This window comes from Tasmannia lanceolata, unplaced genomic scaffold, assembly GCF_043159265.1.
Source record: "Tasmannia lanceolata isolate RefF3 unplaced genomic scaffold, GAP_Taslan_0.1 ptg000007l, whole genome shotgun sequence".
NCBI classification, from domain to species: domain Eukaryota; kingdom Viridiplantae; phylum Streptophyta; class Magnoliopsida; order Canellales; family Winteraceae; genus Tasmannia; species Tasmannia lanceolata.
The window spans coordinates 6,514,439-6,625,310 of NW_027518684.1; the positions used below are offsets into that span (position 1 = coordinate 6,514,439).

Here is a 110,872-nt window from a genome sequence, read left to right on the forward strand (position 1 = left end):
CTGAGATCACCATCCTCTAAGAATACAGCGTATCTAGTCTCTACAATCCGGGTGCTATGAGTAGAACTATAGAACCTATAACCCTTAGACCGTTCAAGGTAACCTATGAAGTAACAAGAGATGGTTCTAGCGTCTAACTTTCTCAACTGTGGGTTATATATTTTGGCTTCAGCCATACAACCCCAAACATGCAAATATCCTAGCTTAGGCTTTTTACTGGCCCATAACTCATAAGGGGTCTTAGCCACAGCTTTCCTCGGTACACGGTTTAGGATATGAACGGCTGTTTTCAATGCTTCTCCCCACAAGGACTCAGGCAATGGTGAATTGCAAATCATGCTTCTCACCATATCCATAAGAGTACGGTTTCGTCTCTCAGCAACACCATTTTGCTCAGGTGTACCTGGCATCGTGTACTGAGCGACAATACCGTTCTCCTGTAGGTAAAGTGCGAACGCACCTGGACTGCGGCCCGTATCGGAATATCTGCCATAGTATTCCCCACCTCTATCGGACCTCACAACCTTAATCTTCCGGTCAAGTTGTAACTCAATCTCAGCCTTATAGATCTTAAAGGTATCCAATGTTTCCGACTTTTCTTTGATGAGATAGACGTAGCTAAAACGAGAAAAGTATCGATAAAGGTAATGAAATATCTCTCGCCACTTAGGGCAGGATTAGGAAATGGCCCACAAATATCAGTGTGAATAACTTCTAACAGGCCGGTACTCCTAGTGGCGCCTTTCTTACTAGTTTTGGTTTGTTTACCCTTAAGACACTGCCTACAAATCCCGAAATCAGAAAAGTCAAGAGGAGGAAGAACTCCATCCTTTACCAGTCTTTCCATACGACTAATGAAAATGTGGCCTAAACGCTTATGCCACAAACTGGAAGAGTTTTCATCAACTCGACCCTGTTTATTGCCACGGTAACTGATTTCCTCATTCACATGCATGAATAACAGAGAATGTGCAAACGAGCTATCTAAATAAATCATATATAGATTGCCCACAAGAGGACCAGAACCAACAACATTGGAATCATGGAGTAATGTAAAACCTTTATTCCCAAACTTAAATTCAAATCCAAAAGAATCAAGTTTGCATACAGATATAAGGTTTCTGCTCATGGCAGGTACATAAAATGTGTCTTCCAAATACATAATGAAGCCACTATCTAATACAAGACGAAAAGTGCTAATAGCCTTGACGTCTGCTTCTACTCCATTTCCCATCTTAATGGTTCGCTCCCCTTTCTTGAGTCTCCGTCTCTCTTGAAATTCCTGCAAGGAATTCGAAATGTGAATAGTTGAGCCTGTTTCTATCCACCAGGTATTTCTAGGAGCATCTACAAGGAAAGATTCATGACAAACAAAAACTGAATTATTACCTTTCTTATGCAGCCACTCTTCATACTTGGAGTACTCTTTTTTTATGTGACCAAGTTTCTTACAGAAATGGCATCTAATGCGACTTTTCATCCCACCGGTTAAGCCCTGCTGAGCCGAACCACTTGCTACCTTCTTCTTGCCTTTCCCAAAGCCCTTTCTTTTGGTTTTCTTCTTGAAGTGACCCTTCGATGTTCCCTCTGTGATGTAATGAGCACTTTCAGGTTGCTCGGTCTTCAACCTTTCTTCTTCTTGAACACACATGGCTATGAGTTCACTCATTTCCCACTTCTCTTTCTGCGTATTGTAATTAATTTTAAATGGAGTAAACTGCGCAGGAAGAGATGTCATCATGAAATGAACAAGGAAACCCTCATAGATCTCCATGTTCATTTTCTTTAGCTGGGAGGCCATGTCATTCATTCGCATAATGTGCTCTCTCACACCACTACTACCATTGTACTTCATAGTGATCATCTTCATCATCAGTGTACTGGCAAGAGCCTTAGACGATCCCTTAAACTGATCCTCTACTGCCTGTAGGTACTCGCTAGCAGTAAATTCCTCATTTTCCTCTGAGTCGGGAATGCCTCCTCGGATAGAGGTAGAGATCGTTCCTATTTTTCATAGGTAGCTAAATCCGCAGCAGTACTTTCATTAGAAGGCACTTCAGGTTTGTCATTCCTAAGTGCACAATCTAGGTCCAAACACCCTAAGACTATGTGAATATGATCCTTCCATTTTTCGAAATTAGTCCCACTCAAAACTTCGATCCCAGACAAATAACTAGAGATAGAACTAGGGTTCAATGCTGTAGACGAAAAAGACAGACAGGTACAATTTTGCTCACTATCTAAGACACCATTTAAATCCACAAAAGAAGTTTATTCAGTAAAATCCACGATTTAATGTAATCCAACTTTAAAATAAATGACTAAAGTAAACAGAAATACAAAATACATAAGTGTGTTCTTGATGGAACACTCGGTGTGTTACCGTGGGATGTCCGTTGGGCCATGCCACGATACACAATTGGTTCCATTTTTAAGTCAATTTATCTTTAGGGAAGTCAGTTGGATTGCCTAGAATCGCAGAAACACATAAATGTGATTCTAGGGAGACACCAGCGTATCATCATGGGTCGTCCGTTGGGCCGTGCCACGCCATGAGACTAACTAGGGCCAAATAACTCTATACTTAAGGTACACATCACCGTTGGGCAGAAGCGCAACCCCAAACCAAGTTATCCAGGCCTAGCCCTCTCACACCGCCTATTTGTGCAAAGCAACAATCATCCGTTGGGCTGAGTGTTGCTCTTGGACAAATAGACGCAACTTAAAGCGGTTTTGTAGTTCATAATGTGTCACTATATGCGACACTGTTGTTTCTTTAAACCACTAACCCTAAGCGATTCCGTTTCCCAGACGGAATCAAATTTGATAATATATCAAAATCAATGCATAAGGATTTTGAAAGATATACACAACCAATTTATTAACCAAAAGACAAGGTTTTATATTTGACAAAACCAATGTTTTTTCAAGTCAAAATGTTGGTCCCATAGATGGTTATATAGAATCACCAAATATTTGACTTAAAACCAAACTTTAAAAAAATCCAAAGTTTTGAAAATTATACTGTAACTTTGAAAACCGGGTCTCAAATGCAAAAACGGACCTCAAAATTGGGTTCAGAGGGGTCCAAAATCCCTAGAAGCAATCTTATACGGGCCAAAAAACTCCAAAAATGGCCAAACTAGGCCTAAAATGGTGATTGGACGGGTCTGGGTCGGTTCTGGTTGGGTCTGGTGGGCCCAGACGGGTTTTGTGGGCCTTATCGGTCAACTGGGCCTTTCTTAAAATCACGGATCCTTAACGGGCCTGCCCCGGCCCATCACTGTTCATCGTCTTCTCCAACAACAGTAATAAATTCCAGAAAAATTCGAAAAAAAAAACAACAAATTTCGATTTCATTTTCTGGGTTCGTTTGACATCGGATTTAGGCACCGTTTGTTGCATTGGACTCGTCTCTCGACGAACTTCACATCCATACCGGAAAATCACCGGTCGGAGCAACCGTTTTCCGGCAGCACGCCGTTTTCCGGCGATATCAAAAAATCCCAAAAAAAAAAAAAAAATTTCTTGCCGTTTTCTCTCTAGAACCGTGGCTCTGATACGACATGATATTGTTCGATACAATATGAACACTAGCAACAGATCTTGGCGATTCAACATTGAGAAAATCACAGAACAATAGGGATTGAATTGAAATGAGAAAAAGTCATACCGGAAGCCATGAATCGTGTTTTTCTTTCTCTCGCAGTTTCTCTTCGCCACACAATAGTTGGTGATGAGGACCGATTTCTTTCTCTTCAAGCGTGGATTCTCAAAGATTGAAACGAATTTGTTTTGAGCAAATAGGACCCAAGAGTTCCTTTTTATAAGCTTTTGTGGGAAGAGGTGTCACTCCTCATCGCGCCGATCCCTCTCCCCAAACGTCTTTTTTTTTTTTCAAACGTTTATACCTTTTCACACCAAATGATCTTGACCGTCGATCTTGCAACAGCCATATCCACCGTTAGGATTATTTCCTAACACGCCAATCCACAGCAAACCATATTTAGCATTTTTCATGGTAATTTTTTTCGTGGGGAAAATTTTTGTCTAGTTTTTGGCCTGCTCTAGGGCATTGGATTGGGTTTAGAACCTGTGATGGTCTTTAAATTTTGTCATTCAGTGTGGATAGAATTGCCTGCTCATTGTTCCAGATTTGACCCAAATTTTTTGTTATTGCACACATGAAAATTTTTGCGGTGATCCTTTCTAATGTTATGGCCTAAGCTTGATTCCCAATGGTTTCAGTTTGGGTAGGACAGGGGGTTTCTTGGTGATGGGTCCCATCCATTGATCAATCTTGCTGATCAGATGATCGTAGCCACTTGATGCATGAAGCCTCCGTCAATAAAGCTAATGTGGGTCAAGATATACTGGGCCCCATTTGATCAATGATCCAATCACAATACATTTGACTCATGCTATTGTTCATGGTGATTGATTTTTGTTGTAGTGGTCCACAAGATGTAGCATTTTAAAAGAGAACTAGGAAGACAATAACGTATAGATCAATGGTGATGATCAATTCTAAGCTCTTCCATCAGGACATGTATGTGAAATAAAGACTGTTGATCTTGTAGAAGACTCCCACATCTCGTCTCCTCATCATGTAGAAGACCAGTTTTCCCTTTGGCTTTCTTTCTGGGCGTAAAACAAATTCTACGTCCATTTTTCCACTTAAAAATGGACACAATATTTTTATATCCTGCTCATGAGTTGTGAGTTCGGGAGGAGCTCGGCTACCTCATTATGTTCTGAAAGATCAATGGTCCTGATTTAACACACTTGTCTGGGTACCTAAAAATTGCCAATACCACTATACCAGCAGTCATGAAAGTCAATTTCTGCTTGGACACCTCACCTGCATGTAAGAGAATTTCCCTTGTGATAGCTCTCCCACAGCCTACCTATTCCCTCATTACGGGGTCCACTGTAGTCTGTAGTTCTACACAAGGCAAGGGAGGAATGAGCAGCAAACAAGGGGGTCTTACCACAAAAATCTAAGGAAAAACAAACCATCCTCATCTCATATGCGACACTTGAGGGGATCTAAAGGCACTAGAAGCTAGAGAATGTTGTCCCTTATTTGTTGCCCTATTAGTAAGCTAGATGGCAGGAATTTTATGAGAAGTTAGAAAAGGAAAAATCTTTCTAAAAGTACACCTAATTTTTTTTGGCAGATGATATCAGCACAATCATGGTTTGATCATTGCACTAACTCATCTTGTCTTTTATTATTTAAAGAGCAGTCAAGGCTTATTACAGATCCCAAAAAGCTGTTAACAAATCATTTAAAAATAAAAAGACAAGCTGCATCTGTGCAATTATCAAGGTATGGTTGTGCTGATACCATGCTCAATTTTTACTTAGAGGGACCTTCTAAAACACTTGTTTTTTGCTAGTAGCCCTTGGAAAATAAACATGAAGGTAGAACCTGTCCCACGATTTGATCAATTCGAGCTCACTGGTCACTACCTTGTCATAAATTTGGCTGATTTCGTCTTTTATCTTCCCAACCAAATCGCGTTTTGCTAGTAGCCCTTTAACCACAGGGTCCACAATCAAATCATTCCCCTCTAAAATATAGAAAGAAAAATATTTCCAAGAAAAATATTTCAGTCAGAAATATTTTTCTTGCAATCTAAACTGGGCCCTAGTCGTTGCTGAAGTAATTCATGCGGTGGATCCCACTACCGACTCTAACCATTTCTCAGGGTCTCATCCCTTATGCACGATCTCAACCCTTGAAGAACAATAATTCAATATAAAATCATCACCCCTTTTGAAGAACAGTCCCCGACCAGAGAGAGAGAGAGAGTGAGAGAGAGAGAGATGTCGTCACGCGACCAGGCGGCGGCAGCGGCTCTAGCACAGGCGGCAGTGGCCTGCGACGGAGCCTTCCTGGGCATAGCCATAGCGGTGTTAGCCGTACGAACCTGGCTCAGATTCCGATTTTCCTCTTCTGCCCTCTCCAAAATCCGTAATGCCCCCACCGTCCGAGTTTCCGATCTCACCACTCTCCTCCACGATTCTTCCTCCTCCGATGATGATGATTCCTCCGATGGAAAACTAGTCGTGGTTCGTGGTCAGGTCCAGTCAAAATCCTCCGTCAATGGAAATTGGATGAGCCTAAAAGACGACGTTCTCGTATCTCCTTCATCTGGCGATAGAGCCGTTGTGGTTCAGCAAACACAGGCGGTATTTTTATTTTCCTTTTAACTTATCCCTTTCTTATATTTTTAGTTTTTATTTGTTTGCCCTAGTTTTATCTGAGTAAAGCAAAGACCTAGTTTTTATTTGTTTGCCCTAATTTTATTTTCCTTTTAACTTATCCCTTTCTTAAGAGGAGAAGCAATTCCTTTGTATCAGTCTCGTGCAAAGACTTTAGTTTCTTGTTTCTTATTGGTTGCACCTATGCATTTAAATCCCCACAAGTTATTGTGCACAATTTTTTTTTAAATGGTAACGAGATTTCATTAATGCAAATAGAGACCGAGAAGGTCCCTAACAGTACAAACGCCATAGGAAAACTCAAAACAAAGGAACAATAAGGGGCCGTTTGGATACGCCGATTTTAGAATCCAGGTTTTTAGTTTGAAAACAGTGTAAAAGAGGGTTCATGTTCAAGCTGCTGTATGCTGTCCTGGCAGTGTTTCTTGGATTTTAAGTGAGAAATTCAGGTTTTAAAAATCTCTCCTGCATCCTGAGATTTCTAAAACCTGGAAATATGGGAAGATCTGCTACTCTCTTGCTGACGGAAAGAAAGGCGAGAAGTCAAAAACGACTGATGGTCCGCTTCTTCTCTTGTCTCTTAGCTACAATTTTGAAGAAATCCCGGATTCTAAAATCCGCGTATCCAAACGGCCCCTAAATGAATAATAAAAGACAGGCTAGGGGGAAAGGAAATCGAGGAGTTCGACACTCTCCCTGGCAACTCCCTCTCCTGCTAATCTGTCCACCTCGCTATTAGCTGACTTCCCGATATGGTTGAATGACATCGATGCACCTCCAATTCTATCTTGGATTTCATCGATGCAGCCCCAGTTATTGTGCACAAATTTAAGTTTCCATATTATTCACTGCATCCGTAGTGGTAGGGCTACACCTTCGATTAAGGGATCCATTTCCCAACCTCTGTATTTTATGTGTTTCCCTTTCTCTTGTTCTCACAACCTCCTCGGTATTTTCTCTTTAATTAAAGCCATCATTTTAAAAAGAAAATGCTGAATTTGTTTGATAATTTCCCTTTCTCTACACAGGCCTTTGCTTTATAAATTTATGAGCTCCTTTATGTTCATAATATATTTGTAGGAAGTTTTGACAAATGCTGAATGTTTTTGATAATTTGTGTGTTTTTTTTTTTGAAGTATTTATATAATGAATGGAGGGGCCTATTTAGGTGGACTTATGATTTGCACAGCCTATTTGCAAGATCCTGGAAAGAACAAGAATCTTCCTCATTGCGAACGGTAAATTCTAATTACCTCTATATTCACAGGGTAGTAAATTCTGCTTCTGATCAGGTATCTAATATGATTCTTGGTGGATGGGAATATAAATTTGTTATTCTCTTACTGCCTTCTTGTTGTAATTGTCTCAAGTGCTATTATAAAAGTAATGGTAGACAAGTCATGGAGTATGCTTTCTCCCACTTTCTCAATTTCGTGGGTGCAGGAAGTTGCTTCTATTTCTCTCTTCATGCTAGTTTGAGTTTTGATACGAATGTCCCAAATCTGGTCATTGATTCCAATGGCCTTTTCCTTTTCGTTTCCTTTTGTTCATTTTAATTAATTTCTCATACGACGGAGAATCCTAAATGGAACAGTTCTATCATTATTTATTGGGATCCTCTTTTTTCTTGTATAGATGTTGAGTTGATTTGGAGCTCTTATTGAATATGTTCAGAGTCAAATGCTGCTGAAGATTTTTCATGTAAACGAGGAAATAAACTCCTATACAAGGAAATCTTTTTGTCACAATGTAGTGCCTAATGTTCTATCTTATGTTTCTTGACCTTCAAGGACATGCTACGCTTCTTGAAAGGAACCATGTACCCCCTTTCTGTTGATTTGGTGACTATTTTTGTGCATAAAAAATGTGATTCTGATTTTTTATGATTCTTTTTAGGTTCCATTTATTCTCATCGAAGGTGGTTATTGGCCACGGTCTGGTTATGTTGTTGTTAACTTGAGTGACTCGGTCCATCCTATACCTCTTACCACAGTTTATCATCAGTTGCGTCCTGTTCAGGCTTCTCCATACACATTCCTCCAGGCTATGTTTGGCCATGAGTATCCAGTAAGTTCTTGGCCTGGAATTATGTATTTCGTCGGCTGATGGAAGTACAAAGAAAAGAGTTAGCTTAGTAATTCTTCTTCATTTTTTGTTTTTTTTTCCAACCTGCATTCTTGGCTTTCCTCACATGTTCATTTTGTTACTGTTCTTTTGATTATGTAATTCTTTTGTTTTGACAGGTTGGTCTGTTGGATGAAGAAAAAATCCTTCCACTTGGAAAGGAAATCACCGCGGTCGGCATTTGCAGGTCTCAAGATGGAGTTCCTGAGATAAAGTCCTGCAAGGACCTTCCCTATTTCTTGTAAGTTCTTTTCATCCCTTGACTAAACATAATCTCGTAGTTTGTTTTTACAGATGAAAAATGATAAGAAAACATTACCGACTCAATGCAATCAAGTCCCAGTAAATTATTTAATGCCCAACATATACTCTTGTTTGTGTTTTTGAGTGGACCCTTTACAACATCATTACATAAAACTACATGCTAGCTTAATGATCCACTGAGATTAGCTTCTTGAAACCATTCAAAATAAGAAATACAGAATTACCTTATTGATGGATATGAGAGGGCTACTTCATATCATTCAAATAAAAAATAAATAAATAAATGAGAGGGCTACTTCATAAACAGACTGTATATCTCCCATCTTTCTAAAGAATTCTGAGAAGTGCTACATATTATCCTCCATACTTATGCGAGCTATTTTTGTCCATAAGTTTATTTGTCATGCTATAATATTTCCATCAGGCTTATTCATGGTACTCTAGCATAGGCTAAATGATCGAGGCATCTACTTCCAGTTGAAAGAGTTGCTTTTCATTACTTTTTCTCTTGCTTTCTGCTGTGCCTTTCTTTTGTTGAAAGTCATAATGCTTTCTGGGGATTAATGGGAGGTCTGATGATCATTATGCAGGTCTGATATGACAAAGGATCAAATGGTTGGAAATCTTGCCTTCAGGACTAAGATTTTGCTATGGAGTGGAATTTTTCTCGGCACATTGTCATTTGGTATATTGGGGTATGCTATCACAAGGTATTGTATTGTAATTCCCACTGTGGAATATGACTGCTTGTGTTAATGATATTGAGTTAGAAGACTAAATAGGATCACACCAAATCGATGAGTAATTAGTAGTCTGTGTAATAGTTGCACCATTGAAGTTGTGAAATGATCCAAGCTCACTCGCATAGGTTAATTACAAGTGTGAGAGGCAGTCACTTGATAGAGTAAGCCTTGTTTACCATCTTTATCTATACAATCACCAATTGTACTATAAGATGTAGAAAAGCAAACAGGACCCAACATTTCCTTTTGTGGCAGTTTAGATCTGAAATTTAAACCATGCTGGCACATCAGTATTTTTTCCATCCGGATCTCTGGTTTGCATGAAATATTGTTTCTATGTGGTTCCTTGGTTGCATGAAGTGGAGGCAGGAAGTGCCGGTTTTCAAAAAAATCGGCAAGTGAGACTGCCTAAGAAACATTTATAATATTGAATTATCTTATAGTTAATAAATATAGAGATTAACTTTTTAAGCTATTGTGTTTATTGAACTTGAACTTCCTAGATTTGAAAATGATAAAACTATGAGTTGTTTAGCAGCTGTACAGAATCAATTTGAGTTACAAATAGTCTTGGTAAGAAATGGGTTCGCTGGTCAACTATGTTTTGAGTATTTTTACATTACTTTGGCTGATATTCTCATGTTCCTCATCCAATAACAACCAGTGGATTCACTGATCAACCATGTTTTGAGCATTTTGACATTACTTTAACCTGATGGGCATTATTTTTCCTGCTTCTTTAGGTTGCTGAATCTCATATCAAGCATGTGTTAATGGGCATTTAGAATTTCAATAATTCATTCTCTCTCTCTCTCTCTCTCTCTCTCTCTCTAAATATATATAAAGAAGGGATAAATAGTTGGCATCATGGATTTTCAGATTCAATCACAGTGACAGTATGTAGCTTTATTTGGGTTACTAGAATCATGCTTTGAATCACAACATTGGTTGGGAATGCAGGAACTGGTGTAGGTGGAAAGAGTGGAGACACCAGAGGCAGCGCATTCGAGAACAGAGGGATGAAGCTACTGTTGAAAATAGCGCCGACAATGAGTCTGGCGACGCCCCAGACGGTGAATTATGTGTCATCTGTCTAATGAGACGAAGGCGGTCTGCTTTCGTTCCCTGTGGGCACCTTGTTTGCTGTGCAACCTGTGCCATGTCAGTAGAGCGCGATTCAAATCCAAAGTGCCCTGTTTGTAGGCAAACAATCCGGACTTCCATCAGGATTTACGCTTCTTGAATGATCATAAATTCATTTTACAGGAACCTCTAATTGCTGGGAAGGGGTTATTCAGGTGATTATGACCTTTTTTGTTCATATAGATTTCACTAATCCTACATTGTGATTATTTTTCTTCTTTTAGCCCTTTCTGTAGTTGCCATTTTTGCTCTGTAAATACCATGTACTGCTTTTTCTGTTGTTTATATTATTCTTTTCAACTTGTAGAGAAACAGGATGAATGATGGGGAGTTTTCGTAAATTAGTGCTCTTCATTTGAATCTAGGACAACCCATTGGATTTTGATGGCTGCAAAAGTGGGTTTTACTATCATGTAAATTTTAAGTAAGTTTTGGTAAATATTTTGCACCCCCTTTTCTTCAAGAGAAAGTGCAACTCCACATGAATTAAATGAAATTTTAGACATATTCGACTATGAGATGGCTCTTCCCTCTATAAAAAGAGGGACTGCGAAATGGCTTTCTGTGAAATTTTGCATATATTCATGTGAATTATAGAATACTTAACCCAAAATTGACGACTGGTGTCATTAGGGACTTCGGCAACGCTTATCATTCTCGCTCAATCTCAATGAATGAAACTTATCATTCTCAATGGACGGGCAGATAAGAATCATCTAAAGCCACTCTGCTTCACTTGAAAGAAAGACTTTTTAACCCCTCAAAAGGGGCTTTGAAGAAATGGGTGGTCTGGGCCAGCACTTGAGCCTCTAGCTCAATGGACAAGGCTTTGTTCTTCAACCTAGAGTTAGGAGGTTCAGTCCCAGCTTAACTACCAAAAACAGGGTAGGAGGTTCGATCCCAGCTAGGAGTGCAACTCAGGTTAGGTTGGGTTGATGCCAGCTTGAAGCCAACCGGGGGAACCATCTACTCAGCCCGAATCTGTTAAAGTATAAAAGATAATTAATGCCTTTCTCTAACAGCTTAAGCTTTTGGAGAAGTTGGAAAGTTAACATGGTATGTGGGAGTTACAATCATTATTGTGTATATTTGATTAGGCATCCATTGTTGGTAAGTTAACATTGTATCAGAGCCAAAGGTCTCGAGTTCAAACCTCCTAGAAAGCAAAAATCAACATGTGATGGTCGGCCCAAAGTGGGACCACATGTGCCACGTGTTTGCTAAGTGGGCCATATGTGCTGGGGAGTGTTAAAGTATAATAGATAAATAATGCCTTTTTCCAACAGCTTAAGCTTTTGGAGAAGTTGGTAAGGTATCAGAACCCGACCCAACCCGAGTTCCAACCCTAGTTGCACGTCTAGCTGGGATCGAACCCGAGTTTGACCCCACCCAACTCGAGGAACCCTTTTTACAAGCCGATGAGGTTCAATCACTCCCAACTCGATCCGACTCTTTTTTTTTACGGGTTCAACCTGACCCGAGTTACACCCCTAATCTCATTTTAACTACCAAAAAAAGGGTAGTTCTTGATCTTGGAGGTTCTTGACCATCTTCCTCCTTGACCTTTCTTCTGACTTCATATTTTTATTTCTCCTTTCTCTTTTGTAATTTTAACCATTTTTGTTTTGGAGGTTTTCCCCTACGCTTTTAATATAACTAGTAAGAGTGCACGTGCAACAGAACTACAGTATGTTAACAACATATAACAACAAAATACATGTTTATTTTACAACTAAAAGCTTCCATCTTCCTCCACGGGTAGGTATGTAAACATTTTAGGTGATGACTACATTTATAAGATGTGGTTGCAACAATCACAAATTAGGCTATAAAACCTAGTCAAAGTGCAATGCAATCTTGTTGTTCTCAGTTCCAATTGCACGGTCCTCCAGCAATCTCTGTGACCTTAAAAAGGTCATAATCCAAATTAGAGGACACTAATAAAGAGAGAATACAATTATTAATTCATATTCCAATAGAAACCTATAATCATCAATAGTTTTTGTCTCTAATCATATAGTAGGTACCATGTTGGGACATCAAAACGGATCACAAGCACTTTCACTACAACAGAGAACTGGAATGACACCACCACCAAAGAGTAACGCAATTCTTCCGTTAGTCTGCGTAGAAGCTTAAAATGTGAGATATACTATTTTTACATGCAAAACATGAGAAACAAGAAATATGTATTCAAGTCAAACTGCTAAAGAAACAAACCAATATACTGCTCATAATCATCTGGGTACATCACATATATTTTTACATAGCCATTAGTCTAATAAAACATGAGATCCAAGAAATACATATTAAGCCAAACTGCTAAAAAAACAAATTGCAATTTGTTGTACACACTCAGCTAGAAGAACTTATCCTGCACATAGCAACTATTATTAGTTCTCATAAATTAATAAAAAAGCACACACAACCTGCTTTTCAAATTTCAAACCAGCTTCAAGCAAGTTGTCTCAATAACCCATGATGAATATCCACAAACAAGCAGTTGTAGTTCTTCAAGAGCTCTAGGAAGTAGGAACAAGTAAAGTCATCCATCGGACTTTGTTCAAAGAGTTTCATGGTCTTGGCAATGACAGGAATCTTGTGAAAATTAGATGCAAATGCAGCATAAAGATGCCAATTGGGTTGGGTAGCAAAGTTGATGGTTGGACATTTGCATTATATAGATGCTTTGCTACTTGCTGGAATGCCTACAAATATGATATGGGTAAAACTATCAGCAAGCAGATATTCCCAGCCAAAATAATACTCAAAACTGTAATATACAAATCGTTCTAAAATTAAAACATTAATATGGTTTTTAAAGATCACGACTCTGGTAGCTTTCATCTCAAGTCCGGATCGAAAATGGCTCAATTTTTCTTATGCATCCTTTTCAATATAGCCAATAAAAAAATGAAAATAATAATTAGTGGGAAACTTGCAATAGAAAGTCCATTCTGAACTGGTGCACAAAGAAGCTCGGAAACAGAAAATTTTCTACCCGGAATCTAATGAAAATTAAGTGTACCAATGATGGAAACAACACAACAGTAAAATTTAGCTCAACAGTACAGTTCTATTCAATACATCATCATTAAACGAAACAAAACCTAACATGTGTAAATTAAAGCAATTTGCATTTAAACCTTTTCGTCAGAATTTTTTTCATGAAGTTTCATCCAAGAAATGTTTAACAAATTATAGAATAATGTTTAGGCAGAGGAAGGGAACCTTAGTCATGTACCAAAATCCGGGTTCTCCTCAATGCTCCATGGAAATGCTCTTCAAAATAAAGTGTAAGTAAAAAATCTCAGCACCTTCAGGACCTACCCGTAACTTTTTTATTTCAAGAAGGATACTCTAGGAGGGGAAAAAAGGAAAAAGAAATGAAAGATTCTAGAAATAAAAATAGGCATCCAACAAAGATGAGATATTTCTTGTATCAAGCCCAGAAGCGGCAATATTATATATATATATATATCATCCATTACCGCTGGAAATCGCAAAAGAAGTCACCAAATCAATTTCCTATTTCCAAAACCGACTAAACCCAAAGCAGATCAACCGTCGACGTCTGCTCTGCTTCCTCTTGTAATTGAGGAGGATTAGCATAGTAGTTGGACGCGATTTTCAGTATGAGGCCCATCTGTTGGAAATCCTGCCAGATAAATTGCCTACATCATCAAACAACTTCAGCAAATCACACCTATACTTTTGTTGCCAGTATTTTTTCTTGAAGAATAAGGTAGACACCATAACTTTCAAGCTTTTGGATGTGAGATGTACATGCATCTTATGCATAAAGAAGATATCTACAAGGTTCTGATGATACGAAAATAAACAAAAAAAACATCAAACACCTTAAATCTTTCGGGCATCGTCAAAGTCAAATCAATAACCAAGAAGGTTCTGATGATACGAAAATAATAACCAAGTCTGATGATATCTTCTTTTTTATCTATTGTTGTTGTTGACACCACAACAATAACCAAGAAGAAAATCTAAACAATCTAAATAGAGTACCCTCTTTAATTAACAAAAAGGAAAGAAACATAAGATCATGCTTGGTTGTTTAAAACACATTCTCTTGGTTTAGATAAAGAAATCTAAAAAATACACTTTATCTTAATATTTAGAGGCAAAATTATAATAGATCAAAATTTTACTTGAATGATTAAAATAAGATGTTGGTATTATTATTCATGACATTCTAAAGGAATATAAATGTCAGTAGATCGATTTCAGAGAGGCACGTGTGTCCTTTGATAATCAACATGATCAGTCAAGCCTACACCAAACCTAATTATCCGGTTAAGAAAACTAAATTATACATTTAATTTAAACCGAACAAATATTGATCAGAACTGCTAATAAAATCCATTAAGAGCATATATTACCAGGAAAAAAAAGGAGACACCTATCTCCGTCAAGTTCCATCAAGTCAATTTAAAAAAGAAGAACACCTACAATAAAATAGAAAAGTCAATATTTCGACAAATAAATTAGTAAAGTGAACAAATCTAAATCATAAATTTACTATTAAAATATTTGAAAGAAATAAGAAAACAGAGAATGGTGGGTTTTTTCCGTGAGAAGGAAATGAATCAAATGAACAGAAAAATTGGCATAGGGAATAGAGCAATAGCATATTTATGTAACATTATTTTATTTTTTCATAGCAGAAAATATATTAAAATTATAGCAACAACATGAAAATTTCAAACAGACCACTATGTGGATGTTTGTTAGCTAATCCAATAATAATTGAACAATTTGCACATAAACAAAGATGTTTGTGAAACCAAAGTCCAGTAGTCAATGTGATTGTAATTGCAATCTAAAAGAAACTTCTATTGCATGGAGTTCATACAAGGAACTGTTTTAAACATTCAAGCAGTTGCACACCTCGTCACATTCAACTACTATCTGAGCATGCCTGTGTGTGTATTAGTAGATAATCTGTTAGAAAATGCAGTCTCCAAGACAAATAAAGACATACCAAAACAAAGGGTTCGAAATTTTGTTTCCCATTTAGATAAGGTAAAGTCAGTATTCATACAACGTATAAGAACTCTCTTCTCAATTCTATTTGCCGGATTTTGTGTAATTTTTTTTTCCTTTCAATGATTTAGAGGGAAATGATATGGTTAATTGGTTATGGCTTATTTGAAGGGATATCAAGGGTTTCTCAGAATACAAATTGAACCACGCCGGTTGAAGTTATTTTTCCATATATAGTGAAACAATGAAAAAAATAGAAAATTATTGTAAAGTTTTCCCTGTGAAAAAATAACTTTTTTTTGAAGTTTTTCCTCACTTTTCGCCCCATTGTTTTATTATTAAGCAGAGAGAACTCCACCTTCACTATCAAGTGCGGTAAAGGAAAAGATTGAAAAGAATTCTACCAAAATTGTTCCTCTTCCACACAAAAAAAAAAAAAAACCCATGTAACTAAATGATAGATAAGTTACAAAGTTGAATCAAGAATCGGCCAATTCAAGTCAACCGACTCTAGCTTTTAGAGACATATGAGCGAAAAAGAGAGAAGCATTTCAATTCGGGACAAATGAAGTAAAATAGTATAAAATTCATAGCTCAGTTGAGAAATTAAAATTTAAAAATCGATAGGAGTAGTGCCTCATGGTTCATGCCCAAGAGTTTATGATGTACATAAAAAAAAAACCCACACGTAGAGAGAGGGAGACAGGGAAAAACAATTTCCATACGATATAACCTATTCTAGGGAGCATTTACTCATACATCGACTGCCATACTGCTATTTACCACCCAATATTAACAAAAGATGGATGATCCAAGTGTCAAAAAAATGGATGGATCTTGCATTGATATTTATTCAAAACTCAAAAGACATACAGCTGAATAAAACATTTAATTAGAAAATCTAAACCTAATCAGTTGATGGAATGGCTTTAAAAGAACAAACGATTGGTTCGTATGGCGGGTCCACCTTTGCGGGGTCCACAAAAAGCGACCAATCGGTGGCTTTATAAGCCACTTAAGCGCAGGGAGCTCCCTACGCAGCTGCGCAGGAACACTTTCCTCACAAATAAAACCATTTATATGAAGTTAATCGTAAGAATAAAAAACTTCCATTGATAATCTTTATAAATCTCTAAGGAAAAAAAAAACTCTTGACAACCTTTTTAAATCATCAATTAACGATAAGCAATTCCTAACTATCATCTTCAGAATCATCCACAACAAGAGCAGAATAGGGGGGTTGTTATGCAACAACTGTTGTTTACTGGGGCCTAGGGGAAGTGGGCAGATTTGTTAAATAGCCTTGGGTGATCTAGAAATATAAGAAATTCATTACTGCAAATCCAAAATAAATTAATCCAAGCATGATTATGTCTGGAATAAATGTGCTCTATTGGCCACTCATGTGTCCTAAGCACTGTCATGCATGGTAGCCTATGCTGAAATCACACCTAAACATATCATTATGCAAGAAGCCACATCACTTACAAAACAAGATGTAATTTTCTTTCACTAATGAACGATAAAAAGTACACATTGGAAAAAATGTGTGAATCATAGATTTATAAACAAAATCCCCAAAACTAAAATTTCAGTGTAGAAGTTTCTACACAGCACCCATCTAGATCATACATTGATGCAAAGTAGGTCCTAATAGATCACTTATTAAATGAAAAAAAAATGAAAGTTATTTAATTCCAACCATAAAAATTGGTATGTTGGTGTGTTAGTCACCAAAAAGATATGTTAGGGCATTTTTTCACCATATCAACTACCCTTATTTGATTTGATCTTACATTTTACATAGAGGAGAAATTGATAATGATTTTAAGCAAAAACGGCAAATGCAGGCAACGACCAAAACTGCTCAAAATTTCAAAGAGACATTGTGAAGAGATAAAACACAAGTATTTATCAATGTTTTGCTTCTCACATGCATAAATCAAACCATCACTGAAATTAGGGGCGGAGTTACATGTAGCATAAGGTGGGCAGCTGCCCCTGTTGAGTTGGACCAAACTCCTTAATAGGCCCAACTCAAATGGGCCCAGCCTTATGTATAAGCAGCCCCCCTTATGTATAACCTGCCCCCCTTATGTATAAATCCTGGCTCCGCCACTGACTGAAATCCAACTTTTCTATCTTATGAATGTCCTACATTGGCTTTTAGGAGAGACAACAATCTATATCATCTCCCCCAACAAAACAACAAATTGGTTTAGGAGAGACAACAATCTATATCATTTCCCCTAACACAACAACAAATTAGTAACAGAGCGAAGGGAATTCTCTCCTTTTATCATTGTCAATTTCTCATCAACATTTATCATAGTAAAGGGAGATGTGGTTCGTTCTCTGCTCATTTGATTGGTTGCAGCAATGAGACCAACCTGAACATGAAATTGGTCACTCACGTGTATTGTCATTAGGCCTATCGACGTCATCAATCAGATGGTGATATCCTGAAATCACTGCTCTAGATTTCACTTTGTCAATAATCATCAATTAATTAGCAGTACAAAATCAACACTTCATTAACATACATGTCAGAGTTCTTAAGTCACTAATTCACCTTTTTTATTTCTTTTTTTTCTAGAATAGTCTAATTATATAGGGTGCTTATGATTCAGGTTCTATTTCGTTCAATAAACAAGTACCCGGTATTTTAAAAAAAATAAAAATAAAAAATAGTCTAATTATACTCATGCAAAATTAAGGGGCTATGAGAAATGCTTAAAGTGCTTCCACTAACTTTGGCCATTGTAAAAAATTAAAGCAGAATATAAACAAGTCCTTTTATAGACAAATTATTGCTTAGTAGTGCATAAATCATCAACTTTTTGGTCTCACATTCTCAGAATTAATCTACAAAATTGTTGATCACCTGTAGCAATTAAAATACAAGAAAATAAAAAAATTGGCTTCATACCTCAACAGACCCATTATACATTAAAAAACCGCTGACCATCTGTGCTAGCAGCCTAGCAATATTGCAAGCTCTGTGTATAGTTCATATGAAGAATAGACAATGACTAAGAGATACACCAATGTCACCGGACCAACTGCGACTTGACTCAATGACTCAAATATAGAATAAATAAAGATATGAATGAAACCAGAATCTGTGTATAAAAAAGATATAATTCAATCAAGAAAAGAAAAGTGTAGCATATAAGGGAAACCAAATACACTGAAAGTAATAAAAGTGCAATATACTCAAATGAAAGCAAAAATCTCTTAGCATTTCCAGGAATTATAGTTCACAAATGAAATAATCACCGATCTCCATGCAGAAATTCTCTTGAATATCCATCAACAAAGACAAAAATTGATCAAAGAAGACGGTGAAGAATAAATACACAGAGAGAGAGAGAGAGAGAGAGAGAGAGAGAGAGAGAGAGAGAGAGAGAGAGAGAGAGAGAGAGAGAGAGAGAGAGAGATACGGAACAAGCGCCTACGGTGATTCCAACCATAAGATCGCCCTGCAAATACTCTCTCCACCTGTAGCTTTCCCAAAAAAAGAAAAGAAAAAGTACTCTCTCCACCTGTAGGTTCATGCTCTTGAGCTCTGGATGCCATATGGAAGCAAAAGGATGGAAGAAGAAGACAACAAGGAATTAGAAGATGGAAGGGGTTCTTTAGTCTGAAGAATTTGGATCCAATCTCTTGATCTCAAATCCAGCTTGCCGATCACACTCATCAGGCTGGGGGAAAACATTACTGGCCTTTCATTGTGTTAGGTTTGAAGGAAGTCAGGAAAAGCTTGGCAAGGGGTCCAACGATGGTGGTGGTGGTCAGAAGAAAATATGGTTGAGATTGAGGGAGAGAGCAGTGGAAGAGGGTGGAGGAGCATGGAAAGGAGAACAGAGGGTATAGATAGAAGGAGAAAAAAAGGAGATAGAGGCCGAGAGAGCTGGCAGTGTGAGGTGACACCTGTGGCAAAATCGATCGGTTTGGGGAGACACCTGTGCAGATGAACATCTATTGGTTGGAGAGACGGTGGATTTCGTGCTTTAGGGGAGAAGAGTGTTGTTGGTACTTGGTAGAAGGAGCGGCGATCTCTTGGACGGGTATGCAGGGGTAATTCAGAAGATGAATTGACATCTGGTGGGATTTTTGGACTTATCCCAGGGGCAAAGCACAATTGAAAATGATGGAAAAGCCTTGAAGTTTATCAAAATATAAAGTGGGACACACATGGTGTTTGAGGAGAAGTTGGTTGACGAAATTTGAAGGTGTAGGCTTCTAGATTAGTAAGGATTTCTTGCCGTCTCCAACAAAAGAAAATCAGGTTTCAATTCGGAATTTATGAGCTCTGGATTAGGCAAAGAAGCCATTTTAAGCCATTTTTTCTTGAGCATTGCATAATCTCTCCGATTAAATACTAATCTCTCTTCTCCCTATAAATGAATCCATCTAAATCTTCCCTAACACACAGTATAAGATCCGGGCTGTTCATCTGGCAAACTCCTGGATGAAGAGTCTAGAGCCTAATAATCTCATTGGCAAGACAAGCCTAGCATCAAATTGAAAAGTCTTCTAAGAACTACAAACATACACAGATAATTGAATGGCATTTGCAATGGAATAGTCAGATACCAACTGCTAGATTAAACTTCAGTCTTAAGCACGAAAATGACTTGTAACTCTGGCCATTATGATCATAGGGCGATGCCAAATGATGAGTGTGATCCGTCAGTTGAAGCTGCTCCGGTTGAACACCGTCCGTCGATCGCTAGAGAGATCTTCCAATCTAACCACGTCTGATGCTTGCATTAATTAATGGAATCTATGGCTTAGCCTTAGATTAATGTGTGTTGCTCCTATTAAGCAACTACTTTATTAATAATAGGGAATTAAAGGTAGGTCTCCTCATATACCACCTCTCTTGCTAATAATAGACCTTTAACGGGATTAAACTTAATTAGCCGCAAGCCCTAGTTTAGAAAACTCTAAACATAATTAGTCTAGGTTGTGGGGCCCACTTTAAAGGAAGATCCAAACCTTCATTCATTTGGCCACGCCGCCACAGCATAAATAGTCTGTACCCCACAGATCATCTCCATAGGATGATCCTAACCCCCCATCTGTACTGGGACTTCCCATTGTAGAAACCTCTATTTATCGGAGGGTTAAGATCATACTAAAGAGATGATCTATGGGGTACAGCATATTGAAGCCGTGATCGAACAAATGAACGCTTTGGATCTTCCTTTAAAGTGGGCCCCACTGTACTTATTCTAAAAATCACGTTCGGTTACCATATATAAATCTCGTTGCACACATGGCATAGCGTGAATCTTCAAGCAATAGAGAGGAACCAAGCCTTTCCACAAAACCCGCTGTTTCTCATTCATGACAAAATCCAACTGGATTTCATTTCTGGCTGTCTGTAAATATTGTGAGAAAATTATTATTTCATGCATGACCCCTATCTCAATGTGGGCCCTCTTTCAGAATCAAATTGCCAGGTGAGGTGGTATGAGTTGGACCCCCTTTGTTCTTATTCTTCTTCTTATAAAACCCCATCTCAAACTCTGAGTTTTTGTACAGCTTTGTTACAAAAAGTGAGGAGGATGGGTCGACAAAAGCTGAAAATGGAGAGGGTGGCCACTTCTAGTGGGAGGCAGATAACTTATGCAAAGCGCAAGGTTGGGATCATCAAGAAAGCAACAGAACTGTCCATTTTATGTGACATTGATCTTGCCCTCCTCATGTTTTCTCCTGCTGGAAAGCCTACTGTTTGTGTTGGGCAGAACAGGTGATGAAACTCTCTGGATTTTTTGTTGATATATTGAGCTCCAAATACTGAAAAAGTGCGTGCGGATATCATTTTTCTTCTATGGTAGAAATGATATATGTATATATCCACACTCCCTTGTTTTGATAATGTTAAAACACTTTTTTTTATTAGTTATTGATAGCTTCTTGGAAGTTGTAATAGCCTTCAACAACAAGGGACTTGCTAGGGATCATCATATAAAGGCATTTCGCGTCTGGCTGTTGCATGTGAGAGCAGCCACCTCAGATGAATATCATTTTTCTTCTGCGAAGGAAAAATGATGTATATCCCCACTCCCTTGTTTTGATAATGTCTTAACACTTTTTTTATTAGCTATTGATAGCTTCTTGGAAGTTGTAATAGGGACCATCGTAGAAAGGCATTTCGCGGCTGGCTAATGCATGTGATAGCAGCCACCTTCAGATTAATTAAATGAATAAGACAAAATCTGCTGAAAAGTGAGCCTGTGCGACTGCTCTCGCATGCAACAGCCAGTCGTGAAATGCCTTTCTGCATTGGTCCGTAGTAAATCCCTAACAACTAATTTGAAAAAAGAAAATTCGACGTCTTCAGATCGGAATTGAGCCTCTAGCTCAATGGTTAAGGCTATGTTCTTCAAGCTGAAAGTCTGGAGGTTCAATCCCACCTTACCAACCAAAAATAAGGTCTTTAAATCGATCTTATCCTAGGCGTGCGCATGACACGTCTTCTTATATTTTTACCTTAAATATGTATGTGCACGCCCACGCGTCTTCTTATTTTTTTACCTAAAATATGTATGTGCACGCCCACGCGTCTTCTTATATTTTTTACCTTAAATATTTGTGTCAATGGACCCAGATGGCCCGATGATCAAAGGATCCTAATTTTAGTGGGCAAAATTTGGGTGCAACAGCTGGATTCGAACCGTGTCCATTAGATCCATATCATAAGGTTTAAACTTATTTTGGATCTTGACCTAGATATTGATGCAGGGCATCTTGCTTTCCAATTTTATCATTCGGTATTGAAAAGTTGACATTTGAATCATTACCTAAAAGATATCAGTTTCATTTTACCAAGTTACCAACCATGGCAACAAGTGCCAATCCGTGAGATTTCGATTTAGGAAACTAGCCTTTCTTAGTTTAATAGTTTAGCAGGTTCCTTTCTTAAGTCTAGCTATTTGGTTAGTACCCAATAGGAATGAGATCTAAAACAACTTTTATTTTCTATTTAATTTTTCAATGCAAAATTGTGTAAAGTCTTTACACCTCGATTAGAGTTGCTACTTTGTTTGTTTGTTTTTAGTTTCCAAAGTTAGGAGAGGGCACTTATTAGCCTATTTAAACTCAATGCAATGGAGAAGATCTTGGTTTTTTTATGATTAAAATATTGAAAGAAAAGTGTTCTTTTCTTGCGGAGAAAAGGTGTTTGGTACACTTCTTTCTTGGAGTTTCCCTCCAACGTGGGTTAGCTTTTGAGCACCACAATTATCTTTTCTTTTTCTTTTTCGGATCGTCCTCACCGTTGTCAATCGCGCGTCCGTCCTGCATCAATTGGTATCAGAGCTAGGTTCTGTTGGAGTTCCATCTACTGCAGATCCAGGAAGGTGAAGATTCTCTAATCTATGGAGCAATTGCAACTGGGTGAATTCCTATCCTCTATGGCAATGGTGAGTGCGAGTGTACTACTTGGATCGAGGCTATCGAGGCATGTTGCGATCCATACGGACTGAGCCAGAAAGATTTGATTTGGTATGCCAAGGAGACTGTAGCCAATCACGCCAAATCTTTATGGATACTCATGGAACAAGAGCGATGCAAATTGAGAAAACCACCATTCGATAATTGGGAGGAGGTACGTAGTCGTTTCTTGAAAATATTTGCACCAATAACGTATCAACATGCTATAGATTTTCAGGCTAGAAAAAGGCGTACGCAAAATGCCCAAAAGGCCAAGGAGATTGCTAGAAGGAAAGTTGCATGCCTTCAATTCAAAAAGCATGGCGAATGTATCGGGCTAAAAAGGAGTACAAAAATTACCTTACTTCCGCCACTATTATTCAAAATTGGGTTCATCGGAAGATTCCCAATGACCACTACTTGAGAATGAAATGGGCTACATACGCCATTCAACATGCCTGGAGGAGTCGAATCACTCGGCATCATTCTTGTGAGCATCAAAGTCCACCAATGGAAGATCTAAAGATCACCAATAGCAAATTGGCATGTCAAGTAGAAAATTTGACACGCCAATTAAATGAAGGTGGTTGCGCCTCGGAATAGAGCAAGCTTTGCAAGACCTTAAGTGTAAGTTTGAGGCCTTGAGTGAACGCTTCCAAAAGTCAAAGGGCTACGTAAACGAGCAGATCTATCATGTGAAGGACAAAGATTGGCCCCACTTCGATGATTGCCCAACCGTTGAGAATAGTGACAGGTTCTTTCTCCCTCAACCACCTCGATTCGACGAGCATATCGAGAGCAATTTTTCAAGTCGAATCAAGTCCTATCGCTCACCTAAAAGTGTCAGATTAATAGCATGATGAAAGTATTTGATTTGTTGGAAAGGACATCAGTTCGAGTAAGCGCGGGAAGTGATGCCATTTGAATCATTACTTAAAATATATCAGTTTCATTTTACCAAGTTACCAACCATGGCAACAAGTGCCAGTCCTAGAGATTTAGATTTACGAAACTAGCCTTTCTTAGTTTAATAGTTTAGCAGGTTCCTTTCTTAAGTCTAGCTAAATAGCAATAAATTACTTTTTGGTTAGTACCCAATAAGAATGAGATCTAAAACAACTTTTATTTTCTATTTAATTTTTCAATGCAAAATTGTGCGAGGTCTTTACACCTCGATTAGAGTTGCTACTTTCATTGTTTGTTTTAGTTTCCAAAGTTAGGAGAAGGCTCTCATTAGCCTATTTAAACTCAATGTAATGGAGAAGATCTTGGTTTTTTTATAATTAAAATATTGAATGAAAAGTGTTCTTTTCTTGTGGAGAAAAGGTGTCTGGTACACTTATTTCTTGGAGTTTCCCTCCAACGTGGGTTAGCTTCTGAGCACCACAATTATCTTTTCTTTTTCTTTTTCGGGTCGCCATCGCTGTTGTCAATCGCACGTCCGTCATGTGTCAGATATAGCCTCAAAACCCGATGGAGTGTCCTAGATTTGAATAGAGAGCGCCAACGTATATAAAAATACTTTTCATATTTTGTTTCATTTATGTTCACAAGGGATATTTTCACAATGTTTAAAAACTTACTTAAAATGACAAACAACATTTCATTTTCCTGCTTTCATTTTGATGAGGATCTCCCCCAACTCCCACATCCTCTTCAGTAGCCTATATATGTATGCGTATGTATAAACATACTAAATAGTAAATACATTGTTAGTTCTTGTTTAGAAACATACATATGATATATAGTAAATCTCATACTATATAATTTACATGTATTGATATGAGTTGTTCTTTATTAGATCACATCTTCTGAAAATTGGTAATTTTTTTTCTTATGTAAGGATAAATTTTAATATTTGGTCTTTTTTTCAGCGACTTGAATGGAGTCCTAGAAAAGTTTTCAAAAGTGCATATCCAAGAAAGATCAAAAAGGTGAAATCTCGATGACTTGTCTAAACTGTGTAGGGAGCAAATTAAAAGAGCAATTCATGTGTATTCATTTATCTAGTGATTAGCCAAATAGTTGTTTGTAATTAACTAGCTGAAAATATTTTCTTCTCTTCTGCAGGAAGCTCGAGGTTCTTGAAGTAAGATCTAATCTGGAATTTCTTTAATTAATAGATAATTCATATTGTGCAAATTATCTACAATATTTCTTGATCATTGTTAGCAAAACTTTGTTTTAAACCACTGCCGTACTAAATTTGAATTTTCCTGTCCCGTTCTTTTTTTTTACGAATAAGGTTTTGACAACCTATATTCATGATATCGAGTAGTTGTTCATGGGTTTACTTGTATTTGTCCATATCCTTTGAGTTGTAGGGATTGAAGAAGATGTACAAAAATCTTGATCACAACGTAGACGTGGAAAAGCTTATGTGTGATGGGTACATTTTTCTTCCTCACTGCACTGACTCAATTTCATTTAAACCTGATAGTTCAGATTCTTATACTGCCTTTTTTTTGTTTGGTCTCTACAGAAAACAAAGGGTTGAGGTATGGATGTAACATTGGCAATCCTTTGTATTTTCTTTGCAATGTACTTTGGAAGCTTTTTTAACAGTTTCCGTAATTGGGCAGGAACTAGAAAACCAAAAGAAGTCATTGGATGATAAGATTCAACAAAAGGACGAAAATTTGAGGTTTTTTGTTCTTCCAACTCGTTTCTACCTTTCTGCATGCATTTGAATAATTTAACAATTTAATTTCTTATACGTAGTCTATTCTTTTCTAGTGTTTCCCTCATAATTGGTTGATTAATTTGCTCTTATGGCATAAAAAATGATAATTTAGTTGAACTATTTTTTTATTTTTTTATTTTTTAATGTCAAAAAGAGCATTGTTGAAGAGAGAGAGAGAGAGAGAGAGAGAGAGAGAGGATATACGACCATCCCGGTCGGACCAAGGAAAAGAAAAAAAAGAAGAAGAAAAAAGCAAATATAAAGAATCAAAGCCCTCAAGGGAGGATAATCAAAGATCTCCAAAGCTTCTCTACTAACTAAAAGATTAAATACTGCCTTTCTCCAACAGCTTAAGCTTTTGGAGAAGTTGGTAAGTTAACATGGTATCATGGCAAATGCCTGAGGTTCAAACCTCCTTGATAGCAAAATCCACATGCAATGGCTAAACCCAAAAGTGGGGCCACATGTGAGGGGAGTGTTAAAGTATAAAAGATTAAATACTGCCTTTCTCCAACAGCTTAAGTTTTTGGAGAAGTTGGTAAGTTAACACTAACGTCTGCCTGGGTTAGCTTGTCAACCTCACTATTCACTGACCTGTCACATGCTAAAAGCGAACAGAAAAATTTGCCACTTTCTCTTGAATCTCATCTAATATATCTGCAAATCTCCAACGGTGTGGCGACCATCCATCCATCTGATAACATTGAGCAAGTCACCCGTGATCAGCCCATGGTCATCCCTAAGTAGACCTCTTATACTAGCTGGCCCCGAATTACCCAAACTTGAACCATCAAAGTTTAACTTCACAAACCATTGATCGGGAGGGGACCACCAAGGTTCAAGATCTTTATTCTCCTCAGAATTGCAAGTCTCCCTCCCACATCTCTATAAGTCTGTTCTCGAGATGAACCTAGCTAGTTGAACTATTTTTGCCAATGGAATTTAGGCGATTTTAGCTATTCCAATTCTTTTTTGGGGAAGTTTCCTGTTGGGTTTCCCTACGATTTTGTAGACAATTGCAAGTTATTCCAACAAGAAAATAACATGCGCTATGTGACAAAATGTTCATCCAATAGATTTGCTTGTATAAGAGTTTTGATGGGATAAGAACGTAGAATTTGAACTTATGATTTCACTTCCCAAGTATTCATTATTATGATACAATCATATTATCAACCTTGGTCCCACAAAGCAAATATATGTGATGGACACCGTTGATTTTACGGATCCTCCGTAGGCAACTTACATAGTCTTGATCAAGCACTACATAAACACCACATCTGTGACATCAACGCCTATAAAAATCAGTTCTTGAAAACAAAAATGTATTGGTTTTCAGTACTAACTCCTAGCTTCCTGAAAGAGAAATAATCTTCAGTTCATTACAAAATTCCAATACTCTTATCAGTATTTTTTGGTGATTGTTGGGGTTCCACGCAATAGCAAATAGTCCCACATCAGTAAAGTGATGGGGATGGGTTATAAGGGAATGGACATCCTCCCTCTAAAAGCTAGCTTTTAGGGGTGAGTTCTATCCGCTTAAATCCCCTACAGTGATAAACCATTTTCAAATTCATACAAAGATTATATTTCTTTAAGTTCTTTACTTGCTTTAATTTACTAGGCATCTAAGTGGCCATGATGGAACTAAATCATTAACTTTTAGTCTTGAGTACGGTTGTTTTTTTTTTTTTTTTGCTCGGTAAATTGGGGTTAGGCAGACCCCGACCAGAATTTATTAAACAGAAAAGGAATTACAATCTAGGGTAGAGGGTCCCAGAGGAATCCTCTAAAGCAATTACAAAAAGATCATATGGAATACAAGATAGGGGAATGGGATCCCCTTTACAAATGCAATTGTTTTTAGATAGGAAATCAGCAGCCCTGTTACCTTCTCTCCAAATGTGGCTGATTTTCCAAGAATTTAGGGAGATTAGATCTCGATGGAGCTTTTCAAGGGCAGGGAGTTTTCTCCATGGGCAAGGCCATTGCTTTCTAATAATTTGAACTGCGTTGAGAGAATCTGATTCTATCCATAAATTTTCCACCTGATTGTTTCTGGCTAGCTGAACACCCCTGATGATTGCTTCTAATTCGGCCTCTTGAATGGGGACAGAGTCATAGGCAACAGAGAAGAGAGAAATGATCTGACCTTTACTGTCTCTGAGGATACCTCCCAAAGAAACCATATCAGAACTGATCGAAGCATCTGTATTTATCTTTAACTCAGTTTGAGAAGGAAGCACCCATTGGCAAAATCTAGCTTCCGAGTGAGAATGAAAGAGGGGGAGATTCCAAATCTGGGCTATACGACTGTTTACTTCATTCAATTCGTCATTCAGTTTAAGGAAGAGAATGCGGCTCCTTGCAGCACGGCAGATTCTATCTAAGATAATGCTCTTGTGAGTTTTTATCTTATCATGAAGCCTGCAATTTCTTTCTAACCAGATGTAATAAACAGAAGCAGTGAAGAGGATTCTAGCAAGACAACCACTCTGACCTCTGAATTTGAATTTTTTTCCGGATCCAACTCTCCTCTTCGCCAAACGATTTTCTCTGATTTTTCCGGAGGGATATTTTCTTGAGAATTATTCGCCATATCCAGGCTGAATAGGAACAAGAAAAAAATAAGTGGTTAACAGATTCTGTTACACTATTACAAAGCAGGCATCTCTTATCAGCATTGATAGGAAGAAAGGTGAGTCTATCTTTGGTTGGAAGACGATCTTGAATTGCTTGCCAAGCAGTGAAGCTGAACTTCGGAATATGACCAGGGAACCACAAAGATGAAACCCAATCTGGAGGGAGGTGAGAGGATCGAATCGAGTTCCATGCACTTTTGGTGGAGAAGGTACCATCAGCTTCAGGCATCCAGACTGGAAATGATGGAGTGGAAGAAGAGAATAGGCTAGTGACTAAGATGGCTTTCAGATCCGATAAATAAGGGTGTTGATGGATCAAGCTCCACCAACCATTAGATATCGTATCTGAGATGGTGGCAGATTCAGGAATGGAAATGGAACTCAAAGAAGATTGATTTTCCAATGGGCCGTTAGGATGCCAAGGGTCTTTCTAAAAGAGAAGGTTGGAATTTGGCCCAATAATATAGCAAATATGGTTTCTTGCTATGGCTCTGACCCTAAAAATGCCTCTAACCGCCCAAGAGGGATTTCCAGGCATAGAGATATTCCAAAAGCTTCTATTTCTGATATATTTTCTGTGGAACCATTGAACCCATGGAGATTTGTCCTCAGAAATGACTTTCCAAAGTTGCTTGATTTGACCGGCGATGTTAAGATCCTTAAGACATCGAATCCCAAGCCCTCCTTCCTTTTTTGGCCTGCAGATGATATCCCAAGAGATAGGATGATATCTCTTTTCAAGAGAGGGGCCTGACCAAATAAAGTTCCGGATAATCTTTTCAATATCTAAAAGCACTTCTGTAGGAATATGGAATGATCCTGACCAATAAATCTGATAAGTGCTAAGGATAGATCTTACTAGCTCAATTCTTCCTGATCTAGATAAGTGCCGGTTGGTCCAGGTTGAAATTTTTTTCCTCACCTTATCAATGATTGGTTTGGCAGTCCCTGGAATTTAGTCTTGATGATACCAGAGGTAATCCCAAATATTTAATCGGCAGATGACCTTCTCTGATATGAAGAATGTTGCAGATTGCTCTTTTGATACAATTCTCCACACTAGCAAAAAAGATTTCACTCTTGGTAGGATTAAATTCCAGACCCGAGCAAAGCTTGAAGGTGTGAAGGCAAAGTAAGATTCCTGAAGCATTTGGAGGATTCGGGTTCGCATAGATCATTACATCGTCTGCAAAAAAAGTATGAGAAATAGTGAGATCTCCTTTAGAGAACGGGGAGGAGATGGTTCCTTGGACAAGGCTTGTATGAAGGATACAAGATAACATCTCCATAACAAAACAGAACAGCAAGGGGGAAAGGGGATCTCCTTGTCTTAAACCATTGGAAGATCTGAAAAATCCATGAGGGGCTCCATTAATGAGAACAGAAAAGGAAGCAGTGGAAATGCACTGTTGTATCCAATTGCACCATCTAGGAGGGAACCCTATTTTTGATAAAAAACAGAGGATAGAAGAGTGATTAACACTATCAAAAGCTTTTTTCAAATCCATCTTTAGACACAGCTTTTTTGGAGTTTTTCTGATGGAAATTATGACAAAGATCATGAGCAATTAGGATGTTATCCTGAATGGATCTACCAGAAATTAATGAAGATTGAAAGGGAGAAATGAGCTGATTCATAAAAGGTTTGAGCCTGTTAGCCAACAGCTTAGAAATAACTTTATACAGGAAGTTGCAAAGGGAGATTGGCCTATAGTTCTCAGGAGAGCAAGCATCTGGATGTTTAGGAATCAAGGAGATGAAAGTGGTATTGAGCTGAGGGAGAATTTTGCCTTTTAGAAAAAAAGATTGAATTGCTAATGTTATATCACTGCCAATAAGGTACCAAAATGATTTGAAGAAATCTCCATTGTATCCGTCTGGGCCAAGGGCTTTATTCCCGTCAGAATCCTTGATGACTTGCCAGATTTCTTCCGAGGAGAAGTCTTTAGTCAACAATGAGGCCTCAGTAGATGAAACCTTCCTTATAGGATCGGGGGGTCAGATCAGGATCTCTGCTAGATGAATTATCCACTCTATTAAGGAGGTCCTCAAAGTATGAGGACATAGATTTTGCAATTTCCCCCGGGTCAGTAGAGATGTTACCCCCATCTGTGGTTGTGCCTTGGATGCCATTTTGATTTGATCTGGCTCTGACAGCTGAATGAAAATAAGATGAGTTAGAATCCCCAAGGTTGAGCCAATTTATCCTCTACTTTTGCCTATAAAACTTTTCCTCCATAGTGGCCACTTTGATATAAGCATCTTTAAGGGATCTTTCTTCCTGCCTCAGCTCTTGGTTCAGAGGAGAATCCGCAATTTGAGCTTGTAAAGAAGTAAGTTGATGGCGGAGAGATGGGGCTAGGACATCTATTCTTCCAAAAACCTCATGATTCCAGATTCTGAGGGCAGCTTTCACTTCACGGAGTTTTTGGTAGACTCTGAAAAGGGGGGTTCCTTTTATTTCCTTGTTCCAGGCTCTTTCAACAATTGGAAAGATTGAGAGATCATCCAGCCACATGGAGAAAAACTTAAAAGGTTTTTTCAAGATCAAGGATGGGTTGGAAATTTGAGTGATCATAGGGGAGTGGTCTGATAAACCAGGGAGGTGATATGAAGCAAAGGAGGAGGGATATAGAAAAAGCCATTCTTCGTTTATCAAGGCCCTGTCAAGCCGTCTTAGCTTGATATTCCCATTATTGAATCGATTGTTCCATGAAAGAGATTGGCCAAAGGATCTCAGATCAGATAGGGAGTTATTATCAATCCAACACTTGAACTCATCCATATCGCTTCTGGATGGACCCACACCCCCCAATTTTTCATCATTAAATCTGATGATGTTAAAATCTCCGAAGATGAGCCAGGGCAGATGCATACCTGTAGCAATTTGGGATAGATGTCTCCAGAGGGGTCTTCTGTCGATGGATTTGTTATGAGCATATACAGCAGTTACATAACACTGAATGTTTGTTTGAAGGAATCTGATATGGCTATGTACAAATTGTTCATTTTCAGAGATGATATTCACTTGAACCCTCTGAGGATTCCACAGAATCCAGATTCTGCCTCGAGAGGAGGAGTTATAGTTTGCAGAGTGATTCCATGATCCACAAATTTCACCTATGTACTGAGGCATTTTCTGATGGGGAACATGCGTTTCAATGAGGCTAATGAAAGGCAGATTCTCTTTTTGGATTAAATCTTTAACCTCTTTTCTTTTATTTTTTGTTCCCAATCCCCTGATGTTCCACATACCGAGCTTGATCATTAGGAAGGATTTTGAGGATGGGGATGGGCAGTCCTCGGCGGGCTAGCATGGGGAGAAGGAATTTCAGTAGATGAATTCGCAATGGAGTTATCGAAGGGAGGCTTGAGGTTCAATGTCTCGGTTTCAAGAAGGATCAAAGTTGGTGAGACAATAACTTGGGTCTCTTCAGATTAACTTATCATCTTGATTTTTAATCGCTCAATGTTTGAGACAATGACGGGTTTAATCTTCATTTTTAATCCTTAGAATGTATATCATGTGTCTTAGATTAATCGCTCGTGCTTTTATCTACCTGTGTGCCGTAGATCTCATGTTCACTACCTATTCTAGCGATTGTATTCGTGTGTTCTTTCTACTATTGTTAATTAGTGAGTTAATTTATTCTCTGCCTTGCTACAACTATGACCCAATGGAGATTGTTTACGCCTTCCGGTGTGTGCATGAAGTCCACTATTCTCCAAAAAAGTACTATGGGGCCCACTTCATAGGATGATCCAAACTGTTCATTTGCTGAGCCATAGCGTAAATAGGTTTTATACACCCCATAAATCATCTACATAGGATGATCTAACCCTCCGATCTATAGATAGACAACTCTATAGATCGGAGGGTTAAGATCACCTTATGTAGATGATTTACAGGCACCATATATTTACGTTTTGAGTCATGTTTTGAACGGTTTGGATCATCTTACGAAGTGGTTCCCACAGTACTTTTTGAAAAATTAAATACTGCACGCACACAACATTTAAAATCTGTGACACATGATACTAATCATGGACTTGCCGATGAATTTTGGATGGAGAACTGCAGTAGCTTAATCAATACATTTTGTGCTTAATTTTCATTTTTGTAAGTTGAAAATGTGATGAAAGAACACATAGATGTCTACGGAACAATTTTTGGCAGTTCGCACAATACACTTAAATTTTTTTTTTTTTTTCGAATGATCGCACAATAAACTTTAGTTTTAGTGTTACTATAATGAAAACAGAGTATTTTCATGCAAGTATTCCCTTACTATTGAAACATCTTAAAAACAAAGGGATGTTACAACATTTTAATGGTTTTGTGAAATTTTTTTGTAGCTCTTGGATGAGTCCAGAAAATGTTAATGATGCCGATCAGTTAAAAGAAATGGAGGACTCGATCCTTGAATCTCTTCACCGCCTTCGGAGGCGAAAGGTACTATATCTTATGTTTGTTTTTGAGAGCCGACTGCGTCCAAAACTGATTATTGGATTCAAGTTTATGTTAAGGCCATATTCGTTTAAGATTATGCCAACCGACCTACAATATATTGGCATAATTTTAAACGAACAGGGGCTTAATTTTTAGTCCAATAATCTGTTTTGGACCCACAATCGGTTTTCAAAATCCAAAAAAAATAGGGCCTAAGTTTTTTAGTATTAAAGTACATTTGGAAACCTTTTAGTGGTTACCCTTAGACTTCAACCATTGAAAATGTTCATTACTTCTTGCAATCACTGCATTCAATCAGATTGTGGGTGGTGTGCTTTGTGAAGATTTATTCGGTACTAATAATTCACTCATGTGTTCTTTAGTCAATTAATCTCGATCATTTGAAAAAAAATTCATTATTTGATTGCCCGTATATCTTATTTCTCAAAGTACTGAGTTCATCTTGTTACTAAGTAAGCATGTACAGAGATAGATAAGGGGCTGATATTAGCGCTACCATGTTTCAATAATGAGACGAACTCCTTGTTTTATATGGTTAAACAGCTGTCAAAGGCTATTATAATCAGCCTTTAGCAACTAGTTAAACCACATGAAATAAGGTGAGTTCATCTCGATCATTATTGAATTTTGCGAGAGGTATTGTGATATAACACTAAATCCTAATAGGGACACTTGGAGGCGCGACAAGCACACAAAGCATTGAATTCTTCACGGGTAAGTCAATCATGAAATCCTCCTTACAAACTCTCAAGTTGAGGTCTCAGCTATAGTTTATATAGTCATTATTCCTGCAACATAGAAGTTACTAAAACAATGTTATTCTGATTTCTATAGGTCCCACGCTTCTCTTGGCTCCCTGAGAATTACATCCCAAATGGGATGCTACCTGGAAATTCAAGCTCTACAATACCTCAACGGTAATGCGAATTATGTTAGTTCGAATTAATATCAATTTATGTTACAACATCATTAACTTTTTAAACTTGAAAAAAAAAAAAATGACTCCTAACTCCATGATTTTACTGTAGTGATTTCGGTTTCAATGGAAATTTGAGTGAAGGAATTGAAAACCCTGGAAAGCAATTCGGGTTCGGATTCCATTATCCGCTTCAACTGCCGAATTATAATTATAATTTAATAGGGCTTGAGAAGCGCAAGGAAGAAGAGGATAGCAAGGAAGAAGAGGATAGCAAGCCATTGAACAATCATATGGAGCTACTCGACGAAAATTTGCCTACCAATGGAGACTCTATTCAGAACCATATATGAGGTGAACTTTGTTTGGTGTTTTGATTAGACAATAACTTCCATTTTATGTTGGGTGGATTAATGGTTTAAATTGTTGTGTAATGATGGATTCTCTGATTGATGAATGCTTTAAACATTTGAATTTGATGGTATAATAAATGTGTTTTATCAAAGTTGAATAGTACCCGAAAGCTCGAACTTATTTGATCACATCTGAAGATAATTTTGGCCCACATACTCTTATTAGTAGGGGTGCAACTCGGGCCGGGATGAGATTAACCTCAGCCCAACCGAGGTAAAGATTCTCAGAGAACCTCGCTTAGTTGGAGGGTAAGCCCAGATGATAAGAGAAAAATGGATCCATTTTATCTATTGTTAAACAATAAGCAGGGAGTTTCAAGATTTCTATTGCTAAACATAAAGGGTGCCAATGGGTTTGAGAGCTGGAGCTGGGATTGATTAGGGTTGGCCTATACTAGGCCGGGTGTAAACCTGTAATGGCCGAGCTTTGATGTTGAGCAACGGCTTAGTATCATCTGATTGTATGATGGGATGGCAATGGCCACAAGATCAACGAAGCTTATCACCACAGAGGGCACGTTTATAGGGAGGGCCTCATTGCACGTGGCCTATACAAAAGTATGGTGGTGCACGCATGAATGGATGATCTAAACCTTTCATTTGTTGGTTCCTGCCATAGATAGGCCGTGCCTAAAAAAGAGGGACCCTTTGATTTGTAGATGTTTTTAATACGGTGTCGCCATTTTAAACCTCCACAAATTGAAGGTTTAAGATTATCCTATGGGGTCCATTTTTGGGACATGGTATATTTACAACTGGAACCAACACATGCATGATTTAGATCATTTATTCGTGTGCCAAGATGTTGCATTCTAATGCTAATTGTGTTTAGATATGTTTCATTTGATTATTATTTTTCCTAGTAGATATGCAAATTCAACTTAAAGAGAGCAACTTAGTCCATGTCTCATGTCAAAAAACTATCCTATACTCAACAATTTCTTTATTTACATAGATTGAAGTCGCCCACCCATATTTTTTTTTTATTAATTAAGAAAAATCACCAACACCACCCCCAATGGATATTTTCCTCCCCTTTAACAGAAATCGCGGTGGCTCCTCCACCCCTTCGTATATCCTAACGATATCGGGTAAAGGGGGGGGGGGGGGGGGGGGGGGGGGGAAATATCACTGCCCTATAAGAATGATAAACTGACGAGTGTGAATATGCCTAAATTTGACCCGCCCGTATGGGTCACATCAAAACTGGGCCGGGCCCCGTGGACCCCGGGCGGCCGTAAAACCCAAATGATCGCTATTTTATATGGTGTAAGCCCTTATAGTCCCATATTTTTCAGAAAGTACTGTACATAGCATATCATAGGTTGATCTAAACTGTCCATGTGATGGAACACAACGTAAGTTGTGCCCCAAAAATCATTTCCATATGATGATCCTAACCCTTCGATCTATAGAGGTTTCCATAAATAATAATATGCAATTCTTCCATAGATCCGAGGGCTAGGATCATCCTATGGGAATGATTTTTTGGGGACAACCTGCTTACGTTATGGCGCATCACATGGACGTTTTGGATCATCTTATTATAGTGTGGGCATAAAAACAGCAAAAAACAAAAACAAAAAAACCGGTGACCTGTACGGGTGGGGTCTGGGTTCACCAAATTGTGACCCGTAAAATTCTGGGTCATTTATGACCTGGTTCGGCCCACCCTTTTGCCTATGATCATGTGAAAACCCCTAATCTCCCCCGTTAAAAAACAAAAACCGTCCGATCAAAATATTCAAATATGGACGGCCAAAAAAGAAACACCCGAAACCCATCAAAAAATTTGTTTTTGCGCGGGAATAGATAATCACCATCCCAACAAGAAAAACGCCTCTTCGGCTCTTCCCCAAAAGCCAAGAAAAAGCAAGCAGCTAAAACTCCTTTCCTGCTTCGCCGTTTTTCTATTAATAATCTTTCTCTTAGTAAATGTCGGTCTTACAATCTCTAGAGATATTCCCCAAAAACCCTAAAAATCCTTGAAAACTCGAGTCATCGCCCTTCTCCACTGAAATGAATTTGAATGTTTTCTGAAGAGAATGGTTCGAAAACGCATTGTTAGGGTTTCAGTTTCTGCTGACAATTAAATTAGGGTTTCTGGTGAAGACGGCTAGCTACAAGAAAAAGCAGTGTTAGGGTTTCAGTTTCTGCTGACAGTAAAGCTAGGGTTTCTAAATCTTTTCGAAAGGAGGTTAGGGTTTTTGGCTCTGGCTGGGATTGTGGAATGGAGGATGTTGTGAAGGAAAGAAGAGAGGAGGATCAGATATTGGTAATGGATTCTGATGAAGAGAGAGTTAGGGTTTTCTAAAGAGAATGGTTCGAAAGAAAATGAAAATTCAATGAATTTGAATTCAGAAGCTGAAATTGAAGTGATCGATGTTGATTCTTGTGGAAATTTAGAAAATAAAGAAGTCGAGGAAAGATCTGAAAATGAAGAGAGAGTTAGGGTTTCTAATTTTTCTGAAGAGAATGCTTCAAAAGAGTATGAAAATTCGATGAATTTGCATCCAGGAACTGAAATTGAAGTGATAGACGTTGATTCTTATGGAAATTTAGAAGATAAAGAAGTCAAGGAAAGATCCATGAATGAAAGTGAGGGTCATTTTTCTGGGGAGAAATTGGGGAATGCCAGAACTTTTTGGGGTAAAAATCCTCCACGAATCAAAAAAAGAAACAAGAAACAAGAATGGAATGCGGAGTTCATTGAGGATGATGATGATTTGTATATGGATACAGTTAATGGAGAATTAAGTGAAGAGGACTTAGAGGAAAAAGAAGGTATGGAGCCAAACAGAGCATCTCTACCCGCCACGTACTATGACACACTAAAACGGGTGAGGGGAAATGCATGGAAGCGAAGGATCGACGCCCAAAGGAAGAGATATAACTTAGAAATTGCAAGAAGTAGAGCCGCCCAATTCGCTCAAGGGCAGGAAAATGTTTCTAACAATGAAATGCCATTAACTGAACACGTCCCAGAAATTCAAGACTGGATTGGACTTTTCTCTGCTGCCATGAAAGTTATTGAGGATCAACAATTGAAGCTGAAGTTTCCACAGCTAAATTCTAATTGGATGCCTACAAAGAATCGCAGTTTTACACGTCCATCATGGTTGGTTCCTTCACTGCAAGATCTTTGCGTTAGGGAATTCTGTAAGAATGCCGAAGAGATCATCAGTATGAATGCAGAAGAGCCCCCTGATGAACTGAGAAACAAGATATGCCAGTCACTTTGTGATTCTCGAAAGATGAATTTTCGTATGCTGGAACTCCTTGTGGGTACACGTCCTTCCGAAATACAGTTAAAGGATTGTTCTTGGATCACAGAAGAGCAGCTCGAAATAATCCTTAAAGGATGTACTACTGATCATTTGCGGGTAAATCTTCTCACTTAATGATTGCTTGCCTTGTGTTTTCCTGTTTCTCTGTTTGCGTTAAACAATAATTAATTGCTGGGTACAATGCACTCCATTGCTTGATTCATTTTTTACTGTTATATTTATACATTGGAGGTTTAGTAAAATAGCTCTCAGTTTCACCTTAAACTGTATAATATCCAGCTTATTTGTTGGAGGGTTCCATACTTTACAGCTTTACCTGAGCAATAAAGTTTGACACAGTAGTAGTCACAATGTTTCTGTCCATATGGACATGGGATTTTGTTGCATTTAATAATGTATATAGCATAGTTACCAGAAACTTCCTAGTTGGATGGGAATCTCGCTTCCCTGAAAATTCGATTCGGAAGCTAAGATTCTCACTTCTCAAATTTAGGGGAAGTGCGCTTCCCACACGCTTCCTTTGTGTTTCCTCTTAATTACTTGTACGCTTCCTGTTTAGGTGATTATTTCTTCCTAAAAAATATTTTTCTCCTTTTGATGTTGTTGAAGGAGCATATTTAAAAAAGTGTTCATCTAAAACTTGAGAACTCATCTTTAGTCTCAAATGAAAATTATGTGGATCTTTTTTTTCCAAATACTTGAAATTATGTATACATGAATAAAACATGTGCAACTATAAATTCTTAAAACTTGTAATTCTAATTAGTCATAAAATCTTCTTTTCTACTTATAATCCTTGCCTATATGACCCCTTCCTCCCTAACTTGCTACAATCCTGCTCTTTCTATGTACTACTTGTTCGCTTTCAATGAGGCTTATTATATGCATTATTTTGACTTTCAATGATGCTTCCCACACATTTTCTCTTTACTATCTTTAGAGCTTTTTGCTTCCCGTATTTTCTCTTTTCTAACCCATCGCTTCCTGCTTTCACTACCCGCATCGCTTATCGCACTTGCTTCCCACTCTGGCAACTATGGTATATAGACATGCCAAGCTGCAAGGAAGTACCTATCAACTCATTGGACTGCAGGTGCTGGAGTTGGGGAAGGGGCACCAATGGTGGTGCTATAATGCCAGAAGTTATTGCCATCTTTCCTTGACCATGTGATTAAATTAAGGGAACCCCTTTAAAGACGAGGTGATGAATACAGGAGTTGCTACACATAAATGTTGTGGTGAATGGATCTTGCAGTTTGACTGTTACGTAAGCTCAGTGTAGTTCACAACTTCACATCAGTTTCTGTCCATTTATTGTTTTTAGTTGTTTAGAGTATCACCCAGTTTTTGCAATAAATTCCATTATCTTTCAAAAAAAAGGAGTATCACCTAGTCCACAGTCAATTCAAGGCAGGAGATTTCTACCCCATTTCCATGCTTCTCTCTGAATAATTCTTAGACGAGAAATTTGGTCCTCTAAATACTTTATCTACAATTAACCCTAAAAATAAATGGAATTGAATGAATGTTCTCGTGTATGATGAATTCTCTTATAGTTATCAGTATGATCTTTTTGTCAAAAAGCCATTATGTATGATGAAATAACAAGATTTTGATTTCTGTTGAAGCATATGTTTGTGCCATATCTGACTATTTACAGAACATGCAACTGTATTCTGCTTGGAATTCTTGCTAAACAATCATGGGCATGAGATAATACCACCATACGTCAATTAGTGTGGCAGTTCCTGATGCTAACACTCTCATTTTTATTTCTCTTTCACGTGTTAGTTTTGTTTCTTGGTGTACCTTATGGAAAGAGATCCAAATATTTACTAATACCAGTATAAAAGTCGTCTTTGTGTATTGGATTAAAAAATGTGGCCTTGGTTTAACATACATTCATGCTTTTATATTGCACACACTTGAGTGAAACTTGTCTATGCAAAGTGGTTTTACTCTTTTTAAGCATAAACACAAGTGCTTTATGTGTTGTAGTGATACTTAATCTGCATTTTAATATGTCTATTGTTGCTTATGAACTTGAAAACTTGACTAGTTTTACCTTGGCCCCAAGCAATTACAAGACCTCCCAGAGTTGGACTCCTAGGTCTGCCTTAGACAACTCCACTGTGACATGACTGTGATAACTTGGCCCTACTACCGCAGTTAACCATGCCTTGAAGTTAATTGGTGTAAAAGGACTTCTTGAAAAATCTTTTGACTTAACATAGCTGATTTATTGAGTTATCAAGCTAGACTTAGTTTAGTTTCTTGGGGATGTCTTGCAAACATGAGAGCAAGTCTAAAAAGGCTTGTCACCCTGAAATCTGAATACCATCCATTTTGTTTTTTCTCTACAAAATGTCCAACTATCTAGAATATCTATTCTGAAACTGGTTACTTGTATGCTATTTGACCTGATGTATTGTTGTCATTTAGTAAGTTTTGTGTTTTGGTTGAGCTGATTTTTTTTTTTTTTTTTTTTTTGTGGACTCAGGTGCTACAACTTGATCTATGCGGGCCCTGTATATCTGATTATGTGTTGCGTGATAACTTGGCCCGTTTTCATGCATTACATACTATTTCCCTGCGAGGTGCATGTCGCCTTACAGACAATGGACTAAATTTTCTGGTTACTTCAGTGCCTTTAAGATCTATAAATTTGGGCCAGTGCTCCCTTCTTACATCTGCAGCAATCAACTATCTTGCTGACAATTTAGGATCTTCTTTGAGGGCATTGTATATAAATGATTGCCAGAGCATAGATGCAATGTTGATTCTTCCTGCATTAAAGAGGCTTAAAGAATTGGAAGTGTTGTCTGTAGCTGGGATCCAAACTGTATGTGATAACTTTGTTAGGGAGCTGATTCCTGTATGTGGCCCAAATATGAAGGAACTCATTTTTTCTGATTGTGGGTAAGTGCCTTTACTCATTCTTTAGACTTGAAGTTTAGGATTTTCTGTATTCAAATGTTTTGAGCTTGTTATACCTTGTTTTTTTTACCATCATTCTTTTAGGCACCAACATTTTACATTGTTCTGTTTATTTTTTCAAGTGCAGGAAATTAACTGATGCTTCCTTGAAAGTCATTGCTGAAACTTGTTCTGGACTGCGTGCTCTTGATCTTGTTAATGTGCGAGAACTGACAGATTGCTCAGTTCAATACATTACCAATGGCTGTAGATCGATTAAAGCACTTAAGCTTTGCCGCAATGCATTCAGGTTTTACACAACTTATGGTTCCATTGGTAATTGATTTTCTGATCCCATGGGTATATGAAATATATGGTTGTCTATCTTGATGATTTTTTTTTTCACAGTTTGTATGTGTATTCTATACCGGAAAAACTCTGTTTTAGCAACTCTGAAGAGACGTGCTTTTAGAGATGCATCCATTTTTTATATTTGGCAACTCCTAAAGGGCATGCTTGTAGAGATGCATCCTTTTTCGTATAATGCTGTCAAGTATGAAAATAATGTTCATCTTTGATCAAGCAAATCAATAACAATTAGAGAGAATCTAAGCACCTTTGCATTTCTTCCTTTCTTCCTCACATTTGCATGTGGTGCAAATCCGAAGGTTCACAGGTTATTCCAGAGAACCTTTGGAGCTCAATGTATCAGTCTTCAAATTTAAAATAGGACAACCAGTCCCAAACAAATTGAGTGTTCCATAAGCCAACCAATCGTGCTAGGATATTTGCTTTAAGCTAGCCATTGAGATAGCCCGGTAATGAACTTAAAATTCTCCCTCCGTCTAGTTGGTCACATTCCAACAATGTGTGGTATCATGGCAAGGTTGAAGGTTAATCATGGCTTCCAAGAATATGTTGCAACCTCAACTCCTCGATTCAACTGAAAAAACTACAACCAATGAAGCTTTCAAATGGAAGTACTATATGGGATATTGTTGAGGCCCCAACCTCAACTTCACTGATAGTTTTTATGTTTGATTTTCTTCAATTTTATGTTGTTTTTAGTTTTCACCAACTTCTCAATTTTGTCTTTTTTCCGGTTTACTAAATTTCTTTACTTTGAGAGGTTTTTGCCTCTATCTCATGAAGCTTGAGGTTTAATAGAACCTTATGCTTCCCCTACACTTTAATTTGCTTTTACTGTCCAGTTTTTCTTTCTTTCGCTTTACTAAATTTCTCTACTCCAAAGTTTTTGCTTCTATCCCATAAAGCTATGTTTTTGCATTGATTTATTGCTAACTTAATTTCTGATTTGAATTGTAGCCTATATTTTGGGCTGTGTATCCTCTTCTTTTATATGCCATTTTAATGAAATTTGAAGTCTCTTGACTAGTGTAATAACTTGGGCTTCATTCTTTGTGTGTTTGGTATCAAGAGAACAATTTTCTTCTCTTGAATCTTATCTTTTCTCTCTTTCTACTTGGTCTCATTCCAACAATGTGGTATCAGGTCAAGGTTGAAGGTTAATCATGACTTCCAACAATATGTTGCAACGTCAACTCATAGATTCAACAGTAATAACTACAACCAATGAAGCATTCAAATGAAAGTAGTATATGGTTCTCAAGATCTATGGATATTGTTGAGGCCCCAACCTCAACTTACTTCATAGTTTTTTATGTTTAATTTTCTTCAATTTTATATAGTTTTTCAGTTTTCACCAACTTCTCCATTTTGTATTTCTTCCGGTTTACTAAATTTCTATACTTTCAGAGGTTTTTTCTTCTATAACATAAAGCTTTAGGTTTAATAGAACCTTATGCTTCCCTAACGCTTTAATTTGCTTTTTTGTCCAATTTTTCTTTCTTTCGGTTTACTAAATTTCTTTACTCTAAAAAGTTTTTGCTTCTATCCCATAAAGCTTAAGTTTTTGCATTGATTTGTTGCTAACTTTCATATACGTAACAGGGTGTCCGCATTGTCTTGCTTCTATTATTAATTACAAACTTCACTCTGTTTTATTTTCTGTCTACCTATATATCCATGCCATCCTTTTTGAGTCATATACCTATATCACAATTAGTCTGAGCTAATAGTTGATGAAGATTTTTTTATGAAGTCCGACTTCAATGCTCATTTCTTGTTTGTATACTGACAAACTAACCATGCTAAACTTCTTTAAATGATAGTGATAAGGCCATTGCTGCATTTCTGGTAGCGTCTGGGGAGTCTTTAACAGAACTTTCACTCAATAACGTTAGAGAGGTAACATTCTAACTTCTAATCATATGTTTGCTTAAGCATTCCTTGGTTTGTTTTTCGCCAAGGAAACTGATTATCTTCAAGCTGTTGTATTTTCAATTTGCTTTTGCAAACATGAATCTTTTTTACTTTTCTCTATTTCTCAGTATCTCACTACCCATTTTTTCTTGCGATCTACAGGATGCTACTGAACATCAATTTATATATATATATATATATATATATATATATATATATATATATATATATATGAGGAAAGTGTTGGTGCGCTTGAGCGCACCTAAGGTTAGGTGCACTCGAGTGCCAAATCACATGGGTCCCACATTTTTTGTGGTGATCCAAACCATTCATTTGCAAGGCCCCATCATAGATAGGGTGTGTACAAAAAATCAGGTCCATTGAATCATCCTAACCCCTCCAAAAGTGGAGGGCAAAAATGGGCAGATTTGTGGACAAACAGAGTCTGTCCATTTTGACCTCCACAAATGGATGGGTTAGGATGCTCCAATGGAGCTAATTTTTGGTACATACCCCATCCATGTAAGGGCCTTTCAAATGAATGCTTTGGATCATCCTAACAAAGTGGGCCCACATGAGTTTGGGGCACTCAAGCGCACCTAAGCTTGGTGCACTCGAGTGCACCAACACTTTCCTCTCATATAATGTGTTTGTCACATCAATGATCATATATAAGTCTCTGATAATCACATGTTTAAATTCACCCTTTCTTGGATGAATTCACCCCTTTTTTTTCAAAATGAACTGTACATCCCACACCATAGGATGATCCAAACCGTCCATTTGATGGGCCACAATGTAAATAGGTTGTGCCTTAAAATTATTTCCATAGGATGATCCCAACTGTCCGATCTATATAAGTTTTCATAATGTGAGTCCCTCTTGAGATCGGAGGGTTAGAATCATCCTATGGAAATGATTTTTGGGGCACAACCTATTGAGGTTGTGGCCCATCAAATGGGAGGTTTAGATCATCCTATGATGTGGGCTGTACAGTTCATTTTGAAAAATACGGGGTGAATTTATCACTGCGCTAATTAATTTAGGGCAAAACATTGCCCCTTGCAATTATTGTGGCATGGTGAATACCAACTCTACACTTTGTCACCTTAATCTTAGTTTTAAATTATGTTGTTGGGCACCTGAGTATGTTTAGTCTGCATTCAGAAACTCCATAGTAAATTTTCACAGTTCTGAGCAACAATTCTCTTTACTTTACCCTTTTTACTACAGGTTGCTAGCAACACGGCCATGGCACTTGCTGCTTATTGTTCACAGACATTGCAGAGTTTGGATCTATCTTGGTGCCGCAAATTGAAGGATGAAGCTCTGGGTTTGATTGTGGATAACTGCTTGTCACTGAGAATACTGAAACTGTTTGGATGCACTCATGTGTGTAAATGCTTATGCCACAACTACCTGTATCAAAGTCCCTATTTTTGTACTCTTTTTTTTAATGGCTCCCTACTTTTGTACTCTTAGTCATAGGTTGAAATTTCTACCTACACGAAACGACCGAATTGTTTCTGTTTCCGTCTCCACCGAAACGATACCAAGATCGAAACACATATCAAAATGAAAATCGTAAGTGCATGAATTACATGTGAAACGCAGTGCATATCTTATGTATAAATATTTAAATGAATTTCATGCGAAATGTGTTATGTATTGAACTATCAGACTGCGTGATAACACATGTCACTAAGTGCTCGATGTTATTAAACCATTATAGATGATTGTCTTATGTGATGTTTTCTAAGCGTGTATTTGTGCTTATTCTAGTATTTCCTGAAATTCCATCTTAAAATTATATTATTTGCATATATTCCATATGTTTACCTGAATTCCAATCGAAACCAAAATGTTTTCATTTCTATGACGACCGAAATTTAAAACCTTGCTCTTTGTTCAACGATGATATATAGTTTAAGTAACATAATAAAATATGTAGAAAGTAAAACCACTGCATCCTAACATTATGGGCACATTGACTGCAGATCAAAAATGTTTTCTTGGACGGACATTCAAATCCCCACGTGAAGATCATTGGACTCAAGTTATCACCCCTACTAGATGTCTGAATGTGATGGATTCCCAACAAGCTACTTTCAGATTTTGATGTACATGATAGCCATTTTTCTTTTGACATATCAGTTTGGGCAGCAACAGGTGCCCTATCACCATAGTATTTTTGTTTTCCTTTCTTTTTTGGAAAAATGTATGATGCATGTTTATGTATATAGAGAGATATAGAGAATAGAGAGAGAGATAGAGATTATAGAGAGAGATATATAGATGTGAATTGTACCTTTAGAAACTCATTGCCCAAAAAGACCATGGTTAAAAGTGTAAGACACAGATGCAGCCAATGTTTGTAAGTGAGAAGAAACTTATCAACCTCTGTAAAGATGTGGTCAAATGATTTCTGTTCTGTAAAGAACAATTTTATTAAATAAGAGCAGATTACTAGTGCACTTTGGGGGCTCTACTGTCAGTTTGTTGGGACATTTTTTGAGAACCGATTGTGGGTCCGAAACTGATTGTTGAACTCGAAATTAAATGCAATTTTGAGTCCAATAACCAGTTTTGGACCCCACAATCGGTTTTCAAAAAATCCAAACAAACAGGGCTAAAAAAATCATGACCCACATTGAACACGGAGCAGAAAATCATGACCAGAATCAGAACCAATAAAAATCATGGCCTACACTGAACACAAAGCACTCACCCAGAGAGCTTAAAAGAAAGCAAGATTCAATTGAATGAGTTCAGTATGTATTTATGGAATGCTAATGTGGGTAATGGGAACAACATTGATCAAGTGAGACTCCTTTTGAGATTTCTCTAAGCCATTGTTCTTTGCTTCCCTCATCTTGACCGAGGAGGGAATTTAGACCAAGTTATCTAGTGAGGGCCCATCAAATCAATGGTCTTGATCGTCCAATAGGTGTACATCGGGATCTCTACAATAAAACCCACCATTGAGAAGTTGCTGTTACTGCAAGATATACTAACTAGCAGAAGTGTTTGTTCCTCTTATTTGTGGAGACTTCTGATGAATCTGAGCCGTCTATTTTTGTAAGAAATTCTGTCACTAACACTAGAAATGTTCTATTGCTAAGCTGGGCCAATGGGTAATTTTCTCTGATTCTCTCTCAAATGACAACGACAAAGGGGCTCAAGCTTTTTCTCTGATTCCTTCAGCAATACTTTTTTGACCTTCTCCTGAGCTGGTCGTGCACATGGCAGTAGGTGCAAATGTGCAATGATCTAAGCCATGACCAACAAAAAAATAATAATAGACCTTTTATTGGAAGGGGCTCTGCTAAGAACTCTTTCTATGAATCTCAACCGTTGATTTCTACAGATCTTGGATCGAGCAATTGGGATCTTTAGACGGAATGAAACCGTTCATCTGAGACAATCTTATATGTGGCCCACAAGATCATCACACTCACTCATCTCAGTCATCTGCCATGTCTAACTATTGTATTCTAAAGAGAGAATCACATCACATGTATGGCCAATTTTGTTATTTCCTAAAAAATGAAGGGTATTTTTGTCTTCCTAAATAAATTAAATGTTGGGCGGCTGAAAGTAAAAGAAGAGCGAATTCTTTTCCTTTCCAGCTTGATACCGAGATCATTATTCCCTGCTTTCCAGATCTCTCCTCTTCATCTCTAAGACTGGTACTATACCCCTACTTTTTTGAAAAAATTACCATTTTCACTCTTTACATCCTCTGGCTCGTAATACTCATCACTGAAGCGCTACTTTTCTAAAATAAAGACATAAAAGTTAGTAGCGCTCCGGTGCGAAGAATAATTGCGTTCCATGTGACTTACAAGAAAGGGGGGGCAGTTTCGATATTCTCTGAATCATTGAGGCTATTTCTAAACTTTTATAGAAAATCCCTGGAATGATATTATTGCAGACGAACGACAAGAGCTCGGCACGGGTCCGTTAATGGCGGTTCCAAACCCTATCCTTCTATTTCGATAAAAACCCTAATCTTATCTCCCTCAGATGGGCTTCCATCAACACAACGGGAGTGATGGATTCTCTCAAAGAATCAATAGCCCTAGATATTCCGGTCCAATGACGCGCAGAGCCCAATCCTTTAAGCGCAATCATGAGATCGATCTCTCGATCAATTCACCACGATTTGGAAACCCTAGCAATCCTACTGGTATTGATGGATCCGAATTGGTTGGTGAGAGAAAGCAAATCGGGAAGAATCTGTTGAAGAAGCCTCGTGCCATCATCGATTTAGGGTTTCGGGAAAGGAAGAGATTAGGGCATTGGATGTTCTTGGTGTTCTTTAGTGCTTGCTTGTTCTTGGGGCTTTTAAAGATTTGTGCCAATGTATGGTTTGGATCTGAAGTTGAAAGAGATGGGAATTATCAGGCAAGTATAAAAAAACCCTCCTCCTGTTTTGTTTTTGTTTTTGTTTTTCTTTTGTATGTAATGTGTAGCTTTCTTTGGTAATGAGAGTACTTGAAAGAACCCTAGTTCTGTTTTCTGCAGAGGAATGAAGATTTTGTATTTTTATACACTAATTTTTGGTGGAAATTTTCTGGGTGATGGTTGAACCCTAGTATTCAATTTTGATAACTCTTTACAGTTAGATCTGGAAGAATTTGCATGTCTTTTCTTTCTTTAATTTCAGCTTATTTATTAATTCATTGTATTGAATTTCTTGTATACAGAATCCTCCCACTTCAATTTTGTTTTTATGGATTTTGTCAAAAAAATTTCTTTTTTGTTTTTTTAATAAAATTATACTAGGGATTCTCTAATTAGACCCTCGATAGACCAAGTTTGATCGACTGTGTTCTGAGTTTGTCATCAAGTTGTTTAAGTATTAGACATCGGCTCCTAGAAAGTTTTGTTTTGATTAGATTGACGTACGAGATCATTGGAATCTCTTTGACCTTCTATAGCAAGTGAAAGATTTTTGTAATCCATGATCAAGTTGTTTAAGAATTAGACATTGGTTCCTAGAAAGTTTTGTTTTGATTAGATTGACGTACGAGGTCATTGGGATCTCTTTGACATTCTATACCTAGTTAAAGATTTTTGTAATCCATGATTAGAGTGTCATATATAGTAATTCAAGCTTTGAGTGTCTAAAGTCTCATGAACAAGCTGGAGGAAACTAATTATTTTTATGGTAATTAGGAATCTGGTTCACTTTTCACTGGCCAGGTGGTTTCAAGCTCTCATGACCTTACGCAGAGGGGGACAAGTGATAGTGAACGAACTCTAATGATGGTAGAATCAAATGTAGCTGAAAGCAATAACAGCAAATTTGAGGCAAGTCAAATTCTAGTTGCCGGACACTTAATGCTTTCTAGTAGTCTATTACCTGTTGAATCATTACATCAATTCAATAACGAAGTTTCCCTCTTTCAGTATTCAGGGATTTGGTCTAAGCCAAACAGTGAGAGTTTCATACAGTGCATTGATCAGCCAAGGAGTCATAAAAGTAAGTTGATTTATATGCTTTGATACCATACATTTCTCTAATTTCTTGATCAAATATAAGATTTTGTCCTTCTCTTTTGCAGAACTGGATGCAAAGACGAATGGATTCATTCTCATAAACGCAAATGGCGGTCTGAATCAGATGAGATTTGGGGTCTGACTACTTGTGCACAGAATTCAAATAGGCTGCTGTTTAAATGTTAAACTGCAATTCTCTGACCCAATATCTTTTTGAGTTGCAGATTTGTGATATGGTTGCTGTTGCTAAGATCATGAAGGCGACGCTTGTCCTTCCTTCGCTCGATCACACCTCTTACTGGGCTGATGAAAGGTCCCTAGTCTCTCTCTGGAGTCGGATTGGTCATTCTTGCTCATGTCATTGGTGTATTTTTATCGGAATTTGAAGGTTGCTTATACATTGATTTGCAGTGGCTTCAAAGATCTGTTTGATTGGCGGCACTTCATAGAGACACTTAAGTCTGATATTGACATAGTTGAGACATTGCCAGCTGCCTATGCAGAAACTGAACCTTTCATGAAGACCCCCATATCTTGGTCCAAGGTTAACAATAATTTGCTATTCTGTTCATACTTAATTTATCTCACATCAATCACATTTGGTTGATTCAGATGCTTTGTTTCAGGTCAGTTATTATAAATCAGAGGTCGTCCCTCTACTGAAACAGCACAAGGTTATTTACTTCACTCATACTGATTCCCGACTTGCCAACAATGGGATTCCAAGTTCTATACAAAAGCTGCGATGCCGTGTAAACTACAGAGCATTGAAATATTCGGCGCCAATTGAAGAACTTGGGAACACCTTGGTTTCAAGGATGCACGAAAATGGAAGTCCTTATATTGCTCTCCATTTAAGGTGAGCTCTTATTCTTTATGTAGAGCTTTTTGCCATTTTCATTGCTTTCTGAGATTAGAGCTTGACAGTTCCAAATTCTAATATTTGTTTCATGGGCATGGTTATGGTTATCAGAACTGGGTGTAAGGTATTAAGGAATTCACCTTGAGTCTGATAAAAACAAGGTTGATAGGCAAGCCAATGCAATAGTAACTCACATTTATAAAATTACTTAAATTTATGGAAATTTTGTAGAAGCAAGCATATCGAGAAATTGTAGATAACACAGACCAACTTGAAAGCTTACAATTTCATATCTACTAGTACTGTCAATGTTAACGGGAAAATTGGTGGTGTTTATTTATGATATATGTGACATATTACTTCAGACAAAAATCAATCATAGTTTGTTGCTTATGAAGAATCATGGATATTTTCTACCTTCTTTTATTAGGTCTCCGATGGCAATTGCTAGTTTGGAAAGTGAGTGATTCTTGAACTTGGCACATCACCTTTCTAGTTCAACCTCACAATACTAAGGATTCTTGTCTATGAATAAACACGAATATGCAATTTAGTTTTGAAGAATTATGGTCATTTTAGTAACTCTCTCTCTCTCTCTCTCTCTCTCTCTCTCTCTCTCTCTCTCTCTCTCTCTCTCTCTCTCTTCTCTCTCTCTCTCTCTCTCTCTCTCTCTCTCTCTCTCTCTCTCTCTCCTCTCTCTCTCTCTCTCTCCTCTCTCTCTCTCTCTCTCTCTCTCTCTCTCTCTCTCTCTCTCTCTCTCTCTCTCTCTCTCTCTCTCTCCTCTCTCTCTCTCTCTCTCTCTCTCTCTCTCTCTCTCTCTCTCTCTCTCTCTCTCTCCTCTCTCTCTCTCTCTCTCTCTCTCACACACACACACACACACGCGCGCGCGCACACTCTTACACATATTGAGGAAACACTCACTCGCACACATATTGAGGAAACACACACGGACACACACACACACAATATAGATTGAGGAATATTGAATGCATCCCTTCATGTTCATTAATCTTTTCACATTTTTAGACATCAATTATAGCATCTGCACAAAATCATGTAAATGAGCATTCCAATAGTTTTGAACTCTTCATGCAATACAAGCTCTTTGTAGTGTGTGTTTTATTCTCATGTGTTTCCCTTACCTTTCCTCTTTCCAGATACGAAAAGGACATGCTTGCCTTTACAGGCTGTGATCATAATTTGACATCAGAAGAAAGTGAGGAGCTTCGGCAAATGCGCTACGAAGTAAGCCATTGGAAAGAGAAAGAGATAGACGGATCTGAGAGACGGAAGGTTGGAGGTTGCCCCCTGACCCCTAGAGAGACTTCTCTTCTGCTCAAGGGATTGGGGTTCCCTTCAAGCACCAGAATTTACTTGGTGGCTGGTGAAGCCTTTGGGAAGTACAGCATGCAATATCTTAGGGATGAATTCCCCAACATTTACTCTCATTCAACTCTTTCCACAGAAGAGGAGCTAGACCCTTTCAGAAATCACCAAAACATGCTTGCTGGATTGGACTATGTTGTTGCTCTTCAGAGTGATGTTTTCCTCTATACCTATGATGGGAATATGGCGAAGGCAGTGCAGGGTCATAGGCGCTTTGAAGGCTTCAAGAAAACCATCAACCCAGACCGGTAACATTTTGACCAACCTCTGTTTTTATTGAAAAATATGAACTCTCACTTAGATAAGGGAACTATGCTGAAGGTCACTTCTACAATCAAAGCTAAAAGGAAATTTTTGGGTCCTACAAGGAGGGAGCATCGGGGCATGTATGCATGATCAAGATCGTTGATCTTGTAGAACATCATGAGGCAACCCACATTGTCTTGGTCCCAACCCAAACGGACATCCCATGTGTAAGATAAAGGACTACAAAAAATCAACGGTTTTGCTTTTCTTGGCAAAACCTCAAATGAGGCTTGTTCAAGACTAGATGGTGCAAGGGCCCACTATCATCCAATCAGTGTGGTTTCAACGCCATTTGACCGGCCTTATGGTTGGTTTTTAGATCAGCAGATCCAAAAACGTAAACGAGGCAGAAGTTGGGCCTAGATAGTGTCTGTTAGGAAGGAGTTTAAAAGTGACTATTTTTATCATTTCCTTTAGATAGGACAACTTGTAAAGTATATCGGTTATTCTAAGATGATGCGTAATTGGTTTCATTGTAAATTTTTTAAATTTCATGATACCATTTATTTCCTTTGATCAATCCACCCATCAGACTGCAAATTAGCAATGCTATTTGCACCTATTATTTCCAAAATGCCTCCATTATCTAGATCACAAATCTGAAACCAAAATTATTTGGGTCTTTCCAGCTACTTAATTTCAAAATTACAACCTTATTTATACCATTTCTATCACATGCATCACACATGCCAGTCACTAGTTCACCACCTTATTTTTGACAACTCTCTGCCGTAAATTTCTATTTCTACAGTGTTTTTTCTCCCTCTTTTATTATATGCTGATTGATTCTTTGCTCTTTGTACAGGATGATTTTTGCAAAACTTGTTGATCAATTCGATGAAGGGAAGATCTCTTGGAAGAAATTCAGTTCCAAAGTTAAAAAGGTGCACAGAGATCGAATTGGAGCTCCATATTTGAGAGAGCCAGGAGAATTTCCGAAGCTGGAGGAGAGCTTTTATGCAAATCCTTTGCCTGGCTGTATGTACGAGAGACAACAGAACAGGAGATGAAGACTAAATTCCAGGCTCTTGCTTTTTTATTTAAATGTGTGTCCAGGACTGGGCATAATTGATCCAAAGAGGAGTTCTCAGAGCAGCCCCACTATTACTATGTCAAGAAGAAACGGCGAGCTTATACTCCCAACCCTGCAAAACAGTGGCTCATGTTTCCATCCCAATGGAAGTTCCGTTGTCGGGCAAATCTACCATTTCAAGTCTTCGTGAAAGCCATAAGATGAGATTGAGCTAAAGCTTAAATTGCTTAAATTACTAGGGGGAACAGAGGAAACAGAAAACACGGTCGTTCTACAGATTTTTAGCCACATGGAACTCTGATAAGAGGCATCCTTCATTACTAAATTCATTCGTGGAAAGTGTTATCGGGGTTCTGTTTGATTCTTTAGAAGGGTTTTGTGGATAATGTATTCATATTTCTGCACAATCAAATAAAAGGCTGCTAAGGCAAGCGATGATCTTGAACAGAGCTATGTCCTTTGACGCTGTTGGTGTGAATTGAAATGAAAATAGGAGTTCAAAGTTCTTCCCTCAACTGACTGCAGTCTATTCTTAGTATTTACCATTTTTACTCATCTGCTTGTTTCTGATGCTTCTGTTCTAGAGGTACCATAAAAAAATTGCCCTCAGGAATTCGGTCTAAACAATCAGGAACTGCTTCCAACATCATAATTATGTATAGGAATGACTACTGTCTTAATTTAGCTATGATATTCGTTTAATTGAACTCTTTCTAAGCTATTTGAAGAATTGTCAAATCCAACAGATAGAAATCTACTCTGGTTTGGGATTCTCAATTCCTTTGAAGTCTCTTACAGACCATCTATGCTCAGTGTATCAAAAACTGTAAAAGGTTTTGAGCTTTTTGGGATTTTCAATTCATAATAGGTCTCTTATAGACCGTCCATTTCATACTTTTATCGAAATATTTGAACTGTTTTGAGGTTCTAAATTGTTTTAATCCCTCCCTCCCACAGAAATAAGCTTGTCATATTATTTAGGGAAAATTCTCCAAAAAAATGTGATTTTTATCTGAAAATCTCTTTAAAAGGTTAAGTTGGCTAATTTCTCAAAAAGAGGTGAAACGCATCCCAATGAGTGTTTTAGGACAAAAATGCCTTTGTGTTGGTTTTCCCTCCAAAAAAGTAAGCAACGGATCCCAATGCATTTCACCTAACATTTTGACCCTCTCTCTCTCTCTCTCTCTCTCTCTCTCTCTCTCTCTCTCTCTCTCTCTCTCTCTCTCTCTCCACAACAGGAACAATTGAGGGCCCCCCAAAATTCTCCTCCTTTGTGAGTTGGTGCTCAAATCCAACCCACTATGACGATGTACCGTCCAGACCATAGGATGATCCAAGCAATCCATTTGATAGGCCACATCGTAAATAGGTTGTGTCCCAAAAAAAACCATTTACATATGATGATCCTAGCCCTCAGATATAAAGAGAAATTGCTTATTATGGAAACCTCTATACATTGGAGGGTTGTGATCATCCTATGCAAATGATTTTTGGGGCACAAGCCATTAATGTTATGGCCCATCAAACGGACGGCTCGGATCATCCTATGGTCTGGACGGTACACTTCATTTTAAAAATATGAGTGGGGCCTAAATTGGGTTAATGTTACTGTATGAACCACACCATAGGATGATCCAAACCATGGACAGCTTGGATCGTCCTATGTTGTGGACGGTACACTTCAATTTGAAAAATATAGGTGGGGCCAACGATTGGGCCTTAATGTTACTGTACGACCAACTCTATAGGATTATCCAAACCATGGACGGCTTGGATCATCCTATATTGTGGACGGGCCTTAATGTTACTGTACGACCAACTCCATAGGATGATCCAAACCATTCATTTAATGGGCCACAATGTAAATAGGTTGTGCCCCAAATATCATTTCCATAGGATGATCACAACCCTATAATCTATAGAGGTTGCATAAGATGTAGTTTCTATTTATATCGAAGGGCTAGGATCAGCCTATCGAAATGATATTTTGAGACGCAACCTATTTACGTTTATGGCCCATCTAATGGACGGTTTGGATCATCCTATGGTGTGGTATGGGTGGGGCCTACGTTGTGCAAAGATGGGCCCACCATCTTTGAACAACATAGGCACCACCCATACCACACCATAGGATGATCCAAACCGTCCATTAGATAAGCCACAATGCAAATAGGTTGTGCCTAAAAAATCATTTCCAAAGGGTGATCTAATAAAATACAATGCAAATAGTATTGTACGGGTCACACCTGAAGGTCGACCTTTTTACATTCTTCGCAAACAGGTGCGAATTTGCCATAATAGGCCGGTCGACCTTTATAGCATATGTACAAACAGGTGGGAATTTGCCTTGATAGGTCGACCTTTTCACCATTTGACAAAACAGGTAGGAAAGGTAGGAAGACCAATTACAGGTCGACATTTCCATCATTCCGTCAGACAGGTGTAAGACATGTAAAAATGTATAATTAGTGGTTCCTAGGTATAATTAATGGTTCCTAGGTATAATTAGTGGTTTCGAGTGTTTAAAATCCAATAAATACAGTCATTCTCACTTTTTATATTGGTTTTGACTGCATAACTATTTCAATCTCACAATTTAAACTCTCGGAACGGAACAAGTATTAGGCCATCTAAACTATGAACCACTATAAGATCTAACTGTTTAGACAACTATTTAACCCATTGTTCATACATTCATTGCAACTTTGACATCCACTGAAGTAATATTAGATTGTGTGAAGCAATATTTCTACCTTGGAACCACTATTTATACCTTGGAACCACTAAATACTAGTACTAGTAAATAGTGGTTCCTAGGTAAAATTAGTGGTTCCTAGGTAAAATTAATGGTTCCGAGTGTTTAAAATCCAATAAATACAGTCATTCTCACTTTTTATAGTGGTTTTGACTGCAAAACTATTTCAATCTCACAATTTAAACTCTCGGAACGGAACAAGTATTAGGCCATCTAAACTATGAACCACTATAAGATCTGACTATTTAGACAACTATTTAACCCATTGTCCATGCATTCATTGCAACTTTGACATCCATTGAAGTAATATTAGATTGTGTGAAGCACTATTTCTACCTTGGAACCACTATTTATACCTTGGAACCACTAAATACTGTTAAATAGTGGTTCCTAGGTAAAATTAGTGGTTCCTGGGTATAATTAGTGGTTCCTAGTGTTTAAAATCCAATAAATACAGTCATTCTCACTTTTTATAGTGGTTTTGACTGCATAACAATTTCAATCTCACAATTTAAACTCTCGGAACGGAACAAGTATTAGGCCAACTAAACTATGAACCACTATAAGATCTAACTGTTTAGACAACTATTTAACCCATTGTTCACAAATTCATTGCAACTTTGACATCCACTGAAGTAATATTAGATTGTTTGAAGCAATATTTCTACATTGGAACCACTATTTATACCTTGGAACCACTAAATACTGGTAAATAGTGGTTCCTAGGTAAAATTAATGGTTCCTAGGTATAATTAGTGGTTCCTAGTGTTTAAAATCAAATAAATACAGTCATTCTCACTTTTTATAGTGCTTTTAACTGAATAACTATTTCAACCTCACAATTTAAACTCTCGGAACGGAACAAGTTTTAGGTCATCTAAACTATGAACCACAATAAGATTTGACTGTTTAGACAACTATTTAACCCATTGTTCATAAATTCATTGCAACTTTGACATCCACTGAAGTAATATTAGATTGTCTGAAGCAATATTTCTACTTTGGAACTACTATTTATACCTTGGAACCACTACATGGTTCGAAGGTATTATTGTGTGAAGCAATATTTCTACTCTTGAACCACTATCTATACCTCGGAACACCTATTTATACCTCGGAACCACTACATAGTGGTAAATAGTGGTTCCTATATATAATTGCTGCTTCTGAGTGTTTAAATACTGGTTTCCAGATATCAACAATGGTTCCAAGAACAAAATATTGCTTCTACACATTTAAATAGTGGTTGTAATTGTATAGACATGAGTTTCATCTTGGTTTACTCTAAATAGAAACATAGAGGGCAATAGAGAGATAGAGAGATTATGACAATACACCATAGCATTGGAAAGAGGATGATGACAATAACAAATGCCCAACACAACCATAACAAATCCCTAACAAGTAAACAAGATGATGACAATACACCATAGCAGTGTAAGGAACATGTTAAATGTATCACAATGGACCTACTTGAGAAGCTTAGGTTTGAAAGCCAAAGAAAAATAAAAGATGCAATAAAATCTACATTTTAGGAGAGGGGAGTTTCACCTCTCTGCAATGGAATTTCGTTTGGGATTTTTACAACAACCAATGGAGTTTGATTTTGGCGTGGGAAGAAGAAGGTATAAAAGTCAAATTGGTAGGTGAAATACATTGGGATTTGTTGCTTACTTTCTTAGAGGGAAAGGCAACATAAGGGCATTTTTGTCCTAAAACACTCCTTGGGATTCGTTTCACCCCTTTTTGAGAAATTAGCCAACTCTACCCTTTTTTTGGATTTTCAGATAAAAATCACAATTTTGTGAGAATTTTCCCTATTATTTATAGTTATGTGGTGTAAATGTGTAACAAAGACTTCTTTCGTGTTACAAGCTAAGTCGTTGAGTTCCATATTCAATTTCACGAGTATTTTAGGGAAAATACAATCAAGGGTTTCAATTTTTCAACCTTGGTTTTGGGTTTATAATAATAAATAAAAAATCGGTTAACAGCTGAATAAAAGTCTGGGAAATTTTCAGAAACTAAGAAAAAATCATATCTTCACTATTTCAACATCTTGGCTAAAGCCAGTGTTTGGTGCTTCATACACTTGGGAAAAACTTGGGGCTCTCTAACGACTAATATCGACAAAAGTAGAGGAAAATAAGAATTCATTTTTTAAAAGTTCATGGCTTATATTTCACAATGGGTGAAATTCGTCCATACGCTGCTGCAATCACGGGATTAAACCAAGCAAACACTTACCCAGCATTCCAAACCAACGGAAACATGATTTAGAGTCTTGGACTAGAACAATAGAGATGGAATTTGATATTTTGCCATTGATGGTCAGAAAATTTCTTAGCCTATCCAAAACTCTTGGTGGTTCTTATGAAGAAGAAAAAAAACAAAACCAAATTATAAGAATTAGGGCACGTTTGGCTACCACGATTTTTTTTTCTTGATAAATCGGTGTCTCCAAGTGGAGATGTGAAGTGGCTAAAAATCAGAAAACGAAAAAACTTTGCTCATAAGATTGACTTTTTCTTAATTTTTAGCCACTTCTCACCCTCGTCTCAATTGTGCCATCTCAAATCTCTCTCATTCTCTATCCACCCTACCGCTCTTTCACCACTTGGAGGCACTAATTTATCATGAAAAAAAAATTCCTCACATGGCCTAAAAGAACAAACTATTATGGAAAGCTTAGCCAGAAACTCTAAGAACAGCCTTGAGCTTCTTCACTCGTGCATCATCAAGGAAAGTGATCTTCTCCACCAATGCAGAAGCCAAGTTGTTAACAAACAATGCGAAATCTAGAATTTGGAGAGTTGGCCTCAGGCTACTGGCCAATGGGGCCCACTTGAAAATAATGAATAACTGTTAAACAAACTGAGTAGTGCCATTATCAAAATGTGGTAGTGCAGATATCAGTCCCCTTAAATGCAAAATTTTAAGAATTCTACAATAATGTTAGAGAGTAGAAGTCTAATTAAACCCAATTATAAAGTTTGTTTTTGTTTAGGTTTCTTTAGCTTTGTAATTGTTGTTAAGATCTAGGAGTCGTTTCCTTTTGAATTACCCAAGCTCTCTCTCTCTCTCTCTCTCTCTCTCTCTCTCTCTCTCTCTCTCTCTCTCTCTCTCTCTCTCTCTCTCTCTCTCTCTCAACATTCCAAACTATTAGAAACATGATTTAGCGTCTTAACTAAAACACCAAACACAGAATTAGATACATTACCTTTGACGATTACAAAATTCCTTATTCATCTGACCCCAAATTCCGATCCTAACGAAGATCGAAGAAAAGAAGAAAACAAAAACAAACAATTGAAGAAGAAGAAGAACAAACAACTAATGGAAAGCTTATCCAGAACCTCCAAGAACAGCCTTGAGCTTCTTCACTTGAGCATCATCTAGGAAAGTAGTCTTCTCAATCAAAGGAGAAGGAAAGCTGCTAGCAAACAACGCGAAATCTAGAATCTGAAGCCCGGGGAAGGGACTACTGAAGCTAGCGTAAGCCAGCGCTGGAACATCACCCCCATTAATTTGAAAATGCAACAAACCCTGAGGGAAAACCATGATTTCTCCCACATTAAGTGACTTGAAATAGACGGTGTTCGCCGATGAAATGAACCCAGCACAAATGCTCCCCTCAATGACTACCAAGAGCTCGGACGCTCCGGGATGGGTGTGGAGAGGGATCACGCCATCAACGTCTAAGTCTAAGCGAAGTAAGGAGATTCCGAGGCCGTTCAAGCCGGGGAATTGGGCGGCGAATGCCGGTGCAACGGCCGCCTTGATGAGGCTGTTCTTAGTTCCGGGCATGGTTAAGCCGGAGTAAACGAAGTCATCAACAGTGACTTTAGAAGGACTCTTGCATGAGTAGCCTGCTGGACCTTGTGGGGCATTTAGGTCTCCCACGCAAAAGTCCTGAACAGCTCCATGCGAGGAGAAAAAGAAGAGGAGGAAGAAGAAGAAGAAGAGGATGTGGAGAAACTTCATTTGTGTGAGTGAAGCTTCTCAAGTGTTTGGATTTGTTTTTCCCATGGAGGGTGGGGTTAGTAATATATAGGAAGCATGTAGCTTGAGCTTTTGCCTTCTAGGACTAGATGCCATGCAACTTTTGAGAGAAAAAAACAATAGGAAGGACATATTTTGAGCTGTGGGTCAATGGACCATTTATCTCATATCTGTCTCATATAAGCAAACAAAAATATCCTTTTCTCTTCTTAGAAAATTGTATAAAGTAGAATCTTTACAGATATGTTTTTTGGGGTAAATTAGGAAAATGACATTATCAAAGATCTTTTTAAAAAACAATTAAGAAAATGATATCTGCACCCTTTCTTTGATAATTGTACTCGGGAAAGATTTTTTCAATTGGCTACCAATAATATCTAGGCGTGCAACTTGGGTGGGGCTCAACCTGAAACAGACTGATTCGACCCTGTTTTGGCCTGGGTCAGGCTGGCATTTAATCATGTTTCGTTAGATTAGGGTTGGAAAATGGCAAAATGCTAAGCAAATATAATTTCAGGTTAGGTTAGGGTTGAGGCCTTGGGCTAGATGCCTAGACCCAACCCTGTCTCCCTAATTATTTGGTAGGAAGTAAAAGTAGAGAAATGATATCAGCAAAACCATGTTTTGATATTTGCAATTTTGCATTAGACCTTGTCTTTTATTATTTAAAGAGCTGTATGTAGGGGTGTAAACGAGCCGAGCCGAGCTTGGCCCGGCTCGGCTCGGCTCGGCTCGTTAAGCTCAAGAGCTCGGCTCGGCTCGGTCAGGCTCGGCTAGGCTCACGAGCTTTACCGAGCTCGGGATATATTAAGGCAATGATATATTCACACCCCTCATCTTCCCTAGACTGCCCTATCTAGTGTAATTTGACTACTCTTTTTACACCACGGGAGGTGGTCCAAGTCACAAATGGGATTCCAAAAAACAGTGTCATATTTTGCCTCCCCCTTTCACTTAGGGGTGGCCAGAACCGAACCAGAACTGAAGAACCGAACCGGAACCGAAGAACCGAACCGGAACCGAAATTATTCGGTTCGGTTCCGGGTCTAATGTTCTCGGTTCGGTTCCGGAACCGAAGAACCAAACTTTGAATATATATATATATATATATAATATTTTTATATTTCTATTATACATATACTTAATATATATAAATTACTTATAATATTAATAAGTAATAGTTAATACTATTCTTATAATAAGAAAGTAACTTATATTATAACTTTAATTAAAAGTTTTTATAAATTATAATTAATAATTAATAATTAGCCATTAGAACCGAAGAACCGGAGCGGACCGAACCGATTATGTTCGGTCCGGTCCGGTTCGGTCCTACTGTGTACTACAGTTCGGTTCGGTTCTTACGGTTCATGGAACCGAGAACCGAGAACCGAACCGGTTGGCCACCCCTACTTTCACTCCCTAGACAACCCTTTTAGTATATATATTAATATATAATATATATTTAAATATATTAAATCCTTAACGAGCTGAGCTGAGCCTGGCCTAGCTCGGGCTCGGCTCGTTAAGCTTAACGAGCCTGGCCAGCCGGCTCGGCTCGTTAAGGATTCGAGCCGAGCTCGAGCGAGCTTCCTAGCCCGAGCCAAAATTGACACCCTTAGCTGTATAGATTGTTACAGTTCGCAAAAAACTCTCACAAGCCGATTAAAAAAGCAAAAGACAGGCAGAGTTTGTGCAAATATGGTTGCGATAGTATCATTTCACAAGATATGTCATGTGAGATAAATTAGGGAAATGATAATTTGCAATCTTTTGGTAATGGCACGCTTTACTGTACTGGACACTTTTTCGAGAGAAGGGAGTGCAGATATCATCAGTACGTATTTATAGACGTACGAAGATATTTTTCCTTTCACTAGATGACAAATGTACCTTTTGTCATGAGTCTTCCAATCCAAATGGAAAATCGGTGACTGGAAACCGTTAAAATCTTCATGAGCACAAAAATCTTTGTGACAAATGTACCTGATTACTATAGGCTGCCTTTGGATTGCAGGAATGCCTAACATTCCCATAATTAGAAGAAGAAAAAATTCCATTTCATATAGGCTGATTACTATAGGTTGCTATGGCACCCAGCAGTCCAGCAACCTTCGCATTTGTCAAGAATATTTTAAAATATTCCCAGTATATCAGCCAATATGTCGATATATTGGCTAAAAAGATGATTTTTTTCTTTTAAGCCATTGAGTTTTTCCTTGCCAGATCTTGTGAATAAGATCTCCGGCACTAGATGCCACTAGAAGTGTACCGACAAGGTTAATTAGTGATGACCCACCAAAACAAATGACCCAATTACCAAACAAATGTTCCACGTATAAGATGATGTATTATTATCATTTTCACTTTTTTGTTTTTTTTTTTTTCTATGGGTAAGCTGGGGATTGGACCCCTACCGAGCTACTGATTTATTATATAAAGAGAAAGATGATGCAATAAAAGCACAAAACCAACCCTAACTCGGAACAAGCAAGTTAGGGATTACCAAGGCTCGGCACATATGAGCAACAAACACTAAGCCTAAGAGATCAAATGCCCAATACTTGTGAATTACATAATCAGTTAATTTGGAAGGGGTATGCTAGGCTCTTTGTGAGCGTTTTGGCCAAATTTTCTTGTGAGCAACTTGTTCTATTATCATTTTTTGTGACAGTGATGCATTGCTAGTCGATAACATGGAACCCCACTATTGCTGAATTTTTGAGCTGGACCAGTGGGTCCCATGTAATGGTTAACGGGACAGGTCCCGTAATGAGCAAAAGTGGGCTTTATTTACAAATTTCTAGGAGTCGATTTGGTTGCACAAAAGACGGGATGGCTTAGAGGTTTTGCTTAGCATTTGGGTGCCATGTCAGGAAAATCCCTTATTTGGTTGCCAATATAGCATTGAAATCCTGGGAAATCATCAGCGATGTCTCCCGCATAATAATTGCATGTCTTATGATGTGTCATCCTTGTCTCATCCCAATAAAATCCGAACCCAAAATCAATAACACTAGGGAAATGATACTCCCCCCTCCCTTCAAACGGATAAAATCCCCCCTTTAATGGTTTCTGTGAGGATGGTTACCTGATTGAGGATAAATTCACCCCCTTTAACGTTTTTCTTTGCCTTTAAAACTTAACGAATAACGTTAAAGGGGGGGGGGGGGATTTTATCCGTTAGAGGGGGGGGAATATCATTCCCCTAAAACTATGATTTTTGCTTGGATTTCTTGGAAATAATGCTCTCTCTCTCTCTCTCTCTCTCTCTCTCTCTCTCTCTCTCTCTCTCTCTCTCTCTCTCTCTCTCTCTCTCTCTCTATATATATATATATATATATATATATATATATATATATATATATATATAGTTCTACCACTACTCTACGAGATTGAATACCAATCACTACTAACTGCTACTTGCACCATTATTTTATGAGGTCAATACCTGTAACCAGACAGAGCCATTGGTTCATACAAGATCATCGGAGTTAGTTGTAAGAACTAGCAATAGATTGAAAAGAATAGTCAATGAAATGAATAAAAGTAAGCTTTTAAGTTCTGTAATCGAATGGTTAGTGGTATAACTGAGAGATTTTGAATCCTTAGAAAAACATTGTCAGACTCGATGTGTAGCCAAATGCAAGATGAGGTGCAAGAAAATCAAACACAGAAAATAACACAAATAATATCTGATATGTAATCTTCCAAAAAAAAAATCTGATGTGTAGCCAAAGACAAGATGAGATGAAAGAATCACAAACACAACAAAAAAAAACACAATAAATATCTGATATGGCATTGTACCTACATCGAGAATACAAGATATTCTATGCAATGGTTAAAAGTACTTGAATGGGGTGATTTTCATGTTATGTCACCTACGAAAGATCCTAAGTCATGCTGATGTAATCTCGGTGAACCTGACTAATGATTTCGAAGGCTTACATTTATCATTATTCCCCTTCACTCGCGGAGATAACATGACAAACAAATCACATCAAATGGTTAAATCATGTAAGATCGATAATTGCAAATGAAATGGCAGTAAAAGTAGGGAGATGATATTTTCACCCTCCCCTGCATTACGTGCACACCCCTTTATAACCTTATTTGACGTGAAAAGTGGGCAACTTTAAGGCGGGAATGCAAGTACTGCAGGGGGGGGGGGGGGGGGGGGTGCAAATATCATCACCCTGAAAGTAAGTCAAATTAACCATTCAAGTTCTGTGATCGAATGGTTAGAAATATGTAACGGGATTTCCACGTAATCTGATCCACATATTGGGGGTATTAGGAAGAAATATCTGAGTCATGCTAGTCTCTTAGGAGCCCAAGTCAAGAATTCATGGGCTTTTCCCATTATATTTCTGCATTTATATTTCCCAAGTGGGTTTGAACCTATCACTTTGAGGAGAACGGTGGGGCCTACGTTTCTAGGGTGATCCAAACCATTCATTTGTTGGGCCCTGACGCAGGTCGTTACTCAAAAATCTTCTCCATAGGATGATCCTAACCCTCCGATTTGTGAAAGTCTAAAATGGACCGCCCAGTATAGAAATCTCATTTGATCAGTGGGTGATCATTTGTGTTACGGCCTATCTACATCAGGGCTGAACAAATGAATGGTTTAGATCACCCAAACATTGTGGGCCCCATTGTATTGTTGGGCTGAACGTGCATGCACATGGAAAATGAACTAGATTTCTCTTAACATAGAAACCCTAACCCTAGAAGAAGGGAATTTCTACAAACCAGACATTCATCTCATGGTTCTTTTTAAAGAGCAGGAAGACTTGCAGAGACACCTTCTTAGCTGTCATATGTCTCCATATGCATTTCTCATATTGTCCCGTGTGCTTTGCCCTATGAGCCAGACAGCGATATTTTTACTATTGTCTCTACAAATGTAGGAATGCGAAATGATATTTTGTTTGGCTTTTTCAAAAAATGACTGCAGTTCAACCTCATGGGGGAACTTTTCACAAAAAATATTTATTTCAGGAAAAACTAAGGGGGCCGTTTGGATACGCGGATTTTAGAATCTTGGATTTCTTCAAAATTGTAGATGGAGACAAGAGAAGGAGACTGGCCGTCGTTTTCTGATTTCCCGCCCTTCTTTCCGTCAGCAGCGAAAGAGTAGGAGATCATCCCATGTTTCCGGGTTGTAGAAATCTGGAGGAGAGATTTCTAAAACATGGATTTCTTACTTAAAATCCAAGATTCTAAAGAGAAGCGAAACAGATGGTCTCCCTTCTCGTGTCTCCCATCTGCAATTTTGATGAAATCCAAGATTCTAAAATCTGCGTATCATAAACAGCCCTAAAGAGGGTGGGAATGGTGGAGAAAGGGTGTGTACATATCAATTTCTCTTTAGGAATATACTCCAATCACCCCAGTGAAACATAGGTCAGCATTTTCATTTGCAGACAGATTCATTGGGAGGAATTTTCTTTCACCGTGTATATCAATGAGAAGACTTTTCCTCTTTTTCTTATTCCCCGATTGTGATGGGTCAACATCTTGATCTGTACACATCATTCACGGGGGAACTTTTCTTTCCACCCATACGGGTGTTGGCTCTTCGGCACAAGTCACGTAGGGAATAGTCCTACTTACAAAGGGAGTGGGGACACCCTATGTTACAAAAAAAACAAAAACTTTTATTTCCTTTGTTTTGAGTGAACGGACTATGTATGCAGGTCCAATACATTATGTCGTAGGAACTATCTTAGATTTATTCATATTGTATCTTTGTTTTAGTAGATGTAAATTTCTGTACAGCAGGTAAAATAGCTTACATTTTAGAGTATCGGCACATCTTCCTGCTTCAAAAAAAAAATTTAACCATAGAACTACGCATTCTCACATTAATAATGTTCAAGTAGCACATGTCATTTTCTTGTACTTTATAAATGTAAATTTAGTTATAACTATCCAATATCTTGTAAACGCAGATTTCTCTATAACAATTAAATACATGCAAATAAAACATTCAACTTTACACTATAACTAATGATAAATAATCAATATATAAAAATTAAAGGTATTATCAACCTTTAAATACTACATAAAACAGATAAGCAAAGTCAATTCCAATCCTCCATCTCCCTCCCAAAGTACAACAAAAACAAACCAAATTCACACGCTTGAACACAAAGGGGAAAAAAACAATATTTACAAAAAGGGCTACATATCTAAAAAGTTAAGTTAAACAAACTGCAAAGGATTAAAACAACACAAAAGAACCTGATCCATAAGAGCGGCTGTCGTTTTACACCAACAACGATTAGGCAGATAAGCTGCTAAATATGCGTTTCAAACTGGGGCATACAGTCCTTAACCTCCCCATGCCCGCACCACATATCTAAAGAGAAAAAAAAAAGAGGGTAAATTCAATTAAAATAAATTTCAAATAGTAATAAACAGTAATTAAATTTCTTATTTTCAAGCTTCGAAGTGTGAGTCTGTCACAAGAAGGGGCTGGCTGTCACCTTTGGACAATAGCGGACATCAAGGGTTTCCAGCATTTTACAGTGAGATATCGCAGCGTCCACTGCTGCTTCCTCAATGCTGCAAGACTAATGACCCAAGAGTGGAAAATTAGCAGACCACCCATTAGATAAATAATTAATATTGCAAATAATAATAATAATGTGTCATCTGAAATTTCAGACAACGGAAAATCCAGGCCAAAAGATGTTTGATCTCCTCAATCAAACTAGAAGCAGCATATGCAAGACATATAAAAGAGAGTTCCTAGAGGTATTAGATCTAGGGCCGAGACTAGATTAAGCTCGGAGAGAAATTGGGGGACTGCCGTGTGTGTGTGATTTATTTGGGCTCTGCATATAGGTGCAAGTATTTTTTTTTTAAATACAATGGGGCTCGGATGGTTCGATGATCCAAACCATTCATTTGTTGGGACCTGGCTCAGATAGGCTGTGGCAGGAAGTTCATCTCCATAGGTTGATCCTAACCCTTTGGATCTGTAGAGGTATCTATAAAGAGCCGTCAAAAGGCTAGGATCATCATATGGAAATGATTTTCAGGCACGGTCTATCTATGTCAGGGCCCAACAAATGAATGTCTGATTCATTAACCATGTTGGCTCCACTGTATATTATTTTGTCAAAATACTTGCACCTACGTCCAGAGTCCAGACACCATATAAAAAAACCTGGGTGATGATGATGATGGATATTTTGCAAGGAGAAATTTTGATTAGGGGCCACTTAATCAATAACCCACACCATTAATTTCCCAAGGCTTGCTACAGATAGGCCATCGAGCAAAATCAAAGCCCCATTGGATGATTCTAACCCTCCAGTTTTTCTTGTTTTTTCCCATCATCCATTTAGTCCAGTTTTTCTTGTTTTTTTTTTATATTTTCCCATCATCCATTTAGTGGTTAGTCCAAGTTTTCTTGTTTTTTTATTTATCTTCCCATCATCCATTTAGTGGCGGCAAATTTGGAGGGTTAGAATCATCCAATGGGGCTTGGATTTTGCTCCATGGCCCATCCACAGCAAGGCCTATGAAATAAAGAGTTTAGATCATTCAGCAAGTGGAACCCTGCTAGTACTTCTTGCTTGCTCATATTTTTCCCTGGAAAAAGTATGCACATACATACATACACACACACACTGTGTGTGTGTGTGTGTGTGTGTGTGCGCGCGCGCGTGTGTTTTATATGCTGCACTTGGGGTTGCCATTTAATCTCAAATTTATCTATTTCCCTTGGGGTTGCTGCGATTGACTGACTGCATCAAAAACCAGACACAAAACATACCTGAAGGAGGAGGTTGGTTAATCTTGGACAGTCAAGCTTCAAAATTTCCAAGGAGCTACAGTTGCTGAATGAAGCAAAGGTCACGGGAGAAGTCAGAAGACAAAATAAAGAATAAATTGGTGTGGGAAATGGAAAAGAAGAAAAGTAAAATAAACAGTCAATCAGGGTATTACAGGAAAAAAATCCTAAGGGGAAAAACTCACCTTAAATTGAGAAAGTTGAGATTGGAACAAGCTAGGTCCACTTCCTTCAAGTTTGCCGATAAAGAAAGGTTTAAATATGATAAATGGAAACAACGAGCCATTGGCGGAATGACAACTTTCTTAATGTTTGGACACCCAACACAGTTCAGATTCTGGAGCAATTGGTTAGGTTGTTCAATGGACTCATGGTTAACCAGTAAAGAATAAACCCTAGGTGAACCACCGGTGGTTGATAACTTGGAGAACCGGGTGCCAGTTGAACCCCAGTCAAGGTCATGCATATTCACGCAACCATTAAAGCTCACATGAGTAAGATGTGTACAGCACGCAAGAAGCTCCTCTATGGCGGACTGGCAGAGAGTACCATAGGATAAATCCAACTCACGGAGGACTGGGAGAGCACCTTCTTTATAAAGAGCATCCAAAGAGGAATCAGTGAGGTACTTGCATGCCTGCAATTTCAAAACCTGAAATGGAACTGGTCAAAATTCAAATAATAACATCTTCAACACACATATGAGCTTCCACCCACCGACCAACATAAGTTTGTCCTAATTGATATACTTTGCCTTTTTTACAAATTGGAACAACTGTTAAGGTGGATGTCCCTAATTTTAGGGGTAATATCGCAATACCAATCCCACCATGTATTGTATGAGGTATGCTAATGGGGCACAACAATATGATGTGACCTAGGGATGGCCAATGTTTTCTGGCTGCATTTTCTGCTTGCTTTAATGAAACCAGGCTAACTCATTAAAGCAACAAGAATGTGTGGCAAGAAAACATGGAAGTCCCAATGTTGCATCATATACAAGTGTGCGCACACACACCAGCATGGTAGGAGCATGGTTTTAAATTTAGACCGAAATACAAAATTTCGGATTTCGGTGGGGACTGAAACCGAAATTTCCCAAAATTTGATATTTCGCGAAATACCTAATTTCGGTTCGAAATTTAAAAAAAAATGTTACAAAATTCGGAATTTCGGTCCCAAATTTCGAAGCTTAATACCAAATTTCGGACTGAAATTTCGGATTTCGGTGGGATCCAAAATAGGTACCGAAACCAAAATTTAAAACCTTGGGTAGAAGTAGGTAAATATGTGAAGAAATATTCCATGCACTTCCAAAATAGGTATAGTGAAGAAACCAAAAACCAATGGGCTGACCCAAGAGGGGAATTGAGCCAGCAGGGTCACTTTTGTCCCATTCACTTGAACCCATAGTAGCTAAAGTAGACTATAGTGTACATGCAACTGAATGTGCCACGTGTATATTTGCAAGGAAACAGGAGATTCGCTATGAAGACATGTAAAGAATAAAATGATTCCTGAATTTTAATGAATTTTGGGGGAAATTTTTTAAAATTATGGTTCTTGTAGAAAACTTACAATAAGTAGAAATTTTTCAGGTAATGGTGGTTGAGGTGAAGTGTGAATTACCTTTAACTGCAAACAGGTCTCAAAAACAGGCTGCAAGTTCAGCAGGGAAGTGTAAGATAAATCAAGCAAAGTCAAATAGGGAAGCCGCCGCAAAGAGGAGAGCCCATCTGGACCAATAGAAAGGCATGACATCAAGATTAGTGACTCAATGAATGGGCAAGATGCAGTCGTGGCAGACAGGCAATCGTCTTTAAGTTGGCTGTAGAAGCAAAAAAGCACTAACATTAGCTTGAATACATGAACCAAAGAATGTCCAGAGCACACAATATAGTAGCAAGAATATTACCTGCAAAAGGAAGCATCCAGAGACATCAATCGAGGACAATTGATGGATGCTTGAGAGAGAACACCACAACCCTTCAGCTCCAGCATTAACATACGGGGTGCTTCTATCTGCAGAATACTCAACTTGGGGCATATCCCCAAATTAAGTGATGGAAGACCAACCTATAGAAAACATTTGTTCAGTTTAGCAAGAGTATCCACAGCCACAATATGTTTATTGATTGTTCACACTAGTTCCCGATCATTCCCCATTTGTTTCCCAAAATGTTTCTCACTTGTTTCAGGCAGACTTCCAAATAATTCTATGGAAAATAAAAGGAATAACCACAATTGCTTTGCAAATGTTTCTATACTAGCTCAGCTTTTGAAATCATTCCATTTACAGCTACTCCACAAGCTATGGTGTGGAGCCTTTAGTTTGGTGTGCCGGGACTTGGAAAGGAGTTATCCCTGACGAGGGATGGACATAAGTGTGCCAATTTAATTGTGGCAACAGTGCATGCACTTAAGCATGGCCCCACATCAAAGTTGATAGGAATAAAAGACTCCCTGACTAACTTGATGAAGATTTTTCAATATAATGGACTAAAAATGACTCGACATCACTTCTTTAATATGATTATTGACTACCTGTTATCCGACTATGGACTAAAAATGACGCGAGTTCGAATCCCCCGGGCTTACCCGATGCGCGTGGTTTACGGGTGATTGTGAGCATCCGTGGGAAATAGTCTCGCCCTAAAAATTGGGATGGGGATACCCTATGTCATTAAAAAAAGAAAAAAAAAAGAAAGAAAGAAAAGAACGCATACATAAGTTCACACGCGTGAACGTATATCCCAGTTGATTGAACATCTTTATCTGAGCAAGGGATTTGCTAGTGTCCATAGCAGAAGGCATTTTGTGGATGGGTTGTTGCATGTGAGAGCAGCCACCTCGTGAATGAAGACAAAATATGCTGAAAAGTGAGTCAAAGCGTGATGCGGATTGTAGGCCCCATAAGAGGCATCTTTGCCCATTGGGATTTAATTTCAATGTTATTTATTTTCTAGGATTTTATTTTCATTTTTTTTTTTTAGCTTTTAGGGCTTTTATTTATTTTCCATGGAATTTTATTTTCATTGCCTATAAATAGGCCTCAAGTAGTAGAGATTTTCAGTTTTGGATGATTAATTAATTGATTGAGATTTCTCCCCTCTAATTCTTTTCTTCTTCTACTTCTAGTTCTTCTCCCCTCTCCTCTCCTCTCCACTCCTTCTCTTCTTCCCCTATTCTTCTTCTATTCTTCTCCTCTTCTTCTTGTTTCTCCTCTTTCTTCTATTTCTCTCTCCCGGTCCTACATCAATTTGGTATCAGAGCGAAAGATCCACAAGACTCTCCGGAGGAGTGCACAACGGTCTAACTTCCCATTTCAAGTTAATTTTCTCGCCCCTTTTCTAATCCAGTTTCTGGGTTTTTCCATCAGCCATCCCTATTTTGTTTCATGCAAGACCAGAACCGGACAAGCCACCATCTCTGAAAGCTAACTAGAACTCGAGTGCGAGTTCTTTTCAGGAACGGGAGAGTGATGTAGATTGTAGGCCCCATAAGAGGCATCTTTGCCCATTAGGATTTAATTTCCATGTTATTTAGTTTCTATGATTTTATTTTCATGCTTTTAGCTTTTAGGGCTTTTATTTATTTCCACGGAATTTTATTTTCATTGCCTATAAATAGGCCTAATGTGGTAGAGATTATCAGTTTTGGATGATTAATTAATTGATTAAGATTTCTCCCCTCTAATTCTTTTCTTCTTCTACTTCTAGTTCTCATCTCATCTCATCTCATCTCCTCTCCTCTCCTCTCCTCTCCTTCTCTTCTTCCCCTATTCTTCTTCTATTCTTCTCCTCTTCTTCTCTTTTCTCCTCTTTCTTCTATTTCTCTCTCCCTGGCCTACATCAATGTGGCTGCTCTTACATGCAACAGCCCACCCGCGAAATGCCTTTTGAGATGGACGCTAGCAAATCCCTCTGTGCAATGTACATGTGCAGGAAACCAGGAACTAAGCAAATGGATACGCTAATAGACTGTTGAGAGAGAGAGAGAGAGATGCTATCGATTGCACAGATAATGGATACGCTAATAGTCTATTGGGAGAGAAAGGTTCCCACTTCAGGAACTAGTACATTCCGGAAACCACGGTAACAGGACTTATGTACAGATTGTCATTTTTTGGATTTACCCACTTTACTCATTTGTATTAGTAATGCAGTTGATTGATCCGCTTCATAACATATTTAGACACATTCAAATTACAATGATTCCGCGATAACAGAAAGTAAGACCTATGTATTAGACAGTGATTGAATTACATTGACTCCACCAAAGATCTGTTTTAATAGTATTAATGACATATTTGTTGAGCCGAAAAAAGGAACCATGTGACTTTAGAAGAAAACCAATGGCCTTGGAACAGGAAATAGCAGGATATGTACTGAAATAATTGGAAAGAAACTAGAGAAGTGCCTAGGCATATCAATCAACAAATGAGTAAAAAATACATTCCTTAGATGCAGTTTATAGTATCTTAGAAACTGAGAGCATGGATTTAAATTTCGGTTTCAGTTTCGGTTTCGTTGCCTACTGAAACCGACTTTTTTTTTTTCAAACTTCAGTCATTTCGGCCGAAATTGTAAAAATTTCGGTCAAAATGACTTTCAGTCTCAGCCGAAATCCGAAATTTAAAACAATGACTGATAGTAACAGGCACAAAAAACAGTATTGATCTAACTAGGGAAAAAATCATATGCTTAAAACAAACTACAGCTTGAGACCTGATAAGAGCACAGACCAATAGTTCAAAATAGGTTGATATAGACTGCAACAAGAAAGTAAAAAGTAAAAGGCAAGCACTTAATTTAACTTACAGGACAAAATGACGCTCTTCCAAGATGATCGCAACCATCTAGATAAACTTGCTGAAGATTTGGACATGCAAGTTCAAGTGATGTCATGGCCCAACAACCAATAAGTGAGAGAGTGACCAAAGAAGTGCTGCTGAATCCCACTGTCGTCAGACTCTGACCAAAACAGATGAATATTTTCAGATTAGCATAAAATATCTGCAACATTTATTACTAAACAGTAACAAACTCAGATGCCACAGTAATGCCAAATTGCAAACCCCATCAGAAAGTCGCACACAGATCTCAACCAAAAAAATGAGCCTTTTTTTATAGAGCAAAGAAGTCCAAGGAAATCAAGAGCTAAATGGTATTCTAAAATCAGGGAACTTGTAAAATAAGACAGAATACAGTAAAATGTGTCTTTGGATACATTTTTTGTGATGCTATGACACATACACCTTATGCTGAAGGGACATTTATTTTATCAAAAGGAAGATGCGTATAAACAGTGTTCTCTTTTACTTTTCTTCTTCCCTGCAGCACTTAGAAAGCATATGTTTTGATGTAGAGCAGTAGCTAAAATACTTACCAATAGAACTATTACCTCCACATATCAGATCAAATGCAATCTTCCTTTCTAGGGTTTATCTTTTGTGTGTTACCAGTTTATGCAATATTTTCAGTATTGAACAGTACAAAAATATGACTTTGTGAATCATTTCTCTCGGCAAACTGGAATGTGTGGAATCTTTCGATAAAACATCAAAACATTATAAATGTGAGTAATATAACTTTGATGCATTGGGAAAGGAGGACCAAAGTAATGTTTATTTTCTATTCTTAAACAGTTATTGCTTAGCCATTTAATTATGGATGCATGCTTGGTATTTTTTTTTTTCATTTTTTTTTTTAATAGTCATGCTTAGTATTTAATCTAAATGTACAAATACATACTACTTAGGAATCGCAGGGTGTCCACCCTTAAAAAATAATAATACAAGCACACAAAATACTGGTGGGGCGCTCTTGCTCAATGAGCCAAACCATTCATCTGATGGGGCCCATCATATATGTGATGCCTGAAAAATCTCCAGTTTTGGACAGTTCCAACTTTCCACGAATAAATGCAAAGAGATAACTAAGGTAATCAACATGAGTATGTGCAAAGAAAGAACTCGAAAATTTCACACAAACAATGCAAATGAACTTAAGAAAATAAAATTGATAGTAGAAAGCAAACCATAATAGGAAGTAAAGAACAGACCATAATTGCCGAAGTGGGAAGCAAGTGAGAGAAGTTGCCAGAGTAGGAAGCAAGTGCAAGAAGCAGTGCGGGAAGCAAAAGTGGGAACAAGGGGTTTTTTGGAAAAGAGAACATGCGGGAAGTGAAAAGCTCTAAAGAAAGTACATAGAAAATTTGTGGGAATTTTCATTGAAAGTCAACATGAATACTGTAGTAAGCCTCATAGGAAGCGAACAAGAAGTACATAAAAAGAGCAGGATTGTAGTAGGTCATAGAGGAAAGGGTTTCTTTTTTTGAAATGGGGTTAGAGAGGAGGGGTTAATATGAGAAAGATTACAAGTAGAAAAGAAAACTTTGGGACTATTTAAAATTACAAGTTTTAGGAATTCACAGTTCCATGTTTTATTCATATATATATTTAATGTTAAATTTTTGGAAAAAAGATCTGCATAATTTTCATTTGAAACTTAAGATGAATTTTCAAGGTATAAATGCAGTCTTTTTTTAAATATGCTCATTCAATATTAACAAAAGGAGAATATATTCTTCTAGGTAGAAAAATCACTGAAATAGGAAGCATACTCTTAATTAAGAGGAAACGCATAGGAAGCGACTGGGAAGCGTGCTTCCCCAAATTTTGAGAAGCGTGAAGAACTTGGCTTCCGAAGTGAGCTTCCCATCCAACTACGAAGTTACCAGTAACTATGGAACAGACTATTCAAAAGAAATAAGATCAAGCATCCACATGAACAAAAGTATAATAATTCACATACCTCACAGTTGTCGAGAACCAATGATCTAAGCATTGGGCAACCTCCGCCATCAGTAAAAACTTCACAAATAGTATTCGTCAAAGACACGCACTCAGTAAGGTCCACTTCTTGCAAACGGTGGCATTGTAATAATACACAGGTCAAACTTTCTTGTTTTTGCAATACCAATTTCTGCACCCCATAAAAAAAAAAAAAAAAACACTCTTAGAGTTCCAAGCTTGTAGAATAGAAAGTATCAAAAAAGAGACATTGGGTTCTTTGGACGAAAGCCAGACCTCAAGTGAATTTGATGCGATATCGATAAGATGGAGTGCAGGGCAATTAGAAACAGTTATGGAAGACAGCAAAGGACTTCGCAAATTTAAATCAACAAATCTGGAGAAGAAACGGTAAAAAGTAGGAAATCAACAAATGGTTCAGATAAAGATATAAGCGATTAAGCATATGAAGAAAAAGACGGAGCAACAATTGTACTCGCGGCAATGCACGAGACTGATATTCCGCAAGCGTGGCAGATCTAAGGAGACAGACGTCAATAGGCCGCAGCAATCAAGCTCTAATTTCTGCAAGCAATTTTCACAACAAAATTAAAAACTAATTTACTTAAGCAACGAAGAAGCACATCTAGGCAAAACCAAATTCCGAGGCAAAAATGCAAGTTCTAACCTCCAACATATAACTGTGGGATATAGAAGCCATTGAAGCAGAAATTACTCTGTCGCAGCTATGAAGCTTCAGATCTGTCAACATTGGCAGTCTTACAGACTTCCAGCACAGCCAAGCAATCATGTAAGTTATAAAGATAAAGCAGACATATATAAACAACCGTGCTATTAAATTCCGGTTGGGACCGAAATCTGAAAATTATGGATTTCAGTTTGGATTTCGGTCATTTTAACCGAAATTGTAAAAATTTCAGCCGAAATGACCGAAATTTGATTAAAAAAAAGGGTTTCGGTTCCGAAATTTAAATCCATGAGAACAACAAGTCATGTTTCATAAGACTGACCTCAAGCGAGATGTTTGGACAGTATGATGCATTGAGAACACGCAGATTAAGACATGTAAGCGCTATCTCACGTAGGGTTTCATTACTAACAGATGAACAATTTGAAATATCCAAAGATGCTAATAATGGGCATGATGTTGCTGCTGAACGAATCCCAGCATCCGAGAGTCTGTGGCAGGAGCCTATATCTAATTCTTGTAATTGGGGACAGTTAAGGATGGCATGCGCCATGTTAGAGCGCTTCAACGAAAAAGTTACAAGCTGAGGGCACCTGCAAATTACCTTTTTCTCAACAAAGAAACTGGCAAATAAATCACAAACAAGTGTGTACTAAGTGTAATTCAGACCTCCTAACCTGGCAAGATTTTTACCTGACTGAAATACGAAGGAGACAACACCGAATAACTTGAAGATGACACAACCTATCATGGAACACAGAAATCTCCTGAACACCATTACCAATGAATGCATCACTGATACTCAAACGGTTCAGCACACGACAGCCAGTTAGAGAATGGAAAAACACATCGCCCAGCTCCCCTTTACCCAAGATTAAAGTTTCAATATTCCTGTATACCAACCAGCTATCTATATGAGCAATATGCATAGAAAAGATATCATGAATTAAATAGGGGCAAACACAATCACCTTAGAGATCTCATTGCTTCCATAACGAGCGAGTCAATAGCAGGTGCACCCAAAATATTAACTTCCGTGGCATTTGGGTACCGACGGCACATGTCCGCAACTGCAATGGCAATGAATTAATAAAGCATTTTAGCATCCAACATATGAAATTCTTTAAAATATAAGATTTAAGATAAGCATTCTGCAGTGCTTTCTCCAAGCCCTATGCATATCTCTCTATGGATGAGATTAGAAAGATTATAATATATGTTCTCGAGGCTTTCTTGTAGTCACAATTAGACAGGGCGCACTGGCTTTGCGGTCAAAGATCAGATAGAGTTTTCCTAAGGGGCGAGGGACAGATTATTCTCTAAGAAAAAAATATTCAAACTTGCATTTGCAGGTCCTATTGGCAGTACCAAAATAACGAAGCCAGAGGTCATAGTGATACAGAAGAGAGTCAAAACGCTTTGCCAAATTTCAAAAATGATCCTATGGATTCATGACTTTCTAAAAGCTGTCCAGATGCTAAAATGAGTTTTCTTCTTCTGTGGAAAATTATCTAAAAGTTAGAAAAATAGACCATACACTACATTATTTCTGTATTTTTCGGTCAGGAGGAGCACTCGTGTCCATATATAGTAAATGTTCTAGCAGGTAACCTCACAAACTTATAGATACAACTGAACGCGTAATGTTATGGTTTTGACACCACGTGTGATTATAATTTTGGGCTGTCCCGTCAAAACTCGCCCGGTACTCACATTTCTTTTAACAAGTGTGGCATTCAACTGATCACGAAAGATTCTGCAAGGTATGTTGGTTAACTAGAAGAAAGGTATGAAGGAAGACCTACATTGAAGTGCAGAAATTTTCCGATTTTCAAAATTCAGACACCTCCAAAAATCTTCATGGGCACTAGCTGCTCGCCATTGTCTGCAGACTCTAGCAGCTTGACAGAGATCTATGTGACCTAAGAAAGAGAAGACCTGCAATCACGTAACACAACTAAGAAGAAAAAAAAACCCTTATTGAGATGAAAGAGCGTAGCATGAACAAACATTCCATGTGCAACATGAACTAGTAATAGGAAATTCCTTAATGTGAAGAACGAACATACCATGTGCAACAAATCATCGGTAAGATCCATGTGAGCCACTAAATCTTCTGATTTTGAAATACTAGACCCATCTCCATTGCCATCACCTCCACCATTGGGGCCCATGGAATTTCCACCACCGTCATTATTTTGCATAGAACTGAAGTAACGGACCATCACAGTTCCGGAAGGGAGAGATGATTCCTGAGAAACATTGAGGTCTCCATCAGCAGGTGAAGCAGATGCACCAGTGCCTGAAGTTGTAGCAGCATAAAGGGGCGCTCTGTGAAAGAAAAATGATTAACTACACAGTAAGCATCTCTCCATAACAAAGAAATGTATCTAGCATGACGATGACAAAATAAGCATTTTAGAAAGATAATTGTTGAAGTCCCAACTCCCTCCCATATGCCTTAAACGAAATTAGGAAATGATCAATTAATGCATCCATTAGAGCATATACAAATGAAGCATTAAAATAACTATATGGTAGGAACACTGGCCCAGCTTGAAACATTGATACACACAGCTAGGAGAAATATTCATATGCATGTGCATACATACAGATAGGCATGCTAGATAAGGTAACACCAAGAATTGGACCAAGTAAAAAATCAATAATAGTTATTTACAAAATTACATTACAGAAGTAGGGTAAAAATAGCGAAGCCGTAGGAAACATAATATGTATCTATGATCGATTTCATTAAAATGTTCAATAAATATTGGATGGAAAGATCATTAGTTCACGATAATGAATTAAACATAATAGTAAAGACAGTAGTAAGTGCGGTGTTTAAAAATGTGGATGCGGGTAAAAATGCGGCCAAGAAAAAACCTTGTCGACTCGGAGCAGACGCGGTCAAAAACACATTTGACGCGGCAGAGTACTTGGTTGACTCTGTAGGGCAAAACGCGGAACACTGCGGCAAAACGTAAAACACAGCCATGGGTTAAGAGGGTCAACTTGGGGGAGCCCACGATGACGCAGTGGAGTTTTAAGACCATGTGTTAGTGTATTAATGGGTGAAATGAGCAAAACAACAACAAAATAAGCTACAAAATCATTTATGTTCCTCGAAAACAGTTTCAACATGATTCAAAACTTGGGGAAATTCCTTAATGTGAAGAACGAATTTTGGGTTGTCCCGTCAAAACCCAAATGTTTCTGTTTCCATCCCCACCAAAACATATACCGAAAGTAAAAATGAATATCAAAACCATACCTGTAAGGGTATACCATATAATCTATGTTATATAATTATATTTATATGAATTGCGTGTAAATGTAGTGTATGTATTACATATAAATATTCATATGACATACATGTGAAGTGTGGTATGTACTAAATTACCATATATGCGCGACCGTGCATGCACTAGGTATTTGATATTTCCAAACCATTAATGGTGATTTTTTTTGTCTTATGTGATCGTTTTTTAACATGTATTTGTGTTTAGCATTTCCTAAAGTTTAGTCTTAAATGCTCAGCATTTGCATATGTTTCCATACATTTCCGGATTTCACAGGATTTCTGCCGAAATTTTCATTCAAAACCAACATGTTTTCATTTTCAATTGGACCGAAACGCATACTGAAATCAAAATCTGAAACTTTGCATATATAATAAAAAATAAGCATTGAATAATACTCTGAGAAGATGAATGTTTACACATGCACCATATGTACATCGACATGCACCGTAGAGAGGATAAAATCATAGAATATAGCTGTGAATGTTGAAACAGCAACAAACTCCAAATATCTTCCTACAAGGATGCTGAATGTTTACAATACGCACTAAAAGATCCTGTGGACTGGAATAAAAATTGTGAAAATAACCTAGTTCATTTGACAAATCTCTTAGCCGCTAATAATGTGAAACCTACAAGTTGAACGATCAGAGGATAACCACCAAATGCTTGTTTTGAATTGGAGGGCTGATAAAAAGAATAGTACCAGTGTGAAAAGCACGCATGAAAATGTAAAATTGCGCATTGGAAGTCATTTTCAAAGTATCAACTATTAAGAAATCAAATATTTTAGTTATTCAGATGAATTGAGCTGGGAAAGTTGCCTTGTTTCATAATACAACTAGATTACGGTTGCAGTTGCAGTAGGAAACTAAAACCGGAGAGGGGTTTTCTAGGTTTTCCAAAAACCTAGTGATATAAGAAGCTCTCCATCACACGACTGTGTGGTGGCTGCAAAAGAGATGGCTTTTCTCTTCTGCGTGGGGTGACAGAGAGAGGGAGACGGTTTCTCCTTGGTGTTTTCTCTTGGTTTATTTCTTAGGTTACTTTTGTGTACTGTCTTGGTTGAGAGAATGAGGGAAAGGGTTGCAGTTTGCAGGTTAATCCCATTATAATCCTTGTATTTTTTGTTCCCATTGTGGAAGATCGTGTTCTCGCCCAGAGATGTATGTATTATGGCTGAACCACGTAAAATCTCAGTGTTCATCTTGTGACTTGTTTTTACTTTATACTTTTCAGTTTATTTGTGCACGTTCGGATTTGCACGGCGGATTTTCCCAAGAGATTGAAAGAGAAAATGTATTCAAGAGAAATCAGGTCAATTGGGGAAAAAAAAAAAAAAAAAGGAAAAAAAATGGGAAATGGAAGGAGAATGCAGCTCCCTCACAACATTATAAACAATGGGACACTTGAAAGGGAAAAATCAAGAACTCACTGAGAATCGAATAGAACTTTCGCCCGCTTGTGCTGGAAATCCCAGCTCCCTCTTTCTGACGCCAAGAAATGTTCTTCGTCGAAAGCCCACCCTTCCCACCCTTCGACCTCCGCAAGAAACTGCCCTGCGTCCTCACCCCAGCAGCTAGTTGACCCATACTGATAAAAATAGCGAGAAAACCCCGTTGCAAGCTCTAAATCACGACCACCTTGGCTCCTCCTTGCAACATCCTTCATCTTACAAATAGATTCCTCGAAGCCGCTTTCCGGATCAGGCAAACCATTCGCTCCTCCGCATCTCCACAAAGAATATCCAAATGTCGAACTCCTGGATTCGTCATTTTCCATCCCAGTAAATGAAAGTTCCTCACAATCGCCCTCGGTCTCACTCGAACTGAGCCCTTCTATCACGCCTTTGTTGTTTTCGTCCCCCATACCAAACCAGTACCAAAATCTCATGCAACGGCGCAAGATCAAACCCTAACCGAATGTCAAATGAGTGAACTTGAGATCAAAACCTTAACCAAATGTCAAATGAGTGAACTTGAGATCAAAACCCTAACCGAATATCAAATGAGCGAACTTGAGATACCCTAGATCAAGAAATCTATACATCTCACCTTATAAAACAGATCCAACACTAAACCCTAGCTGTACCAGCCAGTACGAAAATCTCATGCGACGGCTCAAGATCAAAGCCCTAACCGAATATCAAACGAGTGAACTTGAGATGCCCTAGATCGAGAAGTCTATCCATCTCACCTTATAAAACTGATCCAACACTAAACCCTAACTATACCAAACCAGTACCAAAATCTCATGCTACTGTGCAAGATAAAAAACCCTAACCGAATATCAAATGAGTGACCTTGAGATACCCTAGATCACGAAGTCAATCCAACTCACCTTATAAAATGGATCCAACACCAAACCCTAGCTGTACGATCAGAGAACAGACACGGATACTTCAAAACTCCCGAGTCAAACCCTAGTCAGAAATCAGAATCCGTTGACAAAAATCGTCCAAACGCTCGCGGTCTTTAGGGTTTGAACCTAGAAATGCCCTTAGATTCGGTATTCAGAAAAATCTGAACCGACCTCATTTTCATCTCTTGTTATATAGTTGCCGCTAATGACGAGCGACGTAAAAAATTTCCAGGGATTTGCTAGCGTCCATCGCAAAATTCACTTAGCAATGGTCTGTTGCCTGTCAGAGCAGCCACATAGGATCACTTTTCAGCAGTTTTTGTCTTCATTGATGAGGTGGCTCCTCTGACATGCAACAGACCATCTGCTAAATGCTTTTTGCGATATATGCGAGGAAAATCCCTTTTTCAGTCATCGTACGGACGAAATAATACCTCCCAATTACTCACTAAGAAAGAAAGAGTGGGCCCACGGCCCACTGTACTCATTCAATATCCATACTGTGATCTTGAACTTTGATCCCGTAAAGTTTAAGAGACCGTCCTAGCCGAACTGAAAAGTAGAACTTAGATACTCGGCTCGGACTAGGAGAGTGGTAGAACAAGTAGTAAAGTGGGAGGAGGCGAGCATTAAATTTGCATGTAATTACCTCCAGGCAAAAGTAGGAGCTGCCGTTACAATATAGAGAGAAGAAATGGAGAGAAAGAGAGGTCATCATTCCCAATATTTTCCAGGCAAAAGTCCACCTTTGCATGAGGGGGGGGGGGGGGGGGGGGGGGAATGGTATGAAAGATAAATGCAATTCGGCATTTAAACAATGAATGGCATCTTAAATTCCTTCAAAATCACAACAACTAATTAGAGTTTGTGCAACCAGATACTGACAGCATTTTATGATGAAAAATGGTATGAATACTGACAGCATAGTAATGTTGCCAAAACTCATCACGGAAAAAGTAATTAACGTATTTATATTACAAAAAATAATTTTTAGTGTGCTGCAGAGAATATAGCGCAACGAATGTAGTGCAATAGAGTTAGAGAGCATGACTTCCCAGTAGCTCTCGTTTTCTTCTTGAGGAAATGGGATCCCCATACAATGTGGGATTGAATATTCTCATATAAACTTATTGTGTCTAACAAGATGAGTGGACTATATCATCAGCCTAAATCTCTTTAAACCTTTGTTTGTTAGTTACCATTGTTAGATTTAGAATACAAAGGTTTTACGCAAATTGTTTCGTTATAACAAATGGGATTCTTATAATTAATATTGTTGGTTGCCACATTTTATATAACATATTAAAAGGTATTAGCTGTCAAATAAGGTTGGTCCATCATCGTCATCTCTGACCCCTAGCCACAATTTCTCTCGTACAACTCTTTGTCTTTGCACGCTTAATTCTGTTTATGGTGCAATAGGTTTTATACTGGTATGGTCGGCAAAAAGAAAACTCGATGACACCCTACTGCCACTGATAGGCCAATCTCCCTCCATCTTCAATTGGTGCCCATTTTCACGGCCAGACTAGAGTCCATGGTTCCTGCAACCGCCACAACAGATTCCTATGAATAACGCTTCCGTAACTAACTACATACAGTACGTACTTTGAACAGTTTTGATGTATTCATCTTCACATGTGCATAATTTGAATAATGTTTTCTAATAAGGTATTTTCTTGTATCTCATATCGGGATTTGCTAGCGTCCATCGTAGAAGGCAATTTGCAGATGGCCTGTTGCATGTGAGAACAGCCACACATGCTCACTTTTCAGCAAATTTTGTCTTCATTCACCAGGTGGCTGCTCTCATATGTAACAGACCATCCGTGAAATGCCTTCAACGATGGACGCTAGCAAATCCCTCTTATATCATTGGATTTTTGTATAAAGTGTTAGAAATAATAAAATTATAAACTATCAGCAGAGGAACAATGATTCTTAGTCTAAGCAATAAGATATAAAGAGATTATATCTATATTTTAAAAAAAAAAGAGATATAAAGAGATTATAAATCTGTAGAGCATTAATTATTAGAGCCCCAACTATACAGCGTTAATTGTGTATCACATGTACAAGTTGCTTTTGAAGGAGGTTAACCTGCACATCCAATTTCATTCCTTTTTTAACCAATAAATGAAAAGATTAGTATTCTCCATTTGTTACCAGCATCAATGGCCTACGTGGTGATGGTTTTACAGATAACAAGGTTAGAGAGAGAGAGAGAGAGGGAGAGAGAGAGAGTCGCCTGTTGAATTCGTTGCAATGATGGACCAAATTTAACGTTGCAATGATGGACCAAATTTAACGCCAATGAAAGTTGTTAAACTTTTCATGTGTATGTCTCATGCATTTCACCCCGAACTCATTACAATTTGAATAATGCTAGTGAAACCGAGAGTCAGACCAAGCAGGGAACCGAACAAATTTGTTCTTGCCAGAACATCACAAGTGCCGTAAGTCAGCCCTTTGGTTTAGTAAAATCAACAAATAGTAGATTTCTCTCCCATCAGTTTGACTCCTGGTTACCAAATCATTCCCCTAACAATTTTCATCTTTACACCAAACGTCTTCTCCCAACATACTTTTGAAGATGACACAAGCCCACTTCATGGTCATAATACCAATTGCGTCCCGTGACAATTGCGTCCCGTGACACGCGACCTGCCTATCTTGTCTTTCAAACTAAACTAACAATGAGTCCACTTCATTCATTTGCCTATCTTACACATGAAATACTTAGGAGGAGCCTATCAGGCCCTTTCTTTTTAGCATTTACCGCTTAAGTTTCTTGACCAAAGCTGAACATTCAACATTAAAGCATAATAAACTCAAAATACATAGAAAATTTCAATACATCTACGATTATTTCAATAATTTAAATCATAGGCGTGACCTAATGTCACTGTCCCTGCGTCCCTGATTGAGAAACGGGTAGTCTGTGTACCCTACAACAGGATCCTTGGTATAGAAAGTGGCCCTGACATACCGAGTCAAGGGCGCGTTAACCTCAAATCGTTTAACCAGGTCTGAGTTTGAGATAAAGAGTCGACCATACGAGACTAGGTCCGCATCTCCACAAGCCATGGCTTCTATTCCCAGCTCCCTAGTGAACCCCCCACTACATATGAATGTGCCCTTATAAGCCCCCCTCCATGCCCTCATGAAACGAGTCTCTTCCTCTTCACTTCCGTGTCTGCCCGATTCCGTCTGCCCATATGCCGTGTATCGCAGCTGAGTCATGTGGAGATAAGCGAGTTTCTGACCCAACTCGTCTTGGAGTTTGTTAAGCCTCTCAATAACTGCAAGGCCTAGGTTGAGTGGGTCCGAGTCCATGGCCTCAAGATGATCAATTGCGGGTGATATTCGGACGCCGACCCGGTCCGGGCCAATGGCGGATGCTACGGATCGAGTCACTTGCATCAAGAACTTGCACCGGTTCGCCACCGAGCCTCCATACTCGTCCGTTCTGTCATTGATCCCATCCTTGAGGAATTGGTCAGTGAGATACCCATGTGCTCCATGGATTTCAATGCCATCAAAGCCTGCAAAATCATTTGATCAGGATGAACGGTCCTGATTATACATTGAAACTCTTTGTACGAATCATTTATACGTGACTTAAAGTTAGGTCTATGTGGCCAAAACGTGGACCACTTGTTCATTAATGATCCAAACCATTCATTTTTTTACTGAAATAATTCTTGGTCTGGTACCTGCTTCAATGGCGTTAATGGCTGCCTGGCGGTAGTGTTGCACTATCTCCGGGATTTCAGAGGCATCGAGACGCCGTGGCCTGGGATACTTACCATAGGTCCCATCTGGCATCAGAATTCTCCATCTTCCAGAAATAGGCTTGTCTGTGGACGAGATCGGAGCTTCAGTCCCACCAGGTTGATAAACTGTGAGAATGTTAAAAAGAGTCAGCTTAGAAGGTAGCATATTGTATCCATGGTTAATACATAATTTCTTGGAAAACACTTCGAAAACGGTTTCAGTGGAGAAAACAAAGAAAGGTGAATAGAACACATTGATTTGGCAATTTTAACTGTTTTTGGCCATTTGTGGGGCTCGGGGAGACGCGCTCCCTTTTATCTGTTTGTTGAGCCCCCTTTTTCACAACCCTCTTTTTCTTCTTCTTTTATTGGGAGGTAAGCTGGGGTTGGGTCCTACCGATTTATTAAATGAGAAGAAAGATGATACGTTTAAGTATGAAAACCAACATCCATCCCTATAATTAAGACACTAAATAAGGACTGAACTAAAGGCAAAGAAACAGATTTCAAGCTCATGGAGATCAACTTTCTGCTATCCTGCATGAGTAGACTCGACGGCTCTAATGTTCCAGGAGGTCCTTTGGCTATTCCTCAACTTCCTGCTATCCTATCGATTTATCATCTTTTGACTCAACTTCCCGGTCCTTTGGCTATTCCTCAACTTCTAGTAGATTGTCTTTAGAGGTTTGTCCGGTTTGTCCTCAATGGGAGGAGGTGGATCTCCACGAGTATTGTATTCCCAATAAGCAGGTTTCCTAGCAACCCTCTTTCTTTTGGTTAATCTATGGTTTAAACTTTCTTTTTTTGTTAATCCATGGTTTAAACTTTCTTTTTTGGTCAATCCATTGTTGAAACTTTCTTTTTTGGCTAATCCACAGTAAACACTTTAGTATATGACCGTCGTATATGCGGCACAGATGTATGTTGATCTAGAACATTCAAATTGTGGGTCCTCGCAATCCTATTCATATGATCAAAGACGATTAAACTGATTGCTCATAAGGAGGGGAGACAGTACGAGAAATCCCTATCAAACAATGAAAAATAATACGCCACTTCAAATTGGGTTGCTATTGATGCTCCCCTCACTCCCATCTCTCACAACTGGCCCCACTAATATTCCATGGAATTGTTTTCATGGTTGTCAAACATATGTTTAAATGATAATGCCTCTTAATTGAATAGAAAATCATTATTTTTTCCATTAAGGACTGTTCTGAAATTCATTTTATGGAAAAAATAATGATTTTAGGGAATGTTTGGATAGAGGGAAAAAGTATGGAAAAAAAAATCCAAGGTCTGGTAGTTTGCAAATTTCTTTGAAAATAGGAAAAAAATTCGATTATAAAATAACAAAATCCATGAAAAATTAGCTTACATCTGGAAATTTTATTTTCTATGGAAAAAATTTCCAATGAAATATGCATTCATCTTCTCCCAAGATTTTTGTAAGGGAATACTTTGCATACCTTGGTTAGAGGCACGGCCAACATGCCAAAGCTGACAGAAAATGACACTCCCCTTTGCATGAACGGCTTCCACTACCTTCTTCCAGGCATCGATCTGCTCCCGTGTGTAAATCCCTGGGACATGCGGGAACCTTTACAACCAAATGAACCACCATACAAAGTTAATATTTCTTTCATGATAGTAGAAGGAATTAACCCTTCTTCAGTTTTTTTTTTATAATGTATACTCGTATCTTTTTTTTCTTTTTTGTTCATTGGACGGCATTGTATGGAAAACTCTACAAATGAAAGGATTATGTGTTATATAATATTAAGTATATGAGAAAACGGTTCCTACACATATGTGTAGAGAGTTCTCTACACACTAGCTTAAAATACAGTGGGGGCCCATATTGTTTGGGTGGTCCAAGCCATCACTTTTAAAGGCCCTCACATACATAGGGTGTCTACAAAAAATCAAATCCATAGGATCATCCCAACCTTCACAAATTAGTCCATCTTTTGCCTCCACGGTTCGAATGGTTAGGATGATCCTATAGATCTGATTTTTTGTGGACACCCTATCTATGTGAGGGCCTTAAAAATGAATCGTTTGGATCACCCAAACAATGTGGGCCTCCACTGTATTTTAAGCTAGTGTGTAGATAACTTATCTACACATGTGTGTAGGAACCGTTTTCTCTAAGTATATTATATTATTAATAATGTATTTTACAGTATAAACTATGTTATATTAAAATAATGTATTTGGAGGCAAAGTTAAAGTTTTGAGACTTGTGTAAGTTCCCTCCATTAATTTGAAGGGGAAAATCAAAATCTTAAGAGTTGTGCAAGTTCCTTCACTTTTTCATCTTGGAATCTTTTCAAAAGCTTTGGTGGGAATTATTTGAAATTGTTGAATCACACATGAAGATCTGGGATTCAAACTCCTTCACTCCTTCATCTATAAATAGGAGATGGTTTCACTCATCTCATTCAAGTTCTTTAAAACTCTTTCTCTTTGAGACAGCACCATCAAAGAACTTCAATTATATATATATATATATATATAGAGAGAGAACGGTTCCTACACATATGTGTAGAGAGAGTTCTCTACACACTAGCTTAAAATACAATGGGTGCCGACATTGTTTGGGTGATCCAAGCCATCCATTTTAAAGGCCGTCACATAGATAGGGTGTCTACAAAAAATCAGATCCATAGGATCATCTCAACCCTACGATTTGTGGAGGTAAAATGGATGTCTTTAAACCTTCACAAATTAGTCCATTTTTTGCATCCACAGTTCGAATGGTTAGGATGATCCTATGGATCTGATTTTTTGTGGACACCCTATCTATGTGAGGGCCTTAAAAATGAATGGTTTGGATCACCCAAATAATGTGGCCCCCACTGTATTTTAAGCTAGTGTGTAGATAACTTATCTACACATATGTGTAGGAACCGTTTTCTCATATATATATATATATATATATATATGCAAATCAATTAAAGCATCTGCACAAAATCGATGTAAATGAGCATTCCAATAGTTTTGAACTCTTCATGCAACACAAGCTCTTTTTAGTGTGTGTTTTATTCTCATGTGTTTCCCCTTACCTTTCCTCTTTCTGTGGTACCCTGATCCCGCGAGAGGGGTGTGGGGCGCGAGCCGCCGCTCTCTCTCTCTTGGTCTCTCGTATCCACGCGATTGGCGTGTGCATTTTATTATTGATTTGAATTAATCTTTCCTGTGAACTTGGGATCACTAAGGCAATCCGAATTCCACACGAAAGAGACTGACAGAGTCGCCACCTAGATGTGGGATCTAGGACCCGTAATTAACCAGAAATCTAGACTCGCTACCTGGTTACGAGAATGGAAGGTATGGGGAGTTATCCGCCACATGCACCATTCCTGCCCGATAATCGGTCTTCGATTCCAAAAGCTAATTCTTTTAAATTTATTTTAAATGGCTCATTCAACTCTATGTTAATGTGCGAACTAAGTGACATGCATCCTATGATCTAATTTTAATGTGAATCCTAGATGTGTATCTTGATTTATTAATTTGTCTGGATTCATTCTAAGTGAAAGTTCTCCTAGAATTCTAATTTCATGGAAAATCCTAAGTGATTTGATTAAGCATTTACAAGAAAATTAATATACAAAACACCACAATTTGTTTGTGGTGCCGACTCGCGGGTGGTATGCCATCAGACATCCAAGCTGCCTACGTACCCAAGCCTTACTGGGATCAGAGTCGACGTAGTTCGGTGCATTTAAGCTAAGCTACATATGCCTAACTCAACTAGGACACCGATCTAGACGGGATTGACTGTTTCAACAGTTTTAAGAGAAGTTATTTAATTCAAGTTGAGGATTTTATTATCTTAGGATTTCATCGAAGATGCTATATGATCCTATCTAAATGCAAGTTGTCCCTTAGACTAATGCAGGTTAGCCTACATCCTAGTTTACTAGGCTTGTCCTAGGGGAAGATTGGGTGACTAGTGTAACTAGACCTATGGCACGGTTGCTATACATAGCAAGCGTCCGTGATGAGGCTGGACTCCTAACTCTAGGACTCCCTAAAACTTAGGACACAACACGACACGACACCATTGTTCCTAAATTGGGCTCTAAGGGTTCTTACGACGGAAACCATAATCCAATGGTTCCGAGAGACACGAGATGAATCGAGATGATGAATAGTGTGAGGGGATGAGAAAGATAGAGAAAGGTGCGACTGAACTTGGGAGTGCCAAATTGCCTACGTACCCCGTGATGGGGATCAAGCCACACGTAGTTCCACTGGGGAGGTTGCTTGGATTTTGGAAAACAGGTTTGGTATTTGGATCAAGAATCGGGTTTGTATTTGAGCATTGGACTTGAGATTCAAAAACATTGATATAGCAATGAGATTTTGGAATTGGGAATTTGCATCAAAGAATTGAGCATATTGGAATCATCAAGGGTTTGAATTTTCGGAATTCAAAGTGGGCGGGCTTATGAGATTCGGCCAAATGGATTCAGACATGCGACTCGGATTGTGTTGGGATATGACTTGGTTGGATTGGGTTAATGGTTAGGGTCAAGTGAGTCGGGTCTAAGTTAGGAGCAAACCCGAGACTAGCCATGGTCTAACTAGGAGGAAGCAGGGTACAAACCAGGGTGCGGACCAGGGTGCACCAGGGTGCGAACCAGCAGGGAACCAGGGTGCGAACCAGCAGGGAACCAGGGTGCGAACCAGCAGGGGAACCAGGGTGCAACCAGCAGGGAACCTGGGTGCAACCAGCAGCGAACCTGGGTGCAACCAGGGTCTAACCAGAGTGCGAACCAGCAGGGAACCAGGGTGCGAACCAATATCGAACCAGGGTGCGAACCAGTAGGGAACCAGGGTGCAACCAGCAGGGAAGCAGGGTGCGAACCAGTAGGGAACCAGGGTGCGAACCAGTAGGGAACCAGGGTGCAACCAGCAGGGAACCAGGGTGCGAATCAGTAGGGAACCAGGGTGCAATCAGCATCGAACCTGGGTGCAACCAGCAGCGAACCTGGGTGCAACCAGGGTCTAACCAGAGGCTAACCAGGGGGAAAACAGACCCTACATGCTTCCTAACATGGTTTTTCTTTTAAAGTAAAAGATATGCATGAAAACAGACCCTAAATAGAATTGAAATAAATGCCTACCTCTTTGGAAACCCACTTTGTGTTTGATTTTTCTTTGATGGTAATTCCTTGAAGATGATTCCTTGCTTGATAATGACTGCTTTTGATATATATCACCCAACGTATAAAATCACCCGATCCGGCAAGGATGGCCGAACCCTTGAAGAGATGAGGGAGAGGGATGAATTTTCTAAGAGAGGGGTTCTTTTTCTTCTTTTTTTCTTTGGTGAGATGAGAGGGTATTTATAGGAGAATGGGATAGGAGGTTAGGTGAGGTTAGGTGAGGTTAGGTAAGGTAAGGTGAGGTTAGGTGATGTTAGGTGAGGTTAGGTGAGGTTAGGTGAGGTTTGGATGGTTATGATGGGAGGAGAGGTTAGGTGAGGTTAGGTGAGGTTTGAATGGTTAGGATGAGAGGAGAGGTTAGGTGGTTTTGGATGGTTAGACCCAGGTCATGATCTGCCATTGATCTAACGATTTACGGAAATCGGGTCTCGGAATGGAATCAGGGTCCGGGCTATGAAGTGACCCTAGCTTATTTTGTCCCGATTGATGATCCGTAAAGTCAGATCAAGATATTAATGACCTAAAACATATAAATCAATGATAGAGGGGGTTCTCACATGGATTTAACACACTAATTTATTTGTTGATTAAAACAAAACAAAATGGGGTGTCTACAGATGCCCCTCTTTGGTAGAGATGACGTAGTCATTGAATACCAAAGTTAAAAATGACAGAACCATTTTGCGTAGTTTTAATCGACAAAGGACTCTCTAGATACAACGCACCTTAACATAATGCAAAACCTTAGATGAAACCCTAGAACTTGAATAATAATAAAAACTCGATGCGGCGCCGTTCACAAACGGGCAATTAGAGAATGAGATATCATTTTCGAATGGATTCTGAAGGGAAAGGACAAAGATCGCTCTCAAACAGTTTTTAGAAGGAGATGAGACGCCGCTCACAAGCGGGTTCAACGAGGATAAGAAGCATTCCCAAATGGACTTGGATAATGAGGCACCGTTCACAAACGGCCTCAAGGAGGATAGAAAACCATTCACAAATGGACTCGAGAAAAGAGGCACCGTTCACAAACGGGCTCAAGGAGAAGACAAGACCATTCACAAATGGACTCGAGAAATGAGGCACCGTTCACAAACGGGCTCAAGGAGGAAGATACCATTCACAAATGGATTCGAGAAAAGAGGCACCGTTCACAAACGGGCTCAAGGAGAAGACAAGACTATTCACAAATGGACTCGAGAAATGAGGCACCGTTCACAAACGGGCTCAAGGAGGACGATACCATTCACAAATGGATTCGAGAAAAGAGGCACCATTCACAAACGGGCTCAAGGATAAGACAAGACCATTCACAAATGGACTCGAGAAATGAGGCACCATTCACAAACAGGCTCAAGGAGAAGACGAGACCATTCACAAATGGACTCGAGAAATGAGGCACCGTTCACAAACGGGCTCAAGGAGAAGACGAGACCATTCACAAATGGATTCGAGAAATGAGGCACCGTTCACAAACGGGCTCAAGGAGAAGACAAGACCATTCACAAATGGATTCGAGAAATGAGGCACCGTTCACAAACGGGCTCAAGGAGAAGACAAGACCATTCACAAATGGACTCGAGAAATGAGGCACCGTTCACAAACGGGCTCAAAGAGGACACGAGACCATTCACAAATGGACTCAGAAAATGAGGCACCGTTCACAAACGGGCTCAAGGAGAAGATGAGACCATTCACAAATGGACTCAGAGAATGAGACACCTGTTCACAAACGGGTTCGAAGAGAAGACGAGACCATTCACAAATGGACTCGAGAAATGAGGCACCGTTCACAAACGGGCTCGAAGAATTTTAGGGATTTTTTTATGAACTTGAATTTGACGTAGGAATGGATTTTTATTTTTATTTTTTAATTAAGGATTTGGATTTGATAAATTTTTTTATTTTTGGAAAATGAGGTACCGTCCGCAAACGGGCTCAAGGAGAAGATGAGACCATTCACAAATGGCCTCGAGAAAAGAGGCACCGTTCACAAACGGGCTCAAAGAGGACATGAGACCATTCACAAATGGACTCAGAGAATGAGAAACCTGTTCACAAACGGGTTCAAGGAGAAGACGAGACCATTCACAAATGGATTCGAGAAATGAGGCACCGTTCACAAACGGGCTCAAGGAGAAGACAAGATAGCTTCAACAACGAAGAATTTAGAGATTTTTATGAATTTGAATTTGACGTAGGATTGGATTTTTTGAATTGGGGATTGGATTTGATGAATTTTTGATTTTTTGAGAAATGAGATCGGGGATGTTACAGATCGTGCTTGACAAAGATATCGGAAACTAGGACTTTGACGAATGATGAAACGGCAAACCGTGACGAATGATGAAACGGCAAACCAAAGAACCATTACTAACAAGAATGGATTAGAAACACTTTTATGAAACTTCAACAAGATTTTTCTCAAAGAGACTGCTGGTCTTGTCTTTGGGGATTTGGATGACTGAAACCTTGAACAAGACACTTGAAATTGGTAATCTAGAACAACGGCTCTCTTGGATATAATCATGGAAAAGTGGGACTTGCCTCTTGATAGGTGTTTAGATAAACATTTCTTGACCAAGATAGTATTTAACTAACTGGAAGGAAATTCTGAATTTTAACGGTTCATCTTTCTGAGAAATTGGCTCGACCATCATTGCATCTGAGGCTCTTCCAAGCTTAAGATGTCTTCCTGGAGTATGATCTTTTTACGGAAGCTGGGCTTTCTGATGTTTCTACTTCTGAATTCTTCTGGGTTGATCATCTTTGAAATGAAGCTGTTTGACTGGATTCTCAAGCTCTTTCAGGTACAATCGCAGGGAGCTGACGAAGCCGGGCCTCCTTCACCGAGACAGTTGCATCATTTTGGACACAAGGACGACGATTGACTCTTTTTAAAGAGAAAACTTAGATAAAAGACACTACTCAAAGGATTGAGGAGCTCTGAAGGAATGAACATAGAATAACAACGATTGATTAACTATACTGACAGACACAGTAATGCTTCTGACTTAGTTAACGTTTTATTTGGTAAGTCTATCCTTTCAAGGAATATTTTTTTCAATTGGTAAACACTGGACTTTTTCCTTAAAACAGTAATGCCTCAATGATTTAATTACAACTCCTAGGATTGCTTAGCTCCAATGCCCCCCAGTTTTGAGGATGTCACTTGAATTTGCTTGAACTTCAGTTGATCTTCAGTCCTGATACCGGCTGTAGCCTTCTTACAATGATTCTCTTACCATGACCAAGTCACCTCTTCAGGGTTTTTAACTTGGCGGACCGTGGTAGCCTTAACTTTTGCCTGAACCGCCCTTCTAGGTTTTCGATTCAGCAGGCTATCCCCTTAGCTTTTGCCTGAACCGCCCTTCTAGGTTTTCGATTCAGCAGGCTATCCCCTTAGCTTTTGCCTAAGCCGCCCTTTCGCGTTTTCAACTTAGCAGGGAATGATCTTAAATTTTGCCTAAACCGCCCTTTCAGGTTTTCAGTCTAGCAGATCTTCAAACTCCATTTTTTTTTATTCATCATCATTTTTTTTTTTTCGGGACCTAGATCATTAGTTCTGAACATCGGAAGGACTTTATAGGTAGGATAGGGCTTTTCAAAGAATGGCTTAAGGTTCAACAAAGATTTCGACCGAACCTGTGAACAGGTTGCCTACATATCCCAAGGTAGGAATCAGGTCGTGTGTAGTTCAGGGCGAATGCCCCTAGTTTGAAGATAAATTGTTCGAAGGTTTATTGATTTTTCTTTTTTTTTCTTCTTTCTGGAATAATTGACTTCTCTTCTTTAGGAACTTGTCCCCTTTTTTTTTCTGAAAGGATTGAATTTCTTTTTTTTTTTTTGGATTGATTGAATTGCTTTTCTTTTTTGAATTGACCGAACTCAGTTTAACCGAGCTGCCTACGTACCCCAGTGTAGGGATCAGGTCTCGCGTAGTTCGGGGGAATGCCCCAAGTTTGATGGGTTTTCAAGAAAATTTGATTTAGGCTCGAAGGGTTTGCAAATCGGTATTCTTTTGACATTGGGTTTTGATTTTGGGATTTAATCGGCCAAAGGAGGCCTTTCGATGTTCAGATTGGGAATCGATCTAGGTTACTAGAGTCCCTCTGGTACTGATTATTTTTTTTTCTTTTTTGTTTTTTTTTTTTTCGCGGAGTTTGACGGCATTTCCAGGTAAGAGATAATGGATCTTCTTCTTTCAAGATTCTAATACGTGCTTTTGACTTTCATAGAGCGAAACTTGTTCTTTGACATCCTCCATCTATGGATTCGTACTCTCGATATCTGATGATCACTTTTCATTGTTTGCTCTTGAACTTTTCATCTTGAATTTGTTGGCTTTATGAATTTGAGAACCAAGGTCATTGATTGGAAATATGAAAGTTGTTTCCACTCTATGCCCCTTGTATAGCATATATCTTCTCACTTTCTTCATTTTCTTTGAGCTTTCCATCTATGTCTTGCCCCTGGTATCGGTTGTAGCTTTTCTAAACAATCTTCTTATTCTTGAAATAATTTTATCAATTCTTCACACTCTTTAGAGGGTAATGTATTTTCAATCGGCATTCACTGAATCAAAGTTTCAGTGCCAGTGTTTATCATTTCAATTTCATCTTTGAAAGGTTGGGATTGGCGCTCCTCCTCTCGTTCAAGTAATTGCTGTGACTCAAGTGGAGTTTCGTCAATTTTGTCCTCATTTGAGGAGGGAGTCTTATTTTAAGATCAGAAGCACACTTAAGAACAGACACAAGTGAACTTTTTGGAACTGACTGAAATTTTATTTAAAGAAAAGCTATTACATCAGACGACCTATCCTGAACATGCTCACGATTCACAACTCTAAATAAGAAAGAGAAACAGAAGATAACTTGCCTGGACTAGGCATTGACCTTTAACTGTAAGACCGGACTCAACAATTATACTGACCATGATGACTGACTCAACATAAAATAGTAAGTGACTAAAACTTTGACTGCTGCAACTGTTTGGCGTTGAAGGCTCGGCGAAGGCTGGTTCGTTCTGAACATCATCATGGCTGATACTTTCAATTTTGGACAATGATGACTGATTCGCATAGGGAAATGCCCCTAGCTCAATGATTCTGAGAGTGAACTCTGAAGGACTTAGCAAAATAATCTTGAAAAAGGTAGCCCCTAGAGGAGGAACAGACCAGGGGTACAAGCAAGATTGGATTATCTGGACCAGGCATGATCAGATCATGAGAACGCATAATCGAAAGATTGTGAGATTCTGCATCTGCCAGTTAGGGGATGGCATGAAGATACGATCGAATCGTATGACAGAAGAACGAAAGACGCACGATCAAAAGATTAGATGAGATAGCATAAGATTGCTTTCAACGGATAGATCATGAATGACTAATCCTATGAGATCTTTGAAAATTATGGGATTTATATCCTAACCCAAAGGGAAATTTTTTTTTTTTTTTTCACATTTTATCAGTGTTACCTGAAGGCATCAACCCTAATCCTAATCTATCGGAGTGGAGAGAGAATCTCGACTCATGACTTTGTTCGTGTATCTAAGGACCGATCGTGACCATTGGAAGATGGACCACGGCCTAATCTAGACACCAATGGGTAGGATATCCTAAACTAGGCTCACACACATGATGCACATGTGTTCGTATACTACATGCATGTGTGGGTTAATCTAGGGGTAAGGCCAAGAGTTCCCTTAGCGCGAATCCCTGTTCGATATACTGTACCAGTGTCCGGCGTATCAGTACGTGAACAAGAGATCCGTTTACGTACCATAAAGGTACTAGGCTAAGGGTGGAATGCTTCTCTAGCACAGAGGCACCAGGTGATGAAATCCCAGTCAACCATGCTAGATAACACTCCGGGTTCCTAAAATAGGATGTGTGTGCATGTGAGATGCAGGGTTTAGATGCAAGTGATGTAAGTGTGTGCAATAAGTTCGCGCAATCTATGATGCCTTCAGGTTTTATTAAATTAAGTTCGAGTAAAATGTGATGAGAAAATAAAATAAGACAAACTAATCTAACAAGCACAAGCATAAAAGAGATAGAGTTTTCATGAGCCAGTTAAAATAGATTCAAATGAGTTATCCTTTGGAATTGTAATGAAGTTAGGTGGTCCCCAGCAGAGTCGCCAGACTGTGGTACCCTGATCCCGCGAGAGGGGTGTGGGGCGCGAGCCGCCGCTCTCTCTCTCTTGGTCTCTCGTATCCACGCGATTGGCGTGTGCATTTTATTATTGATTTGAATTAATCTTTCCTGTGAACTTGGGATCACTAAGGCAATCCGAATTCCACACGAAAGAGACTGACAGAGTCGCCACCTAGATGTGGGATCTAGGACCCGTAATTAACCAGAAATCTAGACTCGCTACCTGGTTACGAGAATGGAAGGTATGGGGAGTTATCCGCCACATGCACCATTCCTGCCCGATAATCGGTCTTCGATTCCAAAAGCTAATTCTTTTAAATTTATTTTAAATGGCTCATTCAACTCTATGTTAATGTGCGAACTAAGTGACATGCATCCTATGATCTAATTTTAATGTGAATCCTAGATGTGTATCTTGATTTATTAATTTGTCTGGATTCATTCTAAGTGAAAGTTCTCCTAGAATTCTAATTTCATGGAAAATCCTAAGTGATTTGATTAAGCATTTACAAGAAAATTAATATACAAAACACCACAATTTGTTTGTGGTGCCGACTCGCGGGTGGTATGCCATCAGACATCCAAGCTGCCTACGTACCCAAGCCTTACTGGGATCAGAGTCGACGTAGTTCGGTGCATTTAAGCTAAGCTACATATGCCTAACTCAACTAGGACACCGATCTAGACGGGATTGACTGTTTCAACAGTTTTAAGAGAAGTTATTTAATTCAAGTTGAGGATTTTATTATCTTAGGATTTCATCGAAGATGCTATATGATCCTATCTAAATGCAAGTTGTCCCTTAGACTAATGCAGGTTAGCCTACATCCTAGTTTACTAGGCTTGTCCTAGGGGAAGATTGGGTGACTAGTGTAACTAGACCTATGGCACGGTTGCTATACATAGCAAGCGTCCGTGATGAGGCTGGACTCCTAACTCTAGGACTCCCTAAAACTTAGGACACAACACGACACGACACCATTGTTCCTAAATTGGGCTCTAAGGGTTCTTACGACGGAAACCATAATCCAATGGTTCCGAGAGACACGAGATGAATCGAGATGATGAATAGTGTGAGGGGATGAGAAAGATAGAGAAAGGTGCGACTGAACTTGGGAGTGCCAAATTGCCTACGTACCCCGTGATGGGGATCAAGCCACACGTAGTTCCACTGGGGAGGTTGCTTGGATTTTGGAAAACAGGTTTGGTATTTGGATCAAGAATCGGGTTTGTATTTGAGCATTGGACTTGAGATTCAAAAACATTGATATAGCAATGAGATTTTGGAATTGGGAATTTGCATCAAAGAATTGAGCATATTGGAATCATCAAGGGTTTGAATTTTCGGAATTCAAAGTGGGCGGGCTTATGAGATTCGGCCAAATGGATTCAGACATGCGACTCGGATTGTGTTGGGATATGACTTGGTTGGATTGGGTTAATGGTTAGGGTCAAGTGAGTCGGGTCTAAGTTAGGAGCAAACCCGAGACTAGCCATGGTCTAACTAGGAGGAAGCAGGGTACAAACCAGGGTGCGGACCAGGGTGCACCAGGGTGCGAACCAGCAGGGAACCAGGGTGCGAACCAGCAGGGAACCAGGGTGCGAACCAGCAGGGGAACCAGGGTGCAACCAGCAGGGAACCTGGGTGCAACCAGCAGCGAACCTGGGTGCAACCAGGGTCTAACCAGAGTGCGAACCAGCAGGGAACCAGGGTGCGAACCAATATCGAACCAGGGTGCGAACCAGTAGGGAACCAGGGTGCAACCAGCAGGGAAGCAGGGTGCGAACCAGTAGGGAACCAGGGTGCGAACCAGTAGGGAACCAGGGTGCAACCAGCAGGGAACCAGGGTGCGAATCAGTAGGGAACCAGGGTGCAATCAGCATCGAACCTGGGTGCAACCAGCAGCGAACCTGGGTGCAACCAGGGTCTAACCAGAGGCTAACCAGGGGGAAAACAGACCCTACATGCTTCCTAACATGGTTTTTCTTTTAAAGTAAAAGATATGCATGAAAACAGACCCTAAATAGAATTGAAATAAATGCCTACCTCTTTGGAAACCCACTTTGTGTTTGATTTTTCTTTGATGGTAATTCCTTGAAGATGATTCCTTGCTTGATAATGACTGCTTTTGATATATATCACCCAACGTATAAAATCACCCGATCCGGCAAGGATGGCCGAACCCTTGAAGAGATGAGGGAGAGGGATGAATTTTCTAAGAGAGGGGTTCTTTTTCTTCTTTTTTTCTTTGGTGAGATGAGAGGGTATTTATAGGAGAATGGGATAGGAGGTTAGGTGAGGTTAGGTGAGGTTAGGTAAGGTAAGGTGAGGTTAGGTGATGTTAGGTGAGGTTAGGTGAGGTTAGGTGAGGTTTGGATGGTTATGATGGGAGGAGAGGTTAGGTGAGGTTAGGTGAGGTTTGAATGGTTAGGATGAGAGGAGAGGTTAGGTGGTTTTGGATGGTTAGACCCAGGTCATGATCTGCCATTGATCTAACGATTTACGGAAATCGGGTCTCGGAATGGAATCAGGGTCCGGGCTATGAAGTGACCCTAGCTTATTTTGTCCCGATTGATGATCCGTAAAGTCAGATCAAGATATTAATGACCTAAAACATATAAATCAATGATAGAGGGGGTTCTCACATGGATTTAACACACTAATTTATTTGTTGATTAAAACAAAACAAAATGGGGTGTCTACACTTTCCAGATACGAAAAGGACATGCTTGCCTTTACAGGCTGTGATCATAATTTGACATCAGAAGAAAGTGAGGAGCTTCGGCAAATGCGCTACGAAGTAAGCCATTGGAAAGAGAAAGAGATAGACGGATCTGAGAGACGGAAGCTGGGAGGTTGCCCCCTGACCCCTAGAGAGACTTCTCTTCTGCTCAAGGGATTGGGGTTCCCTTCAAGCACCAGAATTTACTTGGTGGCTGGTGAAGCCTTTGGGAAGGACAGCATGCAATTTCTTAGGGATGAATTCCCCAACATTTACTCTCATTCAACTCTTTCCACAGAAGAGGAGCTAGACCCTTTCAGAAATCACCAAAACATGCTTGCTGGATTGGACTATGTTGTTGCTCTTCAGAGTGATGTTTTCCTCTATACCTATGATGGGAATATGGCGAAGGCAGTGCAGGGTCATAGGCGCTTTGAAGGCTTCAAGAAAACCATCAACCCAGACCGGTAACATTTTGACCAACCTCTGTTTTTATTGAAAAATATGAACTCTCACTTAGATAAGGGAACTATGCTGAAGGTCACTTCTACAATCAAAGCTAAAAGGAAATTTTTGGGTCCTACAAGGAGGGAGCATCGGGGCATGTATGCATGATCAAGATCGTTGATCTTGTAGAACATCATGAGGCAACCCACATTATCTTGGTCCCAACCAAAACGGACATCCCATGTGTAAGATAAAGGACTACAAAAAATCAACGGTTTTGCTTTTCTTGGGTCTTTCCAGCTACTTAATTTCAAAATTACAACCTTATTTATACCATTTCTATCACATGCATCACACATGCCTGTCACTAGTTCACCACCTTATTTTTGACAACTCTCTGCCGTAAATTTCTATTTCTACAGTGTTTTTTCTCCCTCTTTTATTATATGCTGATTGATTCTTTGCTCTTTGTACAGGATGATTTTTGCAAAACTTGTTGATCAATTCGATGAAGGGAAGATCTCTTGGAAGAAATTCAGTTCCAAAGTTAAAAAGGTGCACAGAGATCGAATTGGAGCTCCATATTTGAGAGAGCCAGGAGAATTTCCGAAGCTGGAGGAGAGCTTTTATGCAAATCCTTTGCCTGGCTGTATGTACGAGAGACAACAGAACAGGAGATGAAGACTAAATTCCAGGCTCTTGCTTTTTCATTTAAATGTGTGTCCAGGACTGGGCATAATTGATCCAAAGAGGAGTTCTCAGAGCAGCCCCACTATTACTATGTCAAGAAGAAACGGCGAGCTTATACTCCCAACCCTGCAAAACAGTGGCTCATGTTTCCATCCCAATGGAAGTTCCGTTGTCGGGCAAATCTACCATTTCAAGTCTTCGTGAAAGCCATAAGATGAGAATGAGCTAAAGCTTAAATTGCTTAAATTACTAGGGGGAACAGAGGAAACAGAAAACACGGTCGTTCTACAGATTTTTAGCCACATGGAACTCTGATAAGAGGCATCCTTCATTACTAAATTCATTCGTGGAAAGTGTTATCGAGGTTCTGTTTGATTCTTTAGAAGGGTTTTGTGGATAATGTATTCATATTTCTGCACAATCAAATAAAAGGCTGCTAAGGCAAGCGATGATCTTGAACAGAGCTATGTCCTTTGACGCCGTTGGTATGAATTGAAATGAAAATAGGAGTTCAAAGTTCTTCCCTCAACTGACTGCAGTCTATTCTTAGTATTTACCATTTTTACTCATCCGCTTGTTTCTGATGCTTCTGTCCTAGAGGTACCATAAAAAAAATTGCCCTCAGGAATTCGGTCTAAATAATCAGGAACTGCTTCCAACATCATAATTATGTATAGGAATGACTACTGTCTTAATTTAGCTATGATATTCGTTTAATCGAACTCTTTCTAAGCTATTTGAAGAATTGCCAAATCCAACAGATAGAAATCTACCCTGGTTTGGGATTCTCAATTCCTTTGAAGTCTCTTACAGACCATCTATGCTCAGTGTATCAAAAACTGTAAAAGGTTTTGAGCTTTTTGGGATCTACAATTCATAATAGGTCTCTTATAGACCGTCCATTTCATACTTTATCGAAATATTTCAACTGTTTTGAGGTTCTAAATTGTTTTAATCCCTCCCTCCCACAGAAATAAGCTTGTCATATTATTTAGGGAAAATTCTCAAAAAAATGTGATTTTTATCTGAAAATCTCATAAAAGGGTTAAGTTGGCTAATTTCTCAAAAATGGGTGAAACGCATCCTAATGAGTGTTTTAGGAGGCCCTTGTGTTGGTTTTCCCTCCAAGAAAGTAAGCAACGGATCCCAATACATTTCACCTAACATTTTGACCCCTCTCTCTCTCTCTCCACAACAAGAACAATTGAGGGGCCCCCAAAATTCTCCTCCTTTGTGAGTTGGTGCCCAAATCCAACCCACTATGACGATGTACCGTCCAGACCATAGGATGATCCAAGCAGTCCAATTGATAGGCCACATCGTAAATAGGTTGTGTCCCAAAAAACCATTTCCATATGATGATCCTAGCCCTCAGATATAAAGAGAAATTGCTTATTATGGAAACCTCTATACATTGGAGGGTTGTGATCATCCTATGCAAATGATTTTTGGGGCACAAGCACAAGCCATTAATATTATGGCCCATCAAATGGACGGCTCGGATCATCCTATGGTCTGGACGGTACACTTCATTTTAAAAATATGGGTAGAGCCTAAATTGGGTTAATGTTACTGTACGAACCACACCATAGGATGATCCAAACCATGGACAGCTTGGATCATCCTATGTTGTGGACGGTACACTTCAATTTGAAAAATATAGGTGGGGCCAACGATTGGGCCTTAATGTTACTGTATGACCCTCCAAAACATGGACGGCTTGGATCATCCTATATTGTGGACGGGCCTTAATGTTACTGTACGACCAACTCCATAGGATGATCCAAACCATTCATTTGATGGGCCCCAATGTAAATAGGTTGTGCCCCAAATATCATTTCCATAGGATGATCACAACCCTACAATCTATAGAGGTTGCATAAGATGTAGTTTCTATTTAGATCGAACGGCTAGGATCAGCCTATCGAAATGATATTTTGGGACGCAACATATTTACGTTTATGGCCCATCTGATGGACGGTTTGGATCATCCTATGGTGTGGTATGGGTGGGGCCTACGTTGTGCAAAGATGGGCCCACCATTCCACCAACGGTTTCTGTTGGGCCCACCATCTTTGAACAACGTAGGCACCACCCATACCACACCATAGGATGATCCAAACCGTCCATTAGATAAGCCACAATGCAAATAGGTTGTGCCTAAAACAATCATTTCCACAGGGTGATCTAATGAAATACAATGCAAATAGTATTGTACGGGTGCGAATTTGTCATAATAGGTCGACCTTTATAGCATATGTACAAACAGGTGAGAATTTGCCTTGATAGGTCGACCTTTTCACCATTTGACAAAACAGGTAGGAAGACCAATTACAGGTCGACCTTTCCACCATTCTGTCAGACAGGTGTAAAACATGTGAAAAGGTATAATTAGTGGTTCCTAGGTATAATTAGTGGTTCCGAGTGTTTAAAATCCAATAAATACAGTCATTCTCACTTTTTATATTGGTTTTGACTGCATAACTATTTCAATCTCACAATTTAAACTCTCGGAACGGAACAAGTATTAGGCCATCTAAACTATTAACCACTATAAGATCTAACTGTTTAGACAACTATTTAACTCATAGTTTGGTAATTACAGCAGAGTAGGTAAGCTCGAACCTATAGCTGGCCGACACCTGTCCTGGAGTAATAACTCCCCAACTACCCCAGTTTTTCCTCTATAAAAGGGCTTCCAAAGGTCATAAAAGGGGTAATAACTTCTCACCCACCACTCTTAAACTCGGTCTGCACTCCTGCTCATACTGACTTGAGTGTCGAAGGGCCTGTCCGGAGTAACACTCCGGGTTGGTCATTCTGACCTCGTTTGCTTCCGTGCAGAGCACAGTTCCGCAGGACTCACTTCCTTCACTTCGGCTCCTCGGGCCCTCCAGCTCGGCTCTTACGTCACTGTCATATCTGTTAACCGATTTTAGGCCTAACAGATTGGCGCCATCCGTGGGACCACGAACTAAAAGCTGTTCAAATCCCCTTACGAAAATGGCAGGACGGAGGAATGCTCGAGTACCAACTGCACAGGCTACCCGCGCCGTTCTACCTCACAGAACCCGGAGTGAGCGAATCGCCTCACAGGTGGTGGCCGCTTCTGCTACAGCCGAGCAGAGGTCTGCTCGCTCGGAACACCTCAATCTTACGCCCACTCCGGATCAAGTTCAAGCTCTTTTTTCAACAAATGACGGCTCTCGTCGGTCAGTACCAGCAGCTACTCCATGCGCCTCCCCAACCTCCTCCAGAAGCTCCGCGACCTGTCCAGGAAAGGCCAAATATCCACAGGGGAGAGCCAGCGCGCCACGGTGAGGACCGAACTCACCACTCCACGAGACAAGTCCAGCACTCCAGAGCCAGGCACGCCCATACAGAACCTCACCATCGCCGAAGATCACGGTCCCGCTCTGCACGAAAGCATCGAGCCCAGGAAGACCGCGCGCCACGGGAAAAACTCCGACCTCATCGTAGGAGTCCGGAAAGCCAGTCCGGCTCCGCGGCGAGCCAGTCCGTGGAGAGAAACAGGTCACTGGACCGACCAGACCGTAGAGCTGATCCGATGCTACGGAGGATGGAAGAGATGGACCACCGGATATAGGAGCTGGCAAAGGATCAGAGCCGACCCATTTCTAGGGTGTTCTCAAGCAGAACGTCGTTCACCGACGACGTCATGGGTGCCCCAGCACCCAGAGGATTCAAAATGCCAACTGTCCCGCAATACGATGGGACCACTGACCCTGTGGACCACTTGGAGACGTTCAGGACAATGATGCTCCTCCACGGTGCGTCAGACGGCTTCCTCTGCAGAGCATTCCCGACGACCCTGACTGGTGCGGCAAGGGACTGGTACTCAAGGATCAAACCGAACTCCATCAGCAACTTCGATGACTTAGGGGAAGATCTGGTCCGCCACTTCATGAGCAGCCGTAGGCCAAGGAAAACAGCAGCATCCTTGATGGCCTTGCGGCAGGAGGATAATGAACCTCTGAAAGCCTTCGTCAGCCACTTCAACAGGGAGGCACTACAAGTGCCAAATCTAGATCCCTTAGCCGCTACAAACGCACTTCTCGCAGGTGCTAGATCTAATGATTTCCGCCGAGCAGTGGCCCGTCGGAATCCGCACTCACTAGCAGATCTAATGGCCGGGGCAGAGGAATATCAGTGGAAGAGACACTGGCTGCCCTGGACTCAAATCGGAGGAGAACCTCTGAAGACAAGAACCCTACTAAACAGCGTAGGGATGACAGGGCCGTCAGAAGAGAAAAGTCCCCCCAGAGGAGGGAGGAGAACTTCACCCCTCTCAACACCTCCAGGAGAAGCATACTGGCCGCAATCGAGGGAGAAGAATTCGTAATATGGCCAACCAGAATGATCTCCAAGGGAAATAAGAGAGACCAATCAAAGTACTGTCGGTTCCACAGGGACCACGGTCACGACACGGACGAATGCAGGCAGCTCAAGGAAGAAATCGAGCTGTTGATTGGCCGGGGCTACTTGAAAAGGTATGTCCGAAGTGACGGCCACAGAAGAGAGCGCAAGGAGAAAAGTCCCCAAGGCCGGAGCCCTCGGCGGTCACAGCCACCCCCTGCCCGGGGTCAATCTCCTCCGCCATCCAGTCCACAACCAGAGGCACACCGATCCCAGCCAAGGGGAGTCATCGGCACGATTATGGGCGGACCCGCCGCTGGGGGCACATCATCTGCTGCTCGAAAAGCATACGCACGCCGAGTCAACGCCGTGCACACATGCAGCAAGAAGATGAAGACGGACAATGAGATCTCCTTTTCAGATGCGGACCTCGACAATCTGATACTGCCACTCGACGATGCCCTGGTCTTAACCTTGCTCGTCGCAAACTGGGAGTTGAAGAAAATCCTGGTCGACAACGGGAGTTCGGCCGATATTTTGTACTATCTTGCTTTCGAGAGAATGATGATAGGTGACGACCGCTTAAGGCCGACGAACTCAGATATGTTCGGTTTTTTAGGAGAGGTCGTCAAAGTGGAGGGACAGATTGAACTCCCAGTCCTCATCGGAGAGCCGCACTGCCAAGATTTTGCCATGGTCAACTTCCAGGTAGTGAGGGCCACTCCAGTCTATAACGCTATCTTGGGACGACCCGGGAAGAACTTAATCCGTGTAGTCGCTTCAGCGTATCACCAGAAAATGAAGTTCATAACGCCAAACGGCATGGGTGAGGACAGAGGAGATCAACCACAGTCCAGGGAGTGCTATGCCATAGCACTCAAAAGGCAAAAATGCATCGGAATCCTTGCCGATTGAACTACTTGATCTGAGAGACGAAGCACAGGTGACTGAACCCGCCGAAGACCTCCGCAAAATACTATCAGTAGTAGGCTACCCGGCGTCAAAGTGACTTTGTAAATATACACTGAATGTGAATGATAGAAGCTCTTTTGCAAATCTCTTCGTACAACTTGGAAACCCAATTCACTAAAACTCGGGTACTCTGGAAACCCAGTTCACTAAAACTCGGGTACTTGCTATTTAGAAACCCAGTTCGTTAAAACTCGGGTACTCGCTGCTTGGTTTGCCATGGCTCGTCTCCGCAAAGATCGGGAGCGCACTCCTGGTCCGGAACTAGCCCGGATACAAAAACCAACGCCGCTTGGAAACCCAGTTCACTAAAACTCGGGTACTTGCTATTTGCAAACCCGGTTCGCTAAAACTGGGTCATCGCTGCTTGGTTTGTCACGGCTCGTCTCCGCAAAGATCGAGAGCGTACTCCTGGTCCGGAACCAGCCCGGATGGAAAAACCAACGCCGCTTTGAAACCCAGTTCACTAAAACTCGGGTACTCTGGAAACCCAGTTCACTAAAACTCGGGTACTTGCTATTTGGAAACCCAGTTCGCTAAAACTCGGGTACTCGCTGCTTGGTTTGCCACTGCTCGTCTCCGCAAAGATCGGGAGCGCACTCCTGGTCCGAAACCAGCCCGGATGCAAAAACCAACGCCGCTTTGAAACCCAGTTCACTAAAACTCGGGTACTCTAGAAACCCAGTTCACTAAAACCCAGGTACTCATTACTTGGAAACCCAGTTCGCTAAAACTGGGTACTCACTGCTTGGTTCGTCACGGCTCGTCTCCACAAAGATCGGGAACGTACTCCTGGTCCGGAACCAGCCCGGATTCAAAAACCAACGCCGCTTGGAAACCCAGTTCACAAAAACTCGGGTACTCTGGAAACCCAGTTCACTAAAACTCGGGTACTCATTACTTGGAAACTCAGTTCGCTTAAACTAGGGTACTCGCTGCTCGGAAACCCAGTTCGCTAAAACTGGGGTACTCGCTGCTCGGAAACCCAGTTTGCTAAAACTAGGGTACTCGCTGCTAGGAAACCCAAGTTCGCTAAAACTTGGTCATCCTAAGCCGTTCAGAACATCTCCAGCCGGACTCGATATAACGCGTGGGTAAAAATTAACCTGAAGAAGGTTCATCCGTCATCTCCAGCCGACCAGGATATAGCGCAGTGCGCTACAGGACAAAATTTAGGTCATCTCAAGCCGAACTGGATATAGCGCAAAGCGCTACAGGACAAAATTCAGTTCATCTCAAGCCGAACTGGATATAGCGCAGTGCGCTACAGGACAAAATTCAGTTCATCTCAAGCCGAACTGGATATAGCGCAGTGCGCTACAGGACAAAACTCTGGTCATCTAAAGCCGACCAGAACTCGGTGTGATTCGCTACAAGACAAAATTCAATTTCGTCTTTTAGCAGATTGCGCTATATTCAGTTCATCTCAAGCCGAACTGGATATAGCGCAAAGCGCTACAAGACAAAATTCAGTTCATCTCAAGCCGAATTGGATATAGCGCAGTGCGCTACAGGACAAAACTCTGGTCATCTAAAGCCGACTAGGACTCGGTGTGATTCGCTCCAAGACAAAATTCAATTTCGTCTTTTAGCAAATTGCGCTATATTCAGTTCATCTCAAGCCGAACTGGATATAGCGCAAAGCGCTACAGGATAAAATTCAGGTCATCTCAAGCCGAACTGGATATAGCGCAGTGCGCTACAGGACAAAATTCAGTTCATCTCAAGCCGAACTGGATATAGCGCAGTGCGCTACAGGACAAAATTCAGTTCATCTCAAGCCGTACTGGATATAGCGCAGTGCGCTACAGGACAAAACTCTGGTCATCTAAAGCCGACCAGGACTTTGTGTGATTCGCTACAAGACAAAATTCAATTTCGTCTTTTAGCAGATTGCGCTATATTCAGTTCATCTCAAGCCGAACTGGATATAGCGCAAAGCGCTACAGGACAAAATTCAGTTGGCCGCACTGCTTTTCCAGGCCGAACTGACGGCTTGGTCGCACTGCTTTTCCAGGCCGGACTGACGACTTGGCCGCACTAAATATGACGCGTCTCGCTAGACGACAAAAATCAGTCCGGCCCGAGCCGGACTGGATATGACGTGTCTCGCTAGACGACAAAAATCAGTCCGGCCCAAGCCAGACCGGATATGACGCGTCTCGCTACACGACAAAAATCAGTCCGGCTATGACGCGTCTCGCTACACGACAAAAATCAGTCCGGCCCAAGCCGGACTAACAAATTTCCGGTGATTCACAGGCCGGACTGACTCACAGGCCGGACTGACTCACAGGCCGAACTGACAAAATTCTGGACTGACTCACAGGCCGGACTAACAAATTTCTGGACTGCTTCACAGGCCGGACTGACAAATTTCCGGACTGATTCACTGGCCGGACTGACAAATTTCCGGACTGTCTCACAGGTCGGACTGACAAATTTCCGAACTGCCTCACAGGCCGGACTGACAAATTTCGGGACTGATTCATAGGCCGGACTGACAAATTTCCGGACTGCCTCACAGACCGGACTGACAAATTTCTGAACTGATTCCCAGCCCAGACAGACTCCCACCGATCAGAGATGTACTCACCACATTTCCCCAAGTCACCATAATGACTTGGAGAACTGGGGGGCAACTAATGGGGTATAGAAACAGCAGCCTATTAGCTGTCGACACGTGGCCTGATGGGGTATAAAAACAGCAGCCTATTAGCTGTTGACACGTGGCCTGATGGGGGTATAAAAACAGCAGCCTATTAACTGTCGACACGTGGCCCGAGGATGGCCCACCGCAGACCCCACGTCAGCAGGGGTAGTTTGGTAATTACAGCAGAGTAGGTAAGCTCGAACCTATAGCTGGCCGACACCTGTCATGGAGTAATAACTCCCCAACTACCCCAGTTTTCCCTCTATAAAAGGGCTTCCAAAGCTCATAAAAGGGGTAATAACTTCTCACCCACCACTCTTAAACTCGCTCTGCACTCCTGCTCATACTGACTTGAGTGTCAAAGGGCCTGTCCGGACTAACACTCCGGGTTGGTCATTCTGACCTCGTTTGCTTCTGTGCAGAGCACAGTTCCGCAGGACTCGCTTCTTTCACTTTGGCTCATCGGGCCCTCCAGCTCGGCTCTTACGTCACTGTCATATCTGTTAACCGATTTTAGGCCTAACAGATTATTTAAAGAGCTGTATGTATGGGGTGTAAACGAGCCGAGCCAAGCCGAGCTTGGCCCGGCTCGGCTTGGCTTGGCTCGGCTCGGTCAGGCTCAGCTAGGCTCACGAGCCTTACCAAGCTCAGGATATATTAAGGCAATGATATATTCACACCCCTCATCTTCCCTGGACTGCCCTATCTAGTGTAATTTGACTACTCTTTTTACACCACGGGAGGTGGTCCAAGTAACAAATGGGATTCCAAAAAAAGTGTCATATTTTGCCTCCCCCTTTCACTCCTTAGACAACCCTTTTAGTATATATATTAATATATAATATATATTTAAATATATTAAATCCTTAATGAGCCGAGCCGAGCTGAGCTTGGCCTAGCTCGGGCTCGGCTCGTTAAGCCCTGGCCAGCCGGCTCGGCTCGTTAAGGATTCGAGCCGAGCTCGAGCGAGCTTCCGAGTCCGAGCCAAAATTGACACCCTTAGCTGTATAGATTGTTACACTTCGCAAAAAAAATCTCACAGGCCAATTAAAAAAGAAAAGACAGGCAGAGTTTGTGCAAATATGGTTGCGGTAGTATCATTTCACAAGATATGTCATGTGAGATAAATTAGAGAGATGATATTTGCAATCTTTTGGTAATGGCAAGCTTTACTGTACTGGACACTTTTTCGAGAGAAGGGAGTGCAGATATCAGTACGTATTTATAGACGTGCGAAGATATTTTTCCTTTCACTAGATGACAGATGTACCTTTTTCAAGAGTCTTCATCGGTGACTGGAAACCGTTAAAATCTTTATGAGCACAAAAATCTTTGTGACAAATGCACCTGATTACTATAGGCTGCCTTTGGATTGCAGGAATGCCTAACATTCCCATAATTAGAAGAAGAAAAAATTCCATTTCATATAGGCTGATTACTATAGGTTGCTATGGCACCCAGCACCCTTCGCATGTGTCAAGAATATTTTAAAATATTCCCACTATATCAGCCAATATGTCGATTTATTGGCTAAAAAGATGATTTTTTCTTTTAAGCCATTGAGTTTTTCCTTGCCAGATCTTGTGAATAAGATCTCCGGCACTAGATGCCACTAGAAGTGTACCGACAAGGTTGATTAGTGATGACCCACCAAAACAAATGACCCAATTACCAAACAAATGTTCCACGTATAAGATGATGTATTATTATCATTTTCTCTTTTTTGTTTTTTTTGTTTTTATATGGGTAAGCTGGGGATTAGCGGGGACCCCTACCGGGTTACCGATTTATTAGATATAGAGAAAGATGATGCAATAAAAGCACAAAACCAACCTAACTCAGAACAAGCAAGTTAGAGATAACCAAGGCTCGGCACATATGAGCAACAAACACTAAGCCTCAAATGCTCAGTACTTGTGAATTACATAATCAGCTAATTTGGAAGGGGTATGTTGGGCTCTTTGTGAGCATTTTGGCCAAATTTTCTTCTGAGCAACTTGTTCTATTTTCATTTTCTCTGACAGTGATGCATTGCTTGTCGATAACATGGAACCCGATTATTGCTGAATTTTTGAGCTGGACTAGTGGGTCCCATGTAATGGTCATCAGATCAACGGTCCCATAATGAGCAAAAGTGGGCTTTATTTACAAATTTCTAGGAGTCGTTTTGGTTGCACAAAAGACAGGATGGCTTAGATGTTTTGCTTAAACCATCAGCGATGTCACCCGAATGATAATTGCATGTCTTATGATGTGCAACCATTGTCTCATCCCAATAAAATCCGAACCCAAAATCAATAAAACTAGGGAAATGATATCCCCCCCCCCCAATCTAATGGTTTCTATGAGAATGGTTACTTTATAAATTCACCCCCTTCAACGTTTTTCTTTGCCTATAAAACTTAACGAATAACGTTAAAGGGGGGATTTTATCCATCAGAGGGGGAATATCATTCCCCTAAAACTATGATTTTTGCTTGGATTTCTTGGAAATAATTCTTTCTCTCTCTCTCTCTCTCTCTCTCTCTCTCTCTCTCTCTCTCTCTCTCTCTCTCTCTCTCTCTCTCTCTCTCCGTGTGTGTGTGTGTGTGTGTGTGTGTGAGATACTACCACTACTCTACGAGATTGTATACCAAATCATTATTCCCCTTCACGAGATAACATGACAAACAAATCACATCAAATGGTTAAATCATGTAAGATCGATAATTGCAAATGAAATGGCAGTAAAAGTAGGGGGGAGATATCCCCCCGGCATTACGTGCACACCCCCTTATAATAACCTTATTTGTAGGGGGGAGATATCCCCCCGGCATTACGTGCACACCCCCTTATAATAACCTTATTTGACATGAAAAGTGGACATCTTTATGTCTAATCACGTTAAAAGGGGGGTGTGCAAGAACTGCAGGGGGGAGTGCATGTCTGTGCATGCATTCTTAGCTAGTTTAGTGATCATGGCCCCTGCAATGACCAATGCAGGCAAGTGTTAATTAGTGCCCTCTCCCCAAGTGAAAATTCTTGGCTCCGCCCGGGCCTTATAACAAAAAAAAAGAATATGTTTCGTGGGTTGTTGAAGTCAGAACTCAAAAGCAATCTTCGTGAGAATAAAATCTAAGAGATACTTTCAAAATTAAATAAATTTTGGAAAATGAACTAGATATCTCTTAACATAGAAACCCTAACCCTAAAAGAAGGGAATTTCTACAAACCATACATTCATCTCATGATTCTTATTAAAGAGCAGGAAGACTTGCAGAGACACCTTCTTAGCTGTCTTATGTCTCCATATGCATTTCTCATATTGTCCCGTGTGCTTTGCCCTATGACCCAGACAGCGATATTTTTACTATTGTCTCTACAAATGTAGGAATGCGAAATGATATTTTGTTTGGCTTTTTCAAAAAATGACTGCAGTTCAACCTCATTTTATTTCTCTTTTCACAAAAAATATTTATTTCAGGAAAAACTAAGGGGGCCGTTTGGATACGCGGATTTTAGAATCTTGGATTTCTTCAAAATTGTAGATGGAGACAAGAGAAGGAGACGGCCGTCGTTTTCTGATTTCCTGCCCTTCTTTCCGTCAGCAATGAAAAAGTAGGAGATCATCCCATGTTTCCGGGTTTTAGAAATCTCGAGGAGAGATTTCTAAAACATGGATTTCTTACTTAAAATCCAAGATTCTAAAGAGTGTGTACATATCAATTTCTCTTTAGAAATATACTCCAATCACCCCAGTGAAACATAGGTCAGCATTTTCATTCGCAGACAGATTCCTTGGGAGGAATTTTCTTTCACCGTGTATATCAATGAGAAGACTTTTCCTCTTTTTCTTATTCCCCGATTGTGATGGGTCAACATCTTGATCTGTACACATCATTCACGGGGGAACTTTTCTTTCCACCCATACAGGTGTTGGCTCTTCGGCACAAGTCACGTAGGGAATAGTCCTACTTACAAAGGGGGTGGGGACACCCTATGTTACAAAAAAAAACAAAAACTTTTATTTCCTTTGTTTTGAGTGAACGGACTATGTATGCAGGTCCAATACATTATGTCGTAGGAACTATCTTAGATTTATTCATATTGTATCTTTACCCTTAACATATGTAATTAATCAATGAAAGGCTGAGATTAATCTGACTAAAAAAAACCTGTCCTTTAATTTCAATCCTTCACATTAAAGTGAAGGAAAGTGATATGTAGACCGAGAGTACCACCGAGCATGGGACCTGCAATGAGAATAGGCCATGTGTACAAAAAAAAATTACTTTTTGTTGATTTTCCTAAATCTATAGGCTTGCTCACGTCACTAGGCATGTTGTGGCAAAAATCAATTTGTTCTTGTTCGGTTCCCTTTTGGGTCCTACTCTCGGTTTCATAAAACAAGAGAGAGTGGAAATAATATCTCTCACAAGATTGAGCCGAGTCGAAACACATTTTTACGACGTCTTTTTCATCACGCTTGATCAAAGGTCTAGAATCATCGGATAATGATGGTAATGGA

At 39.4% G+C, this 110,872-nt stretch overlaps 8 protein-coding genes and 1 long non-coding RNA gene across 14 annotated transcripts; 5 read left to right on the forward strand and 4 right to left on the reverse strand.

Moving 5' to 3' along the window:
- The first annotated feature begins 5,776 nt into the window (after positions 1-5,776).
- SPL2 (E3 Ubiquitin ligase family protein) lies at positions 5,777-10,846 on the forward strand. Its single transcript, XM_077384833.1, has 6 exons — positions 5,777-6,198; positions 7,368-7,469; positions 8,128-8,298; positions 8,475-8,596; positions 9,210-9,329; positions 10,323-10,846. The coding sequence occupies exons 1-6, from the start codon at positions 5,833-5,835 to the stop codon at positions 10,603-10,605; spliced, it is 1,164 nt and encodes a 387-aa protein (XP_077240948.1). The 5' UTR covers positions 5,777-5,832; the 3' UTR covers positions 10,606-10,846.
- A 1,831-nt stretch (positions 10,847-12,677) lies between these two features.
- LOC143880870 (uncharacterized) lies at positions 12,678-19,666 on the reverse strand. 3 transcript variants are annotated; one of them, XR_013251805.1, is made up of 3 exons: positions 18,950-19,666; positions 14,903-14,968; positions 12,678-13,213 (listed from the first exon to the last, which is right to left on the reverse strand). It is a non-coding gene; the product is annotated as an uncharacterized LOC143880870 (long non-coding RNA). The 3 variants fall into 3 exon arrangements; XR_013251804.1 differs by lacking the exon at positions 18,950-19,666 and having other exon boundaries at positions 14,903-15,853; XR_013251803.1 differs by lacking the exons at positions 14,903-14,968; positions 18,950-19,666 and adding an exon at positions 13,737-13,975.
- Positions 19,667-21,087: 1,421 nt separating this feature from the next.
- Positions 21,088-34,136, forward strand: LOC143880871 (agamous-like MADS-box protein AGL30). The gene is made up of 10 exons (XM_077383845.1): positions 21,088-21,267; positions 24,827-24,886; positions 25,023-25,041; positions 25,277-25,341; positions 25,435-25,450; positions 25,535-25,596; positions 32,634-32,730; positions 33,415-33,462; positions 33,583-33,665; positions 33,777-34,136. Exons 1-10 carry the CDS (start codon positions 21,104-21,106, stop codon positions 34,015-34,017), a joined length of 855 nt encoding a protein of 284 aa, XP_077239960.1. The 5' UTR covers positions 21,088-21,103; the 3' UTR covers positions 34,018-34,136.
- A 1,815-nt stretch (positions 34,137-35,951) lies between these two features.
- LOC143880872 (DNA repair protein rhp7-like) lies at positions 35,952-44,907 on the forward strand. 2 transcript variants are annotated; one of them, XR_013251806.1, is made up of 6 exons: positions 35,952-37,460; positions 39,865-40,283; positions 40,429-40,590; positions 42,473-42,548; positions 43,797-44,147; positions 44,561-44,907. XR_013251806.1 is itself a non-coding variant. In XM_077383846.1 (6 exons), exons 1-6 carry the CDS (start codon positions 36,366-36,368, stop codon positions 44,642-44,644), a joined length of 1,995 nt encoding a protein of 664 aa, XP_077239961.1. In that variant the 5' UTR covers positions 35,952-36,365; the 3' UTR covers positions 44,645-44,907. The 2 variants fall into 2 exon arrangements, 1 of the variants encoding a protein (XP_077239961.1); XM_077383846.1 differs by having other exon boundaries at positions 43,797-43,955.
- A 1,297-nt stretch (positions 44,908-46,204) lies between these two features.
- On the forward strand, positions 46,205-52,170 carry LOC143881633 (O-fucosyltransferase 35-like). Of its 2 annotated transcripts, none has more exons than XM_077384836.1 (9): positions 46,205-46,970; positions 47,772-47,879; positions 47,979-48,051; positions 48,134-48,204; positions 48,293-48,381; positions 48,480-48,612; positions 48,695-48,927; positions 50,088-50,564; positions 51,428-52,170. In XM_077384836.1, the coding sequence occupies exons 1-9, from the start codon at positions 46,590-46,592 to the stop codon at positions 51,630-51,632; spliced, it is 1,770 nt and encodes a 589-aa protein (XP_077240951.1). In that variant the 5' UTR covers positions 46,205-46,589; the 3' UTR covers positions 51,633-52,170. The 2 variants fall into 2 exon arrangements, with proteins under 2 accessions (XP_077240951.1, XP_077240949.1); XM_077384834.1 differs by having other exon boundaries at positions 46,207-46,970; positions 47,745-47,879.
- Positions 52,171-57,598: 5,428 nt separating this feature from the next.
- LOC143881634 (auxin-binding protein ABP19a-like) lies at positions 57,599-58,440 on the reverse strand. Its single transcript, XM_077384837.1, has one exon. It carries the CDS (start codon positions 58,392-58,394, stop codon positions 57,756-57,758), a length of 639 nt encoding a protein of 212 aa, XP_077240952.1. The 5' UTR covers positions 58,395-58,440; the 3' UTR covers positions 57,599-57,755.
- A 5,988-nt stretch (positions 58,441-64,428) lies between these two features.
- On the reverse strand, positions 64,429-79,574 carry LOC143881635 (F-box/LRR-repeat protein 15-like). The gene is made up of 17 exons (XM_077384838.1): positions 78,465-79,574; positions 75,797-76,058; positions 75,533-75,665; positions 74,698-74,797; positions 74,421-74,618; positions 74,050-74,320; positions 73,707-73,805; positions 73,515-73,603; positions 73,316-73,415; positions 73,041-73,211; positions 71,046-71,198; positions 68,141-68,301; positions 67,855-68,053; positions 66,411-66,877; positions 66,208-66,271; positions 64,910-64,996; positions 64,429-64,782 (listed from the first exon to the last, which is right to left on the reverse strand). The coding sequence occupies exons 1-17, from the start codon at positions 78,920-78,922 to the stop codon at positions 64,705-64,707; spliced, it is 3,090 nt and encodes a 1,029-aa protein (XP_077240953.1). The 5' UTR covers positions 78,923-79,574; the 3' UTR covers positions 64,429-64,704.
- Positions 79,575-82,126: 2,552 nt separating this feature from the next.
- LOC143880873 (12-oxophytodienoate reductase 7-like) lies at positions 82,127-84,883 on the reverse strand. 2 transcript variants are annotated; one of them, XM_077383848.1, is made up of 3 exons: positions 84,636-84,883; positions 83,107-83,292; positions 82,127-82,935 (listed from the first exon to the last, which is right to left on the reverse strand). In XM_077383848.1, exons 2-3 carry the CDS (start codon positions 83,216-83,218, stop codon positions 82,274-82,276), a joined length of 774 nt encoding a protein of 257 aa, XP_077239963.1. In that variant the 5' UTR covers positions 83,219-83,292; positions 84,636-84,883; the 3' UTR covers positions 82,127-82,273. The 2 variants fall into 2 exon arrangements, with proteins under 2 accessions (XP_077239963.1, XP_077239962.1); XM_077383847.1 differs by lacking the exon at positions 84,636-84,883 and having other exon boundaries at positions 83,107-83,486.
- A 12,340-nt stretch (positions 84,884-97,223) lies between these two features.
- Positions 97,224-99,045, forward strand: LOC143880874 (O-fucosyltransferase 35-like). Its single transcript, XM_077383849.1, has 2 exons — positions 97,224-97,696; positions 98,153-99,045. The coding sequence occupies exons 1-2, from the start codon at positions 97,233-97,235 to the stop codon at positions 98,355-98,357; spliced, it is 669 nt and encodes a 222-aa protein (XP_077239964.1). The 5' UTR covers positions 97,224-97,232; the 3' UTR covers positions 98,358-99,045.
- The last annotated feature ends 11,827 nt before the right edge of the window (positions 99,046-110,872 follow it).

Coding starts and splice junctions, on each gene's coding strand:
- SPL2 (XM_077384833.1), top strand. CDS start 5,833: ATGTCGTCACGCGACCAGGCGGCGGCAGCGGCTCTAGCACAGGCGGCA. Junction 7,470..8,127: donor AATCTTCCTCATTGCGAACG/GTAAATTCTAAT, acceptor GATTCTTTTTAG/GTTCCATTTATTCTCATCGA. Junction 9,330..10,322: donor TTGGGGTATGCTATCACAAG/GTATTGTATTGT, acceptor TTGGGAATGCAG/GAACTGGTGTAGGTGGAAAG.
- LOC143880871 (XM_077383845.1), top strand. CDS start 21,104: ATGGAGAGGGTGGCCACTTCTAGTGGGAGGCAGATAACTTATGCAAAG. Junction 25,597..32,633: donor CAAAAGGACGAAAATTTGAG/GTTTTTTGTTCT, acceptor ATTTTTTTGTAG/CTCTTGGATGAGTCCAGAAA. Junction 33,666..33,776: donor AGCTCTACAATACCTCAACG/GTAATGCGAATT, acceptor ATTTTACTGTAG/TGATTTCGGTTTCAATGGAA.
- LOC143880872 (XM_077383846.1), top strand. CDS start 36,366: ATGAAGAGAGAGTTAGGGTTTTCTAAAGAGAATGGTTCGAAAGAAAAT. Junction 40,284..40,428: donor CTCATTTTTTCTGATTGTGG/GTAAGTGCCTTT, acceptor TTTCAAGTGCAG/GAAATTAACTGATGCTTCCT. Junction 40,591..42,472: donor CTTTGCCGCAATGCATTCAG/GTTTTACACAAC, acceptor TTTAAATGATAG/TGATAAGGCCATTGCTGCAT.
- LOC143881633 (XM_077384834.1), top strand. CDS start 46,590: ATGGGCTTCCATCAACACAACGGGAGTGATGGATTCTCTCAAAGAATC. Junction 46,971..47,744: donor AAAGAGATGGGAATTATCAG/GCAAGTATAAAA, acceptor TATGGTAATTAG/GAATCTGGTTCACTTTTCAC. Junction 47,880..47,978: donor GCAATAACAGCAAATTTGAG/GCAAGTCAAATT, acceptor TCCCTCTTTCAG/TATTCAGGGATTTGGTCTAA.
- LOC143881634 (XM_077384837.1), bottom strand. CDS start 58,394: ATGAAGTTTCTCCACATCCTCTTCTTCTTCTTCTTCCTCCTCTTCTTT.
- LOC143881635 (XM_077384838.1), bottom strand. CDS start 78,922: ATGAGATTTTGGTACTGGTTTGGTATGGGGGACGAAAACAACAAAGGC. Junction 73,806..74,049: donor GTCCAAACATCTCGCTTGAG/GTCAGTCTTATG, acceptor CTGTGCTGGAAG/TCTGTAAGACTGCCAATGTT. Junction 73,212..73,315: donor TCGCATCAAATTCACTTGAG/GTCTGGCTTTCG, acceptor TATGGGGTGCAG/AAATTGGTATTGCAAAAACA.
- LOC143880873 (XM_077383847.1), bottom strand. CDS start 83,332: ATGCTACCTTCTAAGCTGACTCTTTTTAACATTCTCACAGTTTATCAA. Junction 82,936..83,106: donor CATTAACGCCATTGAAGCAG/GTACCAGACCAA, acceptor ATGATTTTGCAG/GCTTTGATGGCATTGAAATC.
- LOC143880874 (XM_077383849.1), top strand. CDS start 97,233: ATGCTTGCCTTTACAGGCTGTGATCATAATTTGACATCAGAAGAAAGT. Junction 97,697..98,152: donor AAAACCATCAACCCAGACCG/GTAACATTTTGA, acceptor CTCTTTGTACAG/GATGATTTTTGCAAAACTTG.